At 36.2% G+C, this 144,179-nt stretch overlaps 7 pseudogenes; 5 read left to right on the top strand and 2 right to left on the bottom strand.

Annotated features, from left to right (window-relative positions):
- The first annotated feature begins 44,516 nt into the window (after positions 1-44,516).
- LOC124616381 lies at positions 44,517-46,051 on the top strand (annotated as a pseudogene).
- Positions 46,052-53,415: 7,364 nt separating this feature from the next.
- Positions 53,416-65,512, top strand: LOC124616380 (annotated as a pseudogene).
- Positions 65,513-65,597: 85 nt separating this feature from the next.
- LOC124615588 lies at positions 65,598-66,920 on the bottom strand (annotated as a pseudogene).
- A 12,661-nt stretch (positions 66,921-79,581) lies between these two features.
- LOC124616379 lies at positions 79,582-81,023 on the top strand (annotated as a pseudogene).
- An 8,046-nt stretch (positions 81,024-89,069) lies between these two features.
- Positions 89,070-90,017, top strand: LOC124615802 (annotated as a pseudogene).
- Positions 90,018-97,382: 7,365 nt separating this feature from the next.
- LOC124616377 lies at positions 97,383-98,918 on the top strand (annotated as a pseudogene).
- Positions 98,919-99,002: 84 nt separating this feature from the next.
- On the bottom strand, positions 99,003-100,145 carry LOC124616029 (annotated as a pseudogene).
- Positions 100,146-144,179: the final 44,034 nt, after the last annotated feature.

Below are 144,179 nucleotides of genomic sequence, written 5' to 3'. Positions count from 1 at the left end.
ATTAAGGGATCTGATATTCCACGCTTCGATATGTAGAACACCAGTTTTGTTCTCCTGATGGCGACGTCTTCCTGAGTAGTCCCCGCCCGGAGATCCGAATGGAGGACTATTTTACCTCCAGAATATTTTACTCAAGAGAATGCCATCACCATTTAACCACACAGTACAGCTGCATGCCCTCAGGAAATATTATGGCTGTAGCTTTCCCTTACTTTCAGCCGTTCGCACTACCGGCATAGCAAGGCCCTTTTGGTTGCTGTTACAAGGCAATATCAGTTAATCATCCAGGCTGTCGCCCTTGTAACTACTGAAAAGGCAGCTGCAGGAACCACACGTTTGTCTGGCCTCTCAACAGATATCCCTCCGTTGTGGTTGCACAGCTACACTATGTGATCAAAAGTATCCGGACACCTTGCTGAAAATGACTTACAAGTTCGTGGTGCCCTCCATCGGTAATGCTGGAATTCCATATGGTGTTGACCTACCATTAGCCTTGATGACAGCTTCCACTCTCGCAGGCATACATTCAATCAGGTGCTGGAAGATTTCTTTGGGAATGGCAGCCCATCCTTCACCGAGTGCTGCACTGAGGAAAGGTATCGATGTCAGTCGGTGAGGCCTGGCACGAATCCGGCGTTCCAAAACATCCCAGAGATGTTCTATGGAATTATGGTCAGGACTCTGTGCGGGCCACTCTATTACAGGGATGTTATTGTCATGTAACCACTCCGCCACAGGCCGTGCATTAAGAACAGGTGCTCGATGGTGTTGAAAGATGCAATCGCCATCCCCGAATCGCTCTTCAACAGTGGGAAGCAAGAAGGTGCTTAAAACATCAATGCAGGGCTGTGCTGTGATAGTGTCACGCAACACAACAAGGGGTGTAAGCCCGCTCCACGAGAAACACCATAACACCACCGCCTCCGATTTTTAGTGTTGGCACTACACACGCTGGCAGATGACGTTCACCCTGCCATCGGATCGCCACATTGTGTACTGTGATTCGTCACTCCACACAACGTTTTTCTACTGTTCAATCGTCCAATGTTTACGCTCGTTACACAATGCGAGGCGTCGTTTTGCATTTACCGGCGTGATGAGTGGCTTATTAGCAGCCGCTTGACCATGAAATTCAAGTTTTCTCACCTCCCGCCTAACTGTCATAATACTTGCAGTGAATCCTGATGCAGTTTGTAATTCCTGTGTGATGTTGTGGGCAGATGTCTGTCTGTTGCACATTAAAACCCTCTTCAACTGTCTGCAGTCTCTGTCAGTCAACAGACGAGGTCGAACAGTTCGCTTTTGTGCTGTAGGTGTCCTTCACGTTTCCACTTCACTATCACATCGGAAACAGTTGACCTAGGGATGTTTAGGAGTGTGGAAATCTCGCGTACAGACGTTAAACACTAGTGACACCCAATTACCTGACCACGTTCGAAGTCCGTGAGTTCCGCGGAGCGCCCTGTTCTGCTCTCTCAAGATGTCTAATGATTACTGAGGTCGCTGATATGGATTACCTGGCAGTAGGTGTCAGCAAAATGCCCCTAATATGAAAAACGTATGTTTTGGGGTGTCCGGATACTTTTGATCACATAGTGTATCTGTATCGTACGCAAGCCTCCCGACCAACGGCAAGGTCCATGGTTCATGGAGGGCTAGTTCTCACATCTGAGGCATAATGGTGTGTTTACAACAGAGGTGCCAGTTATTAAGTGTGTTTCATTGGTTCCCCATCTATAGCTCCGATCTGTCAGTGACTGCCGGTAGCGGCTGCCGCTTCAGATAAGGACGTCATGTCTGTGTGCTACCCCGATGCTGCGGAAGACGCTTACTGTTGCCACGTGCTACGTCGCGCCGCTCCTGTGGGAACCAGCCTCTGGATTATCTGTGTTCTGGTAACGGTCGCAAGTGTGACTTCATGCGACGCCGTGGAAGCTTCCAGTATGGTAAGCAACTTGTTGTCCGTGTAATATGAGCGGTTTTGGCAGCCCCGCATTTAACATTGGAGCTTGCTATAAATACAACAGGTTGTGATTCAGAGTACATCATTTCATTGGTTCAGAGTACATGATTTCATTGTCAGTTCTATGTCAGCGCTTTTGGCGAAAATTGGTTAACTTTTAGTATGCTGTAAAACCTACAGTTAAACATTAACTGAATTTTCCGTCAGTTCTTGACAGAACACGACACAGTAGTAGATAACAATTCATTCCTAAAAGCCTGCAGAATATTCTTTTTATTTGGTGATCTACTGACTTTTGGGTTCTTAGGTCAACGTCAAGTGAACATATTCTTTGCACTCATGTTGAGAATCTAGTGTTATTGTAGACTGCAGTGAATAATTTAAATGTTGTAAATAAATACTCCTACTTCTCCCGGTGCCAGTCCAAAAGAGTGAACAAAAACGAACTTGGGACATGAGTAGTGCGTCTTAATTATTCAGTACTCAATGTGCACCGTAAGATGTGAAAATGCAACAGCCTGCGTACAGCTATCTTGCATGTTCTAAGGAATTTTGGAAAACCATGTTTAGTAACGCCACTTAATAGCACTGTCGTTGCTAACGTCACCACTGCTATTGCCCAGTGAACGTATCGTCGATTGAGTGTTGCCACTAGTGTACATTACATGAAACAAGAAGCTTTTTGTATCTGCTGCAAGATTTCGAGACAGTTTCATTGTGGAAACTATTAAAAGCATCTTGCAGTGAAGTATGCGCTAAAGCTAGGGTTTCAGTATAGCATCGCCAACCTTGGACATTTTATTTTCTTTTAAATCTGGAATGCTTTTTTGGTTCCTTCTACACAGTTTTCTGACCTGTTTTGTGTACTAAAATGAAACATCAGTACACCATCATCAGGCTTAATCTGATGTTGAGCGGGTTAACATTATCCGTATACACGATGGATCTGTGGCAAACCTCTATAACTGGTTTAAGCAGACTACCTGTAACCGTGCCGCACGGAGTGACCGCGTGGTCAGAGGCGCCATGCCACGGATTGCACGGCCCCTCCCGCCGGAGGTTCGAGTCCTCCCTCGGGCATGTGTGTGTGTGTGTGTGTGTGTGTGTGTGTGTGTGTGTGTGTGTGTGTATATACTGTTCTTAGCATAAGTTAGTTTAAGTAATGTGTAAGTCTAGGGACCGATGACCTCAGCAGTTTGGTCCCTTAGGAATTGACACACATTTGAACATTTTTGTGAACCTGTAACGGTGATGCCGGTCATAGTGGCCGACTGGTTCTAGGCGCTTCAGTCTGTTTCGAATCCTGCCTCTGGCAGGATGTGTGTGATGTCTTTAGGTTAGTTAGGGTTAAGTAGTTCTAAGTTCTAGGGGACTGATGACTTCTGATGTTAGATCCGATAGTGCTCAGAGCCATTTGAACCATTTTTCTGTAACCTTGGTGTTGTCTTTTCAACCGTCAATTATCGTAGTTGATGGTTCGTGAGACAACATCGCGGTTACAGGTAGTCTGCGTATTATACTTAGTTAGCTTCCGTGTTCAGTAGTTCAGAAGTTAGATGTAACGATAACTAGATCGGACATCACCAACAAAACTTGTACTAGTCTGCGTAAACCAGTAATAGATGTTGGCCACTGATGCATCGTGAATACGGGTGGTGTTAACTCACTCAGCATTAGCTAAGGCCTGAAAATGGTACACTAAAGCACCGAACCTGGCAGCCCAACAATAAATGACATCATAAGGACAGGTGTAGGTGTTTCATTTTATTACTTAAGTGAACGGCCAAAGTTCCCCGGACTTCCAATTACACGGATGGACATACAAAAATCTGTTTTGTGTACAGTTGGGAGATCTGTTCCGTCTCTTATTAATTTACTGGGTATGAAATTCTCAAACGCTCTCAATGCTGTTTGTTCGAATCTGAGCCACGTCTTATCTACGCTTAGTTAGCTTATGTGTTGAGTAGTTGAGAAGTCAGATGTACCAGTAACTAGATCGGACATCAGCAACAACACTTGTACTGCTGTCGTAGTATAATACACAGTCAACAGAAAAATATACTGACAAAGTTGAACAACTTTCGTTCACTATCACAATCAGGTTCTATAATTTCGTGTAAAGTATATTCTCCATACTTTGTGAATACTTTTATTTTATTTGATGCTACGGTAAGGACGTTGCTATGTAGGATGTAAACGAAGACGATTGGAAGTACCGTCTCTGGCGGACCGCTTGAATTTGCGCTCTCAGTTGCCTGATTGGTTAACTTCAAAGCTAATTAACTCATTAACGAATCGAATTTTTTCTTAACAGTTATTTCTCAGCACAAAGTGCCCTGTAACACGTTTACAAGCGCTGCAGGCGGTTTCTGACCACCCTTTAAACTGCGCCTCACAGTCAGTAGCGAAAACTGATTCAGTAGGAACTGTACGACTGAAAAGCAACAGGGAGGAAGGGCGCCAGACGAGAAGTCGGTTTTGTGGAAAAATGTTCTCGAACCAGCCCTGTAAATGAATAGCACACACCTACATTAAATTCGCAATGAAAAGATGTCATACGCAGTATAAGAACGTGAATAACGCGGAACACGAATGAGTAAAAACCAGATACCAATAACAACTGAAGTGGAGTAGTGAGCAACTTGTTGTTTTTCACTATGTATACAGACCCATTACGGAAGTCACAATCGTCAAAGACGAAACAAATAACAACTACTGGCAATAGGATTTTAGACGTGTTGAATGTTTACTTATTTCGAAAAAAATTGAGGTTCAATTGCTTACCCTTAGCTACCATCACTTGGTAATACTATATTTGAAATGAGAGCCGTGAATAAATATGTTTATGTAGCACCAACCACAGCGTCACCCTAAAGAGCAATCGTCGTCAGGACCTACCTTGGAACCTGGAATAGCACACATTAGGAAGGCATCTGTATTGGTAAAAGTGAGAAGTGAAATACTTAGTGATACTCATCAACTGGAACAGTAATCTGAGGGGAAAGAGGCCTTTCGTGTCACGTGATCACGAAATTGAAGCACACAGAAGGTGGTGGGAATTCACACTTACACAATAAATAAATGACTCAGGAAAGTAGAAATAACATATTGTTGTTTAATTTAAAATGTATAATTGTCCTAAAATTATAAAAATATTGATCCACATGACTCCCTGGCAAGGTAAAGATACATGGTCTAACAAACAGGGTATAATATCACCTCGTGAAAACACTTCCATACACCACTCACAACAAATCATTAATTAAAGTAAACTGAGAGAAAGAATGATTGAAATGCTTGTACAGTGTTTAGGATTAAGTCACAGAAGTACGATTCCGTAACCAGGTTCGCATCTGCTGGCAAGGAAATATCAGCAAAATCGTGGGTATGAATACGCAATTTAGTTCCCAGAGCCCTGTCTAGTCTAACAGGACCAAACGAATGAAAATCTAGCAGTAGCATAAGATCATCTCATGAGTAATTTAATTGTATGCCTTTGCATATGATTAATCTCATCAAGAAAGCTACAAGCTCGGGGCGACCGCTTCTAACACCATACAGCTGTCTCCACGAGGCTCCCGGAACAAGTGTGTACGTTCGTAAATGACTTGGCAGGATGTCTTCCAACTGCAGAAACGCTGGTTGGCCAGTTCCCCGCAGACTCGTGAGCAGAGATTTGGCAATCGTCGCAGAGAGACACCCCAAAGATAATGCTTGTCTGCGGTCGATGCTAGTTACACAGGCATCTTTACGAAGTATTTGCAGATAGTCTACTACTGCGCGAGATAAAGAAAAAAATGTGAATCAGTTTTGAACGTGGCCACTCAACAGGCTCCTTTGAAGGTCCAGAATAATAACGGGATTATTAAATGGAAGTACCTTTGTATCTGTCACTTTATGTAGAAGACTCATGGCGTGTTTGTGGGCGGTAAAAAGCTGACAACGTTTATTACGAGGCGATCGTAATTTTGAAAATGAATACTTTCATGAAGCCGTGTACAACTACTTACTAAGTAGGAGGAGGCGTACCTGAAGCACACGTTTGGGCAGCCCTCGGTCGTCCTCCTCGGTGACCTGGGCGCGGTAAGCGGGCCTCTCGAAAACCGGCGCGCAGTCGTTGACGTCGACGACGCGCACCAGCACACGGGCCAGGCCAAGGTTGGAGCCGTCCAGAGCCGCAACCTGTAGCTCGTACTGCAACAGAACAAACAATGAGAGTGGCACCACTGATGGCTGATCCTCGGTGCGAGCCTAGTAGTAGCCGTGTCTTAAAGCTGTCGCGAACGGGCGGTCCACCTCTCAAGAGTCTCGAGTCCGTTTGGACTGACCCTCTTGAGCCCCCGTCCGTAAAATAGGGCTATTCCTCCGCGCTGCCGATTCGCAATCGTTTGTCACCGAGAAACATGGAGAACTTTTATTTTCAACCAACGTCCGTGCTATGAACGACGAATTCGTTAATTACCTGCCCTCTATTGAATTAATACAAATATGACAAAAAATATTGTTGTCAGTTAGATGATAATTGAGCCATGGAAACTTGGTTTAAGAACTCTTCCTCTCTAATAATGATGGGTGGAATTATTTACGAATGAGACTGCGTATAACAAATTTGTGTAAATGGTCATCAGAAAGGATACAAACACGTGACAAGCCATCGCCGTTTGTGACAGAAAGACTGCTACACATTGGTAAATGGCAAGTTGGTGTCCTTAAGTGGGACTGATAAGTTCCTAAAGCCGTTTATCCTGATTCTTTGTCCCAGGTGAGCGCTGACACCTGTCAAGCGATTCTTCGTTCTCTACGGGACTATATGAACATAAGAATATATCGAGATAATTTTATAGTACTTCAAACTACAAAATTTACAGAAATAATACATCTAAAAACACACGAATTAAGCCGCTGTGGCCGAGTGGTTCTAGGCGCTTCAGTCCGGAACCGCGCTGCTGCTACGGTCGCAGGTTCGAATCCTGCCTCGGGCATGGATGTGTGTGATGTCCTTAGGTTAGTTAAGTTTAAGTAGTTCTACGTCAAGGGGACAGATGATCTCAGATGTTAAGTCCCATAGTGCTTAGAGCTATTTTTGAAGACGAATTAACAGCAAATAAATCAAAAACTGTTGCAATGTCAATCAACGAGCAGAGCAAGAAAGAAAAACTATGGTTGGAAGATACACAGGTGGAAACAGTAGACCTGTGCAAATATCTTAGTTGTGCCATTTCAAGCGAAACAGGACACAGGATGAGACCAATAACGGAACCCAAAAAGCTACTTAGTTCTACCACGAAGTCCGAAATCTTGTCTGGAACGAACAATTACCCTTGTGATCAAGACAGATTCTCCTGTAGCCATATCGTATCCCCATAATAACGTATGGCCTAGAAACATGCACAACCAAAAAAATCAGCAAAGAAATGCAGTCCAGGAAGCTAGGAAGGATAGGGTGATAAATGAAAAAAAAAATAAGGGAATAGGCTGGCATGTACACTTTCTTGAAAGAAAGTGACAAGCCACCATCTGAGATGGTTTGTCCGTGTGAAACAAATGGATGAGGTAAATACAGCAAAACAATGGCTGCACACATATGTGACTGATCAAGACCGGTAGGAAGACCAAGGAAGAGTTTGCTGGACCAATTGAAAGAGGATATCGGAGTAAGAGGAGTCAGCTGGGGCAGAGTCCTGAGAGGAGAATGGAGCATCGACAAATACAGGTGGAGAGCGCTCGTAACCCACATTCGAGTAACTGGATTGAGAAACCAATGATGATGAATATGAACACAATAATTCACAAGAAATTATCAGTTAACCATAAGCAATGTCTATGAAATGTGCTACATTTTCGTTATTTTTCTTGTTCATCCTAATTGAACCGACAGCTGTGTAGAATACTGCCATGACTTGCCCCATTCGTTGTTACGAAGCAGCGGTAGTCTGCTCAGTGACTATTATTGAGGAGAAATTACGTTTTTGCATCTCTGTCCACATAATGTGTCGTTTAGTTCTTTCTGGCAGTAAGGGATCATAGACGTTGGCAGAGACTGCAGTTTCTTTGCGACATGTTCGCTAATGGTATCATGTGGTAGTCTTGGTTTTTCTGCAGATAGCAAGGAAATGGATATAGGTTGTTTCATTCGTTCGGCTATTTCTTATAGCATTTCGTCAAGCTTTTGCTCGTGGCCGTTTGAAAACTGATGTGTGTGAAGAGGAATGATTAATGACTACGCTCGCGTGATGATCGTCAAACGGGTCAATACTTGAAAAACAAGAATAAAAATAAAATATTAACCTCGACGTATTGAGTGTTACGTTATTGACGGAATTTACATCTTGTTAGTAGTTGTGTCATAAAGGGAACGTATTGTTCACGCCTTCATACATAAAAATTCCAACAGGCTAAATAGCCTCGCTCCGAGCCTTTTGGCCTGCATGAGCAGTTCGCATGTGGCTGCCTTTACATTTTAGGTTAGCAGCGAGTATCCTCGATATTTACACGACGCTCTCAATTTGGCATGCTATAAGAACTATCATTCGATTTAACCATCCATCCAAGGATATACACAAAACTAAGTTCTTCCACTGATCTGACACAGTCCTGTTCCACAACCATACACTAAGCCCCTCATCTCTGTGTACCACATATACCCAAGGACCTCGAGCATTTGTTTCAGATTTTAAGATCTTTGCCCGTCTCAGCACTTCTTCGTCTCCAGTGGCAGTTTATCAATTCAACAATACCTTACAATATCTAACATTAACGACTCCTACTTACTGATAAAAGTTTTCCATAGACTTCTTTCCACGAATATACTTTGTAACGCCTTTGCTGTTCGGAGTTTACCTGTCATCTTCATTTTTACTATGCTACTGCTGCCACACGTAAATAAAATTGCCTCAGTCTTTTCCTTTCATCTTTTGTCATGACTAACGTACAATGCGGTACAGGTAACATACAGGTCTACAAACAGTTTACTAAAATAACAAAAATATTTGATACGAACGTATCCCTTTCATTAAAATTTAAGTTTTCTACTTTCGTCAGTCAGATTTGATACTCGTGACAGAAGAAAACCAAGTAATATCAAATGCTCTAAACCTATTAATTCTGCTTCTGCAGTGTTTTATTCTGTTCTAATGTTTACTAACTCACATTTCAACTTTATAATGCTCTCCGATCCTACAGTCTTTGCTTCCTTTTTTTCCTTGGCTAAATTTCGTCCTACTTGGCCTGTCCCTTCCACTAAACAGCTCTTCTCAGTCTTCATTAGTTTCATCTACAACGACCAATAGTTTGGGGACATTGATATTGGTATACCTGCTGAGGTCTTTGAAGGGCCCTGGAAGCCTTACACAGTTCCTTGTAACTTTACACCTTTAATTGTACTATTGTAAACAACATAGTTTAGTTTAAGATAGACTGCAATTCCCACAATAGCAGTGCAAGATACAGACGTAATTTTTATGTAGACGTTACCACGTCGTAGAGGTTGTGTGTGGAGTCTTGGGTTCTGATTCCAAAGGAGTTTAACAGTCTGGCAACAGGAATAGAATAAAAAAGTCTTGATGCTCTGCTCATCTTATTAGTTAGTCCTTATAATAATCTGTATCAATTCGAAAATTGAATTCACATTTGACAAATGAACCGCTTCCAGAAGGAACTGATTTATTTTTCAAATATGAATTACTTCATCCGCAGTTGCCCACAGCCTAAAAGTATTTGTATCGAAAATAACATTACGATCAACAAAATGCTTCTATTCTTACGGTCTATTTAAAATATTTATGCTTTTGTAGTTCTGTATTTATGTTCCTGAGGAAGCCCAGAAAATCCATCTACTACTACATATACATGGCTACTTTGCAAATCACACTTAAATGCCTAGCAGGAGGTTCATTGAACCACAATCACGCTAATTCTCTATTATTCCACTCCTGGACAGCGTGCTAAAAAAACAAAGACCTATAGTTTCCGTGCGAGCTCTTATTTCTTTTATTTTTTTATGATGATCGTTTCACCCTATGTAGGTCGGCGTGAACAAAATATTTTCGCCCTCGGAGGAGAAATTTGGTTACTGACGTTTCGTGAGAAGATACCTCCGCAACGAAAAACGCCTATGTTTTAATTATGTCCACCCCAAACCCCGTGTCATGTAAGTGACACTCTCTCTCATATTTCTCGATAATACAAAGCGTGCTGTTCTTCTTTGAACTTCCTCGATTTACTCCGTTAATCCTATCTAGTAACGATCCCACACCGTGCAGCGGTAGTCCAATGGAGGATGGACAAGCGTAATGCAGGCAGTCTCTTGGGTAAATCTGTTGCATCTTGTAAGTGTTCTGCCAATAAATCTCAGTCTTTGGTTCGCCTTCCACACAACGTTTTCTATGTGTTCTTTCCATTTTTGGGTACCGAAGGTAGCAATTGTGGGGCTGGTCACTTCTCTAATTTCTATTCAAAGCAAAACGTCGAAATTTGTACCATATGATTTTAAGATGTTCTCGAGGAACTTGAAACTTTTTCGATATCATTATTCGTTACGGAGGTGAAGAGATTCAAATTTACCGTACTCATTCACGTAAAATATGCATGTAATATCCGGTCTGAAGCGTGAATGTAGTTTTAACTGACGTAGTGAATATATGGCAAGGGTTCTATGGTGTTGTATAATGGGCACTTCACGCCTATACGACTGTGCGCTAAGTGGTATGGCACTGACAAAAAGTAGGTTAAAAAGGATCTTAAGTTGCCTGAAAAGAATTTAAAAAGACTGCTAAAAGTTACGTAAAACTGGAAAGACTACTAATACAAAAAAAGTTTTTACTCTTTTAAGATACATTGTAAGGTGGCAGAATAAATGGCGGTCTGGTTCACACCTTACATGAGAGCTTTATAGATCGCAACGTGACGGTGAATATAACACCTAACTTAATTCGGCGGTAATGAGCAAATTTGGCTATTAGTACATAATGCAAAAAGGGATGACAGTCAATCGATAGTAATTAACGCACCGTTCCTATAATGCATGTTTGAATGGAAGGTGAAACAAGCAGCGAGAGGCGTTTTAACTTGGAATTCAGAGGGACAAGGGCAGAGGCAAGACCGTGCTGGAGAGGGTACCATGGAAACCACTTAAAGGGATGTCCCAGGTGGAAAGTCAACGACCTATACAGGTGATTCAGACTGGGGGAGCGAGTATAAGAGCCCATATGAGGGGGGGACGGGAAAGAAAGCTTTTAGAAAACTGCGTTTCGGAATTCCAAAGGATTACGAAACAAGACCAATTACACATTTTCGATCACGTATCCAGGGAGTGGTACTCATGTGAGAGAGCCAATGTACGCATTTAGGCATCCAGAATGGGCACAAAATGTCCGATTTGCTGAAACTTGCTAGGAAGAAGAAAAGAGCCAAAGTTTCGACGGAATTTAATGGTAGGGACCTTGCGATTGGTAGAGAGAGTTTCCACAAAATAAGAGGAACGCTCCTATTGGTCGAAAATAGCTGTGACATGAAGAACGAAAGAACGCAGGTGGGGAGACAGTTCGGCTGTCCGTAAGACAAGACGGAAATTTTCGTGGACTATTCTCTGAACTGGCGTCAAGAGCAGAATGGAGCGCATAACGCATTGTACGACGCAGAGGAGTAATTTGTGTGTTCACAACGGCTGACATCCAGCTAGAAATTAGCTGTAGCGTCGTTTAGTTCCAACTGTGGAGAAACGAACCCGCCAATTAGTAAATTGTTCTTGCGAGAGCTAAGATGGCATTATAATATGCATGCTGCTCCAACCACGCGCGTATATATCGCCACATTCTAAGACTAGGGATGAGTACATGTTCTCTCGCATAACGAGAAACATAGGGAAAGTTTCTGCTGGAAAATTCAGCAAAGGTGTAATTAGTTTTATAGGAATTTCAGCGGAAGAGAGCGGTCCAGAAGACGACAGCTCATTGAAGCTTAAGGTAAATACTGTGTGCAGAGGTGTAGACTTGTTGGTTCACCAGCTTGCATCCACTGTAAACTCGAGCGACCTTGGTAATCTTTTGCTCAATTTGTCACATAACTAACCATCGACGTAGACTTGATTGACATCCTAAAAATAGTACCGAACTCTGAACCGGAATCGGTCGATTTTCGTTGTATTGACCAACATCATAAAGTAGGTGAAGGAACAATTTTGTAAAGAAACTTCTAGTTAAACTTTAACATTGTCGTGTTTAGATAAATTTAACCTTCTGAAGGTTATTATTTAATATTGTTGTGTTGACGATTATTTCACTATTTGATGTTGACGAGATGCGTTATCCTGACAACTATTTTTGCTGTCGCATTGAAAACTGTGTAAAAGCGTGTATTTTTGTGCTCATATTACGACATTATACATGTCATTTCAACTTCAATCCTAGAATAAGTAAACCACAAATATTGCAACATAAGCTGGCCATTTTAGATGAATTGCAATCGACGAGCAAAGTATTCAGAAAAAAGTTTACAGCATATGATTTTCTGTTACATTATATTATGCATACTTATCTGTTTTTTATATGTATCAAAGTACAGGGCGATTATAATTAAAGTCAAACTTTCAAAACGCTGTAGAAATAATACCACTGTTCAGAACGAAGTCAAATTGGAACGGAATACTATCGTAGAAGGGGGAAAACGTATGGCAGAAGAAAAAAAACAGTGTGAAAATTGATCAATAGATGGCGCTGTGTGTGTCAGCATACGTAAATTAAAACACCTGTGATGCGCACGTCTCACTGAAGTTGCTATAAAAACGCCGGGTACAATACTTTTCCTCCTTTCGCGTCTGCGACATTCACCATGACTGTCTCAATCCTGGATCGCGCTCTGCTTGTAAAGCTGTTATATAAGAATAATGACAGAGCACACGTCGCTCTGCAGAGGCTCCGGACACTAAAGGGTTTTAAAAAAGGAGTTGGTCCGATGACTGCCATGGATCCGGAGAAAATGATTCGGCAATTCCTAAGGACGGGTTCTTTTGATGAGAAACCGGGTGGAAACGAATTGATTCGACGTCAGTGGAACCGGTGGCCACAGCAATGCCGAAGGAGACGAGTGGTGGTGTGCAAACGTGTAGTGTATGGAGAATTGCCCAAACATTAACCGAGCGAGGTGGCGTAGTGGTTAAACACTGGACTCGCATTCGGGAGGACGACGGTTCAATCCCGCGTCCGACCATCCTGATTTAGGTTTTCCGTGATTTCCCTAAATCGCTCCACGCAAATGCCGGGATGGTTCCTTTGAAAGGGCACGGCCGACTTCCTTCCCAGTCCTTCCCTAATCCGATGAGACCGATGACCTCGCTGTCTGGTCTCCTTCCCAAACAACCCAACCCAACCCCAAACATTAAACATACCCGTAAGCAAAGTGCGTAAAATCCTACGAAATATCAGTCTATCTTATACACTCAAAATCATCCATGTGCACGAGTTGCTTCCTGTTGATCTGCCAGCAAGGAAGACCTTTGATTTAGAATTTCTTGGTCGCATGGAAGTGGACAACGAATGGTCGTAGAAGATTTTGTGCACAGCCAAAGCCCGCTTCCATCTGATAGGATATGTCAAAACACAGAAATGTCGAATACGGGCAACGGAAAATGCACATGCAAATCAACCAGTTCCGCTTCATTCTGAAAAGGTCACTGTGTGGTGACGGTTTACGGCATCATTTATCATAGGGCCATATTTTTTCGAAGAGACAGGTGCATCCGCTCCTGTTACCTGTGATATCACTGGTAAGCGCTATGAGTGTCTTTTGGGCAAACACGTCATTACAGCTCTCCCAACAGCGTGTATGTGTGGACGGGATCATTTTTATGCGAGATGGCGCACCTCCGCACATTGCAAACCCAGTTAAGCAGCTGCTGAAGCTCCATTTCGGAAATGCTAGAATTATTAGCCGCTATTTCCATTCAGCCTGGCCGTCCCGGTCACCTGATCTATATCCGTGTGACTTCTGGCTGTGGGGCTATCTGAAAGATTTGTGTTCAGTGTTCAGATTGCAAACTTAGCTGTATTGAAGGCACGCATTGCGCAACGCATTCTGAACGTGACCCCGAAAACACTACGATCAGTTGTGAAAAATGATGTTCCTCGATTTCAACTTATTGCAGAAAACGGTGGACAGCATATTGAAAATGTTTTGCGTCATTCACACTGCAATTAATAATCTGATTTGTTTTTGTCCTCAGGATAATTAAAAACCGACATGACTGATGCTTTTTATGCGGTTTTTGGCCACAGAATAATTAAAATCCGATGTGATTGATGTTTTTATGCTGTTTTTGTCATCAGGACCGTTAAAAACCGATATGAGTGATGCTTTTTTATGCGGTTTTTGGCCACAGGAAAATTAAAAACCGGATTTTCCCATGCGATGTGATGTGACCTTGCCGTGGTGGATGGGGTTACGTACCTAACAATATCACACCTGTACACCCAAGCACACTGAGTAGTACAGTTTGTTTAACGTCAAGTGTATATCTTAGGAACTGTTGTATGATTCATTTGTTGTTTATAGTCGATCACTATCAAATTATGGTGCTTACAGCGCCATCTATTGCTACATTTTGTAAATATTTATTTTTCTTCTGCCATACGTTTTTCCACTTCTCCGATAACATTCCGTTGCAGTTTGACGTCATTCTGAGCAGTGGTGATGTTTCTACAGCGGTTTGAAAATTTAACTTTAAGTATAATCACTCTGAATATAAATGTGTGGAAGTATATAAATGAACTCTTAAAACTTTACCGAATACAGAATTCGTTTTCCGTAAGTAGCACACTCAGCTGTAGCAGGGAAAAGAAAGGAACCAACTGAAAAATCTGAAAAATGCTTCTGTCGGGGCACATAAAGGCGAATATGCGTCGGACACAAAAGTGGTGAGCCAGCTGCCTCGATCCCCATTCCGCCTTCCTCACCGAAAATTTTAGCTTGCTAGCAACTTCGCGCCTTTTGTGCCGAAAGAGAGTAGCAGAGAGGTGACGTGGAAGAGAGAGATAACAGTGCCTGCGGGGGAGAGAGAGGAGAGACTGATGGTGGGAGCAAAAGCGGCAGTGGAAATGAAAATTGCAGATGAGTAGAGACCATGCATAGATTTGGGGGTTTGGACCCTCCCAGACCAGCGAAACTTAACTCGTACGTACAGCGGAGGACGCATATTTGGTCGAAATTTTAAACACATGGGTATAGGGCATAAGATAAATTGGACCTCAAAGAATTTCTGAGTTGTCGAAGTATGGTTGAGACAGTGGCAGTGGGAAATAAAGACAAAAGGAGACAGTGTAAGTGCGAAAGGGGACAGTGCCAGTGCGATATACTGTAAATCAATGCGAACAAAAGGACAGTGGGAGAGAGTTCTATATGGACACTGGCGGTGAGAGGGAGATGTTGAGTATGAAGGCTTAACTGCAAGAAGAGCCTGGGCCAAAACATTTAGACTGTGCTTTGTTAACAGAGCCTGAATACGTTAGCATTGTAAGACGTGTCCAAGCAGATGTAATTTTATGTAAGAGGTCCGAGCAGATGTAATTTCGATGTATTGCTCATGCGCTGCCTGCGATATGCAAAGTATAAGAGAATCGCTGACCAGAGAGCTGTGTTGACTGAGTAGGAACTGTGTAGCTGTAGCAGTAAGTTGTTGCTAGTCTGCACTAGTCTGCAGTCTGCTCTGGTCTGGTATAGTGTATCGTGTTGGCTGGGCCGGTCGCGGTGCAGCGATGCCGGAGCCTGAGTATTATTGTATAAGGTAAAAAGCAGCCTGGCGCATATGTAGTAATGTTATCTGAACTCCCATGCAAATGTTTTAAAAAATGTCCTAATAATAATCTTTGTCATATAAAGTAATTTTTTTTGCAAACATTCATTTAAATTTAAAGAATTTACTTATTTCTCCAATCCATGATCATTCCGATTGTTGCAAAAGAAAAATCAGTTGCTTCCTTTCATAAATGACAAATCCATCGGCCAGCATTGCACGGAGCTGTGCCGGAAAAATTTATTGTAAGAGCAGATATTTGGCGACTTTATTGAGGTAAGAATTTTTGCTTTTTTATTCAGAATGATCTTACAGGGCCATGACGCAGCACTGTTGTCGTCCAAAATTTACCAGGTTACTGAATTTATTTTTTATTATGAGGTTTAGGAATGTTTCTGTTTCGAGCTTACATTAAATGAGAAAAGAATTTTGAGCTTAGATTAAATCAGAAAGAATTTTGTGTGGGAGGTCAAATGTGAATGAATTTTGTGGGGAGGTTAAATGTCAATGAATTTTGTTTTTCGAGGTTACACTAAACCAGAATCATTATCCATTATATTTTTTTTTTTTTGTGGGGACGTTACACTAAATTAGAATCATATTCATTTTATTATTATTTATTAATAAATTTTTGGGGGGAGGTTACACTTGGCGACAACCGGCCAGAATCGTATTTCTGAGTAGTCATATATCTGCTATTATTTACTTAAATGTAGTTTTCATCTGGCGCAACGCATTTGCTAATTTGTCACTCTTTCTTTCACAGATCATCGGCAATTTATTGCTCTTTGTTGTAGTTGTGTTTGTTCCATTTTTGCTTCGTCTTTGTTTCATTTTGTGCTTAATTTTTATTTGTGAAAAATGCCGCGAAAAACTGTTAACAGTACATCGCGATGTGCAATGAGTGAAATAGCCGACTCAAATAATTTGACCGATAATAATTGCGACACACAGTGTAATAGTGATAATCCCATAATTACAGATAATCAGTGTGTGCCGATCACTAAGATTGATTTTGATCCTAATGATGAGCAAACAAATGCAATTATGTCCACAGTAAATGTAACAATTGATTATGCAGCACGTTCCGTTACAATGAACGCTGCCCAGTTTGACACACCTAATTTGCAAAATTTACGTAGCGAACAGATAATTGATTCTAACGAAGGAGAACAATGTACTCAAAATATGTCAGATTTGTTTAATTCCGGTGTAGTGACCAACAGTGCACGTCCGATTGGCAAAGCTTTTCAAGAATCACAGAATAACCAAATGGTTACACAAAACGTGACACATTCAGATACACCATCACACAGCACAGAGAATAGAGTAGGTAACATTGGCTTGGATCAAGTTATGGCAGTATTGCTTCAAATTGATGAATTGTACAAACAACGTAATAAAATTCTCGAGCAGTGGAATGAAAAACTAGATAACCATTTCAAACAACTTAATGAAAGTTTCAAACAGCGGAATGAAAAATTGACAACCTTTTCAAACAACTTAAAGAAAAACTAGACGACAATTCCAATCAGTTAAATGAAAGTTTCAAACAGTCGAATGAAAAACACGACAACCTTAATGAACAGAACAAACAACTTAGTGAACAGATTACAGCCGTTACCGTGCAACACCATGATACTAAAGAACAATTATGTGAGAAAATTAAGGCTTGTGCTAGTAACAGTAGTGAAGAAATTAGATCTGTTGCACAAGAATTAAGTAGTACACGTGTAGCTACAACGAAATTAGTTAGAGATGAAATTAGTGCAGTCACTGAACAATGTTCAGAAAACGCAACACAGATACGCGACGAGTTTAAATTAATGTCAGCAGAACTTTCACGCACACGGGATACGGAAGTCGATAAGAAATTTGAACAACAGACCAGCCATATTGACGAACGTTTTAAAGTGACAGAAATGAAAAATGTTTCAGTCACTAACACGTCACAGCATACGCCACATTCCGAACATTTGTCACACTCACACAGCCAATGTAATTTTAGTAATTTACAGAGTGTACGTGACTTAGATTCCGAACAGTCACAGATAAACAGATTATCACGCAATCGTGAACCAGTTCACACAATCAGAGACGATAACGTTGATTATAAGCAATTTTTATCCGTAAAAAAATCTAAGGTATTTAAAAATGACAGAGCACAGGTACACGCTTTGAACTGGATACGACAATTTATTTTTGTACTTTCACCAGCTTGGCCTGTAACGCAGAAACTAGAATTGGATTGGATACAACAACTTGCTTTTGAATTTTCACCGCCATTGCGTGTAACGCAGAAACTTAAATTTATTTACAGCGCGTTATTGACCTCAGGGGATTCATTACACTTCGATGAATATGTGCCGTAGCGTGCACAGGGCCCCGAGCCATAATAGTGCTATTTCATCTTTAGTTTTCTGCACTGCTGCCTTCTCTTCTACTATCCTTTATATCTATCAAAACAGCTCTTCAACTATCGATCTATCTAGGATTAGAAACGTGTAAAGAAAACCCGATATGACAAGTTTTATCGAAAGCGACAATTTTCATTAGACGCACAAGAACTATAAGCGTAATTTTAATAAGAAACAAAATTTTAATCATCAGTATGTACAAAATTATCAGCAACAGGAACCACATTTTGGTAACAATAGAGGTTTTTCTCAACAACAGCAACAAAACCAACCGATTAGCATACCTAACCAACAATGCAGTCTGCAAGGTCAACCAAGCTTTAATGTTTCGCCGCCTACATGTATAACGTCGGCTCTGCCAAATAGTAACGCACAGCAACAAGGAAAACAGTACGTACAGAAAACACACCATTCAACTCATATTGCAATGCACCGTATAGTAATGACTACCATGACAGACGTAAAAGTAATGAGCACAATTTTCAGCGTACGTTTAATAACAGTCGGTCTTACAAGCAGCAGAATCATCCGCAACAACAAATTGTCATGAATGAACCAGACAGTAGATATCATTCCGAACGTAATACGTCAGGACGAAATAACAGAACAGTACAAATAGTCGATATGCCACAGCATCCTCCCGCAAATAATAGCATGTCAGAAGGAATTTCACTAGATACAGTACAGGTTGCATCTTTCAGCAACGTAAGCAATACTTTTGACACACAGACTCTTGTTCACGAAAATGTTATTAGTTTTGACGACATACGATACACACTTTTCCATGAAAGACAGAATCTCAACGTATGTAGACGACATTCTTATTGCAGAAGCTAACTGGTCTGAACACAATCTGATTCTTGAACAACTGTTACGAACTTTTCGTGCACAAGGACTCACAGTTAATCTCAGTAAGTCGCACTTTGGCAAAACTTCTATAAAATTTCTTGGACATGTAATTTCAGCAGAAGGCATTGCACCTGACCCGGAAAAAATTCAAGCTTTACGTGACATTACTATTGCTACAACGAAGAAACAACTACGCAGCTTTCTGGGATTAATTAACTTTTTCCGTAAATTTATTCATTACTCTGCTTTAGATACCCCTAGATTATGTCAATTGACAGGTAAAAACACTATTTGGTCATGGGATAGCGAAGCACATTCTGAATTTGTCAATCTGAAACAAGTTTGTTGAATGCACCACTTTTATCACATCCAGATCTTACCAGAAATTTTTCCATTGCCACCGACAGTTCTAACACCACTTTAGGCGTACACATTTTTCAGAAAATTGAAGAAGATGGTACTACAGTAATTAAAAACATCGCCTTTGCGAGTCGCATTCTGTCACCTGCTGAACGCAATTATTCTGTCACAGAACTTAAAACATTATGTGTTGTATGGGCATTTACGAGATTTCGGCATTTTATTTATGGAAGACAAACGACCGTTTACACAGATCATAGAGCTATCCAGTGTTTACTTTCCGCTAAATTTACACACGACAGATTAAGCAGATGGAAACTTTATTTACAGGAATTTAATTTTACAATTGTTCACATTCCCGGTACACAAAATATTGTAGCAGACGCACTATCCCATTCTCTCAGCAACAATCAGCAAGACATCGCAACCAACTTCTGCCAAGCAGATTTTAGCGTCATGTATATTCAAAAAGTTGCATTTGAAAATTTCATTACGAGACATAGCACAAGAGCACAGTAAAGACAACGTATGGAAAGAAATTAAACACCTTTGGCAAGATAGGAATAATGTTACCATTAGAAACCATTACACTGTACGCAATAATATTCTGTTTCGCCACTCTCACCCTGACAGCAACAACTGGTTACTATGCATTTCTGACGAACTTGTTAACAAATTACTTTGGTATACTCATTTAAGTTACGCACATTATGGAGCCAGAAAATGTTTTCTTATACTGAGACAGAACTGTTATTTTGCCAAAATGGAGAAACGTATTCGACGAGTTTTAGCGTCATGTAAAATCTGTCAGCAAGCTAAGTCAGATACGACTTCACATATTCCTCCATTACATTCCATTGTAGCTGTTAAATTGAGACACATGGCCGCTGTAGATATTTTTGGTCCGGTTCCCAGAACTAATAGAGGTTTTTGCTACATCTTTGTCGCTGTTGAACTCACTTTGAAATTTGTTACCTTCACTCAGTTACGCAAAGCTACTGCTAAAACTGTTTCGAAAGCATTTATAAAACATTTTCTATTTCAGGTAGGGCATGTATTGAAAGTAATTTCCGACAATGGACCACAGTTTCGATCTGCTATATGGACACGTATGTTACGAGCTAGAAACATTTCTCTGATCTATATATCCAGGTACCACGATTCTTCGAACCCTTGTGAACGACTAATGAAAGAAATTGGTAAACTATGTAGAATATACTGCCATAAAAAAACATATTGATTGGGATACACACATACTATCATTCCAGGATATAATTAACTCGACACCAAATGAATCTACTATGCTATCTCTGACTGTTATAATGAAAAATGTTGAACCACCTAACAAAATTAAAGAATTAGTATCCTTTCCTACCTCTCATCGACTATGACACCATGAAATAATTGACATTGCGCTGAACAACATCAAACGTGCCTCAGAGCGGCGGAGAAGACAGCAAAAACAGGTTTGTACACGCCGTGACTTTCACATTGGGCAGAAGATATTAGTACGTACACACTATTTATGCAACAGAGGAAAGAATAGCTGCAGTAAATTTGAGCTTCTATACGCAGGTCCATATCGAATTCGCAGCATTCCTCACCCCAATGTAGTACACGTCGAAACTCTGAGAACCGGAAAAAGTAAAGGCAATCACCATGTCTCCAATATTAAACCCTTTATTGAGTGAACACACTTTATGATTTATCACACTGTAATGCCATTTTCTGATTTTTATATGACCAATGATGCAATTATATTCATGTGACTACTTACTGATGATTATCATATTTTTTCTTGGTAAGTGCCCGGCAGGGTAGGGTTAGCAGGTCGCATTTCTTGTCGTTATATATCAGACCGTGCACATTTTCCATTTTTCGTGTATGTATGATTGTTTTCCTGTTTTGTCTGTATGCACTACGAAATCTTTAAGATATAACAAACACCAGTTGACTTTGACTTTTTGCCTTATGATATCTCAACATCGTGTCTATTTTACATTTTTTTTGCTACTATATTATGATACTCTGTGTACATTTTTGCACCTGAACACTGTCTATGATTTTGACATAATACGTTTTCTGTCATGCTTTTCTGTATGCTTAATTATATCACTAGAAACCAGTTTTTATTTAATGGGTATATGATTTAAATGCAAGATATTAATCCTTATTCATCATTTTCAGAAAGCAATAACGTGTAAAAGAAATAAATTAAACAAACCACAGTGGATTACTATGAAATGGGAATTTCACCTTCGGAATGAACGAAAGAAGATGCAATGCCTCGTCATGAAGAGTAAATGGATCAGAATTAACAAACATTAACAAGAATATACTATACACATCGTATGATAGCAGTCTTAACTAATTATTTTTCTTTCAGAATACGAGGCGGTTGATGCAGGCTTCAGACAGAAGTACAAATCTTAGTTTTAGTGATGAAATATACTAGAAATAAGAAACTCTATACTATGAATAGTTGTATGAAGTAAATGGTAATATGAATAATGAAGTGTCTTTTTTGCAGATGTTAGTGAATGGTGATGAATAGTTTTATGAAGAATATGCTAATATGAATAATGAAGTTTTTCTTTGCAGGTGATGATAGTAATGAAGTTATGGTACTATGAATAATGAAGTTTTTTCCTTGCAGATGAGAATAATGATGAAGTTTATATATTTACTATTAGTTAAGAGATGCTATGTAGTTATTTAAGTATTTGTTGCAGTTTGTTTTGACAGTATGTCTTATATCGCATGGTATAATGACTGAATGTTTTGGAGAGGACAGCTAGAGTACATACATATTGAGTACACGTTTCATTACCTGTTAATTCGAAGTTCACTACTTTTCAGCATAATATGCGTTTCTTCTTTCAGCTCAATAATCCATTTCGTATTTTTTCTAGGAGAAGCTATTCATGAAATTAATGTGCTATAAGCAGTTAGTCATTAAACCTGTTCTAGTACTTGCATTTTTTTTGCCCATTTGTGTGTGTCATTCATGGATGTGATCACATATACTCTACTTGTTGCATAACCTTGCTACGGCTGACTCATGACGAATGACGTTACTAATCCTTATTTGCAGCAATAAGTCAAAAGCAAATATTTTCATGCCCCAACAATTAATTATCGATCCCAACGCAATGCATTGCTAGCACAAAAAAATGTATTACCAGTCCCAAATAATGCTACCAGTTTAAGAGAGTTCTGAGTAATACTGAATGATGTTTTCTAATCACAGACCTTGAGTAATAGTTACAGTGTGTTACATTTTAAAAATGTCCTATGTCACTTGAATGATGAGTTCTGAGTAATACTGAATGATGTTTTGAAACAATATATAAATGCTATGCCAATAATTTCTGTAAATAATATTTTTGTTATACTCTATAAATGCTGTGCCAATAATTAACTCTCATTTTGAATGATGACTTCTGAATAATACTGAATAATGTTTTATAAAACTATATGAATACTTTGTAACTGGCCAATGAATGCCACTGTTTCTTATATTTTAAATTTGCCTTAGGTCACTTACATGCTATTATATACGAATACCAGTAGCTTGATGCTACACTCATTAGCTTCTGTTTTGTATGATGACTTCTGATGGCTTGTAACTGGCCAATGAGTGCCAATGATTACTATAACTAAATGAATTATGTTAATGCTATGCCATTAATTAACTCTTGTTTTGAATGATGACTTCTGATCAATGCATAAAAATGTTTAGTAACTGGCCAATGAGTGCCAATGATTACTATAACTAGATGAATTATGTAAATAGTATGTCATTAATTAACTCTTGCTTTGAATGATCACTTTTGCATAATGCATAAAAATGTTTAGTAACTGGCCAATGAGTGCCAATGTTCACTGTAATCAGATGACTTATGAATAATATTCTATAACACTTCATACATAGTACAGAAATGTTTAGTAACTAGGCAATGAGTGCCACCAACTACTCAAATCGGTTGATAGTCTAGTGTAATTCTCAATTATGACTAGCATAAGACTTAATGTCCTTCACCTTCTGACCTAATTACCAGAAATTGCTGCAATATCCGTTTGTACTGTCCATCCTCATGATCATGGAGCACTATACTTCGTTTTTGCACTAATTCTACGTTGGTGAAAGAGTATGGATTCTGCAAGAGTGTGGTGTTGACACATCATGCTGTCCACCACCTTCAACGATGGAGATGTAATTATGGTCCCACTGTTTGGTGTACCTAATGTACTACCAAATTGATAACATTGAATATTAATAAGACATTTCAGTGTCTTGGCTACACTGATTAATACTTCAGGGAAGAGAACTTCAGGTTGTCTCACTTGGTGTTGTGCTTCTGTAGAAAGATATGGACTTTCAGTGCAGCTACGTGCAACCTACTGTGCTACAACCATGATGCAATCCTTCACTTTCCTTTCTTAGTTCTTGTAAAATGTTAAAAAATATATACAGTGCATGTGCACTTTATGTCATTTGTTAATATGTTTTGTACTCATTGCGTATACATTTTGTCATTTCTTGATATGTTCTGCACTCAGTGCATGTGCACTCTATTTCATTTCATGTTCTGCGCTTATATATATGTATATACTCTGTGACTGTAAACTTAGTTAATTAAAAAAATTTGTTGCTCCTGGCAAGTCCAATTCACTCACCATCGCTGCCAAATTTTTGCGATATACTGTAAATCAATGCGAGCAAAAGGACAGTGGGAGAGAGTTCTATATGGACACTGGCGGAGAGAGGGAGATGTTGAGTATGAAGGCTTAACTGCAAGGAGAGCCTGGGCCCAAAACATTTAGACTGTGCTTTGTTAACAGAGCCTGAATACGTTAGCATTGTAAGAGGTCCGAGCAGATGCAATTTTTTGTAAGAGGTCCGAGCAGATGTAATTTCGATGTATTGCTCATGCGCTGCCTGCGATATGCAAAGTATAAGAGAATCGCTGACCAGAGAGCTGTGTTGACTGAGTAGGAACTGTGTAGCTGTAGCAGTAAGTTGTTGCTAGTCTGCACTAGTCTGCCGGAGCCTGAGTATTATTGTATAAGGTAAAAAGCAGCCTGGCGCATATGTAGTAATGTTATCTCAAGTCCCATGTAAATGTTTTAAAAACTTCGTAATAATAATCTTTCTCATAAAAAGTAACTTTTAACAACCATTCATTTAAAGAATTTACTAATTTCTCCCATCCATGATCATCCCAATTGTTGCAAAAGAAAAATCAGTTGCTTCCTTTCATAAACGACAAATCCATCGGGCAGCATTGCACAGAGCTGTGCCGGAAAAATTTATTGTAAGAGCAGAAATTTGGCGACTTTCTTCTTCTTCTTCTTCTTCTTCGTTTCACCCAACTTTGGGGTACGTTGAATCAATCACTTCTGTGTGTTCTGTGCCTTTCTTTTCGCCCAGTACTGCTTCATTCTTTCTGATCTTGCTTTTCTTTCCTCATCAGAGATGACAATCGTTCTTTTCTTTCTATTTTGGAGCTGGAATCCCTCTTTTCTGTCTTTGCTTATCATTTTTACGGTCCTGTCTGTGAGCATTTTTTCTGTGATGTGTAGTTCTCTTAAGTCTTTCTCTGTTTGGATAAACCAATTTGGTTTGGATTTTTTATTCCTGAAGTAGTCAAACATTCTTTTTGTAAGTCTATTTGGGTTCATTCTGAGAATGTACCCATAAAACTCAATTCTTCTTTTCCTCATTGTATCCGAAAGTTTTTCTGTGGTTTTGTAGAGTGTTTCATTTTTGATATGAGTTAGTTTGTCGTTATGAACTTTGGGGCCTAAACTTTTTCTCAATATTTTTCTTTCTTTGATCTCTAGCCTTTCAATTGGGCCATGGTTAGTGATAGATAATGTCTCAGCTGCATATAGTGCTTCTGGTTTAATGACAGTGTTGTAATGTTTTATTTTTGAATTCCATGAGAGGGACTTTTTATTATAAGTATTTTTAGTAAGCTGAAAGGCTAGTTCAACTTTGTTTCTTCTTAATTCTATTGCTTTTTTCTGAAGGGTGTTCCAGCTAATCCATTCACCAAGATATTTGAATTCTTTAACAATTTCGATCTTTTGGTCTCTTACTTTAAGATATTTCGTTGGCTTTTTTATATTTGTGATTATTTTGGTTTTTTCAAAAGAAATTTTAAGGCCTATTTTCTCTGCTTGTTTCTGTAATTCGAGGATCTGTTCTTTGGCTTCTTCCCATGTTTCAGCTAGTAGGGCCATATGATCTGCAAATGCTAGGCAATTAACCTTGATGCCTTTGTTTTTTGTTCCTAGTCGGATTCCACTATTGATTTTCTTGTTCCATTCTCTTACTATTTTTTCTAGGGCACAGTTAAATAACAATGGAGAGAGTCCATCACCTTGTCGTACTCCAGTTTTTATCTCAAATAGGTCTGAGAGTTCTCCCATAAATTTAATTTTGGAGTATGTGTTGGTGATGGTTTCTCTAATTAGGTTTGTAGTTTTATTGTCTGGGTTCAATTCTTTTAATATGGAGATTAGAGATTCCCTGTCTATGGAGTCGTATGCCTTTTGAAAGTCAACGAATGTGATGACATACGCTTTTGCTCTCGATTTTTGGTAGGCCATAAGATTTTTGAGGTTTAGAATTTGTTCTGGGCAGGATCTTCCCTTCCTGAAGCCTGCCTGGTATTCTCCAAGTTGACAATCTAGCTGGGGTTCTGCTCTGTTCAAAAGGACTTTAGACAGTATTTTGTATGTTACGTCAAGGAGCGAAATCCCTCTGTAATTGTTGGGGTCTGTTCTGGATCCCCTCTTATGAATTGGGTGAATGAGGGCCATCTTCCATTCATCCGGAATTCTTTCTGTTTTCCATATTTCTTCAAATATGTTTTGGAGAGATTCTATGGCATTTCTATTGACATTTTTCCACAGTTCAGCTGTAATTTGGTTCTCTCCCGAAGCCTTATAGTTCTTGAGATTCAACATGATTGATTGTAGTTCCTCGACGGTGGGTGGTTCTGAGTTAGGACTTGTTGAAGTTGAGTTGCTGAAATCCATTTTTTCAATTGGTTCTTTACAGTTGAGAAGGTTTCTGAAATATTCCCTCAAAATTTTGCAATTATCCTTGTTGTTGTGTGCAGTATTACCATTTTTATCTTGTAATTGGAGTGTCGGTGGGCTGTACTTGGTTATTTTTTGTTTAAAAGTTCTGTAAAAGCTCCTAGTCTTGTTTTTGTTGAAGTCTTCGTTGATCTGCAAAAGGAGTTGATCTTTTTGTGCTTTTTTTAATTCTTTTGAGGTTTTTACTCACTAGTTTTCTTACACTCAGGAAATTTTGCCTATTATATTCATTTTTCTGAGATTGCATCTGTTGCCATGCTTTCTTTCTTTGCTCAATAAGTTTGTCACATTCCTCTGTCCACCATGCGTGTTTTTTGATTTTGGTTATAGGTGCTATTTGTTCAGCTTTGGTTAGTAGGCTTTCCTTCATTTGATCCCAATTTTGGTTCCTTATATCTTGAGTCGCGAGGGGAAACTCCTTCGAATTCATTATCTTTTCTGGATCGTATCTTCTGCTTTTGGGTTTACTGTTTCTATCTTTCCTTTTGGGGATAATTTTGAGTTTTATTTTAGAAAGATAGTGATCAGAATCCAAGTTTGCTCCTCTGAGTACTTTGACATTTTGTATTTCTGTGTGGTGTTTCCATTTTATCGCCACATGATCAAGTTGAAATTCACCCAAGGGTGGGTTTGGTGAGGTCCATGTCTTCTGTTTTCTGGGTAGTCTCTTAAAGGCTGTGGATTTCAGGATCAAGCCATGCACTTGGCAGAGTTCTACTAATCTGAGTCCATTTTGGTTAGTTCTATTGTGCGCTGGGTAGTTTCCAACAATATTTTTGTATTTCTTCTCTTTTCCTACTTGAGCATTGAAGTCCCCCGTAAGTATGATGTTGTGTTTGTCTGGGATCTTTTGCACCACGTCATCTAGTTGTTCCCAAAAACGTTCCACCTTTTCCTTATTTTTCCTATTGTCTTCATTTATGGGGGCATGTGCATTCACAATTGTGTATACTCTATTAGCAGATTTAAAAGTGAGTGTGGAGAGTCTTTCCGATTGTGATTGAAAGCTAATAATGGAGTCTAAAATACTTTTATCTATTATAAAGCCCGTTCCGAGGTGGGGTGTGTTTTTCATTATTCTTTTGCCTACCTTTCCTTTGTATATTCTGAAACCTCCGGAATCAAAATTGTTTTCATCTATGTATCGAGTTTCTTGTAGTGATGATATGAGTATTCTATGATGTTTGAGGGTATCTGTAAGATGTTATAATTTTCCTGTTTTTAAAAGAGAGTTTACATTGAAAGTAGCTATGTAACTTGTTTTTTTAGATTTCAATTTGCTTGATGTCTTATCATGTCCCGATTCATCTCCGTGCAGTGCTGCAGACTCCCCAGAATCCGATAGTCTGCTTGTGCACCTTGGTGCGGTGGATTGTCCACCTGGGGTAATTTGTTTCACATTACACTCTTCCATGATTGATAGTATTATGTAAGGGGTGACTCTTCGATCCACAAATTTACAACCACGGTTGTTAGCCCTGGAGGTTTTTCCCAGCCGCCCCTAACCTGGGGAACAGACGCTGACCAAAGACCGCCCAATGTTAGACAGTCGTGTTTGGATTTCTGGTCCTGTGTTGGTCCACGGGTGGTATTTTATTTCCCACCTACCCTACATATCTGTAGAGCTTTCCCCTATCCGCCACCTGTGGACGCCCCCGGTAGGGGAACAGCTTCCCCCTTTGGCGACTTTATTGAGGTAAGAATTTTTGCTTTTTTATTCAGAATGATCTTACAGGGCCATGACGCAGCACTGCTGTCGTCAAAAATTTACCAGGTTACTGAATTTATTTTTTATTACGAGGTTTAGGAATCTTTCTGTTTCGAGCTTACATTAAATGAGAAAAGAATTTTGAGCTGAGATTAAATCAGAAAGAATTTTGTGTGGGAGGTCAAATGTGAATGAATTTTGTGGGGAGGTTAAATGTCAATGAATTTTGTTTTTTGAGGTTACACTAAACCAGAATCATTATCCATAATTTTTTTTGTGGGGACGTTACACTAAATTAGAATCATATTCATATTATTATTATTTATTAATAAATTTTTGTGGAGAGGTTACACTAAAATTAGAGTCACTATCCATAATATTTATTTTATTATTTTTTGTGGGGAGGTTTCAGCATGCCAACATTTTTGGTAAGGAAGAGGGGATGAGGACTGTTTCAGCTGGTCCCCCACTTTTCTGTTAGCGTATTTTAAAGAGGAACATAATCGCATATCTTGTGGTTGGACAGGAGCATTTCTCCTCTGGTTTCATTATGTTTATTGAATGCGTGTGACTGCGAATGTTACATGGAACTTTAATGACATTTAATTATGAGTGTAATGTACAGAACTGATTTCATAGAACTGCTTCTCTTTGGTAATGAATACCTCGAATTGTTTCATATTTCTCCTTGGTAATGAGGTCTAAGAAAAATTATTGAAAAGAGAACGAATAGAGGAGAAATTCCAGTATCATGGCAGTTTAACCTTTTGGGAACTTCTAACTTTTTCACCAAAAGAGATTACTCCCTCCTTCCTGGTTCATTTTGCACATATTGAGAGATCTGGTATTTTGAGTAAGTATGCTGCAGCTAACTTCAATTTTATTAACAGTGCCCCATAATACTGTCTACAGGGCACCTGGGTCCTTAATACGTTGGTCAGATATCTGTGGCACCAACCCTAATCCACTGCTGTTGATATCAGTCTCGGTCGCACTGGTGGCGGTGTTCTTGACCATCCTTCTCAACACGGATACTGCACATGACGTCCCTGATAGGACTTCCTTCCAGTCTCAAATAATTACAGGTGCTGAGAGCGATAGGGCTACAGAAATAACTGGATATGGAACTGCTACACAGAACGACATACCAATACGTCAGCTGTATCACAAATCTCGATTTGACAGTCTTACGCGACTAGAGCACAGCTCTGATAATTTTATAAGCAGCTACCTCAGTTAGATAAATAGAACATCGTTAATTACCCCTGGCGTTCGGACATAAATAAATTCAATGATTCCAATGTAAGCTCTTATGCAATAAATCAACATGTAGAACAACTAAGAGGAGCGTAATCGGTCCGGCTGTTTATGTTTTTAAGGACATTTTTTTACAGCACTACAGGGCTTCTTAACTCGCTTCACCAATGTTTTAGTTCAACTAATGTTGCTGGTCAAAATATAGATTTCATGCTGTGTGACAAGGAAAAACCTAACCATCTATAGTGCCTAGCACACGGGACTCGCATTCGGGACGACGACGGTTCAATCCCGCGTCTGGCCATCCTGATTTAGGTTTTCCGTGATTTCCCTAAATCACTCCAGGCAAATGCCAGGATGGTTCCTTTGAAAGGGCACGGCCGACTTCCTTCTCCGTCCTTCCCTAACCCGATGAGACCGATGACCTCGCTGTTTGGTCTCTTCCCCCAAACCAACCAACCTAACCATCTATAAAAAGACAAGTAATAGCGGGATGCCTACCAACCGCTGCCTTAAAATGAGATATCACAATCAATAATACTAACAGTACATTTTCACATTTACATTAATGATGTCTGTATGAAGTTACAATATTAATTTAGAAGGAAAGCAGGCACTTGTCGTCTCTGCGAAGCCGAAATTCTTAATTTTAGGGTAGCAGTATGGAAATGTCTAATAGCCCCTATTCTTTGGAAACTAGCCTATGCATTTTTTCTATTATATTTAGCGAGCATATTTCTAACAAAGTAATTAGAAAATGTTGAAGCTACAGATTCAAACCATAAGCGAAAGTATCACAACACTTGTTAATATATTCCCATCTAACCTAGAAACTAATTATAAAGTAACGGTGGAAGAGAGAGGAGACAGTGTCAGTGGGAAATGCTGAGAGAGGAGAGAGTGTTGGTGGGAGCAAAAGAAAGAGCAGACAGCGGAAATTAATGAATCGGTAAAGAGGATGTTACGCAGATGTATACGCTTGAGCCTCCTACCCTTTCTCATCCGCTCCAGTTCATAGGATAATTTTCAGCAGTCTGTGCAGAGTCTCTAAGACTTACTATAGGTGCTCCCGCTATTGCTATTTTTCACAATTATGTGTTTAATCAATTACTAACCTGTCTCGGCAGATCCTCAGACCTTCACGAAATTGTTTATGAATTCACTGACACGGCAAGTTCGAATAAGGCTGAAACATTTCTTTTTTTTTTGTGGAAATATGTATTCAACCAACAAAATCACCTAAATATTGCCTTGACAACAATATGACCCGAAGACAGTTGCTGTGACACATAAACAGGTGACAGTGCAATTTGCGACTTCTTTAACTGAATAAACTCAATCACTTTCTCCATCACGACAAGATGTAGAGCTTTGATAAAGTTGTTGTTTCAGATGCGTAAGCTGTCGTCATTCTTCAGTGAAATGGATCCAAAGGAAGTGGTCCACAGGATTATTCAGTACTCACAGAAGTTTGCTGGTTTTAAGTTTCAGGGAAAGAGCAGTTAAGTGTGTGTGTGTGTGTGTGTGTGTGTGTGTGTGTGTGTGTGTGTGTGTGTGTGTGAGAGAGAGAGAGAGAGAGAGAGAGAGAGAGAGAGAGAGAGAGAGAGAGAAAGTTTATCGATTTAGGGCACTCAACGGCGAGGTTATTAGTGGCCTAAAATGGTGCCTGTTAAGGTGTCTTTGTTGTGAGAATTTTTTATCAGAAATAAAATAGAGTATAATGGAAAAGACATTTGAGATTTTTATTTGTTTCATCGTGAATACTGAAACAGATATTATCCATATTTCCTTCTGCCCAAACTTGTTTTTCCTTCTAGTTTAAGACAAACTATGAAATAGTTCCCTAGACGTAGAACTGTTTTTACGTTGTGCACTGATACAGTGAAATAGGAAATGAGTTACACCACGTAAAATAAGTAACACAACATCTTACACTTAAAGCTAAGCTTATAGGAACCTACCTTTTCTGATATGAGTCCATCTTTACGTTTTCCTACTAGTTAAGAGATTAAACATGGTGAAAGGAGAGCACTGACAAAAATTGGTGGTCCAGCAATCGCCACTGTTTAGGGGGACAAAAAGTTACAGATAGCGGGGATTATATGAAATGATCAAAATATCGGTACTGATGAGTCTTGTTAGGTTCTGTTAAACTGTCATGGTTAATTGTTTGATGACTGACATTTTCCATTATACTCTATTTCTGATACAAAATTCTCACAGCAAAGACACCCTGACTGGCACCATTTGAGGCCGCTAATACCTCGTCGTTGAGTGCCCTAAATCCATAAATTTTCTCCCTAATCTTCTCTCTCTCTCTCTCTCTCTCTCTCTCTCTCTCTCACACACACACACACACACACACGCACACACACACACACACACACACACACACACACGTAACTCCACTTTCCTCAAACTTAATACTAGCAAACTTCAGTGGGTACTGAATAATGCTGTGGTCCATTAATTATTGACCGGTGCATTTGTTTCCCGACCGTTAACATTGAATTTGGAACGGGAGTCGCTACTTTCCTCTTCCGGCTAGCTTCTCAGGGTATCCACACGAAGCATAAGATCAAGGAAAAGATTAAGTATTATATATAACGAAATGTAGTTCGTTTTTACTCATTACTCTCGTTTCTTATTTTGGATGAGGTTATTTCAAGCCCTAGGCCTTCTTCAGTTAAGATTTACATAGGTGATAACGGGAGGAGAAGTGGACTCTGACTGAAGAAATCATATTCTAATATAACTTAACTGATAGGGACGTATGACAGTCTAAATCATAGCATGTAACGTTGTGCATTTTGAACGCTCGGAACTTTATTTCTGCATAGATAACAAATGCCAACGATGAAGAAATATTTTTAGTGAGAGAGGCTTATTTCTGTGGTTTATTCTGTATTGGATACGAAACTGATAGCAAAAAAGATCGAATCAGACTGTCGTTTGTGCAATTAACAACCATTATTTAAAAATGCTTTTGTAGCAGTTTTAATGATAAAAATTTTTAATTTTTATTGTATTTTTGTTGAACTTGTTAACAAGGAACCTCAGAGGAACATTACAGATTTCGTAAAGAATGAATACTTCTTACACTTTGGAAATAAACCTAGTGACAAGACTAAGCAGTTGGCGCCGCATAAGGTATGCTATGTACGTGCTGAAGATCTCGAGAAAAGGATGAAGCAAAGAAAAACAAGCACATAAATTTAATGCCCTCATGAGTATATTTCGAGTATCACTGTAAAGTGATTCCTCATCTGTCAGAAGTGAAGCTGAAAGAAGGAGTGTTTGTTGGACCTGATGTGGAAGGTATAATGTTGGGTTAGAGTTTTGAATGAAACACTACTATGAAGGGCGAAGAAGGTTTGGTTCTCACTGAAGGAGGTTTTTAATAAGTTCTTAGGAAGCAAACAAAAACCACATTGTGTTTCTGTTGTAGCCAACATCCTTGAACAGTTCAAGAAGCTGAGTTCGAGATTCATTTTTTCAACATTCACCTTGATCTTTACCTGAAAATGTGGGTGATGTTGGCGAGGAACGAGTCAGAAGCTGTCACCGCGATTAAAAGTCTGTATCAGAACTTCTGAACTACCAGCATGACGGGGGCTACTGTTAGTAATATCATCCATATGCACACCAGTCAGTTTAGCAGTTAAAAAGCCGTATTAGATTAGGAAGAGAGAAGGAGAAAGAGAGAGAGAGAGAGAGAGAGAGAGAGAGAGAGAGAGAGAGAGTAAATAAAAACCGATAGACGCATATTTCCTATGTAATATATGGTTGTCTTCATGTTTATATTTAAAGAAAACAGATTATTTTGAAAATTTGTTTTACGGCAGTTACATTTTGTAGTTAATGATGCTACGTAGTCACAAAACTGTACGTGTTTTTTTTTAACTGAGTGCGAATATGCATTCAGCGCCTAAGAAACGGTAGGATTCAGCAATTACCAACATAAATATACTATCGTTGATCAGTATAATAAACTGATTGTATATTTCTCTCACTCTCTCTCTCTCTCTCTCTCTCTCTCTCTCTCTCTCTCTCTCTCTCTCTCTCTAGCCTGCGTCCGCACTGAATAATGCAGAAGATATATAATTAAGAAGACGTAGAATTAAAGTATTCGTTTATGTTATTACACATACCTGTAGTTCGTGACACTTTCGCATATGTATACACTTGTTTTGACACTAAATATATTTTACATTAATAAAATAAGCGGTGGATGTATAAGATTACCGAAACGCGTCTGGCTAAAACTAAAAGAGAAGACTCTGTGTTTTTCCGACCAAAATACCTGTGTTTACGGTGCAAGAAACGTCGTATCTGCACAGATGGAGGATTAGTCCATGGTGGACAGTAACCGTTTTTACTTCACCATTTAGGCATTCGCCGGAAGTCTTTTAGGCGGAATTACGGAAAACCAAAATTAATCTGGCCGAAGGGGGATTTGAAACTTCAGTTGTTCTAAGCACAAGCCAGCATCCTTTGCTGTTACTACTGGGAGTGTAAGTCTCTCGTTTTGAGCTTTGGCAAAAAATTATGTCTGTACTCAAAAGCTGAGCTGCAATAATTCTGAAGCAAAGCGGAAACCGCGTGTAATGTAAACAACATGAACAGTAAATTCTAAAAGGGCAGCACGGAACATGTGAGGCATAAAAAGTCAACGCTTTGAGTAATTCTTGTTGTTAGAATCTTGCGTAACTACTGAAAGGCGTACAATGAGAGATTAATGTAAGAATAAAATTAACCTGAATTCTGTTCTGTGCGCAGTAGTGATGTACAAATCATTCAAAATACTCGCAAGGAATGATGAACTCTTGAGAGAAAAGAATATAAATCGTTTTATTATTATTGTTTTAATATTTATTCTTTCTATAGGGTTTTTAATTATTAGTCCTAATTTGATTAGAATTTTATTAGGATGAGATGGTTTAGGTTTAGTTTCTTATTGTTTAGTTATTTATTATCAAAATGTAAAATCTTATAGTGCGGGTATGTTAACTGCACTTTCTAATCGTATTGGTGATGTTGCTATTTTAATTTCTATTGCTTGAATATTGAATTTTGGCGGTTGAAATTATATTTATTATTATGATTTTATTTCTAATTCTTTTGAAATAAAGCTTATTACTATATTAATTGTTTTAGCAGCTATAACTAAAAGAGCTCAAATTCCCTTTTCTTCTTGACTTCCTGCAGCTATGGCTGCCCCTACCCCTGTTTCTGCTTTGGTTCATTCTTCTACTCTTGTTACTGCTGGGGTTTATTTATTAATTCGTTTTAGACCAATATTAGATACTTATAATTGTGGTTGATTCTTACTTTTAATTGGTTGTATAACTATGTTTATGGCCGGTTTGGGTGCAAATTTTGAATTTGATTTGAAGAAAATTATTGCTCTTTCTACTTTAAGACAACTTGGTTTAATAATAAGAATTTTGGCTATGGGTTATCCAAAACTTGCATTTTTTCATTTATTAGCTCATGCTTTATTTAAGGCTTTATTGTTTATGTGTGCAGGTTCAATAATTCATAATTTAAAGGATTCTCAGGATATTCGTTTTATAGATTCAATTGTTAATTTTATGCCTTTAACTTCAGTTTGTTTTAATGTTTCTAGTTTATCTTTGTGTGGTATACCATTTTTAGCAGGTTTTTATTCAAAGGATTTAATTCTTGAGACGGTTTGTTTAAGATGAGTTAATTGTTTAATTTTTTTTCTTTATTTCTTTTCTACTGGTTTAACTGCTTCTTATTCTTTTCGTCTTTTTTATTATTCAATATCTGGTGACAATAATTTTTATTCTAGATTTTCTTTTGACGATAAGGGTTATTATATTTCTTTTGGTATAATTGGTTTATTGTTTGTTGCTGTTTTTGGTGGTAGCCTTTTGTCTTGGTTAATTTTTCCTGTTCCTCATGTGATTGCCCTGCCTTATTATTTGAAGTTTTTAACTATTACTGTAGTTGTTTTAGGTGCTTATTTGGGTTATCTTATTTCTAATTTTGATTTTTCTCAAAATTTATTTTCTTTAAGTATGCTTTCTTTTGTTAGATTTGCTGGTTCTATGTGGTTTATACCTTTCATTTCAACTAAGTTTATTAGATATTTTCCTTTAAAATTGGGTTATTATTCATCAAAGTCATTTGATTATGGTTGAGGTGAATTATTTGGTGGTCAAGGTTTATATAGACTATTTATTTATTTAATTAGTTATATACAAGGTTGATATGATTCTAATTTTAAGATTTATCTTTTAACTTTTATTTTTTGAATATTTATTTTGGTGGTATTATTTTTCGTTTACTTAAATAGCTTATAATTAGAGCGTGACACTGAAGATGTTAAGGAAGTATTTTTACTTTTAGGTATTTATAAATATACATATATTATTTTTACAGTGAAAATGTAATGTTTTATTTAAACTATATAAATTTAGAAATGTTAACGGAGTTTAACCGCTAATATAAAAAGTTAGCAGCTTTCATATTGGCTTTACATTTCCTTAATTGGAACTTTATAGTTCAATTATATTATTAACAGTAATACGCCTCTTTTTGGCTTCAATTAATAAGAATAAGGGTATTTTATTTACCAATCTTCCAGGTCGAAACTGACTGCAATATTTCGCTTCTTATTCTATTTAAGGTTGATTGATTATATCAATACTTTTTGAATGCAACCCAAATGTTATAGTTAACTACAACCCTTTATTCTGCTCATTGTAAGGCTCCTTGATTTCATTCATGGTATAGTCCACCTAATAATACTATAATAAAAAATATTGTTGATACTGTTCAGATTATAATGTCTGAAGTTTTAAAAATAATTACAATTGGAAGGATTAATGCGATTTCTACATCAAAAATTAAGAAAATTACTGCAATTAAGAAGAATCGAAGTGAGAATGGTATTCGTGCTGATCTTTTTGGGCCAAATCCACATTCAAATGGTGATCTTTTTTCTCGGTCATTAATTAATTTTTTTGATAATGTTGTTGCAAGGATTATAACAATTATTGGAATAATAAATCTAATAAAAATTCTTGTAGATAAGATTAGGATTGTTTTTCTTGATTTATATCAAGCTTTTTGATTGGAAGTCAAATGTACTATTTATACTAGAAAAACAATTATCTACCTCATCAATAAATAGAAATATATAAGAATAATCATACTACGTCTACAAAGTGTCAGTACCACTGCTGCTTCAAACCCAAAGTGGTGTCTTGGTGAGAATTGATTTATTGAATGTCGAAGTAGACATGTTGATAAGAAAATTGTTCCGATAATTACATGTAGACCATGAAATCCTGTTGCAACAAAGAATGTTGATCCATAAACTGCATCTGCAATGGTGAAGGGTGCTTCTCAATATTCATATGCTTGAAGTATAGTGAAGTATAGTCCTAGTAGTACTGTGAAGAATAATCCTTGTAATGCTTGAGTATGATTAGATTCTATTAGACTATGATGTGCTCATGTTACTGTTACTCCTGATGCTAAAAGAGTAGCTGTATTAAGTAATGGAATTTGTATAGGATTGAAAGGTTGAATTCCTATTGGGGGTCATAATATTCCTAGTTCAATAGCAGGCGCTAGTCTTCTTCTAAAAAATGCTCAGAAAAATGAAACAAAGAATAGTACTTCAGATGCAATAAATAAAATTATTCCTCATCGTAATCCAATTGATACAAATCCCGTATGTAGTCCTTGGTATGTTCCTTCTCGTACTACATCTCGTCATCATTGGATTATAGTTAGAAGTGTAATTCCAAATCCAATTATAAATAAGTTAATGTTAAATAGGTGAAATCATTTTGCTAATCCTGATACTAGAACTATTGCTCCAATTGCTCCTGTTAATGGTCAAGGTCTGTAATCTACTAAGTGGAATGGGTGGTTTGAGTGAGTTGTTAACATAAGTTTAGTATACTTCTGTAGAATATAAAGTTCTTAAAATTGAGAAAACATAGGCCTGAATTATTGCTACTGCTGATTCTAGAATTAATAGAAGTATTTGTCCAATAATTAATAGTGAAATTAAGTTTATTGCTATAGATGGTCCTGTATTTCCTAGCAACGTTAATAGTAAGTGCCCTGCAATTATATTTGCTGCTAGTCGTACTGCTAGTGTACCTGGTCGAATGACATTTCTAATTGTTTCAATTAATACTATAAATGATATTAATGCAGGTGGTGTTCCTTGTGGAACAAGGTGTGCAAATATGTGATTTGTATGATTAATTCATCCAAATAATATAAATCTTAATCATATAGGTAGAGCAATTGCAAATGTTAATGCTATATGTCTTGTTCTAGTAAAGATGTAAGGAAATAATCCTATGAAATTATTAAATAGTATTATAATAAAGATTGAAATGAAGATGAATGTTGTTCCATTAAATGATTTTGGTCCTAGCAATGTTTTAAATTCATTGTGTAAGGTTAAGTTTAGTTTATTTCAAATAATATTAATTCGTGATGGTGTAAGTCAAAATATTGATGGGATTAATAATAATCCTAGTAATGTTCTAGTTCAATTTAATGATAAATTGAAGATATTAGTTGATGGATCAAATGTTGAAAATAAGTTTGTTATCATTTTCAATTTAAGTTCTTTATATCAATTGTTCTTTTTTCTGCTCTTTTAATAAGGTTTGGTTTAAATGAGAAAAAGTTTATTTGATTAAATAAAATTAATGTAGCCGAAAATATAATAAATAGGGAGAATCATATGAGAGGGGATATTTGAGGGATTTGGATTAGAATTCCCCATCAGAAGTAGTCGTTAATTTACTATTTTTTGGTTTAAGAGACCATTACTTACTTTCAGTCATCTGATGTATTTCAAGGTGTACTAATTATTTAGTTATTTTAGATTGACACTCTAATGTTATATATTTTAACTAACTCCTTAGATTATCTTAGATAATCACTTGATAAATAAGTTTACTGAAGTTCTTTCAATTACAATTGGTATAAATCTGTGGTTTGCTCCACAGATTTCTGAGCATTGTCCAAAGAATAGTCCAGGCCGGTTTATTGTAAATGTTCCTTGGTTTAATCGACCTGGCGTTGCGTCAATTTTAACTCCTAATGCAGGTACTGCTCATGAATGTAGAACGTCTGATGCTCTTGTTAATACTCGTACTTCTGTATTTATTGGTAAAATTGTTCGGTTATCTACATCTAGAAGTCGAAATCCGTCGTTTTCTAGGTCTTGTTCTGGTGTTATATAAGTGTCAAATTCTACATCTATAAAGTCTGAATATTCATATCTTCAGTATCATTGTCGTCCAATTGTTTTAATCGTAATTATTGCGTCTACTGAATCATCAAGTAAATATAGAAGTCGTAATGATGGTAGTGCAATAAAAATTAGTGTAATTGCTGGTAGAGCTGTTCAGATTGTTTCAATTAAATGCCCGTGAAGTATGTTTCGGTTTGTATAGGCAATGAATAATATGTAACTTAGGGCATAGCCTACAATTACTGTAATTAATAATAATACGACCATGGTATGATCATGGAAGAATGATAGTTGCTCCATTAATGGTGAAGCTCCATCTTGAAGGGATAAATTTGATCATGTTGCCATTAATTTTCTAATAAAAGGTCAAACCTTTATTTGTAGAGCTTAAATCTACTGCACTAATCTGCCATATTAGAATCTAGAAATTAATGGTAGTTCTGAGTAACTGTGTTCCGCAGGTGGGTTATTTTGCAGTCATTCTGTTGATCTTCTTATATTAGCTCTAAATATGATTGCCCGGTTTGTAACCATTCTTTCTCATATAATTACAATGAATATAATGATTCCTACAATAGAAATTGTGGACCCAATTCTTGATACTACATTTCATGATGTATATGCGTCTGGGTAATCTGAATATCGTCGTGGTATTCCTGCTAGCCCTAGGAAGTGCTGAGGAAAAAATGTTAAGTTTACTCCAATAAATATAATTGTAAATTGGATTTTTAATCATGTATTATTTATAGTTAATCCTGTAAATAATGGGTATCATTGAATAACACCTCCTATGATTGCAAATACTGCTCCTATGGATAACACATAGTGGAAGTGGGCAACTACATAATATGTATCATGTAATACGATGTCAAGTGATGAATTTGCTAATACTAATCCTGTTAGCCCACCAATTGTAAATAGAAAAATAAATCCTAGAGCTCATAATAACGGTGGATTGAATTTGAATTTAGTTCCATATAGTGTAGCTAATCATCTGAATACCTTGATTCCTGTAGGTACAGCAATAATTATTGTTGCTGATGTAAAGTATGCTCGTGTGTCAACGTCTATTCCTACTGTGAATATATGATGTGCTCATACAATAAATCCTATTAGTCCAATTGATAATATAGCATAAATTATACCTAGTGTTCCAAATGATTCAATTTTTCCTCTTTCTTGACATACAATGTGAGAAATAATCCCAAACCCCGGTAGAATTAAAATGTAAACTTCTGGGTGTCCAAAGAATCAGAATAGGTGTTGATATAAAATTGGGTCACCTCCTCCCGCAGGGTCAAAGAATGATGTATTTAAATTTCGATCTGTTAATAGTATAGTAATAGCCCCTGCTAATACTGGAAGTGATAAAAGGAGGAGAAGGGCTGTAATAGCTACAGATCAGACAAATAAAGGTGTTTGATCTAGAGTTATACTTTCTGATCGTATATTAATTGCTGTTGTAATGAAGTTTACTGCACCAAGAATAGATGATACACCTGCTAAGTGAAGTGAAAAAATAGCTAGGTCTACAGATGCCCCCCATGTGCGATAGCTCCTGCAAGAGGAGGGTAAACTGTTCATCCTGTACCAGCACCATTATCTACTATAGAAGATGTAAGAAGAAGGGTAAGTGAGGGCGGTAGTAATCAAAAACTTATATTATTTATTCGTGGGAATGCTATATCTGGGGCACCAATTATTAATGGTACAAGTCAATTACCAAATCCACCAATTATAATAGGTATTACTATAAAAAAAATTATTACAAATGCGTGAGCTGTAATAATGACATTATAAATTTGGTCATCTCCAATTAGAGATCCTGGTTGACCAAGTTCAGCACGAATAAGTATTCTTATTGATGTTCCTACTATTCCTGCCCACGCTCCAAATAAGAAGTATAAAGTACCAATATCCTTATGGTTTGTTGAGAATAATCATTTTTGCGGTAAGATGGCTGAATTTAAGGTGGTAGACTGTAAATCTACTTATGAGATGTTTCTCTCTTACCATACTTTAGGTCTTATATTCAATTATGATTCTAGACTGCAATTCTAGAGGTGTAAAATTTTACTAAGGCCTAAAAGATTATTCTTTTAATTATAACTTTGAAGGTTACTAGTTTGTTTAACTTAAGTCCTTAGTATAATGAGATTAAGGTTGATGTTGAGACTAATCCTATTGTTGAAATTATTACTGTTATAGGAAGAATAATTCTTGATTTTTGAGACTTTATTTTTATAGATCACGAATTTTCTGTGTATGATATAATTAGGGCTGAAAATCTAATACGTATATAATAATAAAGTGTGATTGTAGTTAATACAACCATAATTGTTATAATAGTTGTTATGTTATTTTCCATCAATGATTGTATTACAATTCATTTTGGTAGAAATCCAAGAAATGGTGGTAAACCACCTAATGATAAAAGGGATAAGAATATTATGAATTTAATTTCAGTTTTTATATTTCTAGCTGAATAGATCTGATTTATAAAAAATAGATTTATTTGCTTAAATAATAGGACCATAATTAATCTTAATAGTGAATAAATAATAAAGTATAGTTCTCAAATGTTTTCTCTAACTGTTAGGGATCTAATTATTCACCCTAAATGTCTAATTGAGGAATATGCTAGAAGTTGTCGTAGCAATGTTTGATTTAAACCACCTATTGCCCCAATAATAATTCTTAGAATAATAATTGTTCAAATGAAAGTTCTTAGTTGAATACAATAAGATAATACTATTATTGGGGCAATTTTTTGTCATGTTATTAGTATTAAACAGTTATTTCATCTTGAAGCTCCTATTACTTCTGGAAATCAGAAATGAAAGGGTGCAGCCCCAATCTTTAATAATAATCTAGATCTAATTATTATTGATGGAATAAATTCTGTTTCTCATCCTATTGGATACTTTATTTGAATCAGCAAAATTGAAAATAATAGTATTGTCGATGCTATTGCTTGGACAATAAAATATTTAATTGATGATTCATTAATTATTATATTTTTATTTCTTGTTAGGAGCGGAATAAATGAAAGTAAGTTGATCTCAAGTCCTATTCAAACTCCGAATCAGGAGTTTGATGAAATGGACAGGATCGTTCCTATCATTAATGTTGATAGGAAGAGAAGTTTTGTAGAGTTGTTGGTCATTAAAAAGGAGAGGATTGATACCTCTATAAATGGGGTATGAACCCATTAGCTTGTTTAGCTTACCTTTTTACATTAAGGTGTATGATGCACGTTAGTTTTTGATACTAAAGGACGTAGTTTAATTCTGTCTTATGTAATTTTAATGAAGGTAATTTTATTTACTTGATTTACCCTATCAAGGTAACCCTTTAATCAGGCACTTCATTTATATTTAATATATAAATTAAAAATTTTTTTTAGAAATTTGTTTATGTATTATTTTGGTTATTTCTAATTAATTTATCTCGGTTAGGATAATCTAAATATATATTATATATAATAAATAATTTATATTAATATATTACATATAATTAAATTTAAATACCTATAATGTTATTTTATAATTATTAAATGATTATTTTAATACATTTATTTACCTAGGATTATAGCTACTTATGTTTTTAGCTTAAAATAGGTTATTATATTATAAATTATATAATAATATGTAAATTAATATTTAATATTATTATAATTGGATATAATAAATATAATTAGTATTATTAAATATAAAATTTTATATTAATATAAATAATTATATTGATTATAATAATATAATTTGATATATTATCTATAATTAGATTATTTAACCAATTAATATTTAAGTTAACTTAATATAAAGTTAATTTTATATTAATAACATATTACATTAATTTACATAATTATATTAAATATATTTATTATATTATTTAATCTTTCTTTATTATTAGTGAAAAGAAAGATTAAATAAGAAAGAATATAATACATTTATCGGTATACATGTTCCATATTAATCTTTATTTATATATAATAGAGAAGTTGTTGTGGTCATTCTAGGGTGCGTTGCTTTTTTTTTGTTATTTTTGTGTCTATTTTATTTTGTTTTTCTTTAAATATTTGAATCTTTTATTTTTTCTTATTTTTATAAATTTTTAAATTTCTTATTTTGTTTCCAAAAGTTTTATTCTTGCTTATTTATTCACTTTTTCTTTGTATTATATGTAAGTTTTGTTAAACTAAATGTTCTATTTTGCAGTAATTTGATTTAATTATCAAGTGATTTTGGATTTAGCAATTGATTTAGTATCGGCATAATTCGTGCCAGCAGCCGCGGTTATACGATTGATACAAGTGAATATTATTGGTTAAAACAGTTATTTGTATTTTTAGGGTTAAAATATAAATTTGTAAGGTGAAATGTTAAAATTTATTTATAGCTCTTTTTATGAATTTGTGAAATTTGAATAATAAACTAGGATTAGATACCCTATTGTTTTAAATGTTAATTATATTTACCTGGGTACTATTAGTTAAGGTCTTTAAACCCAAAGAATTTGGCGGTATCTCATTCCATTCAGAGGAACCTACCCCATGATTGATAATACACGATTTACTCTACTTAATTTATTTGTTTGTATATCTCCGTTATCAGAGAATCTTTTTAGAGTTATAATTCTCAAGATTTATAATTATAAAGTATTTCAGGTCAAGGTGCAGCTTATAATTAAGAGGAGGTGGGTTACAATAGATTTTTGTTTATAACGGATTTGATGGTGAAATACTATTAATGAAGGCGGATTTGATAGTAATTTAATTTATTTAATTTAACTGATATTGGCTCTGAGGTGTGTACACATCGCCCGTCGCTCTCATTATTGATTATTCTATTTTATTACTTTAATTTAGCTTCAATTTAGATGAGATAAGTCGTAACATAGTAGATGTACTGGAAAGTGTATCTAGGAAGAGTTTCAAGATATAACTTATTAGTAAAGTGTTTCATTTACACTGAAAATTTTTCTGTGCAAATCAGGATATCTTAATTATTTATTTTATTATATTTATTTTTTGTTTATTTAATTATTTAATAAAAATAATTTTGTCGAATTTTGTCTTAGTATATTTTGTAGAACTGATTTTTTATATTATAGTTTATTGGTAATGTAATTGTTTTATGAAATATTATTTTAAATTTTTAAAAGTAGATTTTATTTATTGTACCTTTTGTATCAGGGTTTATCAAAATTTTAGTATTTACTTTACTTGTCTCGATTTGGGTCGATTTATAAATAATTTATAGTTAATGTATCATAATTATTATTAAATTATTTTATAGAAATGAGATGTTAATCGTTTCCCAAGATATCTAGTTTCTTAAGAAAAAATTTAATTTTTTGAAGTTAATTGTTTTTATTTAATTTTTTAGGTATAAATATTAATTTATTTATTCTTTAAGGTATAAGCTTTAAAGTTAATAACCTATAATTTGTTTTAATAAAATATAATAGTAAGCTTTAAACCAGCTATCTTTAAGATTACGTTTTAGTTCATTATTTTTATTTTTGATTTTATAATTATTTTAGGTTTTTTATTAAGATTATAAATTTAATTTTGAAATTTTTGTAATAATGATAGAATTAGTATATTTATTTGTATATAATTTTTACCTTGTTAATTTATTATAAGGAACTAGGCAAAATTGATTTCCGCCTGTTTATCAAAAACATGTCCTCTAGAAAATATTTTGATGTCTGGCCTGCTCACTGAGCAAATTTTTAAAGAGCCACGGTATTTTGACCGTGCAAAGGTAGCATAATCATTAGTCTCTTAATTAGTGGCTGGAATGAATGGCTTGACGAGAAATCAACTGTCTCTTAATAAATTTTTGAATTTAACTTTTGAGTCAAAAGGCTTAAATTTTTCTTTAGGACGAGAAGACCCTATAGAGCTTAACATTTTATTTTTATATAGTTTTTTGTTTGTCTTTCTATATTTAATGATGGTGTTTTGTTGGGGTGACATGAAGAATAAATAAACTCTTCATTATTATATCATTTATTTATGTTTGTTGTTTTGATCCATAATTTATGATCATAAGATTAAGTTACCTTAGGGATAACAGCGTAATTGTTTTTGAGAGCTCATATCGACAAAGCAGATTGCGACCTCGATGTTGGATTAAGAAAAATTTTGGGTGCAGTAGCCCAGTAATTAGGTCTGTTCGACCTTTAAATTCTTACATGATCTGAGTTCAGACCGGCGTGAGCCAGGTCGGTTTCTATCCTAAGATTATTAATTCATATTAGTACGAAAGGACCATATGATTGAAATATTTTTTATTTTATTGATTAATACTAATTAAATTACTATTTTGACAGATTAATGTGTTGAATTTAGAATTCATTTATGTAGATTTTTTCTACAAATAGTATTGATACTTTATGATTTATTTATGTTTATTTTGAATTTTCTTTTATTAGTTATTTGTGTTTTAATTAGTGTTGCTTTTTTAACTTTATTAGAGCGTAAGGTTTTAGGTTATATTCAAATTCGAAAGGGTCCAAATAAAGTAGGTTTTGTTGGAATTCCTCAACCCTTTAGTGATGCTATCAAGTTAATTTGTAAGGAGCAGCCAATTCCTATTATATCTAATTATTTACTTTATTATTTTTCTCCTGTTTTTAATTTAATAATTTCCTTGGCTGTTTGAGTGATTTTTCCTTACTTAACTTATATATGTTCTTTTTCTTATGGATTTTTGTTTTTTTATGTTGTACTAGATTAGGTGTTTATACTGTTATAATTGCTGGTTGGTCTTCTAATTCAAATTATTCTTTACTAGGTTCTCTTCGTTCTGTTGCTCAAACAATTTCATATGAAGTTAGTTTGGCTTTAATTTTATTATCTATAATTATTTTAATTGGTAGTTTTAACATGTTTGATTTTATAAACTATCAGCTTTATTGTTGATTTATAATTATTTCTTTTCCTTTAGCTTTAGCTTGTTTTGCTTCTTGTTTAGCTGAAACTAACCGTACTCCTTTTGATTTTGCCGAGGGTGAATCTGAGTTAGTTTCAGGTTTTAATATTGAATACGGTGCAGGAGGTTTTACTTTAATTTTTTTAGCTGAGTATACTAGAATTGTTTTTATAAGAATGTTATTAGCTTTAATTTTTTTAGGTGGTGATTTTTATTCTTTTATATTTTTTATTAAGCTTGCTGTTATGTCCTTTGGTTTTATTTGAGTTCGTGGTACATTACCACGTTTTCGTTACGATAAGTTAATGTACTTAGCTTGAAAAAGTTTTTTGCCATTATCTTTAAATTTTTTTATTTTCTTTGTTGGTTTAAAGATTTTATTTATTTCATTTATTTAGTGAAATCCCGTATGTAGTCCTTGGTATGTTCCTTCTCGTACTACATCTCGTCATCATTGGATTATAGTTAGAAGTGTAATTCCAAATCCAATTATAAATAAGTTAATGTTAAATAGGTGAAATCATTTTGCTAATCCTGATACTAGAACTATTGCTCCAATTGCTCCTGTTAATGGTCAAGGTCTGTAATCTACTAAGTGGAATGGGTGGTTTGAGTGAGTTGTTAACATAAGTTTAGTATACTTCTGTAGAATATAAAGTTCTTAAAATTGAGAAAACATAGGCCTGAATTATTGCTACTGCTGATTCTAGAATTAATAGAAGTATTTGTCCAATAATTAATAGTGAAATTAAGTTTATTGCTATAGATGGTCCTGTATTTCCTAGCAACGTTAATAGTAAGTGCCCTGCAATTATATTTGCTGCTAGTCGTACTGCTAGTGTACCTGGTCGAATGACATTTCTAATTGTTTCAATTAATACTATAAATGATATTAATGCAGGTGGTGTTCCTTGTGGAACAAGGTGTGCAAATATGTGATTTGTATGATTAATTCATCCAAATAATATAAATCTTAATCATATAGGTAGAGCAATTGCAAATGTTAATGCTATATGTCTTGTTCTAGTAAAGATGTAAGGAAATAATCCTATGAAATTATTAAATAGTATTATAATAAAGATTGAAATGAAGATGAATGTTGTTCCATTAAATGATTTTGGTCCTAGCAATGTTTTAAATTCATTGTGTAAGGTTAAGTTTAGTTTATTTCAAATAATATTAATTCGTGATGGTGTAAGTCAAAATATTGATGGGATTAATAATAATCCTAGTAATGTTCTAGTTCAATTTAATGATAAATTGAAGATATTAGTTGATGGATCAAATGTTGAAAATAAGTTTGTTATCATTTTCAATTTAAGTTCTTTATATCAATTGTTCTTTTTTCTGCTCTTTTAATAAGGTTTGGTTTAAATGAGAAAAAGTTTATTTGATTAAATAAAATTAATGTAGCCGAAAATATAATAAATAGGGAGAATCATATGAGAGGGGATATTTGAGGGATTTGGATTAGAATTCCCCATCAGAAGTAGTCGTTAATTTACTATTTTTTGGTTTAAGAGACCATTACTTACTTTCAGTCATCTGATGTATTTCAAGGTGTACTAATTATTTAGTTATTTTAGATTGACACTCTAATGTTATATATTTTAACTAACTCCTTAGATTATCTTAGATAATCACTTGATAAATAAGTTTACTGAAGTTCTTTCAATTACAATTGGTATAAATCTGTGGTTTGCTCCACAGATTTCTGAGCATTGTCCAAAGAATAGTCCAGGCCGGTTTATTGTAAATGTTCCTTGGTTTAATCGACCTGGCGTTGCGTCAATTTTAACTCCTAATGCAGGTACTGCTCATGAATGTAGAACGTCTGATGCTCTTGTTAATACTCGTACTTCTGTATTTATTGGTAAAATTGTTCGGTTATCTACATCTAGAAGTCGAAATCCGTCGTTTTCTAGGTCTTGTTCTGGTGTTATATAAGTGTCAAATTCTACATCTATAAAGTCTGAATATTCATATCTTCAGTATCATTGTCGTCCAATTGTTTTAATCGTAATTATTGCGTCTACTGAATCATCAAGTAAATATAGAAGTCGTAATGATGGTAGTGCAATAAAAATTAGTGTAATTGCTGGTAGAGCTGTTCAGATTGTTTCAATTAAATGCCCGTGAAGTATGTTTCGGTTTGTATAGGCAATGAATAATATGTAACTTAGGGCATAGCCTACAATTACTGTAATTAATAATAATACGACCATGGTATGATCATGGAAGAATGATAGTTGCTCCATTAATGGTGAAGCTCCATCTTGAAGGGATAAATTTGATCATGTTGCCATTAATTTTCTAATAAAAGGTCAAACCTTTATTTGTAGAGCTTAAATCTACTGCACTAATCTGCCATATTAGAATCTAGAAATTAATGGTAGTTCTGAGTAACTGTGTTCCGCAGGTGGGTTATTTTGCAGTCATTCTGTTGATCTTCTTATATTAGCTCTAAATATGATTGCCCGGTTTGTAACCATTCTTTCTCATATAATTACAATGAATATAATGATTCCTACAATAGAAATTGTGGACCCAATTCTTGATACTACATTTCATGATGTATATGCGTCTGGGTAATCTGAATATCGTCGTGGTATTCCTGCTAGCCCTAGGAAGTGCTGAGGAAAAAATGTTAAGTTTACTCCAATAAATATAATTGTAAATTGGATTTTTAATCATGTATTATTTATAGTTAATCCTGTAAATAATGGGTATCATTGAATAACACCTCCTATGATTGCAAATACTGCTCCTATGGATAACACATAGTGGAAGTGGGCAACTACATAATATGTATCATGTAATACGATGTCAAGTGATGAATTTGCTAATACTAATCCTGTTAGCCCACCAATTGTAAATAGAAAAATAAATCCTAGAGCTCATAATAACGGTGGATTGAATTTGAATTTAGTTCCATATAGTGTAGCTAATCATCTGAATACCTTGATTCCTGTAGGTACAGCAATAATTATTGTTGCTGATGTAAAGTATGCTCGTGTGTCAACGTCTATTCCTACTGTGAATATATGATGTGCTCATACAATAAATCCTATTAGTCCAATTGATAATATAGCATAAATTATACCTAGTGTTCCAAATGATTCAATTTTTCCTCTTTCTTGACATACAATGTGAGAAATAATCCCAAACCCCAGTAGAATTAAAATGTAAACTTCTGGGTGTCCAAAGAATCAGAATAGGTGTTGATATAAAATTGGGTCACCTCCTCCCGCAGGGTCAAAGAATGATGTATTTAAATTTCGATCTGTTAATAGTATAGTAATAGCCCCTGCTAATACTGGAAGTGATAAAAGGAGGAGAAGGGCTGTAATAGCTACAGATCAGACAAATAAAGGTGTTTGATCTAGAGTTATACTTTCTGATCGTATATTAATTGCTGTTGTAATGAAGTTTACTGCACCAAGAATAGATGATACACCTGCTAAGTGAAGTGAAAAAATAGCTAGGTCTACAGATGCCCCCCCATGTGCGATAGCTCCTGCAAGAGGAGGGTAAACTGTTCATCCTGTACCAGCACCGTTATCTACTATAGAAGATGTAAGAAGAAGGGTAAGTGAGGGCGGTAGTAATCAAAAACTTATATTATTTATTCGTGGGAATGCTATATCTGGTGCACCAATTATTAATGGTACAAGTCAATTACCAAATCCACCAATTATAATAGGTATTACTATAAAAAAAATTATTACAAATGCGTGAGCTGTAATAATGACATTATAAATTTGGTCATCTCCAATTAGAGATCCTGGTTGACCAAGTTCAGCACGAATAAGTATTCTTATTGATGTTCCTACTATTCCTGCCCACGCTCCAAATAAGAAGTATAAAGTACCAATATCCTTATGGTTTGTTGAGAATAATCATTTTTGCGGTAAGATGGCTGAATTTAAGGTGGTAGACTGTAAATCTACTTATGAGATGTTTCTCTCTTACCATACTTTAGGTCTTATATTCAATTATGATTCTAGACTGCAATTCTAGAGGTGTAAAATTTTACTAAGGCCTAAAAGATTATTCTTTCAATTATAACTTTGAAGGTTATTAGTTTGTTTAACTTAAGTCCTTAGTATAATGAGATTAAGGTTGATGTTGAGACTAATCCTATTGTTGAAATTATTACTGTTATAGGAAGAATAATTCTTGATTTTTGAGACTTAATTTTATAGATCACGAATTTTCTGTGTATGATATAATTAGGGCTGAAAATCTAATACGTATATAATAATAAAGTGTGATTGTAGTTAATACAACCATAATTGTTATAATAGTTGTTATGTTATTTTCCATCAATGATTGTATTACAATTCATTTTGGTAGAAATCCAAGAAATGGTGGTAAACCACCTAATGATAAAAGGGATAAGAATATTATGAATTTAATTTCAGTTTTTATATTTCTAGCTGAATAGATCTGATTTATAAAAAATAGATTTATTTGCTTAAATAATAATACCATAATTAATCTTAATAGTGAATAAATAATAAAGTATAGTTCTCAAATGTTTTCTCTAACTGTTAGGGATCTAATTATTCACCCTAAATGTCTAATTGAGGAATATGCTAGAAGTTGTCGTAGCAATGTTTGATTTAAACCACCTATTGCCCCAATAATAATTCTTAGAATAATAATTGTTCAAATGAAAGTTCTTAGTTGAATACAATAAGATAATACTATTATTGGGGCAATTTTTTGTCATGTTATTAGTGTTAAACAGTTATTTCATCTTGAAGCTCCTATTACTTCTGGAAATCAGAAATGAAAGGGTGCAGCCCCAATCCTTAATAATAATCTAGATCTAATTATTATTGATGGAATAAATTCTGTTTCTCATCCTATTGGATACTTTATTTGAATCAGCAAAATTGAAAATAATAGTATTGTCGATGCTATTGCTTGGACAATAAAATATTTAATTGATGATTCATTTATTATTATATTTTTATTTCTTGTTAGGAGCAAAATAAATGAAAGTAAGTTGATCTCAAGTCCTATTCAACTCCGAATCAGGAGTTTGATGAAATGGACAGGATCGTTCCTATCATTAATGTTGATAGGAAGAGAAGTTTTGTAGAGTTGTTGGTCATTAAAAAGGAGAGGATTGATACCTCTATAAATGGGGTATGAACCCATTAGCTTGTTTAGCTTACCTTTTTACATTAAGGTGTATGATGCACGTTACTTTTTGATACTAATGGAGGTAGTTTAATTCTGTCTTATGTAATTTTAATGAAGGTAATTTTATTTACTTGATTTACCCTATCAAGGTAACCCTTTAATCAGGCACTTCATTTATATTTAATATATAAATTAAAAATTTTTTTTAGAAATTTGTTTATGTATTATTTTGGTTATTTCTAATTAATTTATCTCGGTTAGGATAATCTAAATATATATTATATATAATAAATAATTTATATTAATATATTACATTTAATTAAATTTAAATACCTATAATGTTATGTTATAATTATTAAATGATTATTTTAATACATTTATTTACCTAGGATTATAGCTACTTATGTTTTTAGCTTAAAATAGGTTATTATATTATAAATTATATAATAATATGTAAATTAATAATTAATATTATTATAATTGGATATAATAAATATAATTAATATTATTAAATATAAAATTTTATATTAATATAAATAATTATATTAATTATAATAATATAATTTGATATATTATCTATAATTAGATTATTTAACTAATTAATATTTAAGGTAACTAAATATAAAGTTAATTTTATATTAATAACATATTACATTAATTTACATAATTATATTAAATATATTTATTGTATTATTTAATCTTTCTTTATTATTAGTGAAAAGAAAGATTAAATAAGAAAGAATATAATACATTTATCGGTATACATGTTCCATATTAATCTTTATTTATATATAATAGAGAAGTTGTTGTGGTCATTCTAGGGTGCGTTTCTTTTTTTTTTTGTTATTTTTGTGTTTATTTTATTTTGTTTTTCTTCAAATATTTGAATCTTTTATTTTTTCTTATTTTTATAAATTTTTAAATTTCTTATTTTGTTTCCAAAAGTTTTATTCTTGCTTTTTTATTCACTTTTTCTTTGTATTATATGTAAGTTTTGTTAAACTAAATGTTCTATTTTGCAGTAATTTGATTTAATTATCAAGTGATTTTGGATTTAGCAATTGATTTAGTATCGGCATAATTCGTGCCAGCAGCCGCGGTTATACGATTGATACAAGTGAATATTATTGGTTAAAACAGTTATTTATATTTTTAGGGTTAAAATATAAATTTGTAAGGTGAAATGTTAAAATTTATTTATAGCTCTTTTTATGAATCTGTGAAATTTGAATAATAAACTAGGATTAGATACCCTATTATTTTAAATGTTAATTATTTTTACCTGGGTACTATTAGTTAAGGTCTTTAAACCCAAAGAATTTGGCGGTATCTCATTCCATTCAGAGGAACCTACCCCATGATTGATAATACACGATTTACTCTACTTAATTTATTTGTTTGTATATCTCCGTTATCAGAGAATCTTTTTAGAGTTATAATTCTCAAGATTTATAATTATAAAGTATTTCAGGTCAAGGTGCAGCTTATAATTAAGAGGAGGTGGGTTACAATAGATTTTTGTTTATAACGGATTTGATGGTGAAATACTATTAATGAAGGCGGATTTGATAGTAATTAAATTTATTTAATTTAACTGATAATGGCTCTGAGGTGTGTACACATCGCCCGTCGCTCTCATTATTGATTATTCTATTTTATTACTTTAATTTAGCTTCAATTTAGATGAGATAAGTCGTAACATAGTAGATGTACTGGAAAGTGTATCTAGGAAGAGTTTCAAGATATAACTTATTAGTAAAGTGTTTCATTTACACTGAAAATTTTTCTGTGCAAATCATGATATCTTGATTATTTATTTTATTATATTTATTTTTTGTTTATTTAATTATTTAATAAAAATAATTTTGTCGAATTTTGTCTTAGTATATTTTGTAGATATGATTTTTTATATTATAGTTTATTGGTAATGTAATTGTTTTATGAAATATTATTTTAAATTTTTAAAAGTAGATTTTATTTATTGTACCTTTTGTATCAGGGTTTATCAAAATTTTAGTATTTACTTTACTTGTCTCGATTTGGGTTGATTTATAAATAATTTATAGTTAATGTATCATAATTATTATTAAATTATTTATAGAAATGAGATGTTAATCGTTTCCCAAGATATCTAGTTTCTTAAGAAAAAATTTAATTTTTTGAAGTTAATTGTTTTTATTTAATTTTTTAGGTATAAATATTAACTTATTTATTCTTTAAGGGATAAGCTTTGAAGTTAATAACCTATAATTTGTTTTAATAAAATATAATAGTAAGCTTTAAACCAGCTATCTTTAAGATTACGTTTTAGTTCATTATTTTTATTTTTGATTTTATAATTATTTTAGGTTTTTTATTAAGATTATAAATTTAATTTTGAAATTTTTGTAATAATGATGGAATTAGTATATTTATTTGTATATAATTTTTACCTTGTTAATTTATTATAAGGAACTAGGCAAAATTGATTTCCGCCTGTTTATCAAAAACATGTCCTCTAGAAAATATTTTGAGGTCTGGCCTGCTCACTGAGCAAATTTTTAAAGAGCCGTGGTATTTTGACCGTGCAAAGGTAGCATAATCATTAGTCTCTTAATTAGTGGCTGGAATGAATGGCTTGACGAGAAATCAACTGTCTCTTAATAAATTTTTGAATTTAACTTTTGAGTCAAAAGGCTTAAATTTTTCTTTAGGACGAGAAGACCCTATAGAGCTTAACATTTTATTTTTATATAGTTTTTTGTTTGTCTTTCTATATTTAATGATGATGTTTTGTTGGGGTGACATGAAGAATAAATAAACTCTTCATTATTATATCATTTATTTATGTTTGTTGTTTTGATCCATAATTTATGATCATAAGATTAAGTTACCTTAGGGATAACAGCGTAATTGTTTTTGAGAGCTCATATCGACAAAGCAGATTGCGACCTCGATGTTGGATTAAGAAAAATTTTGGGTGCAGTAGCCCAGTAATTAGGTCTGTTCGACCTTTAAATTCTTACATGATCTGAGTTCAGACCGGCGTGAGCCAGGTCGGTTTCTATCCTAAGATTATTAATTCATATTAGTACGAAAGGACCATATGATTGAAATATTTTATATTTTATTGATTAATACTAATTAAATTACTATTTTGACAGATTAATGTGTTGAATTTAGAATTCATTTATGTAGATTTTTTCTACAAATAGTATTGATACTTTATGATTTATTTATGTTTATTTTGAATTTTCTTTTATTAGTTATTTGTGTTTTAATTAGTGTTGCTTTTTTAACTTTATTAGAGCGTAAGGTTTTAGGTTATATTCAAATTCGAAAGGGTCCAAATAAAGTAGGTTTTGTTGGAATTCCTCAACCCTTTAGTGATGCTATCAAGTTAATTTGTAAGGAGCAGCCAATTCCTATTATATCTAATTATTTACTTTATTATTTTTCTCCTGTTTTTAATTTAATAATTTCCTTGGCTGTAATCGTAGGCTTCCGCGGCCGTTGTCTTCTTCAATAAAATTCTTCAGGGTATCAGACCGCATCGTCATAATTTAAAATGCGCCAACGTTTCGGCCAGCGTTGCAGCTAGCCTTCATCAGGGCCTTACGTTAACTGCTAAATGAACACACTTGATTCCTTAAATAGCTGCACGAGAAAACCGTGTCGTTACTTGATTGGCTGTAAAGGGAGGAGGAGGAGGGGTGAAAGGTATGCTTTATTGGTGTTTCCTTTATTATCTGTCATTGGCTGAAATAGCTGTTTTCTATTGGTCTTTATATTAATCCACCCCATTGGAGGAGACGGACGAATAGCGAACAGGTGATGGCTGTGACGTCACACTGTTTCCATGCTGTCCAGAAGCCGGCTGCGGCGTCCCATTGCTCTGTGCGCTCGCGACCACTGCGGCTCTCCGCGTGTCTGCATGGGCCGCCACGGCTCTGCCGCCGCTCCGTAGCCCTGCTATTGCAGGCAGCCAAGACCTCGGAAGCTTGTACCCGTCCTCTCTATTCATGTTGGCGGGTCTTTTGGCTATTTCTATCGCCTCTCTAATCTTTCTTTTGAAAGTGAGAGGCTGTTTCGCCAGGACGCGGGCTTCTTGAAAAAATATTGGTTTCCCGCACTTGTCTCGGTGTTCCGCCACTGCTGACTTAGTGTGTTGTTTCAGGCGGATATATCTTTCATGTTCCGAGAGCCTTGTGCTAATCGGACGTCCCGTCTCACCTATGTAGACTAATCCACACGCACAACCAATTTCATACACGCCAGCTGTGTGTAGTTTGTCAACTGCGTCCTTGGTAGAACCGAGCATGTCTGATATTTTGTTTCTGCTTCGGAAAATTGGTTTGATGTCGGCTTTTCGTAGAATTTTGCCAATACGTTCGGTGACCCCTTGTACATATGGTAACACAGCAATGCTCTGTGCCTCCTTCTCCTCTTCCCTATTAATCTTCTCCCTTGTCGACATGGTGCTGTCTATCATCTGCTTCCCATAGCCATTAGTTCCGAAGATGGACCTGAGGCGTTCAAGTTCTGTCTTCAGATGTTCTTCGTCGCTTATCCTGTACGCTCTCTTCGTTAGCGTGTGCAGGGCGGACTTCTTCTGCGTGGGGTGATGGTGGGAGGAGGCGTGAAGGTACCTGTCCGTATTGGTTGGTTTCCTGTACACTTTGTGGCCAAGTTTACCATCAGGTTTTCGATAAACTTCCACGTCGAGAAAAGGCAGCACCCCATTCTTCTCTGTTTCCATTGTAAACTGAATTTTCCTATGCTGTTGGTTAAGGTGCTTGTGGAAGTTCTGTAACTCCTCTTCTCCGTGGGGCCAGATGACGAAAGTATCATCGACATAGCGAAGCCAACAATTTGGGCGTAATGGTGCGGACTGGAGGGCTGTTTCCTCAAATGCCTCCATGAAAATTTCTGCTGCGATAGGCGATAGGGGTGAGCCCATAGCTACACCGTCAGTTTGTTCATAAAATTGACCTCTCCACTTGAAATAGGTGGTCGTCAGACAGTGGCGCACAAGCTCACATATATCAGGTGCCACGCGTTCTTCTAGGATGTTCACAGTATCTGACACTGGGACATTCGTGAATAGGGATTTGACGTCGAAACTAACCATCAGATCTTGGTCCGTAACACGCATTTCCTTTAGGAGAGACACGAAGTGAGTGGAATCCTTAACGTAGGACTCGGTTTGGTGCACTAGGTGTCGGAGCCTAGGTGCCAGTTCTTTCGCTAGGTAGTAGGTCGGCGAATTTATACTGTTTACTATGGGCCTTAAGGGGAAGTCGGTTTTGTGTACCTTCGGTACACCATATATCCTTGGTGCCTGTGTCACTTGCGGGATGAATCTTCTGGCCTTGTCGAAGTTGATTCTAGAGTGCTTGAGCAGTGCCTGCGTCGTTTTGATTACCTTGGCCGTCGGATCTCCCTGAAGTTTCTTGTAGATAGGTTCTGCGAGAATATCTTCCATTCGTTTGTTGTAATCAGTTGTGTCCAGGACTACAGTGGCGTTGCCCTTATCTGCCTGCACCACTACTAAGTGGGGGTTGTCCCTGAGTTCCTTGATGGCACGGTATTCCTCAGCGTTGATGTTTTGCTTCGGTGGCTTTGCTTTATTCAGAACTCTGACCGTTTCCTGCCGGATCTTCTCCGCCTCGGCCTGTGGCAGATGACGTACCGAAGCCTCTACGGATTCTATGATATCTTCTTTTGGAACTCGCTTAGGTGCGACTGCGAAATTCATCCCCTTGGCCAGAATTGCTGTGGTTGCTTCGCTCAAGGTGTGGCTGGAGAGGTTGACCACTGTCCGTCGCCTGTCCAGCGTCAATATTTCGTCCGTGGCTTTCTGTTGTAGTTTGTCGTACTTTCTCATCTGTCGGTTAGTAATACTATTGCTGGTCCTTGATGCTTGCTGAAAGGTTAACCTGTCGACTTTATCCCAGTCTTCCATCTGAAGTTTTCCGGCCAGAAATAGGTGCAGATCACACAAATTCCTGTTGTGAGCATCGAGACTTATGCGGATGTGGCGGATCCTTTCCCGTAGCAATGCTTTACTGGCTTTAACACAGATATTCCTCGCCTTGTTCGTTTTTATGTGAGACGTCAACCGCAAGGAATACGGCACAACACTCGTGTCTCTGCATCTCTTCAAAAAAGCAAGGTCATTCAGCAGTTTACATCTTTTTAAACGCAGTGCTTCTAACTTCTTGATGTTTCCGTGGATTTCCTGCCCATACAGGTTGGTTAAATGTAATCGTAGGCTTCCGCGGCCGTTGTCTTCTTCAATAAAATTCTTCAGGGTATCAGACCGCATCGTCATAATTTAAAATGCGCCAACGTTTCGGCCAGCGTTGCAGCTAGCCTTCATCAGGGCCTTACGTTAACTGCTAAATGAACACACTTGATTCCTTAAATAGCTGCACGAGAAAACCGTGTCGTTACTTGATTGGCTGTAAAGGGAGGAGGAGGAGGGGTGAAAGGTATGCTTTATTGGTGTTTCCTTTATTATCTGTCATTGGCTGAAATAGCTGTTTTCTATTGGTCTTTATATTAATCCACCCCATTGGAGGAGACGGACGAATAGCGAACAGGTGATGGCTGTGACGTCACACTGTTTCCATGCTGTCCAGAAGCCGGCTGCGGCGTCCCATTGCTCTGTGCGCTCGCGACCACTGCGGCTCTCCGCGTGTCTGCATGGGCCGCCACGGCTCTGCCGCCGCTCCGTAGCCCTGCTATTGCAGGCAGCCAAGACCTCGGAAGCTTGTACCCGTCCTCTCTATTCATGTTGGCGGGTCTTTTGGCTATTTCTATCGCCTCTCTAATCTTTCTTTTGAAAGTGAGAGGCGTGTTACGGACCAAGATCTGATGGTTAGTTTCGACGTCAAATCCCTATTCACGAATGTCCCAGTGTCAGATACTGTGAACATCCTAGAAGAACGCGTGGCACCTGATATATGTGAGCTTGTGCGCCACTGTCTGACGACCACCTATTTCAAGTGGAGAGGTCAATTTTATGAACAAACTGACGGTGTAGCTATGGGCTCACCCCTATCGCCTATCGCAGCAGAAATTTTCATGGAGGCATTTGAGGAAACAGCCCTCCAGTCCGCACCATTACGCCCAAATTGTTGGCTTCGCTATGTCGATGATACTTTCGTCATCTGGCCCCACGGAGAAGAGGAGTTACAGAACTTCCACAAGCACCTTAACCAACAGCATAGGAAAATTCAGTTTACAATGGAAACAGAGAAGAATGGGGTGCTGCCTTTTCTCGACGTGGAAGTTTATCGAAAACCTGATGGTAAACTTGGCCACAAAGTGTACAGGAAACCAACCAATACGGACAGGTACCTTCACGCCTCCACCCACCATCACCCCACGCAGAAGAAGTCCGCCCTGCACACGCTAACGAAGAGAGCGTACAGGATAAGCGACGAAGAACATCTGAAGACAGAACTTGAACGCCTCAGGTCCATCTTCGGAACTAATGGCTATGGGAAGCAGATGATAGACAGCACCATGTCGACAAGGGAGAAGATTAATAGGGAAGAGGAGAAGGAGGCACAGAGCATTGCTGTGTTACCATATGTACAAGGGGTCAACGAACGTATTGGCAAAATTCTACGAAAAGCCGACATCAAACCAATTTTCCGAAGCAGAAACAAAATATCAGACATGCTCGGTTCTACCAAGGACGCAGTTGACAAACTACACACAGCTGGCGTGTATGAAATTGGTTGTGCGTGTGGATTAGTCTACATAGGTGAGACGGGACGTCCGATTAGCACAAGGCTCTCGGAACATGAAAGATATATCCGCCTGAAACAACACACTAAGTCAGCAGTGGCGGAACACCGAGACAAGTGCGGGAAACCAATATTTTTTCAAGAAGCCCGCGTCCTGGCGAAACAGCCTCTCACTTTCAAAAGAAAGGTTAGAGAGGCGATAGAAATAGCCAAAAGACCCGCCAACATGAATAGAGAGGACGGGTACAAGCTTCCGAGGTCTTGGCTGCCTGCAATAGCAGGGCTACGGAGCGGCGGCAGAGCCGTGGCGGCCCATGCAGACACGCGGAGAGCCGCAGTGGTCGCGAGCGCACAGAGCAATGGGACGCCGCAGCCGGCTTCTGGACAGCATGGAAACAGTGTGACGTCACAGCCATCACCTGTTCGCTATTCGTCCGTCTCCTCCAATGGGGTGGATTAATATAAAGACCAATAGAAAACAGCCATTTCAGCCAATGACAGATAATAAAGGAAACACCAATAAAGCATACCTTTCACCCCTCCTCCTCCTCCCTTTACAGCCAATCAAGTAACGACACGGTTTTCTCGTGCAGCTATTTAAGGAATCAAGTGTGTTCATTTAGCAGTTAACGTAAGGCCCTGATGAAGGCTAGCTGCAACGCTGGCCGAAACGTTGGCGCATTTTAAATTATGACGATGCGGTCTGATACCCTGAAGAATTTTATTGAAGAAGACAACGGCCGCGGAAGCCTACGATTACATTTAACCAACCTGTATGGGCAGGAAATCCACGGAAACATCAAGAAGTTAGAAGCACTGCGTTTAAAAAGATGTAAACTGCTGAATGACCTTGCTTTTTTGAAGAGATGCAGAGACACGAGTGTTGTGCCGTATTCCTTGCGGTTGACGTCTCACATAAAAACGAACAAGGCGAGGAATATCTGTGTTAAAGCCAGTAAAGCATTGCTACGGGAAAGGATCCGCCACATCCGCATAAGTCTCGATGCTCACAACAGGAATTTGTGTGATCTGCACCTATTTCTGGCCGGAAAACTTCAGATGGAAGACTGGGATAAAGTCGACAGGTTAACCTTTCAGCAAGCATCAAGGACCAGCAATAGTATTACTAACCGACAGATGAGAAAGTACGACAAACTACAACAGAAAGCCACGGACGAAATATTGACGCTGGACAGGCGACGGACAGTGGTCAACCTCTCCAGCCACACCTTGAGCGAAGCAACCACAGCAATTCTGGCCAAGGGGATGAATTTCGCAGTCGCACCTAAGCGAGTTCCAAAAGAAGATATCATAGAATCCGTAGAGGCTTCGGTACGTCATCTGCCACAGGCCGAGGCGGAGAAGATCCGGCAGGAAACGGTCAGAGTTCTGAATAAAGCAAAGCCACCGAAGCAAAACATCAACGCTGAGGAATACCGTGCCATCAAGGAACTCAGGGACAACCCCCACTTAGTAGTGGTGCAGGCAGATAAGGGCAACGCCACTGTAGTCCTGGACACAACTGATTACAACAAACGAATGGAAGATATTCTCGCAGAACCTATCTACAAGAAACTTCAGGGAGATCCGACGGCCAAGGTAATCAAAACGACGCAGGCACTGCTCAAGCACTCTAGAATCAACTTCGACAAGGCCAGAAGATTCATCCCGCAAGTGACACAGGCACCAAGGATATATGGTGTACCGAAGGTACACAAAACCGACTTCCCCTTAAGGCCCATAGTAAACAGTATAAATTCGCCGACCTACTACCTAGCGAAAGAACTGGCACCTAGGCTCCGACACCTAGTGCACCAAACCGAGTCCTACGTTAAGGATTCCACTCACTTCGTGTCTCTCCTAAAGGAAATGCGTGTTACGGACCAAGATCTGATGGTTAGTTTCGACGTCAAATCCCTATTCACGAATGTCCCAGTGTCAGATACTGTGAACATCCTAGAAGAACGCGTGGCACCTGATATATGTGAGCTTGTGCGCCACTGTCTGACGACCACCTATTTCAAGTGGAGAGGTCAATTTTATGAACAAACTGACGGTGTAGCTATGGGCTCACCCCTATCGCCTATCGCAGCAGAAATTTTCATGGAGGCATTTGAGGAAACAGCCCTCCAGTCCGCACCATTACGCCCAAATTGTTGGCTTCGCTATGTCGATGATACTTTCGTCATCTGGCCCCACGGAGAAGAGGAGTTACAGAACTTCCACAAGCACCTTAACCAACAGCATAGGAAAATTCAGTTTACAATGGAAACAGAGAAGAATGGGGTGCTGCCTTTTCTCGACGTGGAAGTTTATCGAAAACCTGATGGTAAACTTGGCCACAAAGTGTACAGGAAACCAACCAATACGGACAGGTACCTTCACGCCTCCTCCCACCATCACCCCACGCAGAAGAAGTCCGCCCTGCACACGCTAACGAAGAGAGCGTACAGGATAAGCGACGAAGAACATCTGAAGACAGAACTTGAACGCCTCAGGTCCATCTTCGGAACTAATGGCTATGGGAAGCAGATGATAGACAGCACCATGTCGACAAGGGAGAAGATTAATAGGGAAGAGGAGAAGGAGGCACAGAGCATTGCTGTGTTACCATATGTACAAGGGGTCACCGAACGTATTGGCAAAATTCTACGAAAAGCCGACATCAAACCAATTTTCCGAAGCAGAAACAAAATATCAGACATGCTCGGTTCTACCAAGGACGCAGTTGACAAACTACACACAGCTGGCGTGTATGAAATTGGTTGTGCGTGTGGATTAGTCTACATAGGTGAGACGGGACGTCCGATTAGCACAAGGCTCTCGGAACATGAAAGATATATCCGCCTGAAACAACACACTAAGTCAGCAGTGGCGGAACACCGAGACAAGTGCGGGAAACCAATATTTTTTCAAGAAGCCCGCGTCCTGGCGAAACAGCCTCTCACTTTCAAAAGAAAGGTTAGAGAGGCGATAGAAATAGCCAAAAGACCCGCCAACATGAATAGAGAGGACGGGTACAAGCTTCCGAGGTCTTGGCTGCCTGCAATAGCAGGGCTACGGAGCGGCGGCAGAGCCGTGGCGGCCCATGCAGACACGCGGAGAGCCGCAGTGGTCGCGAGCGCACAGAGCAATGGGACGCCGCAGCCGGCTTCTGGACAGCATGGAAACAGTGTGACGTCACAGCCATCACCTGTTCGCTATTCGTCCGTCTCCTCCAATGGGGTGGATTAATATAAAGACCAATAGAAAACAGCTATTTCAGCCAATGACAGATAATAAAGGAAACACCAATAAAGCATACCTTTCACCCCTCCTCCTCCTCCCTTTACAGCCAATCAAGTAACGACACGGTTTTCTCGTGCAGCTATTTAAGGAATCAAGTGTGTTCATTTAGCAGTTAACGTAAGGCCCTGATGAAGGCTAGCTGCAACGCTGGCCGAAACGTTGGCGCATTTTAAATTATGACGATGCGGTCTGATACCCTGAAGAATTTTATTGAAGAAGACAACGGCCGCGGAAGCCTACGATTACATTTAACCAACCTGTATGGGCAGGAAATCCACGGAAACATCAAGAAGTTAGAAGCACTGCGTTTAAAAAGATGTAAACTGCTGAATGACCTTGCTTTTTTGAAGAGATGCAGAGACACGAGTGTTGTGCCGTATTCCTTGCGGTTGACGTCTCACATAAAAACGAACAAGGCGAGGAATATCTGTGTTAAAGCCAGTAAAGCATTGCTACGGGAAAGGATCCGCCACATCCGCATAAGTCTCGATGCTCACAACAGGAATTTGTGTGATCTGCACCTATTTCTGGCCGGAAAACTTCAGATGGAAGACTGGGATAAAGTCGACAGGTTAACCTTTCAGCAAGCATCAAGGACCAGCAATAGTATTACTAACCGACAGATGAGAAAGTACGACAAACTACAACAGAAAGCCACGGACGAAATATTGACGCTGGACAGGCGACGGACAGTGGTCAACCTCTCCAGCCACACCTTGAGCGAAGCAACCACAGCAATTCTGGCCAAGGGGATGAATTTCGCAGTCGCACCTAAGCGAGTTCCAAAAGAAGATATCATAGAATCCGTAGAGGCTTCGGTACGTCATCTGCCACAGGCCGAGGCGGAGAAGATCCGGCAGGAAACGGTCAGAGTTCTGAATAAAGCAAAGCCACCGAAGCAAAACATCAACGCTGAGGAATACCGTGCCATCAAGGAACTCAGGGACAACCCCCACTTAGTAGTGGTGCAGGCAGATAAGGGCAACGCCACTGTAGTCCTGGACACAACTGATTACAACAAACGAATGGAAGATATTCTCGCAGAACCTATCTACAAGAAACTTCAGGGAGATCCGACGGCCAAGGTAATCAAAACGACGCAGGCACTGCTCAAGCACTCTAGAATCAACTTCGACAAGGCCAGAAGATTCATCCCGCAAGTGACACAGGCACCAAGGATATATGGTGTACCGAAGGTACACAAAACCGACTTCCCCTTAAGGCCCATAGTAAACAGTATAAATTCGCCGACCTACTACCTAGCGAAAGAACTGGCACCTAGGCTCCGACACCTAGTGCACCAAACCGAGTCCTACGTTAAGGATTCCACTCACTTCGTGTCTCTCCTAAAGGAAATGCGTGTTACGGACCAAGATCTGATGGTTAGTTTCGACGTCAAATCCCTATTCACGAATGTCCCAGTGTCAGATACTGTGAACATCCTAGAAGAACGCGTGGCACCTGATATATGTGAGCTTGTGCGCCACTGTCTGACGACCACCTATTTCAAGTGGAGAGGTCAATTTTATGAACAAACTGACGGTGTAGCTATGGGCTCACCCCTATCGCCTATCGCAGCAGAAATTTTCATGGAGGCATTTGAGGAAACAGCCCTCCAGTCCGCACCATTACGCCCAAATTGTTGGCTTCGCTATGTCGATGATACTTTCGTCATCTGGCCCCACGGAGAAGAGGAGTTACAGAACTTCCACAAGCACCTTAACCAACAGCATAGGAAAATTCAGTTTACAATGGAAACAGAGAAGAATGGGGTGCTGCCTTTTCTCGACGTGGAAGTTTATCGAAAACCTGATGGTAAACTTGGCCACAAAGTGTACAGGAAACCAACCAATACGGACAGGTACCTTCACGCCTCCTCCCACCATCACCCCACGCAGAAGAAGTCCGCCCTGCACACGCTAACGAAGAGAGCGTACAGGATAAGCGACGAAGAACATCTGAAGACAGAACTTGAACGCCTCAGGTCCATCTTCGGAACTAATGGCTATGGGAAGCAGATGATAGACAGCACCATGTCGACAAGGGAGAAGATTAATAGGGAAGAGGAGAAGGAGGCACAGAGCATTGCTGTGTTACCATATGTACAAGGGGTCACCGAACGTATTGGCAAAATTCTACGAAAAGCCGACATCAAACCAATTTTCCGAAGCAGAAACAAAATATCAGACATGCTCGGTTCTACCAAGGACGCAGTTGACAAACTACACACAGCTGGCGTGTATGAAATTGGTTGTGCGTGTGGATTAGTCTACATAGGTGAGACGGGACGTCCGATTAGCACAAGGCTCTCGGAACATGAAAGATATATCCGCCTGAAACAACACACTAAGTCAGCAGTGGCGGAACACCGAGACAAGTGCGGGAAACCAATATTTTTTCAAGAAGCCCGCGTCCTGGCGAAACAGCCTCTCACTTTCAAAAGAAAGATTAGAGAGGCGATAGAAATAGCCAAAAGACCCGCCAACATGAATAGAGAGGACGGGTACAAGCTTCCGAGGTCTTGGCTGCCTGCAATAGCAGGGCTACGGAGCGGCGGCAGAGCCGTGGCGGCCCATGCAGACACGCGGAGAGCCGCAGTGGTCGCGAGCGCACAGAGCAATGGGACGCCGCAGCCGGCTTCTGGACAGCATGGAAACAGTGTGACGTCACAGCCATCACCTGTTCGCTATTCGTCCGTCTCCTCCAATGGGGTGGATTAATATAAAGACCAATAGAAAACAGCTATTTCAGCCAATGACAGATAATAAAGGAAACACCAATAAAGCATACCTTTCACCCCTCCTCCTCCTCCCTTTACAGCCAATCAAGTAACGACACGGTTTTCTCGTGCAGCTATTTAAGGAATCAAGTGTGTTCATTTAGCAGTTAACGTAAGGCCCTGATGAAGGCTAGCTGCAACGCTGGCCGAAACGTTGGCGCATTTTAAATTATGACGATGCGGTCTGATACCCTGAAGAATTTTATTGAAGAATTTCCTTGGCTGTTTGAGTGATTTTTCCCTACTTAACTTATATATGTTCTTTTTCTTATGGATTTTTGTTTTTTTTATGTTGTACTAGATTAGGTGTTTATACTGTTATAATTGCTGGTTGGTCTTCTAATTCAAATTATTCTTTACTAGGTTCTCTTCGTTCTGTTGCTCAAACAATTTCATATAAAGTTAGTTTGGCTTTAATTTTATTATCTATAATTATTTTAATTGGTAGTTTTAACATGTTTGATTTTATAAACTATCAGCTTTATTGTTGATTTATTATTATTTCTTTTCCTTTAGCTTTAGCTTGTTTTGCTTCTTGTTTAGCTGAAACTAACCGTACTCCTTTTGATTTTGCCGAGGGTGAATCTGAGTTAGTTTCAGGTTTTAATATTGAATATGGTGCAGGAGGTTTTACTTTAATTTTTTTAGCTGAGTATACTAGAATTGTTTTTATAAGAATGTTATTAGCTTTAATTTTTTTAGGTGGTGATTTTTATTCTTTTATATTTTTTATTAAGCTTGCTGTTATGTCCTTTGGTTTTATTTGAGTTCGTGGTACATTACCACGTTTTCGTTACGATAAGTTAATGTACTTAGCTTGAAAAAGTTTTTTGCCATTATCTTTAAATTTTTTTATTTTCTTTGTTGGTTTAAAGATTTTATTTATTTCATTTATTTAGTGAAATTTTTTAAGAAAAGTTAATAGAAGAGTTAAACTTCTAGTTTTATGTTTTCAAAACATATGCTTTTCCTAAGCTAATTAACTTATTATTCCTTAATTAGCTTATCTCATGCGTTTGCAACATGCACATTAATTAAGAAGTATGTAAAGTAAATAATTGTTAAGATTTGTCCTGTTATAATATAAGGTTCTTCAACAGGCCGTTTTCCAATTCATGTTAATAAGCATACAACAACTACTATAATTCAGAATAAAATCTGGTTGATAGGATAGAATTGAATACCTCGGAATGGTGTTTTATTATAAAATGGTAAAATTATTAAGATTCTAATTGATAGGAATAATGCAATAACACCTCCGAGTTTATTAGGGATTGACCGAAGAATTGCATATGCAAATAAGAAGTACCATTCTGGTTGAATATGGACAGGAGTTTCTAATGGGTTGGCAGGTACAAAATTATCCGGATCCCCTAGGAGGTAAGGATTAATCAAGCACAATATAATTAATAATGATGTTATTAATACAAATGTAATAGAGTCCTTGAAAGTAAAGTATGGGTGAAATGGAATTTTTTCAATATCTCCATTTAGTCCTAAAGGGTTATTAGACCCTGTTTGGTGAAGGAAAAATAAATGAATTGCTGCTATTGCAGCAATAATAAATGGTAATACAAAATGGAATGTAAAGAATCGATTTAATGTTGCATTATCAACAGCAAATCCTCCTCACACTCATTGAACTAAATCTGTTCCTAAGTATGGGATTGCTGATAATAAATTAGTAATTACTGTTGCACCTCGAATGATATTTGACCTCAAGGTAAAACGTATCCTATAAATGCAGTTGCTATAACTAAAAATAGGATTACTGTACCAATTATTCAGGTGTGTATGTATATATAAGATCCGTAGTAAATTCCTCGTCCTACATGCAAATAAATACAAATAAAAAATATAGAAGCTCCATTTGCATGTAAGGTTCGAATAATTCAGCCATTATTTACATCTCGGCAGATGTGAACTACACTACTAAATGCTATTTCAATATTTGATGTATAATGTATAGCTAAAAATAGTCCAGTTACAATTTGAATTACCAAACATAGACCTAGTAGGGACCCAAAATTCCATCAAAATGAAATATTTGTTGGTGCGGGTAAATCAACTAAAGAGTTATTAATGATTTTAATTAAAGGATGTCTCAATCGTAAGGGTTTATTCATTAGTAAATTATCTTATTTTACGAATAGGCCCATGGTTAATGTTGGTGATTTTAACAACTGCTAATAGTGCTAAAAATAAATAAATTATTATTATTATTGTAATAATGAATGTTGGTCTATTATATTGTTTTTCTAAAGATATTGTTATTTCTTGATAATTGATTGAATTATCAATATTTATAGTTTCAGTATTTTTGAAAAAGTCTATAAATATTGTTATATCTAAAATAATTAATGTTGATAGGATAAATATTCATATTGTTAAGGTAATAATTATTGTAATTGATTTAGGTTGAAATATTTCGTTTGATGCAATTCTCGTAATATAAATAAATAGAACTAATATACCACCAAGAAATGTTAAAAATAAAATATATGATAACCAATATCTTTCCATTATTGTTCCTGTTATTAGTCCAACTAAAAAGGTTTGTAGGATAATGAAAAGCATTATTGATATTGGGTGTCTTAATTTAATAAAATTAATATTTATTACGTTTGATAGTGATATAATTGTTATTTTGATCATTTCAGGGGTTAGATTATTTAAAATATCGGTTTTGGGGACCGATGATGGGAAGCTTTCCACCTCTGAAGTTTTAAAAGCGGGGGCCAGACTTATCTCCGGTTTACAAGACCGGCGTTTTTTTTAAACTATTAAAACTAATGTTTATACTCTCTGTCTTTACTTCTTTATTGATTTATTTTGCTGGTGTTTATGTTTTTTCTTCTAAACGTAAGCATTTATTAATGGTTCTTTTGAGATTAGAATATATTGTTCTTTCTTTATTTATGTTGGTTATTGTTTTTCTTATTGAGTTTGATTATGATTATTTTTTTCCTGTTATTTTTTTGGTTTTTTCTGTTTGTGAGGGTGCTTTAGGTCTTTCTATTTTAGTTTCAATAATTCGTTCCCATGGTAATGATTTTTTTAATTCTTTTGGTTTATCTTTATGTTAAAGTATTTATTTATAACTATTTTTTTGATCCCTCTTTGTTTAGTTAATAATTGTTGATGGTTGGTTCATTTTTTAATGATTCTGTCTAGTTTTGTTTTTATAATTTGTGTTTATTCATATGCAGATTTAAATATGATTAGATATTATTTTGGTATTGATTATTTTTCTTTTAGTTTGATTCTACTTAGTTTTTGAATTTGTTCTTTAATAATTACTGCTAGAGGTTCAGTTTATTTAAGTTCTTATCATTCTAATTTTTTTGTTTTTATAGTTTTAATTTTAATGATTATGCTTTATTGTTCATTTGCTAGATTGAGCCTTCTTTCTTTTTATATTTTTTTTGAGGCTAGATTGGTTCCTACTTTACTTTTGATTTTGGGTTGAGGCTATCAACCTGAACGGTTGCAGGCTGGTGTTTATTTAATTTTTTATACTTTGGTTGCTAGATTGCCTTTATTATTAGTGTTATTTAGGGTTTATGATTTTTCTAATACTTTATATTTTCCTTTGTTGGTTGATTTTGGTTCTTATTATTTTATGTTTTATGTTTTTATAATTCTTGCTTTTTTAGTTAAGATGCCAATATTTCTGGTTCATTTGTGGCTTCCTAAGGCCCATGTTGAGGCCCCTATTTCAGGTAGAATAATTCTTGCTGGTGTTTTATTAAAGTTAGGTGGTTATGGTATTTTTCGTGTTATAAAGGTTATTTCTTATTTGGGTTTAAAGTTTAATTATTTTTGATTGTCTTTAGGTTTATCCGGTGGGGTTATTGTTAGATTTATTTGTTTTCGTCAGGTTGATTTAAAATCTTTAATTGCTTATTCTTCTGTTGCTCATATAAGAATGGTTATTGGAGGATTGATAACTATGAATTGATGAGGTTGTATAGGTTCTCTTTCTTTAATGGTTGGTCATGGTTTGTGTTCTTCTGGTTTATTTTGTCTATCTAATATTATTTATGAGCGTTTAGGTAGACGAAGATTATTAATTAACAAGGGTATAATTAATTTAATGCCAAGAATGGCTTTATGATGATTTCTTTTGAGATCTTCTAATATAGCCGCTCCTCCTTCTTTAAATTTGGTAGGTGAACTTAGATTATTAAATAGAATTATGTCTTGATCTTCTTTTAGATTTCTTGCTTTAATTTTTTTGTCTTTTTTTAGAGCTGTTTATACTTTATATATGTATTCTTATTCTCAGCATGGTAATTATTATTCTGGTGTTTATACTTGTTCTCTTGGTTATTTTCGTGAATATCATCTTTTACTTTTACATTGATTGCCTTTAAATATTCTTTGTTTAAAGGGTGAGTATTTTTTTGTTTAGGTTGCTTAAGTATTTTAATTAAAAATGTTGTTTTGTGGAATCAATGATATGAATTTTTTCATCTTAGGCCGTGAATTTGTTTTCTATTTGTTCTTTGAGTTTTTTTTCTCTATTTTTTTCTAGAACTATAATTTTTATTTTGGGTATTTATTATTTAATAATTGATTATAGAGTTTTTGTTGAATGAGAGCTTTTTAATTTAAATGGTTCTATGGTTGTTATGACTTTAATTTTGGATTGAATGTCTCTTATTTTTATATCTTTTGTTATATATATTTCTTCTTTGGTTATTTATTATAGAGAGGATTATATATTGGGAGAAAAGAATATAAATCGTTTTATTATTATTGTTTTAATATTTATTCTTTCTATAGGGTTTTTATTTATTAGTCCTAATTTGATTAGAATTTTATTAGGATGAGATGGTTTAGGTTTAGTTTCTTATTGTTTAGTTATTTATTATCAAAATGTAAAATCTTATAGTGCGGGTATGTTAACTACACTTTCTAATCGTATTGGTGATGTTGCTATTTTAATTTCTATTGCTTGAATATTGAATTTTGGCGGTTGAAATTATATTTATTTTTATGATTTTATTTCTAATTCTTTTGAAATAAAGCTTATTACTATATTAATTGTTTTAGCAGCTATAACTAAAAGAGCTCAACTTCCCTTTTCTTCTTGACTTCCTGCAGCTATGGCTGCCCCTACCCCTGTTTCTGCTTTGGTTCATTCTTCTACTCTTGTTACTGCTGGGGTTTATTTATTAATTCGTTTTAGACCAATATTAGATACTTATAATTGTGGTTGATTCTTACTTTTAATTGGTTGTATAACTATGTTTATGGCCGGTTTGGGTGCAAATTTTGAATTTGATTTGAAGAAAATTATTGCTCTTTCTACTTTAAGACAACTTGGTTTAATAATAAGAATTTTGGCTATGGGTTATCCAAAACTTGCATTTTTTCATTTATTAGCTCATGCTTTATTTAAGGCTTTATTGTTTATGTGTGCAGGTTCAATAATTCATAATTTAAAGGATTCTCAGGATATTCGTTTTATAGGTTCAATTGTTAATTTTATGCCTTTAACTTCAGTTTGTTTTAATGTTTCTAGTTTATCTTTGTGTGGTATACCATTTTTAGCAGGTTTTTATTCAAAGGATTTAATTCTTGAGACGGTTTGTTTAAGATGAATTAATTGTTTAATTTTTTTTCTTTATTTCTTTTCTACTGGTTTAACTGCTTCTTATTCTTTTCGTCTTTTTTATTATTCAATATCTGGTGACAATAATTTTTATTCTAGATTTTCTTTTGACGATAAGGGTTATTATATTTCTTTTGGTATAATTGGTTTATTGTTTGTTGCTGTTTTTGGTGGTAGCCTTTTGTCTTGGTTAATTTTTCCTGTTCCTCATGTGATTGCCCTGCCTTATTATTTGAAGTTTTTAACTATTACTGTAGTTGTTTTAGGTGCTTATTTGGGTTATCTTATTTCTAATTTTGATTTTTCTCAAAATTTATTTTCTTTAAGTATGCTTTCTTTTGTTAGATTTGATGGTTCTATGTGGTTTATACCTTTCATTTCAACTAAGTTTATTAGATATTTTCCTTTAAAATTGGGTTATTATTCATCAAAGTCATTTGATTATGGTTGAGGTGAATTATTTGGTGGTCAAGGTTTATATAGACTATTTATTTATTTAATTAGTTATATACAAGGTTGATATGATTCTAATTTTAAGATTTATCTTTTAACTTTTATTTTTTGAATATTTATTTTGGTGGTATTATTTTTCGTTTACTTAAATAGCTTATAATTAGAGCGTGACACTGAAGATGTTAAGGAAGTATTTTTACTTTTAGGTATTTATAAATATACATATATTATTTTTACAGTGAAAATGTAATGTTTTATTTAAACTATATAAATTTAGAAATGTTAACGGAGTTTAACCGCTAATATAAAAAGTTAGCAGCTTTCATATTGGCTTTACATTTCCTTAATTGGAACTTTATAGTTCAATTATATTATTAACAGTAATACGCCTCTTTTTGGCTTCAATTAATAAGAATAAGGGTATTTTATTTACCAATCTTCCAGGTCGAAACTGACTGCAATATTTCGCTTCTTATTCTATTTAAGGTTGATTGATTATATCAATACTTTTTGAATGCAACCCAAATGTTATAGTTAACTACAACCCTTTATTCTGCTCATTGTAAGGCTCCTTGATTTCATTCATGGTATAGTCCACCTAATAATACTATAATAAAAAATATTGTTGATACTGTTCAGATTATAATGTCTGAAGTTTTAAAAATAATTACAATTGGAAGGATTAATGCGATTTCTACATCAAAAATTAAGAAAATTACTGCAATTAAGAAGAATCGAAGTGAGAATGGTATTCGTGCTGATCTTTTTGGGCCAAATCCACATTCAAATGGTGATCTTTTTTCTCGGTCATTAATTAATTTTTTTGATAATGTTGTTGCAAGGATTATAACAATTATTGGAATAATAAATCTAATAAAAATTCTTGTAGATAAGATTAGGATTGTTTTTCTTGATTTATATCAAGCTTTTTGATTGGAAGTCAAATGTACTATTTATACTAGAAAAACAATTATCTACCTCATCAATAAATAGAAATATATAAGAATAATCATACTACGTCTACAAAGTGTCAGTACCATGCTGCTGCTTCAAACCCAAAGTGGTGTCTTGGTGAGAATTGATTTATTGAATGTCGAAGTAGACATGTTGATAAGAAAATTGTTCCGATAATTACATGTAGACCATGAAATCCTGTTGCAACAAAGAATGTTGATCCATAAACTGCATCTGCAATGGTGAAGGGAGCTTCTCAATATTCATATGCTTGAAGTATAGTGAAGTATAGTCCTAGTAGTACTGTGAAGAATAATCCTTGTAATGCTTGAGTATGATTAGATTCTATTAGACTATGATGTGCTCATGTTACTGTTACTCCTGATGCTAAAAGAGTAGCTGTATTAAGTAATGGAATTTGTATAGGATTGAAAGGTTGAATTCCTATTGGGGGTCATAATATTCCTAGTTCAATAGCAGGCGCTAGTCTTCTTCTAAAAAATGCTCAGAAAAATGAAACAAAGAATAGTACTTCTGATGCAATAAATAAAATTATTCCTCATCGTAATCCAATTGATACAAATCCCGTATGTAGTCCTTGGTATGTTCCTTCTCATACTACATCTCGTCATCATTGGATTATAGTTAGAAGTGTAATTCCAAATCCAATTATAAATAAGTTAATGTTAAATAGGTGAAATCATTTTGCTAATCCTGATACTAGAACTATTGCTCCAATTGCTCCTGTTAATGGTCAAGGTCTGTAATCTACTAAGTGGAATGGGTGGTTTGAGTGAGTTGTTAACATAAGTTTAGTATACTTCTGTAGAATATAAAGTTCTTAAAATTGAGAAAACATAGGCCTGAATTATTGCTACTGCTGATTCTAGAATTAATAGAAGTATTTGTCCAATAATTAATAGTGAAATTAAGTTTATTGCTATAGATGGTCCTGTATTTCCTAGCAACGTTAATAGTAAGTGCCCTGCAATTATATTTGCTGCTAGTCGTACTGCTAGTGTACCTGGTCGAATGACATTTCTAATTGTTTCAATTAATACTATAAATGATATTAATGCAGGTGGTGTTCCTTGTGGAACAAGGTGTGCAAATATGTGCTTTGTATGATTAATTCATCCAAATAATATAAATCTTAATCATACAGGTAGAGCAATTGCAAATGTTAATGCTATATGTCTTGTTCTAGTAAAGATGTAAGGAAATAATCCTATGAAATTATTAAATAGTATTATAATAAAGATTGAAATGAAGATGAATGTTGTTCCATTAAATGATTTTGGTCCTAGCAATGTTTTAAATTCATTGTGTAAGGTTAAGTTTAGTTTATTTCAAATAATATTAATTCGTGATGGTGTAAGTCAAAATATTGATGGGATTAATAATAATCCTAGTAATGTTCTAGTTCAATTTAATGATAAATTGAAGATATTAGTTGATGGATCAAATGTTGAAAATAAGTTTGTTATCATTTTCAATTTAAGTTCTTTATATCAATTGTTCTTTTTTCTGCTCTTTTAATAAGGTTTGGTTTAAATGAGAAAAAGTTTATTTGATTAAATAAAATTAATGTAGCCGAAAATATAATAAATAGGGAGAATCATATGAGAGGGGATATTTGAGGGATTTGGATTAGAATTCCCCATCAGAAGTAGTCGTTAATTTACTATTTTTTGGTTTAAGAGACCATTACTTACTTTCAGTCATCTGATGTATTTCAAGGTGTACTAATTATTTAGTTATTTTAGATTGACACTCTAATGTTATATATTTTAACTAACTCCTTAGATTATCTTAGATAATCACTTGATAAATAAGTTTACTGAAGTTCTTTCAATTACAATTGGTATAAATCTGTGGTTTGCTCCACAGATTTCTGAGCATTGTCCAAAGAATAGTCCAGGCCGGTTTATTGTAAATGTTCCTTGGTTTAATCGACCTGGCGTTGCGTCAATTTTAACTCCTAATGCAGGTACTGCTCATGAATGTAGAACGTCTGATGCTCTTGTTAATACTCGTACTTCTGTATTTATTGGTAAAATTGTTCGGTTATCTACATCTAGAAGTCGAAATCCGTCGTTTTCTAGGTCTTGTTCTGGTGTTATATAAGTGTCAAATTCTACATCTATAAAGTCTGAATATTCATATCTTCAATATCATTGTCGTCCAATTGTTTTAATCGTAATTATTGCGTCTACTGAATCATCAAGTAAATATAGAAGTCGTAATGATGGTAGTGCAATAAAAATTAGTGTAATTGCTGGTAGAGCTGTTCAGATTGTTTCAATTAAATGCCCGTGAAGTATGTTTCGGTTTGTATAGGCAATGAATAATATGTAACTTAGGGCATAGCCTACAATTACTGTAATTAATAATAATACGACCATGGTATGATCATGGGAGAATGATAGTTGCTCCATTAATGGTGAAGCTCCATCTTGAAGGGATAAATTTGATCATGTTGCCATTAATTTTCTAATAAAAGGTCAAACCTTTATTTGTAGAGCTTAAATCTACTGCACTAATCTGCCATATTAGAATCTAGAAATTAATGGTAGTTCTGAGTAACTGTGTTCCGCAGGTGGGTTATTTTGCAGTCATTCTGTTGATCTTCTTATATTAGCTCTAAATATGATTGCCCGGTTTGTAACCATTCTTTCTCATATAATTACAATGAATATAATGATTCCTACAATAGAAATTGTGGACCCAATTCTTGATACTACATTTCATGATGTATATGCGTCTGGGTAATCTGAATATCGTCGTGGTATTCCTGCTAGCCCTAGGAAGTGCTGAGGAAAAAATGTTAAGTTTACTCCAATAAATATAATTGTAAATTGGATTTTTAATCATGTATTATTTATAGTTAATCCTGTAAATAATGGGTATCATTGAATAACACCTCCTATGATTGCAAATACTGCTCCTATGGATAACACATAGTGGAAGTGGGCAACTACATAATATGTATCATGTAATACGATGTCAAGTGATGAATTTGCTAATACTAATCCTGTTAGCCCACCAATTGTAAATGGAAAAATAAATCCTAGAGCTCATAATAACGGTGGATTGAATTTGAATTTAGTTCCATATAGTGTAGCTAATCATCTGAATACCTTGATTCCTGTAGGTACAGCAATAATTATTGTTGCTGATGTAAAGTATGCTCGTGTGTCAACGTCTATTCCTACTGTGAATATATGATGTGCTCATACAATAAATCCTATTAGTCCAATTGATAATATAGCATAAATTATACCTAGTGTTCCAAATGATTCAATTTTTCCTCTTTCTTGACATACAATGTGAGAAATAATCCCAAACCCCGGTAGAATTAAAATGTAAACTTCTGGGTGTCCAAAGAATCAGAATAGGTGTTGATATAAAATTGGGTCACCTCCTCCCGCAGGGTCAAAGAATGATGTATTTAAATTTCGATCTGTTAATAGTATAGTAATAGCCCCTGCTAATACTGGAAGTGATAAAAGGAGGAGAAGGGCTGTAATAGCTACAGATCAGACAAATAAAGGTGTTTGATCTAGAGTTATACTTTCTGATCGTATATTAATTGCTGTTGTAATGAAGTTTACTGCACCAAGAATAGATGATACACCTGCTAAGTGAAGTGAAAAAATAGCTAGGTCTACAGATGCCCCCCCATGTGCGATAGCTCCTGCAAGAGGAGGGTAAACTGTTCATCCTGTACCAGCACCGTTATCTACTATAGAATATGTAAGAAGAAGGGTAAGTGAGGGCGGTAGTAATCAAAAACTTATATTATTTATTCGTGGGAATGCTATATCTGGTGCACCAATTATTAATGGTACAAGTCAATTACCAAATCCACCAATTATAATAGGTATTACTATAAAAAAATTATTACAAATGCGTGAGCTGTAATAATGACATTATAAATTTGGTCATCTCCAATTAGAGATCCTGGTTGACCAAGTTCAGCACGAATAAGTATTCTTATTGATGTTCCTACTATTCCTGCCCACGCTCCAAATAAGAAGTATAAAGTACCAATATCCTTATGGTTTGTTGGGAATAATCATTTTTGCGGTAAGATGGCTGAATTTAAGGTGGTAGACTGTAAATCTACTTATGAGATGTTTCTCTCTTACCATACTTTAGGTCTTATATTCAATTATGATTCTAGACTGCAATTCTAGAGGTGTAAAATTTTACTAAGACCTAAAAGATTATTCTTTTAATTATAACTTTGAAGGTTATTAGTTTGTTTAACTTAAGTCCTTAGTATAATGAGATTAAGGTTGATGTTGAGACTAATCCTATTGTTGAAATTATTACTGTTATAGGAAGAATAATTCTTGATTTTTGAGACTTTATTTTTATAGATCACGAATTTTCTGTGTATGATATAATTAGGGCTGAAAATCTAATACGTATATAATAATAAAGTGTGATTGTAGTTAATACAACCATAATTGTTATAATAGTTGTTATGTTATTTTCCATCAATGATTGTATTACAATTCATTTTGGTAGAAATCCAAGAAATGGTGGTAAACCACCTAATGATAAAAAGGATAAGAATATAATGAATTTAATTTCAGTTTTTATATTTCTAGCTGAATAGATCTGATTTATAAAAAATAGATTTATTTGCTTAAATAATAGGACCATAATTAATCTTAATAGTGAATAAATAATAAAGTATAGTTCTCAAATGTTTTCTCTAACTGTTAGGGATCTAATTATTCACCCTAAATGTCTAATTGAGGAATATGTTAGAAGTTGTCGTAGCGATGTTTGATTTAAACCACCTATTGCCCCAATAATAATTCTTAGAATAATAATTGTTCAAATGAAAGTTCTTAGTTGAATACAATAAGATAATACTATTATTGGGGCAATTTTTTGTCATGTTATTAGTGTTAAACAGTTATTTCATCTTGAAGCTCCTATTACTTCTGGAAATCAGAAATGAAAGGGTGCAGCCCCAATCTTTAATAATAATCTAGATCTAATTATTATTGATGGAATAAATTCTGTTTCTCATCCTATTGGATACTTTATTTGAATCAGCGAAATTGAAAATAATAGTATTGTCGATGCTATTGCTTGGACAATAAAATATTTAATTGATGATTCATTTATTATTATATTTTTATTTCTTGTTAGGAGCGGAATAAATGAAAGTAAGTTGATCTCAAGTCCTATTCAAACTCCGAATCAGGAGTTTGATGAAATGGACAGGATCGTTCCTATCATTAATGTTGATAGGGAGAGAAGTTTTGTAGAGTTGTTGGTCATTAAAAAGGAGAGGATTGATACCTCTATAAATGGGGTATGAACCCATTAGCTTGTTTAGCTTACCTTTTTACATTAAGGTGTATGATGCACGTTAGTTTTTGATACTAAAGGAGGTAGTTTAATTCTGTCTTATGTAATTTTAATGAAGGTAATTTTATTTACTTGATTTACCCTATCAAGGTAACCCTTTAATCAGGCACTTCATTTATATTTAATATATAAATTAAATTTTTTTTTAGAAATTTGTTTATGTATTATTTTGGTTATTTCTAATTAATTTATCTCGGTTAGGATAATCTAAATATATATTATATATAATAAATCATTTATATTAATATATTACATTTAATTAAATTTAAATACCTATAATGTTATTTTATAATTATTAAATGATTATTTCAATGCATTTATTTACCTAGGATTATAGCTACTTATGTTTTTAGCTTAAAATAGGTTATTATATTATAAATTATATAATAATATGTAAATTAATATTTAATATTATTATAATTGGATATAATAAATATAATTAATATTATTAAATATAAAATTTTATATTAATATAAATAATTATATTAATTATAATAATATAATTTGATATATTATCTATAATTAGATTATTTAACTAATTAATTTTTAGGTTAACTTAATATAAAGTTAATTTTATATTAATAACATAATACATTAATTTACATAATTATATTAAATATATTTATTATATTATTTAATCTTTCTTTATTATTAGTGAAAAGAAAGATTAAATAAGAAAGAATATAATACATTTATCGGTATACATGTTCCATATTAATCTTTATTTATATATAATAGAGAAGTTGTTGTGGTCATTCTAGGGTGCGTTTCTTTTTTTTTTGTTATTTTTGTGTTTATTTTATTTTGTTTTTCTTTAAACATTTGAATCTTTTATTTTTTCTTATTTTTATAAATTTTTAAATTTCTTATTTTGTTTCCAAAAGTTTTATTCTTGCTTATTTATTCACTTTTTCTTTGTATTATATGTAAGTTTTGTTAAACTAAATGTTCTATTTTGCAGTAATTTGATTTAATTATCAAGTGATTTTGGATTTAGCAATTGATTTAGTATCGGCATAATTCGTGCCAGCAGCCACGTTTATACGATTGATACAAGTGAATATTATTGGTTAAAACAGTTATTTATATTTTTAGGGTTAAAATATAAATTTGTAAGGTGAAATGTTAAAATTTATTTATAGCTCTTTTTATGACTTTGTGAAATTTGAATAATAAACTAGGATTAGATACCCCATTATTTTAAATGTTAATTATATTTACCTGGGTACTATTAGTTAAGGTCTTTAAACCCAAAGAATTTGGCGGTATCTCATTCCATTCAGAGGAACCTACCCCATGAATGATAATACACGATTTACTCTACTTAATTTATTTGTTTGTATATCTCCGTTATCAGAGAATCATTTTAGAGTTATAATTCTCAAGATTTATAATTATAAAGTATTTCAGGTCAAGGTGCAGCTTATAATTAAGAGGAGGTGGGTTACAATAGATTTTTGTTTATAACGGATTTGATGGTGAAATACTATTAATGAAGGCGGATTTGATAGTAATTTAATTTATTTAATTTAACTGATATCGGCTCTGAGGTGTGTACACATCGCCCGTCGCTCTCATTATTGATTATTCTATTTTATTACTTTAATTTAGCTTCAATTTAGATGAGATAAGTCGTAACATAGTAGATGTACTGGAAAGTGTATCTAGGAAGAGTTTCAAGATATAACTTATTAGTAAAGTGTTTCATTTACACTGAAAATTTTTCTGTGCAAATCAGGATATCTTGATTATTTATTTTATTATATTTATTTTTTGTTTATTTAATTATTTAATAAAAATAATTTTGTCGAATTTTGTCTTAGTATATTTTGTAGAATTGATTTTTTATATTATAGTTTATTGGTAATGTAATTGTTTTATGAAATATTATTTTAAATTTTTAAAAGTAGATTTTATTTATTGTACCTTTTGTATCAGGGTTTATCAAAATTTTAGTATTTACTTTACTTGTCTCGATTTGGGTTGATTTATAAATAATTTATAGTTAATGTATCATAATTATTATTAAATTATTTATAGAAATGAGATGTTAATCGTTTCCCAAGATATCTAGTTTCTTAAGAAAAAATTTAATTTTTTGAAGTTAATTGTTTTTATTTAATTTTTTAGGTATAAATATTAACTTATTTATTCTTTAAGGGATAAGCTTTGAAGTTAATAACCTATAATTTGTTTTAATAAAATATAATAGTAAGCTTTAAACCAGCTATCTTTAAGATTACGTTTTAGTTCATTATTTTTATTTTTGATTTTATAATTATTTTAGGTTTTTTATTAAGATTATAAATTTAATTTTGAAATTTTTGTAATAATGATGGAATTAGTATATTTATTTGTATATAATTTTTACCTTGTTAATTTATTATAAGGAACTAGGCAAAATTGATTTCCGCCTGTTTATCAAAAACATGTCCTCTAGAAAATATTTTGAGGTCTGGCCTGCTCACTGAGCAAATTTTTAAAGAGCCGCGGTATTTTGACCGTGCAATGGTAGCATGATCATTAGTCTCTTAATTAGTGGCTGGAATGAATGGCTTGACGAGAAATCAACTGTCTCTTAATAAATTTTTGAATTTAACTTTTGAGTCAAAAGGCTTAAATTTTTCTTTAGGACGAGAAGACCCTATAGAGCTTAACATTTTATTTTTATATAGTTTTTTGTTTGTCTTTCTATATTTAATGATGATGTTTTGTTGGGGTGACATGAAGAATAAATAAACTCTTCATTATTATATCATTTATTTATGTTTGTTGTTTTGATCCATAATTTATGATCATAAGATTAAGTTACCTTAGGGATAACAGCGTAATTGTTTTTGAGAGCTCATATCGACAAAGCAGATTGCGACCTCGATGTTGGATTAAGAAAAATTTTGGGTGCAGTAGCCTAGTAATTAGGTCTGTTCGACCTTTAAATTCTTACATGATCTGAGTTCAGACCGGCGTGAGCCAGGTCGGTTTCTATCCTAAGATTATTAATTCATATTAGTACGAAAGGACCATATGGTTGAAATATTTTTTATTTTATTGATTAATACTAATTAAATTACTATTTTGACAGATTAATGTGTTGAATTTAGAATTCATTTATGTAGATTTTTTCTACAAATAGTATTGATACTTTATGATTTATTTATGTTTATTTTGAATTTTCTTTTATTAGTTATTTGTGTTTTAATTAGTGTTGCTTTTTTAACTTTATTAGAGCGTAAGGTTTTAGGTTATATTCAAATTCGAAAGGGTCCAAATAAAGTAGGTTTTGTTGGAATTCCTCAACCCTTTAGTGATGCTATCAAGTTAATTTGTAAGGAGCAGCCAATTCCTATTATATCTAATTATTTACTTTATTATTTTTCTCCTGTTTTTAATTTAATAATTTCCTTGGCTGTTTGAGTGATTTTTCCCTACTTAACTTATATATGTTCTTTTTCTTATGGATTTTTGTTTTTTTTATGTTGTACTAGATTAGGTGTTTATACTGTTATAATTGCTGGTTGGTCTTCTAATTCAAATTATTCTTTACTAGGTTCTCTTCGTTCTGTTGCTCAAACAATTTCATATGAAGTTAGTTTGGCTTTAATTTTATTATCTTTAATTATTTTAATTGGTAGTTTTAACATGTTTGATTTTATAAACTATCAGCTTTATTGTTGATTTATTATTATTTCTTTTCCTTTAGCTTTAGCTTGTTTTGCTTCTTGTTTAGCTGAAACTAACCGTACTCCTTTTGATTTTGCCGAGGGTGAATCTGAGTTAGTTTCAGGTTTTAATATTGAATACGGTGCAGGAGGTTTTACTTTAATTTTTTTAGCTGAGTATACTAGAATTGTTTTTATAAGAATGTTATTAGCTTTAATTTTTTTAGGTGGTGATTTTTATTCTTTTATATTTTTTATTAAGCTTGCTGTTATGTCCTTTGGTTTTATTTGAGTTCGTGGTACATTACCACGTTTTCGTTACGATAAGTTGATGTACTTCGCTTGAAAAAGTTTTTTGCCATTATCTTTAAATTTTTTTATTTACTTTGTTGGTTTAAAGATTTTATTTGTTTCATTTATTTAGTGAAATCCCGTATGTAGTCCTTGGTATGTTCCTTCTCGTACTACATCTCGTCATCATTGGATTATAGTTAGAAGTGTAATTCCAAATCCAATTATAAATAAGTTAATGTTAAATAGGTGAAATCATTTTGCTAATCCTGATACTAGAACTATTGCTCCAATTGCTCCTGTTAATGGTCAAGGTCTGTAATCTACTAAGTGGAATGGGTGGTTTGAGTGAGTTGTTAACATAAGTTTAGTATACTTCTCTAGAATATAAAGTTCTTAAAATTGAGAAAACATAGGCCTGAATTATTGCTACTGCTGATTCTAGAATTAATAGAAGTATTTGTCCAATAATTAATAGTGAAATTAAGTTTATTGCTATAGATGGTCCTGTATTTCCTAGCAACGTTAATAGTAAGTGCCCTGCAATTATATCTGCTGCTAGTCGTACTGCTAGTGTACCTGGTCGAATGACATTTCTAATTGTTTCAATTAATACTATAAATGATATTAATGCAGGTGGTGTTCCTTGTGGAACAAGGTGTGCAAATATGTGATTTGTATGATTAATTCATCCAAATAATATAAATCTTAATCACACAGGTAGAGCAATTGCAAATGTTAATGCTATATGTCTTGTTCTAGTAAAGATGTAAGGAAATAATCCTATGAAATTATTAAATAGTATTATAATAAAGATTGAAATGAAGATGAATGTTGTTCCATTAAATGATTTTGGTCCTAGCAATGTTTTAAATTCATTGTGTAAGGTTAAGTTTAGTTTATTTCAAATAATATTAATTCGTGATGGTGTAAGTCAAAATATTGATGGGATTAATAATAATCCTAGTAATGTTCTAGTTCAATTTAATGATAAATTGAAGATATTAGTTGATGGATCAAATGTTGAAAATAAGTTTGTCATCATTTTCAATTTAAGTTCTTTATATCAATTGTTCTTTTTTCTGCTCTTTTAATAAGGTTTGGGTTAAATGAGAAAAAGTTTATTTGATTAAATAAAATTAATGTAGCCGAAAATATAATAAATAGGGAGAATCATATGAGAGGGGATATTTGAGGGATTTGGATTAGAATTCCTCATCAGAAGTAGTCGTTAATTTACTATTTTTTGGTTTAAGAGAACATTACTTACTTTCAGTCATCTGATGTATTTCAAGGTGTACTAATTATTTAGTTATTTTAGATTGACACTCTAATGTTATATATTTTAACTAACTCCTTAGATTATCTTAGATAATCACTTGATAAATAAGTTTACTGAAGTTCTTTCAATTACAATTGGTATAAATCTGTGGTTTGCTCCACAGATTTCTGAGCATTGTCCAAAGAATAGTCCAGGCCGGTTTATTGTAAATGTTCCTTGGTTTAATCGACCTGGCGTTGCGTCAATTTTAACTCCTAATGCAGGTACTGCTCATGAATGTAGAACGTCTGATGCTCTTGTTAATACTCGTACTTCTGTATTTATTGGTAAAATTGTTCGGTTATCTACATCTAGAAGTCGAAATCCGTCGTTTTCTAGGTCTTGTTCTGGTGTTATATAAGTGTCAAATTCTACATCTATAAAGTCTGAATATTCATATCTTCAATATCATTGTCGTCCAATTGTTTTAATCGTAATTATTGCGTCTACTGAATCATCAAGTAAATATAGAAGTCGTAATGATGGTAGTGCAATAAAAATTAGTGTAATTGCTGGTAGAGCTGTTCAGATTGTTTCAATTAAATGCCCGTGAAGTATGTTTCGGTTTGTATAGGCAATGAATAATATGTAACTTAGGGCATAGCCTACAATTACTGTAATTAATAATAATACGACCATGGTATGATCATGGAAGAATGATAGTTGCTCCATTAATGGTGAAGCTCCATCTTGAAGGGATAAATTTGATCATGTTGCCATTAATTTTCTAATAAAAGGTCAAACCTTTATTTGTAGAGCTTAAATCTACTGCACTAATCTGCCATATTAGAATCTAGAAATTAATGGTAGTTCTGAGTAACTGTGTTCCACAGGTGGGTTATTTTGCAGTCATTCTGTTGATCTTCTTATATTAGCTCTAAATATGATTGCCCGGTTTGTAACCATTCTTTCTCATATAATTACAATGAATATAATGATTCCTACAATAGAAATTGTGGACCCAATTCTTGATACTACATTTCATGATGTATATGCGTCTGGGTAATCTGAATATCGTCGTGGTATTCCTGCTAGCCCTAGGAAGTGCTGAGGAAAAAATGTTAAGTTTACTCCAATAAATATAATTGTAAATTGGATTTTTAATCATGTATTATTTATAGTTAATCCTGTAAATAATGGGTATCATTGAATAACACCTCCTATGATTGCAAATACTGCTCCTATGGATAACACATAGTGGAAGTGGGCAACTACATAATATGTATCATGTAATACGATGACAAGTGATGAATTTGCTAATACTAATCCTGTTAGCCCACCAATTGTAAATAGAAAAATAAATCCTAGAGCTCATAATAACGGTGGATTGAATTTGAATTTAGTTCCATATAGTGTAGCTAATCATCTGAATACCTTGATTCCTGTAGGTACAGCAATAATTATTGTTGCTGATGTAAAGTATGCTCGTGTGTCAACGTCTATTCCTACTGTGAATATATGATGTGCTCATACAATAAATCCTATTAGTCCAATTGATAATATAGCATAAATTATACCTAGTGTTCCAAATGATTCAATTTTTCCTCTTTCTTGACATACAATGTGAGAAATAATCCCAAACCCCGGTAGAATTAAAATGTAAACTTCTGGGTGTCCAAAGAATCAGAATAGGTGTTGATATAAAATTGGGTCACCTCCTCCCGCAGGGTCAAAGAATGATGTATTTAAATTTCGATCTGTTAATAGTATAGTAACAGCCCCTGCTAATACTGGAAGTGATAAAAGGAGGAGAAGGGCTGTAATAGCTACAGATCAGACAAATAAAGGTGTTTGATCTAGAGTTATACTTTCTGATCGTATATTAATTGCTGTTGTAATGAAGTTTACTGCACCAAGAATAGATGATACACCTGCTAAGTGAAGTGAAAAAATAGCTAGGTCTACAGATGCCCCCCCATGTGCGATAGCTCCTGCAAGAGGAGGGTAAACTGTTCATCCTGTACCAGCACCGTTATCTACTATAGAAGATGTAAGAAGAAGGGTAAGTGAGGGCGGTAGTAATCAAAAACTTATATTATTTATTCGTGGGAATGCTATATCTGGTGCACCAATTATTAATGGTACAAGTCAATTACCAAATCCACCAATTATAATAGGTATTACTATAAAAAAATTGTTACAAATGCGTGAGCTGTAAGAATGACATTATAAATTTGGTCATCTCCAATTAGAGATCCTGGTTGACCAAGTTCAGCACGAATAAGTATTCTTATTGATGTTCCTACTATTCCTGCCCACGCTCCAAATAAGAAGTATAAAGTACCAATATCCTTATGGTTTGTTGAGAATAATCATTTTTGCGGTAAGATGGCTGAATTTAAGGTGGTAGACTGTAAATCTACTTATGAGATGTTTCTCTCTTACCATACTTTAGGTCTTATATTCAATTATGATTCTAGACTGCAATTCTAGAGGTGTAAAATTTTACTAAGGCCTAAAAGATTATTCTTTTAATTATAACTTTGAAGGTTATTAGTTTGTTTAACTTAAGTCCTTAGTATAATGAGATTAAGGTTGATGTTGAGACTAATCCTATTGTTGAAATTATTACTGTTATAGGAAGAATAATTCTTGATTTTTGAGACTTTATTTTTATAGATCACGAATTTTCTGCGTATGATATAATTAGGGCTGAAAATCTAATACGTATATAATAATAAAGTGTGATTGTAGTTAATACAACCATAATTGTTATAATAGTTGTTATGTTATTTTCCATCAATGATTGTATTACAATTCATTTTGGTAGAAATCCAAGAAATGGTGGTAAACCACCTAATGATAAAAGGGATAAGAATATTATGAATTTAATTTCAGTTTTTATATTTCTAGCTGAATAGATCTGATTTATAAAAAATAGATTTATTTGCTTAAATAATAGGACCATAATTAATCTTAATAGTGAATAAATAATAAAGTATAGTTCTCAAATGTTTTCTCTAACTGTTAGGGATCTAATTATTCACCCTAAATGTCTAATTGAGGAATATGCTAGAAGTTGTCGTAGCGATGTTTGATTTAAACCACCTATTGCCCCAATAATAATTCTTAGAATAATAATTGTTCAAATGAAAATTCTTAGTTGAATACAATAAGATAATACTATTATTGGGGCAATTTTTTGTCATGTTATTAGTGTTAAACAGTTATTTCATCTTGAAGCTCCTATTACTTCTGGAAATCAGAAATGAAAGGGTGCAGCCCCAATCTTTAATAATAATCTAGATCTAATTATTATTGATGGAATAAATTCTGTTTCTCATCCTATTGGATACTTTATTTGAATCAGCAAAATTGAAAATAATAGTATTGTCGATGCTATTGCTTGGACAATAAAATATTTAATTGATGATTCATTAATTATTATATTTTTATTTCTTGTTAGGAGCAAAATAAATGAAAGTAAGTTGATCTCAAGTCCTATTCAAACTCCGAATCAGGAGTTTGATGAAATGGACAGGATCGTTCCTATCATTAATGTTGATAGGAAGAGAAGTTTTGTAGAGTTGTTGGTCATTAAAAAGGAGAGGATTGATACCTCTATAAATGGGGTATGAACCCATTAGCTTGTTTAGCTTACCTTTTTACATTAAGGTGTATGATGCACGTTAGTTTTTGATACTAAAGGAGGTAGTTTAATTCTGTCTTATGTAATTTTAATGAAGGTAATTTTATTTACTTGATTTACCCTATCAAGGTAACCCTTTAATCAGGCACTTCATTTATATTTAATATATAAATTAAATTTTTTTTTAGAAATTTGTTTATGTATTATTTTGGTTATTTCTAATTAATTTATCTCGGTTAGGATAATCTAAATATATATTATATATAATAAATAATTTATATTAATATATTACATATAACTAAATTTAAATACCTATAATGTTATTTTATAATTATTAAATGATTATTTTAATACATTTATTTACCTAGGATTATAGCTACTTATGTTTTTAGCTTAAAATAGGTTATTATATTATAAATTATATAATAATATGTAAATTAATATTTAATATTATTATAATTGGATATAATAAATATAATTAATATTATTAAATATAAAATTTTATATTAATATAAATAATTATATTAATTATAATAATATAATTTGATATATTATATATAATAAGATTATTTAACTAATTAATATTTAAGTTAACTTAATATAAAGTTAATTTTATATTAATAACATATTACATTAATTTACATAATTATATTAAATATATTTATTATATTATTTAATCTTTCTTTATTATTAGTGAAAAGAAAGATTAAATAAGAAAGAATATAATACATTTATCGGTATACATGTTCCATATTAATCTTTATTTATATATAATAGAGAAGTTGTTGTGGTCATTCTAGGGTGTGTTTCTTTTTTTTGTTGTTATTTTTGTGTTTATTTTATTTTGTTTTTCTTTAAATATTTGAATCTTTTATTTTTTCTTATTTTTATAAATTCTTAAATTTCTTATTTTGTTTCCGAAAGTTTTATTCTTGCTTATTTATTCACTTTTTCTTCGTATTATATGTAAGTTTTGTTAAACTAAATGTTCTATTTTACAGTAATTTGATTTAATTATCAAGTGATTTTGGATTTAGCAATTGATTTATTATCGGCATAATTCGTGCCAGCAGCCGCGGTTATACGATTGATACAAGTGAATATTATTGGTTAAAACAGTTATTTATATTTTTAGGGTTAAAATATAAATTTGTAAGGTGAAATGTTAAAATTTATTTATAGCTCTTTTTATGAATCTGTGAAATTTGAATAATAAACTAGGATTAGATACCCTATTATTTTAAATGTTAATTATATTTACCTGGGTACTATTAGTTAAGGTCTTTAAACCCAAAGAATTTGGCGGTATCTCATTCCATTCAGAGGAACCTACCCCATGATTGATAATACACGATTTACTCTACTTAATTTATTTGTTTGTATATCTCCGTTATCAGAGAATCTTTTTAGAGTTATAATTCTCAAGATTTATAATTATAAAGTATTTCAGGTCAAGGTGCAGCTTATAATTAAGAGGAGGTGGGTTACAATAGATTTTTGTTTATAACGGATTTGATGGTGAAATACTATTAATGAAGGCGGATTTGATAGTAATTAAATTTATTTAATTTAACTGATAATGGCTCTGAGGTGTGTACACATCGCCCGTCGCTCTCATTATTGATTATTCTATTTTATTACTTTAATTTAGCTTGAATTTAGATGAGATAAGTCGTAACATAGTAGATGTACTGGAAAGTGTATCTAGGAAGAGTTTCAAGGTATAACTTATTAGTAAAGTGTTTCATTTACACTGAAAATTTTTCTGTGCAAATCATGATATCTTGATTATTTATTTTATTATATTTATTTTTTGTTTATTTAATTATTTAATAAAAATAATTTTGTCGAATTTTGTCTTAGTATATTTTGTAGAATTGATTTTTTATATTATAGTTTATTGGTAATGTAATTGTTTTATGAAATATTATTTTAAATTTTTAAAAGTAGATTTTATTTATTGTACCTTTTGTATCAGGGTTTATCAAAATTTTAGTATTTACTTTACTTGTCTCGATTTGGGTTGATTTATAAATAATTTATAGTTAATGTATCATAATTATTATTAAATTATTTATAGAAATGAGATGTTAATCGTTTGCCAAGATATCTAGTTTCTTAAGAAAAAATTTAATTTTTTGAAGTTAATTGTTTTTATTTAATTTTTTAGGTATAAATATTAACTTATTTATTCTTTAAGGGATAAGCTTTGAAGTTCATAACCTAAAATTTGTTTTAATAAAATGTAATAGTAAGCTTTAAACCAGCTATCTTTAAGATTACGTTTTAGTTCACTATTTTTATTTTTGATTTTATAATTATTTTAGGTTTTTTATTAAGATTATAAATTTAATTTTGAAATTTTTGTAATAATGATAGAATTAGTATATTTATTTGTATATAATTTTTACCTTGTTAATTTATTATAAGGAACTAGGCAAAATTGATTTCCGCCTGTTTATCAAAAACATGTCCTCTAGAAAATATTTGGAGGTCTGGCCTGCTCACTGAGCAAATTTTTAAAGAGCCGCGGTATTTTGACCGTGCAAAGGTAGCATAATCATTAGTCTCTTAATTAGTGGCTGGAATGAATGGCTTGACGAGAAATCAACTGTCTCTTAATAAATTTTTGAATTTAACTTTTGAGTCAAAAGGCTTAAATTTTTCTTTAGGACGAGAAGACCCTATAGAGCTTAACATTTTATTTTTATATAGTTTTTTGTTTGTCTTTCTATATTTAATGATGATGTTTTGTTGGGGTGACATGAAGAATAAATAAACTCTTCATTATTATATCATTTATTTATGTTTGTTGTTTTGATCCATAATTTATGATCATAAGATTAAGTTACCTTAGGGATAACAGCGTAATTGTTTTTGAGAGCTCATATCGACAAAGCAGATTGCAACCTCGATGTTGGATTAAGAAAAATTTTGGGTGCAGTAGCCCAGTAATTAGGTCTGTTCGACCTTTAAATTCTTACATGATCTGAGTTCAGACCGGCGTGAGCCAGGTCGGTTTCTATCCTAAGATTATTAATTCATATTAGTACGAAAGGACCATATGGTTGAAATATTTTTTATTTTATTGATTAATACTAATTAAATTACTATTTTGACAGATTAATGTGTTGAATTTAGAATTCATTTATGTAGATTTTTTCTACAAATAGTATTGATATTTTATGATTTATTTATGTTTATTTTGAATTTTCTTTTATTAGTTATTTGTGTTTTAATTAGTGTTGCTTTTTTAACTTTATTAGAGCGTAAGGTTTTAGGTTATATTCAAATTCGAAAGGGTCCAAATAAAGTAGGTTTTGTTGGAATTCCTCAACCCTTTAGTGATGCTATCAAGTTAATTTGTAAGGAGCAGCCAATTCCTATTATATCTAATTATTTACTTTATTATTTTTCTCCTGTTTTTAATTTAATAATTTCCTTGGCTGTTTGAGTGATTTTTCCCTACTTAACTTATATATGTTCTTTTTCTTATGGATTTTTGTTTTTTTTATGTTGTACTAGATTAGGTGTTTATACTGTTATAATTGCTGGTTGGTCTTCTAATTCAAATTATTCTTTACTAGGTTCTCTTCGTTCTGTTGCTCAAACAATTTCATATAAAGTTAGTTTGGCTTTAATTTTATTATCTTTAATTATTTTAATTGGTAGTTTTAACATGTTTGATTTTATAAACTATCAGCTTTATTGTTGATTTATTATTATTTCTTTTCCTTTAGCTTTAGCTTGTTTTGCTTCTTGTTTAGCTGAAACTAACCGTACTCCTTTTGATTTTGCCGAGGGTGAATCTGAGTTAGTTTCAGGTTTTAATATTGAATATGGTGCAGGAGGTTTTACTTTAATTTTTTTAGCTGAGTATACTAGAATTGTTTTTATAAGAATGTTATTAGCTTTAATTTTTTTAGGTTGTGATTTTTATTCTTTTATATTTTTTATTAAGCTTGCTGTTATGTCCTTTGGTTTTATTTGAGTTCGTGGTACATTACCACGTTTTCGTTACGATAAGTTAATGTACTTAGCTTGAAACAGTTTTTTGCCATTATCTTTAAATTTTTTTATTTTCTTTGTTGGTTTAAAGATTTTATTTATTTCATTTATTTAGCGAAATCCCGTATGTAGTCCTTGGTATGTTCCTTCTCGTACTACATCTCGTCATCATTGGATTATAGTTAGAAGTGTAATTCCAAATCCAATTATAAATAAGTTAATGTTAAATAGGTGAAATCATTTTGCTAATCCTGATACTAGAACTATTGCTCCAATTGCTCCTGTTAATGGTCAAGATCTGTAATCTACTAAGTGGAATGGGTGGTTTGAGTGAGTTGTTAACATAAGTTTAGTATACTTCTCTAGAATATAAAGTTCTTAAAATTGAGAAAACATAGGCCTGAATTATTGCTACTGCTGATTCTAGAATTAATAGAAGTATTTGTCCAATAATTAATAGTGAAATTAAGTTTATTGCTATAGATGGTCCTGTATTTCCTAGCAACGTTAATAGTAAGTGCCCTGCAATTATATTTGCTGCTAGTCGTACTGCTAGTGTACCTGGTCGAATGACATTTCTAATTGTTTCAATTAATACTATAAATGATATTAATGCAGGTGGTGTTCCTTGTGGAACAAGGTGTGCAAATATGTGATTTATATGATTAATTCATCCAAATAATATAAATCTTAATCATATAGGTAGAGCAATTGCAAATGTTAATGCTATATGTCTTGTTCTAGTAAAGATGTAAGGAAATAATCCTATGAAATTATTAAATAGTATTATAATAAAGATTGAAATGAAGATGAATGTTGTTCCATTAAATGATTTTGGTCCTAGCAATGTTTTAAATTCATTGTGTAAGGTTAAGTTTAGTTTATTTCAAATAATATTAATTCGTGATGGTGTAAGTCAAAATATTGATGGGATTAATAATAATCCTAGTAATGTTATAGTTCAATTTAATGATAAATTGAAGATATTAGTTGATGGATCAAATGTTGAAAATAAGTTTGTTATCATTTTCAATTTAAGTTCTTTATATCAATTGTTCTTTTTTCTGCTCTTTTAATAAGGTTTGGTTTAAATGAGAAAAAGTTTATTTGATTAAATAAAATTAATGTAGCCGAAAATATAATAAATAGGGAGAATCATATGAGAGGGGATATTTGAGGGATTTGGAATAGAATTCCCCATCAGAAGTAGTCGTTAATTTACTATTTTTTGGTTTAAGAGACCATTACTTACTTTCAGTCATCTGATGTATTTCAAGGTGTACTAATTATTTAGTTATTTTAGATTGACACTCTAATGTTATATATTTTAACTAACTCCTTAGATTATCTTAGATAATCACTTGATAAATAAGTTTACTGAAGTTCTTTCAATTACAATTGGTATAAATCTGTGGTTTGCTCCACAGATTTCTGAGCATTGTCCAAAGAATAGTCCAGGCCGGTTTATTGTAAATGTTCCTTGGTTTAATCGACCTGGCGTTGCGTCAATTTTAACTCCTAATGCAGGTACTGCTCATGAATGTAGAACGTCTGATGCTCTTGTTAATACTCGTACTTCTGTATTTATTGGTAAAATTGTTCGGTTATCTACATCTAGAAGTCGAAATCCGTCGTTTTCTAGGTCTTGTTCTGGTGTTATATAAGTGTCAAATTCTACATCTATAAAGTCTGAATATTCATATCTTCAATATCATTGTCGTCCAATTGTTTTAATCGTAATTATTGCGTCTACTGAATCATCAAGTAAATATAGAAGTCGTAATGATGGTAGTGCAATAAAAATTAGTGTAATTGCTGGTAGAGCTGTTCAGATTGTTTCAATTAAATGCCCGTGAAGTATGTTTCGGTTTGTATAGGCAATGAATAATATGTAACTTAGGGCATAGCCTACAATTACTGTAATTAATAATAATACGACCATGGTATGATCATGGAAGAATGATAGTTGCTCCATTAATGGTGAAGCTTCATCTTGAAGGGATAAATTTGATCATGTTGCCATTAATTTTCTAATAAAAGGTCAAACCTTTATTTGTAGAGCTTAAATCTACTGCACTAATCTGCCATATTAGAATCTAGAAATTAATGGTAGTTCTGAGTAACTGTGTTCCGCAGGTGGGTTATTTTGCAGTCATTCTGTTGATCTTCTTATATTAGCTCTAAATATGATTGCCCGGTTGGTAACCATTCTTTCTCATATAATTACAATGAATATAATGATTCCTACAATAGAAATTGTGGACCCAATTCTTGATACTACATTTCATGATGTATATGCGTCTGGGTAATCTGAATATCGTCGTGGTATTCCTGCTAGCCCTAGGAAGTGCTGAGGAAAAAATGTTAAGTTTACTCCAATAAATATAATTGTAAATTGGATTTTTAATCATGTATTATTTATAGTTAATCCTGCAAATAATGGGTATCATTGAATAACACCTCCTATGATTGCAAATACTGCTCCTATGGATAACACATAGTGGAAGTGGGCAACTACATAATATGTATCATGTAATACGATGTCAAGTGATGAATTTGCTAATACTAATCCTGTTAGCCCACCAATTGTAAATAGAAAAATAAATCCTAGAGCTCATAATAACGGTGGATTGAATTTGAATTTAGTTCCATATAGTGTAGCTAATCATCTGAATACCTTGATTCCTGTAGGTACAGCAATAATTATTGTTGCTGATGTAAAGTATGCTCGTGTGTCAACGTCTATTCCTACTGTGAATATATGATGTGCTCATACAATAAATCCTATTAGTCCAATTGATAATATAGCATAAATTATACCTAGTGTTCCAAATGATTCAATTTTTCCTCTTTCTTGACATACAATGTGAGAAATAATCCCAAACCCCAGTAGAATTAAAATGTAAACTTCTGGGTGTCCAAAGAATCAGAATAGGTGTTGATATAAAATTGGGTCACCTCCTCCCGCAGGGTCAAAGAATGATGTATTTAAATTTCGATCTGTTAATAGTATAGTAATAGCCCCTGCTAATACTGGAAGTGATAAAAGGAGGAGAAGGGCTGTAATAGCTACAGATCAGACAAATAAAGGTGTTTGATCTAGAGTTATACTTTCTGATCGTATATTAATTGCTGTTGTAATGAAGTTTACTGCACCAAGAATAGATGATACACCTGCTAAGTGAAGTGAAAAAATAGCTAGGTCTACAGATGCCCCCCCATGTGCGATAGCTCCTGCAAGAGGAGGGTAAACTGTTCATCCTGTACCAGCACCGTTATCTACTATAGAAGATGTAAGAAGAAGGGTAAGTGAGGGCGGTAGTAATCAAAAACTTATATTATTTATTCGTGGGAATGCTATATCTGGTGCACCAATTATTAATGGTACAAGTCAATTACCAAATCCACCAATTATAATAGGTATTACTATAAAAAAAATTATTACAAATGCGTGAGCTGTAATAATGACATTATAAATTTGGTCATCTCCAATTAGAGATCCTGGTTGACCAAGTTCAGCACGAATAAGTATTCTTATTGATGTTCCTACTATTCCTGCCCACGCTCCAAATAAGAAGTATAAAGTACCAATATCCTTATGGTTTGTTGGGAATAATCATTTTTGCGGTAAGATGGCTGAATTTAAGGTGGTAGACTGTAAATCTACTTATGAGATGTTTCTCTCTTACCATACTTTAGGTCTTATATTCAATTATGATTCTAGACTGCAATTCTAGAGGTGTAAAATTTTACTAAGGCCTAAAAGATTATTCTTTTAATTATAACTTTGAAGGTTATTAGTTTGTTTAACTTAAGTCCTTAGTATAATGAGATTAAGGTTGATGTTGAGACTAATCCTATTGTTGAAATTATTACTGTTATAGGAAGAATAATTCTTGATTTTTGAGACTTTATTTTTATAGATCACGAATTTTCTGTGTATGATATAATTAGGGCTGAAAATCTAATACATATATAATAATAAAGTGTGATTGTAGTTAATACAACCATAATTGTTATAATAGTTGTTATGTTATTTTCCATCAATGATTGTATTACAATTCATTTTGGTAGAAATCCAAGAAATGGTGGTAAACCACCTAATGATAAAAGGGATAAGAATATTATGAATTTAATTTCAGTTTTTATATTTCTAGCTGAATAGATCTGATTTATAAAAAATAGATTTATTTGCTTAAATAATAGGACCATAATTAATCTTAATAGTGAATAAATAATAAAGTATAGTTCTCAAATGTTTTCTCTAACTGTTAGGGATCTAATTATTCACCCTAAATGTCTAATTGAGGAATATGCTAGAAGTTGTCGTAGCGATGTTTGATTTAAACCACCTATTGCCCCAATAATAATTCTTAGAATAATAATTGTTCAAATGAAAGTTCTTAGTTGAATACAATAAGATAATACTATTATTGGGGCAATTTTTTGTCATGTTATTAGTGTTAAACAGTTATTCCATCTTGAAGCTCCTATTACTTCTAGAAATCAGAAATGAAAGGGTGCAGCCCCAATCTTTAATAATAATCTAGATCTAATTATTATTGATGGAATAAATTCTGTTTCTCATCCTATTGGATACTTTATTTGAATCAGCAAAATTGAAAATAATAGTATTGTCGATGCTATTGCTTGGACAATAAAATATTTAATTGATGATTCATTTATTATTATATTTTTATTTCTTGTTAGGAGCGGAATAAATGAAAGTAAGTTGATCTCAAGTCCTATTCAAACTCCAAATCAGGAGTTTGATGAAATGGACAGGATCGTTCCTATCATTAATGTTGATAGGAAGAGAAGTTTTGTAGAGTTGTTGGTCATTAAAAAGGAGAGGATTGATACCTCTATAAATGGGGTATGAACCCATTAGCTTGTTTAGCTTACCTTTTTACATTAAGGTGTATGATGCACGTTAGTTTTTGATACTAAAGGACGTAGTTTAATTCTGTCTTATGTAATTTTAATGAAGGTAATTTTATTTACTTGATTTACCCTATCAAGGTAACCCTTTAATCAGGCACTTCATTTATATTTAATATATAAATTAAAAATTTTTTTTAGAAATTTGTTTATGTATTATTTTGGTTATTTCTAATTAATTTATCTCGGTTAGGATAATCTAAATATATATTATACACAATAAACAATTTATATTAATATATTACATTTAATTAAATTTAAATACCTATAATGTTATTTTGTAATTATTAAATGATTATTTTAATACATTTATTTACCTAGGATTATAGCTACTTATGTTTTTAGCTTAAAATAGGTTATTATATTATAAATTATATAATAATATGTAAATTAATATTCAATATTATTATAATTGGATATAATAAATATAATTAATATTATTAAATATAAAATTTTATATTAATATAAATAATTATATTAATTATAATAATATAATTTGATATATTATCTATAATTAGATTATTTAACTAATTAATATTTAAGTTAACTTAATATAAAGTTAATTTTATATTAATAACATATTACATTAATTTACATAATTATATTAAATATATTTATTATATTATTTAATCTTTCTTTATTATTAGTGAAAAGAAAGATTAAATAAGAAAGAATATAATACATTTATCGGTATACATGTTCCATATTAATCTTTATTTATATATAATAGAGAAGTTGTTGTGGTCATTCTAGGGTGCGTTTCTTTTTTTTTTGTTATTTTTGTGTCTATTTTATTTTGTTTTTCTTTAAATATTTGAATCTTTTATTTTTTCTTATTTTTATAAATTTTTAAATTTCTTATTTTGTTTCCAAAAGTTTTATTCTTGCTTATTTATTCACTTTTTCTTTGTATTATATGTAAGTTTTGTTAAACTAAATGTTCTATTTTGCAGTAATTTGATTTAATTATCAAGTGATTTTGGATTTAGCAATTGATTTAGTATCGGCATAATTCGTGCCAGCAGCCGCGGTTATACGATTGATACAAGTGAATATTATTGGTTAAAACAGTTATTTGTATTTTTAGGGTTAAAATATAAATTTGTAAGGTGAAATGTTAAAATTTATTTATAGCTCTTTTTATGAATCTGTGAAATTTGAATAATAAACTAGGATTAGATACCCTATTATTTTAAATGTTAATTATATTTACCTGGGTACTATTAGTTAAGGTCTTTAAACCCAAAGAATTTGGCGGTATCTCATTCCATTCAGAGGAACCTACCCCATGATTGATAATACACGATTCACTCTACTTAATTTATTTGTTTGTATATCTCCGTTATCAGAGAATTTTTTTAGAGTTATAATTGTCAAGATTTATAATTATAAAGTATTTCAGGTCAAGGTGCAGCTTATAATTAAGAGGAGGTGGGTTACAATAGATTTTTGTTTATAACGGATTTGATGGTGAAATACTATTAATGAAGGCGGATTTGATAGTAATTTAATTTATTTAATTTAACTGATATTGGCTCTGAGGTGTGTACACATCGGCCGTCGCTCTCATTATTGATTATTCTATTTTATTACTTTAATTTAGCTTCAATTTAGATGAGATAAGTCGTAACATAGTAGATGTACTGGAAAGTGTATCTAGGAAGAGTTTCAAGATATAACTTATTAATAAAGTGTTTCATTTACACTGAAAATTTTTCTGTGCAAATCAGAATATCTTGATTATTTATTTTATTATATTTATTTTTTGTTTATTTAATTATTTAATAAAAATAATTTTGTCGAATTTTGTCTTAGTATATTTTGTAGAATTGATTTTTTATATTATAGTTTATTGGTAATGTAATTGTTTTATGAAATATTATTTTAAATTTTTAAAAGTAGATTTTATTTATTGTACCTTTTGTATCAGGGTTTATCAAAATTTTAGTATTTACTTTACTTGTCTCGATTTGGGTTGATTTATAAATAATTTATAGTTAATGTATCATAATTATTATTAAATTATTTATAGAAATGAGATGTTAATCGTTTCCCAAGATATCTAGTTTCTTAAGAAAAAATTTAATTTTTTGAAGTTAATTGTTTTTATTTAATTTTTTAGGTATAAATATTAACTTATTTATTCTTTAAGGGATAAGCTTTGAAGTTAATAACCTATAATTTGTTTTAATAAAATATAATAGTAAGCTTTAAACCAGCTATCTTTAAGATTACGTTTTAGTTCATTATTTTTATTTTTGATTTTATAATTATTTTAGGTTTTTTATTAAGATTATAAATTTAATTTTGAAATTTTTGTAATAATGATAGAATTAGTATATTTATTTGTATATAATTTTTACCTTGTTAATTTATTATAAGGAACTAGGCAAAATTGATTTCCGCCTGTTTATCAAAAACATGTCCTCTAGAAAATATTTGGAGGTCTGGCCTGCTCACTGAGCATATTTTTAAAGAGCCGCGGTATTTTGACCGTGCAAAGGTAGCATAATCATTAGTCTCTTAATTAGTGGCTGGAATGAATGGCTTGACGAGAAATCAACTGTCTCTTAATAAATTTTTGAATTTAACTTTTGAGTCAAAAGGCTTAAATTTTTCTTTAGGACGAGAAGACCCTATAGAGCTTAACATTTTATTTTTATATAGTTTTTTGTTTGTCTTTCTATATTTAATGATGATGTTTTGTTGGGGTGACATGAAGAATAAATAAACTCTTCATTATTATATCATTTATTTATGTTTGTTGTTTTGATCCATAATTTATGATCATAAGATTAAGTTACCTGAGGGATAACAGCGTAATTGTTTTTGAGAGCTCATATCGACAAAGCAGATTGCGACCTCGATGTTGGATTAAGAAAAATTTTGGGTGCAGTAGCCCAGTAATTAGGTCTGTTCGACCTTTAAATTCTTACATGATCTGAGTTCAGACCGGCGTGAGCCAGGTCGGTTTCTATCCTAAGATTATTAATTCATATTAGTACGAAAGGACCATATGGTTGAAATATTTTTTATTTTATTGATTAATACTAATTAAATTACTATTTTGACAGATTAATGTGTTGAATTTAGAATTCATTTATGTAGATTTTTTCTACAAATAGTATTGATATTTTATGATTTATTTATGTTTATTTTGAATTTTCTTTTATTAGTTATTTGTGTTTTAATTAGTGTTGCTTTTTTAACTTTATTAGAGCGTAAGGTTTTAGGTTATATTCAAATTCGAAAGGGTCCAAATAAAGTAGGTTTTGTTGGAATTCCTCAACCCTTTAGTGATGCTATCAAGTTAATTTGTAAGGAGCAGCCAATTCCTATTATATCTAATTATTTACTTTATTATTTTTCTCCTGTTTTTAATTTAATAATTTCCTTGGCTGTTTGAGTGATTTTTCCTTACTTAACTTATATATGTTCTTTTTCTTATGGATTTTTGTTTTTTTATGTTGTACTAGATTAGGTGTTTATACTGTTATAATTGCTGGTTGGTCTTCTAATTCAAATTATTCTTTACTAGGTTCTCTTCGTTCTGTTGCTCAAACAATTTCATATGAAGTTAGTTTGGCTTTAATTTTATTATCTTTAATTATTTTAATTGGTAGTTTTAACATGTTTGATTTTATAAACTATCAGCTTTATTGTTGATTTATTATTTTTTCTTTTCCTTTAGCTTTAGCTTGTTTTGCTTCTTGTTTAGCTGAAACTAACCGTACTCCTTTTGATTTTGCCGAGGGTGAATCTGAGTTAGTTTCAGGTTTTAATATTGAATATGGTGCAGGAGGTTTTACTTTAATTTTTTTAGCTGAGTATACTAGAATTGTTTTTATAAGAATGTTATTAGCTTTAATTTTTTTAGGTGGTGATTTTTATTCTTTTATATTTTTTATTAAGCTTGCTGTAATGTCCTTTGGTTTTATTTGAGTTCGTGGTACATTACCACGTTTTCATTACGATAAGTTAATGTACTTAGCTTGAAAAAGTTTTTTGCCATTATCTTTAAATTTTTTTATTTTCTTTGTTGGTTTAAAGATTTTATTTATTTCATTTATTTAGTGAAATTTTTTAAGAAAAGTTAATAGAAGAGTTAAACTTATAGTTTTATGTTTTCAAAACATATGCTTTTCCTAAGCTAATTAACTTATTATTCCTTAATTAGCTTATCTCATGCGTTTGCAACATGCACATTAATTAAGAAGTATGTAAAGTAAATAATTGTTAAGATTTGTCCTGTTATAATATAAGGTTCTTCAACAGGCCGTTTTCCAATTCATGTTAATAAGCATACAACAACTACTATAATTCAGAATAAAATCTGGTTGATAGGATAGAATTGAATACCTCGGAATGGTGTTTTATTATAAAATGGTAAAATTATTAAGATTCTAATTGATAGGAATAATGCAATAACACCTCCGAGTTTATTAGGGATTGACCGAAGAATTGCATATGCAAATAAGAAGTACCATTCTGGTTGAATACGGACAGGAGTTACTAATGGGTTGGCAGGTACAATATTATCCGGATCCCCTAGGAGGTAAGGATTAATCAAGCACAATATAATTAATAATGATGTTATTAATACAAATGTAATAGAGTCCTTGAAAGTAAAGTATGGGTGAAATGGAATTTTTTCAATATCTCCATTTAGTCCTAAAGGGTTATTAGACCCTGTTTGGTGAAGGAAAAATAAATGAATTGCTGCTATTGCAGCAATAATAAATGGTAATACAAAATGGAATGTAAAGAATCGATTTAATGTTGCATTATCAACAGCAAATCCTCCTCACACTCATTGAACTAAATCTGTTCCTAAGTATGGGATTGCTGATATTAAATTAGTAATTACTGTTGCACCTCAGAATGATATTTGACCTCAAGGTAAAACGTATCCTATAAATGCAGTTGCTATAACTAAAAATAGGATTACTGTACCAATTATTCAGGTGTGTATGTATATATAAGATCCGTAGTAAATTCCTCGTCCTACATGCAAATAAATACAAATAAAAAATATAGAAGCTCCATTTGCATGTAAGGTTCGAATAATTCAGCCATTATTTACATCTCGGCAGATGTGAACTACACTACTAAATGCTATTTCAATATTTGATGTATAATGTATAGCTAAAAATAGTCCAGTTACAATTTGAATTACCAAACACAGCCCTAGTAGGGACCCAAAATTCCATCAAAATGAAATATTTGTTGGTGCGGGTAAATCAACTAAAGAGTTATTAATGATTTTAATTAAAGGATGTCTCAATCGTAAGGGTTTATTCATTAGTAAATTATCTTATTTTACGAATAGGCCCCTGGTTAATGTTGGTGATTTTAACAACTGCTAATAGTGCTAAAAATAAATAAATTATTATTATTATTGTAATAATGAATGTTGGTCTATTATATTGTTTTTCTAAAGATATTGTTATTTCTTGATAATTGATTGAATTATCAATATTTATAGTTTCAGTATTTTTGAAAAAGTCTATAAATATTGTTATATCTAAAATAATTAATGTTGATATGATAAATATTCATATTGTTAAGGTAATAATTATTGTAATTGATTTAGGTTGAAATATTTCGTTTGATGCAATTCTCGTAATATAAATAAATAGAACTAATATACCACCAAGAAATGTTAAAAATAAAATATATGATAACCAATATCTTTCCATTATTGTTCCTGTTATTAGTCCAACTAAAAAGGTTTGTAGGATAATGAAAAGCATTATTGATATTGGGTGTCTTAATTTAATAAAATTAATATTTATTACGTTTGATAGTGATATAATTATTATTGGCACAATATTTGCTGGGTAAATATCTCTTGTTATCGCGTTAAATTAGCACAAAAGCATCTAAGCTGCTTCACATGAGTAATAGTACTGAGTTATTCAAAAACTCTAACTTTCGAATTGCATTGTGTCAGTCATATACAGCGTTGTGGAACAAAAAACGTGAACTACCGACAAACTCGACATTTAGCAATTGTGGAGCCATGGAGCGTGCACTAACTGAACTTTCTCAGTTAAAATGTAGTAGAAAAACCTCTGATAGGCTGTTCACAGGGGTTATGGCGCTTGCTTTTTCATGTAGTGCGTCCTAGCTGAGTACACTCTAAAAACTGCGAAAGTTGATCGAGGCTGAACGCAATCCCACCCCTCGCTGCCTAGCGCATTCAGTGCTTCCGCCAGCTTCTGCAGTTACATTGCCCCGGGTAACGCACTTCTGAATTCTAAATTCGCTGTTTTAAGGTTTCATGTTTCTTAGCTGCAGAGAGATAAAAACTGAATGAGCACCATCACCTCTCGCAGTTAGGATTTGCTAACAAATGAGTACAGTGGTAAAGGAAGATAATGAAATTGTGGACAATATGGATATGCCAAATGATACCTGTTCTCGTGTCAGAGCTCCTTTAACGGGTAGAACACTTCGCTGGGCAGCCAGCAACAACAGTGCTGTTCGAGTAAACCCCATTTCACACCTGCAGGGTGTACGTATGGTGAAGAGTCTTGCCAGCCTATGTTATCTAGACGTAGTTTCTACGGAAATAAGGAGCCGAATTGAATGAATGACACAGGCTTAATTTGAAAAACCTGTTTAAGCATCAGTGTAGCACAATCTTCCACAGCTTCCTCAGTTTCAATAAAATGGTGGTGCAACATCGCATAATGTAAAATAATCAGTGATAGCTATATGGTAAATTTGTAACTTCGTCATCGCAAGGTGTGGAGATTTTCCTGGTTGCCAAGCGAGCGTATTTGTCGGCTTGTAAGTTATTTTCTGGTGTATCTGCGGTAAAAATCGTTCTACGTTATTTGGCTAAGGGAACCGGACAGATAAAAACAAAGAAGGCAAAATGAGTGACATCTTAGATGAGGTATTGCAGTGAGTAATGACAGAAATCTAGGCAAAGGCATATTGAGAAAAGGACGTAGTTTACCCACAGGGTTAAAGTGGATACCTAACTGTTGGAGGGTAAGTTTTAAAGTTTATTTTATACTTTTCGTTTAAGGGGAGCCGGAGGTGCCTATGCTGCCCATGTTAAAATCACTAAGTTTGAGGAACATTTATGAATAAACTACCAAGTAGAAAAATTTGAATTTTTTTTTCCATATAGAGTGGTTTAGTATTGCAGTTATGACAGAGGGATTTTGGAGTATCTTTTCTAGTTTCCTTCCAATTATTTTTTTATTAATGCCCCAAATTTTTTTACAAATAATTGCTTTATAATTAAACTGAAATGAAACTACTGAACATATTGCCAAATGGCTGTGTTACAATGTAAGTTTGACCACTAGGAGTGCTGTATAAAATTTTCATCTCTCTAGCTTGAGTGGATTTTGAGAAAATGTTCCTTATATTCGAAAAATTCTAATTCACGGGAAATGGCTATCAAAGATTCTCAATACATCCCTGCACTATAGGATGGATTATCAGGGTCTTCTTCTTCATCCTCCAAAAGCTTCCTCTTCTGTCTTCTTTTCTGGCCTGTTGTTACATCATACTTCATATGCCTTTCTCTTCTTTCTGCTCCTCTTATCCTTTCTCTGTCAATATTTCTTAGTGCTCGTACAGTGTTCACCCCAGCTGTAAATCCTAATGCCTTCAGAACTTCACACTTCACACTGTTCCCTTGGTTGTAGGTTGCTATTGCATCATAAATGCCAAAGTGCAGTGTTTTTATGCTTACAAACACCCTTTTAGGAATCACTTTCCAAATCAAATTGTTTACGCTCTCATTAGGATTCTGCGTCTTTCCGTGTAGACATTTGTGTAACAATTCTGACTGTGCTAAGTCATGAAAAATTGGTTTTATTGCATTTATCACAGCTGCTGGCAAACCATGTTTGTGATCATAGTCCTTTTTTGCATTATATTTGCACCAGGAATCTTTTGGGCACAGGCTGTGTTGAGGGTATTCATCGGAAGAGGCAGTATGAAGGAACAATGCCCACACTGCTTTTCGCATGTCACTAACATTACTAGTATTTTGCCTTATAGCATACCCATAGTATCTCTGTAGACGTTCAATCACCTCATCAGTAAGCCTGTCTCTCCCTCCTATTGTCTTTCCATCACTGAGCTTTGAATCCAAAGTTTGTTTAAGCCTTCGAAGCCGTGCACCCATACGCTTTTGCACATGCCCAATGCATTCCAACCTTTCAACTACAAATTCATTCACATATGGTTTCAGTTCCTCTATAGTCTTGAAATCTTTGGAGTCACCATCCCCAAGGTAGTATTTGCTAGAAGATGTCACAGGGCTATGGCCAGCCACGTGTTGCTTAGCAGAAGAACGCACTGTTTCAGTAATTGTAGTATCGCAACTTGGTATTAGTGTTAATTTTATTTTCCCTACGTTCTTCCTCTTCTTATATACACGGTTACTAAAACGTGGCATCGTAACCAGATCAACGCTTTACACAAGAAGTATAATACTACCAACAACAGGCGCAACACTGACCTAATTCGAAACGGTAAACCGCAAAGAGACGATGTTCCGCGCTCTTAGCGCTTCATTTGTCACAGAAAACAATGTAGCCAACCCTTGCACACTCGCTGTATGCGTAACATAAGGCGCTGTATGCGTAACAGGCCGAGAAAATCCCAAGCAGTTCGCTAGGAAGTCACGAGAGGGTGTTAGATGCAATCATCGGCCGCCCATTTCCTCTGCAGGCGTGGGGGAAACGGTAATAACTCCACTTCTAGGGCGAGTAGAACAATAAATCAAAGTTTTCCTTAAAGAGGAATGTTCCAATTAATTTTCGGTAGCAAAAAAAATCGTAATTTTTTGGATTTGACCACCTCCGGCTCCCCTTAACCTCTTACGGTGTTTTTTTTTTTTTTTTTTTTTTTTTTGCAACGTTGTATTAGAATATTACGAAGATTATATTTTATTAAGTTGTAATCTCACAAATCGAGAAACAGCCTTTGTGAAGTATTGCTTCACTTTCAGCGAAATGCACTTTGGTATGCTGTACATAGCGCTGTAATCTGAAGACTAAAATCACAATGTTTATCTCACATGATACCGCTGTGTATTACACTGATATTTAGGTATATTATTCACAGCATATTATGAGTTGACGCAGTGGTAAATCGTGCTAACTATACAATAAAATATCCAACTTTGTGGTTCTACTGAAAATAATTATTCTAGAACATACATGCTCAAGGAATGAAATAACGTCCAGCAAGATACAAGTGACGAGAGGGGCAGGGGTGAACTCAATACCTGTTAAATATCATAAAAGTGTATCTTTCGATTCACTAGAGTTTAGTCATTGGGCCCAATGGCGTCGGTGTCTCAGACAAAATTTCTAATTCCCTTTATGTCGAAGGTGCACACGGTGCAGAAATTTCTGTTTCATATAAGTTACTTTCGTCAACACCAGATTACAAAAAATTTCAGAATAGAGATGTAGGCAGCAAACACCGGTAGCAAATTCTAACTAATCTTTGCCACAGTGTTCAGGAGTGACTTAGGAGAATCTCTAGACTCATGGCATATTCGTAGTCTGACTGCCAACTGTTGTTGAATAACTTGATAGGAAGTTATTTATTACATTTCAGGATGTCGGAGAACAGAAAGTAGTGAGAAAGATTATGATTATCTTTAGCAACACTAATCATTGATTGAGGTAAAAAACGAGGTCTTTTGACCAGTGAGACGTAATTTAAGATGCTTGGAGACAGATAAAACCCACTACAGCACGTAGGAAATACGTAAACTGAGCAAACTGAAGAAACGACGGCACAGTTAGATATGATGAAGTAAATTAAAGAATTTTCATGTTCTCTATCATCTAACTGTTAACAGCATCAGTATTTTTGTAGACAAAAGCCTTAAAGTATCACCTTTGTTAAAACTGGTCAACAATAATGATTGAAGCAGAAGAAATGAACTGAAATTTGTGCTGCGACCAGGACTCGAACCCAGGTCTTCTTGCTTGCTAGACAGAATTGCTAACATTAGACCTCCATCGCACTATGGTTAACATTGCTGAACGAACTACCCAAGTGGAGTGCCCTCCCCAACACAAACTTTAGGTCATACCTTCTGCTTAGTATAAAACTGGTCAGTATTTTAAACAGCGTAATACTGAAGTGAGTTACTTCCTATGATGGATCAAATTTTAAACATATTTTACTGCGTGCGTCCTGTGTATTACAATGTTGTTTCTTTTTCTTTTTTTCTGTTTTCTTTCTTTTCTGCTCTGTTTCTCTACTTATTCGTACCTTAGCGATAAAGTAGGTACTTTGAAGCGCATGTATTTCCAGATTACTGTTCTCTGTCATAGTTCAAATGGCTCTGGGCACTATGGGACTTAACTTCTGAGGTCATCAGTCCCCTAGAACTTAGAAATACTTAAATCTAACTAACCTAAGGACATCACACACATCCATGCCCGAGGCTGGATTCGAACCTGCGACCGTAGCGTGTCATTGTTACCAACGAGTAAACTCTTTAGCATGCTCACTTCTCTATTTCATCTATTTATTCAACAATCTTTTTTTTCAGTCAGTCTTGATTTGGTTTTGCATTCGCCCTTCACATGCTATTGGTGACAAATCCATCCATAGCTTCCAATGACAATCAACTTTTACTATGATATCTTCAGAGTTTATACATTTTACAGTGATCAAAACCAATAAAAATACTGAATCAGTTTCTTTACGTCACCACGTCGTTATTAGTGCTCTGTTCCCTGCTTTGAATTTTCAGTTGGTATTACTACAATATGACCAAGGCACGTCTTGCGTTCAAGTCCTTAAGAGATTTATTCAAACTAGCACCTCTCTCTATCGAATGCTCTTCCCTATTTTTCAGGGTGCAATGTAATGTGTCGTAGACCAATATTTGCTCTTTTATTTTCACTGTTCCTACAACTTTTGCCATTTACTGTTTCTCCCAGCACCAAGTTAACTTTTTTGCATATCTTTTCAAAAGTACCACTAACTTCTTTCGTTAAGGGACATTCGCATATTTGTTTCTTTACGACGTAATTTATAAACCCACTTAATTTGAAATTACCTTCTTTCAATACTACCAGTTATCCTGAGGTACATATTCCACTTCCATACAATGGCATGACATAGATCTGTATTTTAAGGAGCATTTTCACAAATTGCAAATCAACATTCGATATTCAAAATAAGTATTTCACACTGTCTGTACTTCTTTGTTGACAAATGCCTTCTCTGCTCCTATGTATCGTTTGCTCATTTCGTTTGTTTCCCAGTTTATCTTTCGTCTATTGTATCTTCACCAGTTTTAATGTTTCTGCCACTATTTATAAACCTCCTCTTATCCATTTCTCCACAACTGTCTTCTTTTTCGTATGAAAATACGTGTACTTATAGTGACTATTCCCAGGAACTACATACTTTGCAGTTTCTTTGTATATAATTACCAGGTATTTGATGTTTCTTGTTGTTTACTGAACAACAGCATGTATCCTCTAAGTAAATACTTACGACGGTGATTGTCGCAGGTTTCGTTCTCGTGATAATAGGCATGGCAACTAAATCTGATCTCTCTTTTGAATCCATGATTAGAACCTTTACAACGCTGCCATCTGATGTTGAAATTATTACGCCACAGTCTTCAAATCACCAGTTTCGTTTCAATGTTTCCATATAATTTCACTAATCACCACTATCTCTAACCATATGAAATATATTCAGCTTTTACCTATCAGAGGCATATTTCCTAAACCTTAACGTGCCTTGCTTATGTTTTTCTGTACAAGAAGCTTACCAAATACGATTAAGATTCCACAGCTGTCGTATTATAAGAGTGAAAGAAGTTTTTGCTCCTACTGCACGAAAGTGTTGTCTCAAGAATATGGCATTTGGATTCGAATAATCATTCTTGTAGTGGATGAGTATAACCAACGTGGGAGTATGACAACAGAATATTGCTGAACTGTAAAGCACAACACCACACCATAACCCGGAGAAAATAGCTGTCTCTGGCAGCGAATGCAATCGGTTTAGAACGAGTGAGGATAACGGCAGCATTTATACCATTTCAGGATGGAAAGAATAATGCTGTACGATCTTTTCATTTAATGACGAATGGACCAAATAAGTGACCAGATGGTGTAGTTTAGGTACCACAACAATATCCGAGAACAGCGGGGCTTAAATCCTCATCCGACGAAGCAGATTTTTGTTGGTCTCTCTAAACTGATTAAGAATAATTCCTGTATGCTTTTTTTGGAAAGAATATAGCCTATTTCCTTAGGTACCCGACTTGTGCGTCGTCACTAATGACTTTTCAGTTGAAGGGGTGTTGAATTACTTCCTTCTTCTGACGACACAGTAGGTTTCTGTACATGATTCAGTAAGAGCATCTCTGTTGCTTTATTTACCATTATTAGAATATTTTATGCTACAGCCTCGACGAATTCAAAGAATGACCTTAGTTGTACCAGTACTTCATAACATCTGGAGGCTGTGGATCCCTGTAAATATGTATAACATTCCCACCAGCACGTACGTCTTAAGGAGTACTTTATTAAGCCACCTAGCTAATTTCGAGCTTGTTCTCATTTGAAAGCGCGCACACATATGAAGCAGGGCAGATAATCCTCTTGATATACAACAGAAACAGCGTGACACGTGCACAGAATCTCGGTACAAGCACCCGCAAACCACTCGTAACCATCTTTGGCAGTCTAGCCACCAATGTATTAATGTACCTGTACTGCAAACACGTATGTAAGAGTGGCATTTGGTACTTACGTCAAGGTTGCGTGCACTGCAGAACAAGCCATATATACAGTGGTGCTCAAAAGAATCCGAACGACCTGAATTGCATTTCGCCTGATTCGAATGCAACCCACATAGCGCAGCTGTCAAGCAGTTCCTCTAATCGGCCCTTGGTACAGTCGTTTGACTATTGAAAATGGTTACAACCAGTCATTACTAGAAAACACTGCACTGAATCGCAATAACTCAAGATGTAAAGTAATACCAAGGTACTAAAAATATCAGGGAATATCTTATCACAGATAAGACGGTTCTTCAGGCTTGTAAGCTCACATTTATTACAATAAATGACATACATGAAATGGTACCACTCTCATTATTACGTCAGGTAGGTAATTCACGTAGTAAGTTCGTCGTATTCATGATTTCCTCTTCAAAATAACATACCGTACTTATTATTTAACACAAAATGACTTTAAAAACTTACGTTATTCACGAGCAGCATGTTGAGAATATGTATGAACTTCAAATGACACGACGAACCGTCTCGTTCTGCATATGGATTCAAACACAGGTCATGCAAACTAAGCAAAGACTTCGTGACTGACGGAAACTAACAGTCATTCCCGACCAGGCATACAGAGAGTGATATACCTCCATCTTAGACAGTATCAGTTAGCAAATATCAACTTTAAATTACATAACGTAAACATTGTTAACGGACGCGAATTCCTACCCAGCATCTATTGTCCTTGTTAACGAACTACGAGAGACGTTAAATATTGCTTCTTCACAAGTAACTTACTTGAAATGCCGTGAGGTAAAGCTTTGTGTTGGGCAGGGATTCGAACCCAGAGCCTAATTGGATTGTCATCGAAGCACAATCAACTGTGGCATATCGGATTTTCTCGGCAGTAGCTAGATGCTTTAACTGAAATGACGAGACGAAACATTAATTTTTTCTTTCCCAGAACTCCAACCTGGCACCGATTGCTGTTATATTCTAGAGAAAACGAACGTTAAAAATGGATTTGCTACACCAGCAGCGACATGTGAGCATGTTTGAACTAGAGATAATATGATGAAGAGTTCAGTGATGACTGGGAATCGAGCCACACACATACCGTTGTTGACTGCACACAAAGCCGGCCGGTGTGGCCGTGCGGTTAAAGGCGCTTCAGTCTGGAACCGCGTGACCGCTACGGTCGCAGATTCGAATCCTGCCTCGGGCATGGATGTGTGTGATGTCTTTAGGTTAGTTAGTTTTCAGTTGTTCTAAGTTCCAGGGGACTGATGACCACAGAAGTTGGGTCCCATAGTGCTCAGAGCCATTTTTTTGAACTGCACACAAAGACACGTCAGCTACCGAATTTTTCTCCACCAGCAGCTCGGAATAACATCCTTGAATTTACAATGATTTCGCAAACAGTTTTGTGTCTCACCGGCATTCAAAAACGTCAGATACCGTTAGTGTTGACAAGGAATGAAAATACATTAAAAATCAAAATTATTACTCACCAGCAGATAGGTGTTCTAATACTAGAGCTTGATAATACATAATGGAAGCTTTAGTGCCGGGCAAGGATTCGAACCCTTTCGCGCGCAATATGTGGAGATTTTGAGGAATCTGCAGTTTTGAACAAACAACAAATTGCAGTCGAGCCGTATTGTCAGGAAGGGATCAAATTCCGCGTTAAGGGCGGTCTGAGTTGCACTCCCGGATCAGAACCATTTTATCAACATACAGAAGCTCAAATAAAAGATGGAATAAGTGTCCTGTGACCCTACATTGCGTTTGTTTCGTAACTAGAGGTAAATAATTAGTATAAGAAAGGTTACTGTAGATACAGTTTCTCCGTGTCGCGACTCATGACTTTATTGTGGTTCAACCTAACGTCTACTTGGTAGAGAAGTAATATCATGTTTAACATGAATGTCAGAACACAATGCCATTATACCTTCTTCACTTGGCGTCGCCAGAAGAGAACAGAATCTGTGTCTTCTTACCAAAAATCATCAGCAGAAGTTGGAATCGAACCCAGACCATAAGTACACGAAGATAGCATCAATCCAAGAGACCACCAAGTTCTTTTCTCTATCACTCATTTTTCTATCATAACAATGTTGTGCCACACAGGATGAGAATTCTGACACACATGCTTCCTGTAGTGGTTTGCAGCATGGTTCAAATGGCTCTGAGCACTATGGAACTCAACTGCTGTGGTCATAAGTCCCCTAGAACTTAGAACTACTTAAACCTAACTAACCTAAGGACAGTACACACATCCATGCCCGAGGCAGGATTCGAACCTGCGACCGTAGCGGTCGTGCGGTTCCAGACTGTAGCGCCTTTAACCGCTCGGCCACCCCGGCCGGCCTTGCAGCATGTTCAGTACATTCATTTACTTGGTTGACCGAATCGCCATGAACTGGCTGCCTCGGCTACCCAGTACATACATTCGACTCTATTTTGTAATCACCGAAATAAAATCACGTAACTGACACCTACACAGAACTGCCAACAGTGTAGGATGCAGAAATTTAAACAGGAAGTGTTCCTTTCGACTTGAGCTACTCTATTGCGCTATGTGTTTCTTAAAAACGTCGTGCAGTGCAGAAGAAAAGCTGTAACTGTCTGTCTCTCAGAAGTCTAGATCCGGCCATATGCATTATCTCACAGCACTGCGCAATGCGCAAGTCCTGGAGGGATTGTTGTTGAGTTCTGGAGGTGTTGTAGCTACGTGTCAGCTAGTAGCGTAACGGTGAGCGTCGCGCACTGTCGATGAGACGTCGCGAGTTTGGGTACATTCACTGTAACGTTTTTTAAAACGCCATACTGCTGTCTGCTGAAGTTATCGATCTAATGAAACTTTGAACATAATTCCCTTCACTTCTCAACCCAAAATAGTCGCATGTGGAAAAAGGGCTAACTTCTGCGACATTTTGTTCTTTCCAGGTTTAATAGATGGCCAGGCTGCAGATGCATCTCGAAACTTTTGTATTATGTTTGGGGAGAGCGCATCGTGCCAAAATACATCAAAAAAGTATTTTCTACATTAGCTGTCGTGTAGCAGTGGCACCTTACTCTTTATAAAACCTTGTTTGACATTTTAAACTCAGAACAAGTTTTCTACACGTATGTAATCAATAAACTGCATGTGCATTGCAAGACTGTTATAGATAACATCAGAGAATTCGCGTATATCCTTGATGATTAATTTCTCTCTCGTGTTAACTAATGTTTTAACAACAGTAAAAGAAACCGTACGAAAATTGTGCACTGGATTATAAGAAACGAAATAAAACTACCCACGATAACCTTACGACGAAAGTCTGTTTTAATAAAACTGAGTATCTGTACACAAGCATGCCTCTATCGGCACGAATTAGTAAAATACTAATCACTTAGATTTCGATTGGGTCTGTATTTGATTGGTTTGCTGTGTCATACTCAAGTGGTATGCAAACGTGGCATTTCATAAATAAAGTTATGCATTCCTAGCATCCCAAAATTTGTTTGTCAACAGCGGAAAGAGGCGTAACCTGTTGTGCAGCATTGGAAGTTTTTCACCATTGCACTATGAGCCGAAAGTATTTTCCTGCGATTTCCTTATCGATGTGTGATCTGACTGCTTGTAGCTCTTTCACAGAAGGGATAAAAACGTTACAGTCAGCAAGACTGGAACCGCAAACAATAACAGGCCCTTTCTTTCAAGTTGGCACGTCTCCACAGAGCTATGGAAAAGGCATGCGTCTAAGTCTCCTCTTACGAGACTATTAGTGGCTAGAACTCGTAAACCACTATTTAAAGGACGAGATTAGATGCGACTTTCACGTGCAACGACTTTCCTGGGCTGAAAACCGTAAATTTACAATCTTTTGTTACAGCTCAGGCGTTAATAATAACTCAGATTATTCAATGGAAATGACAGGAAAAATCAAGTGAACTTAGTCCGTGCACACCAGGAAGTAACTCGTCGACACAGAGTTGCCAAATATACCTTGCCTTGTTGCCAAATCTCAGTTACATTACCAGCAGGTAGAAGACGAACCGATGTGATCCTACAGTGGGCTGGGAAGTGACCATAGCTGACGTCTCAAAGACGCGGCTGCTACGGCCTGGAATACGTAATCCGTCTGATTCATATTTCTGTAACTGCGTTTAGGGACTGGAGCACAGTTACTAATAATACTCAAAACTAACTGCAAGCTAAGCTTCATAAATCAGTAACTCTCATAGTTCTTTTTATATATCTTTCGTAAGTGTACTCAAAACTAAGACAATCATTGACGAACGTTTTCGTGCCTCGCCAATAGTCGAACACAACAAACAAATAAAAATAGAAAAAGACTGTGTGCGTGTCTGTGTGTGTGTCTGTGTGTGTGTGTGTAAGAGAGAGAGAGAAAGAAGAGAGAAAGAGAGCGAGGGAGAGAGATAAAAATACAAAAGAATGGGAGAAAGAGAGTAAAAAATTGTTGCAAAGAAACTGAATCATGGTATGTAAAGAAATCTTTCATAAAAATGACACGTTCTACATCCTTACGAAATGTCGTATTCATGATCTATGGAACCATTTGAACCAGCACGCAATCGGAATGTTAACTAAGTAAAATCAAATGTTACGTATTGGTTTTTCTTACCAGCTGCTAGGTGTCTAAATCTAAAATAAGGATACAAGTTTTTGTGCCTGAGCGACAATCGAACCGCACACTTACCGTCCTTCTTTATCATCCACGAACATAGCTTAAGTAACACTCGCTTACTCACGAACAGTAAGATGTGTGCGTGTTTGACCGGAAATAACGACACCTATTGCGATTGTTGGCAACACATGAACAGACATTAAAAATGCACGTTAATCTTCACTAGCAGACTGGTATGCACGTGATAGGGCTTGAAATGAAATTATGAATATTTTAGTACTGGATCAAACAAACGATTGTAAATTTACGGTTTTCAGCCCAGGAAAGTCGTTGCACGTGAAAGTCGCATCTAATCTCGTCCTTTAAATAGGGTATACGAGTTCTAGCCACTAATGGTCTCGTAAGAGGAGGCGTAGACGCATGCCTCTTCCCTAGCTCTGTGGAAACGTGCTAACCTGAAAGAAAGCGCCTGTTATTGTTTGCGGTTCCAGTCTTGCTGACTGTAACGTTTTTATCCCTTCCGTGAAAGAGCTACAAGCAGTCAGATCACACATCGATAAGGAAATCGCAAGAAAATACTTTCGGCTCATAGTGCAATGGTGAAAAACTTGCAATGCTGCACAACAGGTTACACCTCTTTCCGCTGCTGACAAACAAATTTTGGGTTGCTAGGAATGCATAACTTTATTTATGAAATGCCACATTTGCATGCCACTTGAGTATGACACAGCATACCAATCAAACACAGACCCAATCGAAATCTATGTGATTAGTATTTTACTAATTCGTGCCGATAGAGGCATGCTTGTGTACAGATACTCAGTTTTATTGAAACAGACTTTCGTCGTAAGGTTATCGTGGGTAGTTTTATTTCATTTCTTATAATCCAGTGCACAATTTTCGTACGGTTTCTTTTAGTGTTGTTAAAACATTAGTTAACATGAGAGAGAAATTAATCATCAAGGATATATGCGAATTCTCTGATGTTATCTATAACAGTCTTACAATGCACATGCAGTTTATTGATAGGTAATAACTCTCATTATTACCTATCTGACGTAATAATAGAGTGGTAACATTTCATGTATGTCATTTATTGTAATAAATGTGAGCTTACAAGCCTGAAGAACCGTCTTGTCTGTGATAAGATGTTTCCTGATATTTGTAGTACCTTGGTATTACTTTACATCTTGAGTTATTGCGATACAGAGCAGTGTTTTCTAGCAGTGACTTGTTGGAACCATTTTCAATAACCAAACGACTGTACCAAGGGGCGATTAGAGGATCTGCTAGACAGCTGCGCTATGTGGGTTGCATTCGAATCAGGCGAAATGCAATTCAGGTAGTTCGGATACTTTTGAGCACGACTGTATCTGTTTACAGCACGTGGTTGTTATACGAGTATATAAGACTTTCCCGTCGAATGGCGATAACTACCTGCCACGATATTCCAGTGCTAAGCCTTCTTACCATCTTCACATATACGCTCACAAAAGATCGTCACAAAAATGGCAGGAAGTTCCCGACATACCGAGTTTGTCTGAAATTTCATGCAACGTGTCCGTGTGTCAATGATGCGTCCATACATTTTTTAACTCTGTAGCACGAGCAACATTGTTAACTGGCCAGGAGTCTTTGATAAAGTAATATATATATATTTGATTAACAGTACGTATTACGTTTCCAGCATTTTCGCTGTTTTTATTCGACCTTCGTTTTGGATTCTATAGTGTGATTTTCGTGCTCACCTAAATACGCTGTATAAAGTATTGATTTTCGTGCTCACCTAAATACGCTGTATAAAGTATGGCGTGTGCATCTACATTTTTTAGTCCGGGGTGATATGCACAATGTACGATGAAACTACATATACTTAAAGGGATACCATTTTGCTGCGAGAGAATTGGTTTCCTGTAATTTTTTTCCACGTATTATGACGTTGCAGCAGCTACACATTATATCGAAATCGTTCAGTACTTCTTGAGCAGAGAACTTTAATTATTTACGTATGTGAATGTTTATTACGAAGCTTGCCTTAAAATGGCTGGAAGACATGTAAAATGTTTCGCCGGCGTCTGCTGGTCTTGGGCAGTTTCACGTTCACCAATCTACACGATTTGTGACGCGCGTATTAAAATGATGTGCCCTGGCAGCACTGATCCAGCAAATATCCCAGTTAGTATAACCTGTATAGTGCAATAGGAAACATTGGAATTCGTTATTGCGTTTTACAACTGCTATCGAATTTCTTTAGTGAAGGAATATTGAGCCATTACACAAGGACCGAACGAACAACGTAACAGTCCCCCAGGAGACATAACGCTGATACTGTGTAACACGAGCTCCAGCCTCAATAATGGCCTTAATTTGGCGAGTAAGAGAGACTACAGGCCTCACGTGGTACACAAAACGAGTCAGAACACTGCTGCAGAAGCAATAAAACAAGTATGCCAAAATTAACAGAACGCAAAATCCCCAAGTTCACGAAGTTTTACAGAAGCTCCAATTTAATGCGAACTTCAATGCAACATACTTGAAATTTAGACAATGGAAATCTGCTCCGAAATCTGGCATGAAACACTAAGAGATTCTGCTCGTACGTAAAGTACACCAGTGGCAAGACACAATCAATACCTTCACTGCGTGATAACAATGGTGACAGTGAAAGTAAACCAGAATTACCAAGCACTCTTTTCCGAAATTCCTTCACAAATCAAGAAGAATTAAATATTCCAAAATTCGAATCAATAACAGCTGCCAATATGAGTAACTTAGAAACAGATATCCTGGGTGTAGTAAAGCAGTTTAAATCACTTAATAAAGCAAAGGCCTGCGGTCCAGATTGTATAACAATCAGGTTCCTTTCAGTATGCCGATACGATAGCTCCATATTTAGCAATCATATATTACCGCTGTCTCATAGAATGAACCAAAACTAAAGACTGGTAAGTTGCACAAGTTACACCAATACCCTAGAACGTAAATAGTTGTAATCCGCTTAATAACAGACTATTTGCAACAGGATTCTCCAACATATACTGTGTTATGGGTTTGTGAATTAACTTAAAGGAAACGGTCTGTTAACGCACAGCCGTGATTCATAAAATATTACTCTCACAAAATAATGAGTGCTTTCATCAGGGGACTTCAAATTGATTTCATATTTTTGAGTTCCTTCTGACACCGTTCCTCACAAGTGACAAATGAAAATGTTCAAATGTATGTGAAATCTTATGGGACTTAACTGCTAAGGTCATCAGTCCCTAAGCTTACACACTACTTAACATAAATTATCCTAACGAGAAACACACACACCCATGCCCGAGGGAGGACTCGAACCTCCGCCGGGACCACCCGCACAGTCCATGTCTGCAGCGCTCCAGACCGCTCGGCTAATCCCGCGCGGTAAGTGACTTAGAGAGAAATTCTATGCCTACGGAGTATCGTCTCAGTTGTGTGATTGAATTCGTGATTTCCTGTGAGAACGGTCACAGGCTGTAATAAATGATGGAAAGTCATCGAGTAAAACAGAAATAATATCTGACATTCCCCAAGGAAGTGATACAGGCCATCTCCTGTTCCTGATCTACATAAACGATTTAGGAGACAATCTGAGCAGCCCACTTACATTGTCTGCAGATGATACTATTGCAAAATGATTCAGACAAGGTATCTGTATCTTGCGAAAACTGGAAAACGGCTCTAAATAATGAAAAGTATGAATCTTCCAAATGAATTCTAAAAGAAATCTGCTAAATGAGAAATCACAGAAATCTACAGGCTGCAATTTCAAATAAGTACTTAGGAATATATTTACTAATAACTTGATTTGAAAGGTCACATAAGTAATGTTGTGGATAAAGGAAACCAAATACTGCAATTCATGGGCAGAATAGTTAGAAAGTGCAACAGTTCTACTAAAGAGACTGTTTACACTACGCTTGTCCGGTTTCTTGTGGAGTATTGTTGTGCAGTGTGGAATCGGCATGAGATGGGACTTGCGGAAGACATCGGAAAAGTTCAAAGAGGGGCAGCTCGTTTTGTATTATGTCGAAATAGGGGAGAGAGTGCCACGAACATAAGACGTGAATGGAGGTGGCAATCTTAAGGCGTTTTTCGATGTGGCAGGATCTTCTCGTGATATTTCAGTCACCAACTTTCTCCTCTGATGGCGAAAACTGAATCATGGCGCTCACCTACATAGAGAGAAAAGATCATCAAGATAAAATAAGAGAAATCAGAAAGATTTAAGTGCTCGTTTCTCCCGCTCGCCGTTTGAGAGTGGAACGGTGAACAAATAGCTTGAAGGTGGTTGGATGAACCCCCTGCCAGACACTTAATTATGAATTTATGGGTAATAATGTAGATGTAAAAGGAGATACAGAAATAGATATGACATATCTACATCTACATGACACCTCTGCAATTCACAGTTAAGTGATTGGCAGAGGGTTCATCGACTCACTTTCATACCTTTTGTCTACTGTTCACTATCGAACAGCAGGCAAAAAAATAACACTTAAATCTTTCGGTTCTAGCTCTTATTTCTCGCATTACACTAAAGGGCCAAAAAACTGGTACATATCCTGATACCGTGTAGGGCCCCCGGGAGCACGCAGATGTCCCGCAACACGACATGGAATGGACTCGACTGATGTCTGAAGAAGTGCTGGAGGGAATTAACACCATGAATCCTGCAGGGCTCTCCATAATTCCGTGTGAGTACGAGGGGGTGGAGATTTCTTCTAAACAGCACGTTGCAAGGCATCCCAGATATACTCAGTAACGTTCATGTCTGGGGAGTTTGGTGGGCAGCGGAAGTGTTTAAACTCAGAAGAGTGTTCCTGGAGCCACTCTGTAGCAATTCTGGACTTGTGGGGTGTGTCTCATCGTCCTGCTGGAATTGCCCTAGTCCGTCGGAATGCACAATGGACATGAATGGATGCAGGTGATCAGACAGGATGGTTACGTACGTGTCATTTGTCAGAGTCGTATCTAGACGTATCAGGGGTCCCATATCACATCAAATGCACACGCCCCATACCATTACAGAGCATCCGCCAGCTTGAACAGTCACCTACTCACATGCAGGGTCCACGGATTCATGAAACTGTCTCCATACCTGTACACGACCAAACGCTCGATACAATTCGAAACGAGACTCGTCTGACCAATCAACATGTTTCCAGTCATCAAGAGTCCAGTGTCGATGATAAAGGGTCGAGGCGGAGCGTAAAGCTTTGTATCGTGCAGTCATCAAGGGTATGTGAGTGGGTGTTAGGCTCCGAAAGCCCATATCGGTAATGTTTCGTTGAATGGTTCGCACGCTGACAGTTGTTAATGGTCCAGCACTGAGATCTACAGCAATTTGGGGACGGGTGGAACTTCTGTCAGGTTGAACGATTTTCTTCAGCCATCGATGGTCACCTTCTTGCAGGATCTTTTTCCAGCCACAGTAGTGTCGGAAATTTGATATTTTACCGGATTCCTGATATTCACGGTACACTGGCGAAATGGCCGTACCGGAAAATCTCCACTTCATCCCTACGTCGGAGATGCTATGTCCCGTCGCTCGTGCGCCGAGTATAACACCACTTTCAAACTCACTTAAATCTTGATAACTTGCAGTTTTCGATCTCCTCCATCAATTTTATCTGATAAGGGCTCCCTAGCGTACAGCAATATTCTAACAGAGGATGGGCAAGTGTAGTGTACGTATTGTCTTTAGTGGATTTGTTCCTGCCAATAAAATGCAGCGTTTGATTTGCCTTCCTCACTCATTACCTACGTGATCGTTTCAACTTAAATTGTTCGTGACTGTAATCCATAGGTATTTAGTTGAACTGATCTGTTTGATTTATAGAATAAACGATATTTAACAGATTCTTTTTACTACGCATGTAGGTGATCTCACACTCCTCCTTAATTAGAGCCAATTGCCGCTTTTCGCACCATACAGATGTCTAAATCAGTTTGCAATTAGACTTGATTTTGTAATAACTTTGCTTGAAGGCAAGTGACAGCATCATTTGCAAACAATATAAAGGGCTGCTCATATCGTCTCCTGAATAGTTATGTAGGAACAGTAGAGGACCTGTAACGCTCCCCCAGATATCACTTTGGCTGTCTAGATGAATCGCTATCAGTTATTAAGAATTGTCACATTTCTGTCAGGGAACCCAGCTGCACGGCTACGGCGATCATAGGCACGTGATTTGAATAGAAGCCACTTGTAAGGAACGATGTAAAAAGCCTTTAACAAACCTAGAAATATGATATCAATTTGAGACCCCCCGTCGACAGCACTCACTACTTTGTGTGACTAGACTGCTAGCTGTGTTTCATAAGAAGTATATTTTATGAATCCGTATTCACTATTTGTCAATGGGCCGTTTGCTTCGAGTGATTATTAATGTTCGAACATAATTGTTGTTGTTGTGGTCTTCAGTCCTGAGACTGGTTTGATGCTGCTATCAATGCTACCCTACCCGGTGCAAGCTTCTTCATCTCTCAGTACATACTGCAACCTACATCCATCTGAATCTGCTTAGTGTATTCATCTCTTGGTCTCCCTCTACGATTTTTATCCTCCACGCTGCCCTCCAATGCTAAATTTGTGATCCCTTGATGCCTCAGAACATGTCCTACCAACCGGTCCCTTCTTCTTGTCAAGTTGTGTCACAAACTCCTCTTCTCCCCAATTCTATTCAATACCTCCTCATTAGTTATGTGATCTACCCATCTAATCTTCAGAATTCTTATGTAGCACCACATTTCGAAAGCTTCTATTCCCTTCTTGTCCAAACCATTTATCGTCCACGTTTCACTTCCATACATGGCTACACTCCATACAAATACTTTCAGAAACGACTTCCTGACACTTAAATCTATACCCGATGTTAACAAATTTCTCTTCTTCAGAAACGATTTCCTTGCCATTGCCAGTCAACATTTTATATCCTCTCTACTTCGACCATCATCAGTTATTTTGCTCCCCAAATAGCAAAACACCTTTACTACTTTAAGTGTCTCATTTCCTAGTCTAATTCCTCCAGCATCACCCGATTTAATTCGACTACATTCCATTACCCTTGTTTTGCTTTTGTTGATGATCATCTTATATCCTCCTTTCAAGACACTCTCCATTCCGTTCAACTGCTCTTCCAAGTCCTTTGCTGTCTCTGACAGAATTACAATGTCATCGGCGAACCTCAAAGTTTTTATTTCTTCTCCATGGATTTTAATACCTACTGCGAATTTTTCTTTTGTTTCCTCCACTGCTTGCTCAATATAGAGATTGAATAACATGGGGGAGAGGCTACAATCCTGCCTCACTCCCTTCCCAACCACTGCTTCCCTTTGATGTCCCTCGACTCTTATAACTGCCATCTGGTTTCTGTACAACTTGTAAATAGCTTTTCGCTCCCTGTATTTTACCCCTGCCACCTTCAGAATTTGAAAGAGAGTATTCCAGTCAACATTGTCAAAAGCTTTCTCTAAGCCTACAAATGCTAGAAACGTAGGTGTGACTTTTCTTAATCTATTTTCTAAGATAAGTCCAAAATCAGTATTGCCTGATGTGTTCCAATATTTCTACGGAATCCAAACTGATCTTCTCCGAGGTCGGCTGCTACCAGTTTTTTCATTCGTCTGTAAAGAATTAGCGTTAGTATTATGTAGCTGTGGTTTATTAAACTGATAGTTCGGTAATTTTCACATCTGACTACACCTGCTTTCTTTGGGATTGGAATTATTATATTCTTCTTCAAGTATGAGGGTATTTCGCCTGTCTCATACATCTTGCTCACAAGGTGGTAGAGGTTTGTCAGGACTGGCTCTCCCAAGGCCGTCAGTAGTTCTAATGAAATGTTGTTTACTCCCGGGGCCTTGTTTCGACTCAGGTCTTTCAGTGCTCTGTCAAACTCTTCACTCAGTATCGTATCTCCCATTTCATCTTCATCTACATTCTCTTCTATTTCCATAATATTGTCCTCAAATACATCGCACCTGTATAGACCCTCTATATACTCCTTCCATCTTTCTGCTTTCCCTTCTTTGGTTAGAACTGGGTTTCCATCTGAGCTCTTGATATTCATGCAAATAGTTCTCTTTTCTCCAAAGGTCTCTTTAATTTTCCTGTAGGCAGTATCTATCTTACTCCTCGTGAGATAAGCCTCTACATCCTTACATTTGTCCTCTATCCATCCCTGCTTAGCCACTTTACACTTCCTGTCGATCTCATTTTTGAGACGTTTGTATTCCTTTTTGCCTGCTTCATTTACTGCATTTTTATATTTTCTCCTTTCATCAATTAAATTCAATATTTCTTCTTTTACCCAAGGATTTCTACTAGCCCTCTCCTTTTTACCTACTTGATCCTCTGCTGCCTTCACTACTTCATCCCTCATAGCTATCTATTCTTCTTCTACTGTATTTCTTTCCCCCATTCCTGTCTATTGTTCCCTTATGCTCTCCCTGAAACTCTGTAAAACCTCTGGTTTAGTCAGTTTATCCAGGTCCCATCTCCTTAAATTTCCTCCTTTTTGCAGTTTCGTCAGTTTTAATCTACAGTTCATAACCAATAGATTGTGGTCAGAGTCCACACCTGCCCCTGGAAATGTCTTACAATTGAAAACCTGGTTCCTAAATCTCTGTCTTACCATTATATAATCTATCTGATACCTTCTAGTGTCTACAGGATTCTTCCATGCATACAACCTGCTTTTATGATTATTGAACCAAGTGTTAGCTATGATTAAGTTATGCTCTGTGCAAAATTCTTCCAGACGGCTTCCTCTTTCATTTCTTAGCCCCAATCCATATTCACCTACTTATGCTCTGTGCAAAATTCTTCCAGGCGGCTTCCTCTTTCATTTCTTAGCCCCAATCGATATTCACCTACTATGTTTCCTTCTCTCCCTTTTCCTACTGTCGAATTCCAGTCACCCATGACTATTAAATTTTCGTCTCCCTCCACTACCTGAATAATTTCTTTTATCTCATCATACATTTCATCAATTTCTTCATCATCTAGAGAGCTAGTTGGCATATAAAGGTGTACTACTGTAGTAGGCGTGGGCTTCGTGTCTATTTTGGCCACAATAATGCGTTCACTATGCTGTTTGTAGTAGCTTACCCGTACTCCTATTTTTTTTATTCGTTATTAAACCTACTCCTGCATTACCCCTATTTGATTTTGTATTTACAAACCTGAATTCACGTGACCAAAAGTCTTGTTCCTCTTGCCACAGAACTTCACTAATTCCCACTATATCTAACTTTAACCTATCCATTTCCCTTTCTAAATTTTCTAACCTACCTGCCCGGTTAAGGGATCTGACATTCCATGCTCCGATCCGTAGAAGCCCAGTTTCCTTTCTCCTGATAACGACGTCCTCTTGAGTAGTCCCCGCCCGGAGATCCGAATGGGGGACTATTTTACCTCCGGAATATTTTAACCAAGAGGACGCCATCATCATTTAACCATACAGTAAAGCTGCATGCCAACGGGAAAAATTACGGCTGTAGTTTCCCCTTGCTTTCAGCCGTTCTCAGTACCAGCACAGCAAGGCCGTTTTGGTTAGTGTTACAAGGTCAGATCAGTCAATCATCCAGACTGTTGCCCCTGCAACTACTGAGATGGCTGCTGCCCCTCTTCAGGAACCACACGTTTGTCTGGCCTCTCAACAGATACCCCTCCGTTGTGGTTGCACCTACGGTACGGCCATCTGTATCGCTGAGGCACGCAAGCCTGCCCACCAACGGCAAGGTCCATGGTTCATGGGGCATAGTATAAGTTGCAAAACTCTACTGTTAATCTACGTCAGTGATATGGGCCCGTAATTCAATGAGTTACTCATATTTCATTTCTTGAGAGTTTGTGAGACCTGTGCTACTTCCTGGAAGCTTTCATCAAGGCTAAGGGTGGGCCAACACCATACTGAATTTCAGCGTTACCGATGGAGGGCGCCACGAACTTGTAAGTCATTTTAAGCCAGATGTCCTGATACTTTCGATCACGTAGTGTATGCCGCTGAAACCAATCATTGAAGAAGATAAAATCTTCTGGGTTGTTAGGTCGCATCATAGTTCCTCAGACAATCGACGTTTCGACCTCTCTGTTTGGATTATCTTCAGGAACTTATGGTGTCCACTGTAGGCTGGTCACTGTCAGAGACCAGTATGACCTTCTCTTAAAAATGGGAGTATTCCTGCGCTTGTGCTGGAGATGAGGGATTATTGGGAAAAATCTTGAGCTGCCAATGGTGGGCCATCGTCGACGGATAATAAGAGATGTTTTTCCGCGCTAATCCCGACGAAAGGGGGGGGGGGGGGGAGGGGGAGGAGGTCACACGCTAAAACTCTTGTAGCTACCGTTGGTGAAAATATATTGATGGTTACGACACATACAACTACAAAACTGGTATACAAGTGTGGGGGAAGAGGGGGATACTGATTTTTACTTTTTACCCGCTGTACCGAACAGTCCATGACATTTCCTATTGCATTAATACTAGGTTATTTAACAGGTCAGTCGCAACGCGATAGCGTGTCTGCGCCGGCCGGTGTTACCGAGCGGTTCTAGGCGCTTCAGTCCGGAACCGCGCTGGTGCTACGGTCGCAGGTTCGAATCCTGCCTCGGGCATGGATGTGTGTGATGTCCTTAGGTTAGTTAGGTTTAAGTATTTCTAAGTCTTGGGGAATGATGACCTCAGATGTTAAGTCCCATAGTGCTTAGAGCCATTTGAACCATTTGAAGAGTGTCTGCGTGTTCGTTAAATCAATAGGTTACGCATTGAGCCCTTTAGACAGAGTTTTCTTCGTCTTGGAACACGGGAGTGTTCACGGTATAATCACCATTAAGGCGTAGCAGAAATGGCAGTATTTCGTCACCTAAAATCTTTAAAAGGAAGGTTACCTGAATGAGTGAATGCAACTCATGGTACGAAACACACCAACTAAACACCTGTCAGACTGAGGTATGCTTTCCACAGACTACGGGTTAAATGGATCATGGAACCGTAGGTGCACGCGAAAATTCGCGAGCTTTGGAAAGAGGTAAACTCACGAGTTCTCGGGCCACGCAAGGCGCCTCCAGTCAGGCATTCTCCAGTTCCTGTATTTTTACGAAGACTATCCTTATGCCGAGTTGCATGGCTGCGAATCGCGCAGCATTTCTGTCGACACGTTGGTCGCTTTACGTTGACATAAGTAAGTCGGACAACTTCGTCCACGGTGTGATAAAGGACACGTCCAAACTCGGTAGTTCCTTTCCTCTACTCTTCCACGGCTATCGAACTTACAGAGCTGCTACCGTACGGGTATCTGTCACATGCACATCATTTCAATGGCAAAACTGACGATAGCTGTCAAGGGCCATTTGACCGCCTTCCATTAGTTACACACTATGAACAATATTCTAGAACGATCAGCGAGTTATTTTAAGAAAGTAATTTGTACACTATTTAATGAAAAGTATCCAGGCACCCATAGATAATGCACAATTGTCCAGAAGATGTCACGAGACATGGGCTTACCAATATAAGAGGACACTAGTGCAGTGTCTGTATTTGGCAGTGTCTGTGCATATCCAGCCGGCCGGGGTGGCCGAGCGGTTCCAGGCGCTTCAGTCTGGAACCGGGCGATCGCTGCGGTCGCAGGTTCGAATCCTGCCTCGGGCATGGGTGTGTGTGATGTCCTTAGGTTAGTTAGGTTTAAGTAGTTCTAAGATCTAGGGGACTGATGACCTCAGATGTTAAGTCCCACAGTGATCAGAGCCATTTTTTGGTGCAAATCCGAAGAAACATTACATTTAACTTTACACACACTGGCAGATACAGACGCTAAACTTAAATATATTTCATGCCAATGCCAAGACAATGTGTTGAGAAAGCTAAATAAGTCTGTCTCTCTGCGGGAATAACATGACTGTGCGAGCACTTTGGGTAGAGGCCACTGGGACATACACTATAAGTATTCGGATACCTGGCTTAAAATGACTTACAAGTTCGTGGCGCCCTCCATCGGTAACGCTGAAATTCAGTATGGTGTTGGCCCACCCTTAGCCTTGATGACAGCTTCCACTATTGCAACCATATGTTCAGTCAGGTGCTGGAAGGTTGCTTGGGGAATGGCAGCCCATCCTTCACGGAATGCTGCATTGAGGAAAGGTATCGACGTCGGTCGGTGAGGCCTGGCACGATGTCGGCGTTCCAAAACATCCCGAAGGTAATCTGTAGGTTTCAAGTCAGGATTCTGTGCAGGCCGTTCATTTCAGCGATGTTACTGTCGGGTAATCACTCCGCCACAGGCCGTGCATTAAGAACAGGTGCTTGATGGTGTTGAAAGATGCAATCATCATACCCGAATTGCTCTTCAACAGTGGGAAGCAAGAAGGTGCGTAAAACATCAATGTAGACCTGTGCTGTGATAGTGCCGCACAAAACAACAAGGGGTGCAAGCCCCCTCCATGAAAAACACGACCACACCATAACACCATCGCCTCCGAATTTTACTGTTGGCGATAAACATGCTGACAGATGACGTTCACCGGGAATTCGCCGCACCCACACCCTGCCATCGGATCGCCACACTGTGCACCGTGATTCGTCACTCCACACGACGTTTTTCCATTGTTCACTCGTCCAATCTTTACGCTCCATACACCAAGCGAGGCGTCGTTTGGCATTTACTGGCGTGATTTGTGGCGTATGAGCAGCCGTTCGACCAACAAATCCAAGTTTCTTCACCTCCTGCCTGACTGTCTTAGTACTTGCAATGGATCATGGTGCAGTCTATAATTCCTGTGTGATGGTCTGGATAGATGTCTGCCTATTACACATTACGACCCTCTTCAATTGTCGGCGGTGTCTGTCAGTCAACAGACGAGGTCGGTCTGTACTCGTTTGTGCTGTACGCGTCCCTTCACGTTTACACGTCACTGTCGCATCGGAAACAGCGGACCTAGGGATGTTTAGGAGTGTGGAAATTTCGCGTACTGACATATGACCCAAGTGACACCCAATCACCTGATCACGTTCGAAGTACGTGAGTTCCGCGGGGCGTCCCATTTTGTTCTCTCACGATTTCTAATAACTACTGAGGTCCCTGATATGGAGCACCTGGTAGTAGGTGGCAGCACAATGCGCCTAATCTGAAAAACGTATAGTTTTGAAGTTTTGAGGGTGTCCGGATGCTTTTGATCACATAGTGTATGAAATTTTGGATCTGTCATTAGCCAAAGCGGTTAAGGCGATCGCTCGCAAATGTCGGGAAATCCTCGTTTGAGTCCCGATCCGGCACAAATTTTCGTTTGTTTCCAGCAATTTGTGAATACAAGTCACAATGTGCAAGGACGGGAGGGGGGTATTGCATTGTCAATAGAGAAGCAGTAACAGCACAATGGGGCGATCGAGAGAGCTTACTGGACTGGACATTAGATGTCATCAGAATAACAAACCCGTCAGGGATCTTTCAGTCATTCGAAGTTGGTCAAATTTTGTGTTTATGGAAATGCGTAGGAATAACCACAGCTAAACCAAGACCAAGCACACTTCATTTGCTGATGGACCGTCGAGCATTCTGTGTGTGTGTGTGGGGAAGGGGACGGGGGGGGGGGGGGGACATTGTAAAAAGTCGCATGAAATCTGCAGAAGAAATCACTCGTTAGTTCCTAACTGCTACTATCATTTCAGCTCTAACAATGACTGTGGGAAGAGAGTTTAAACGAAGGAGATTTTACGCTCTGAGAGCTTCTCATAAGTCACATTTCTGTAGCTAGTGCTTGAGGTTGTGTAAAGAGCGACGCCAGTGGACAGTGCATCATTGGAAACGAATGATTTAGAGTGACGAGTCTCGTTATAACACGTGGAAATCCGATGGAAGAGTTTGGGTTTGACGAATGCCTGGAGACCATTGTCTACCATACCGATGATGTGTTACGGTACCTGGGTTTTTCGTTGCTATGGTGTGACCCTCTAATTGCACTTATCAAACCCTGATAGTACTAGGATACGTGTGACAGCACTGTATACTGCACACAGTAGAGGAACAGTTAAGAGGCGATGACTCCTTCTACCGGCAGGACAATGCACCCCGTTCTGAAGCACCATATGTGATGGATTGGTTTGAGCACTATAACATTTCTGAAAAGGACTGGCTTGTCCAGAGCCGCGCCTTAAACTTAATGGAACACTTTTAGAATGAGTTAGAACGTCGATTTCGCTCGAGACCTATATTATCTGTTTTCGGTTCTCGAGGACAACTGGGCTGCCATTCCTGCACATATATTCAGCCATTTCGTTGAGAGTGTCCCCAGAGTTGAAGCAGTCGTACAGGCGAAGGTGGACACACGCCGTATTCATGCTAATAAGGGTCGGATACATTTTCTCAGATAATGTAGTTTGGCACATGACCATCGGTACACATTATATCGCCCAAGAGACGTAGCTTGTGTTGATTGAATATTCAAAGACAGGTAACTGAGCAGGGACAAATATAGAGAGGGAGAGAGCGATACAGAGACAGATAGAGAGAGAGAGAGAGAGAGAGAGAGAGAGAGAGAGAGAGAGCGAGAGAGAGGGAGGGAGGGAGGGAAAGCATGACGTCATCAGTAGCGGTGCGCTCTCGACAATCGAACCGTTAACTGCATTAGAGCAGCAGCCGTCCGCTGGGAGCCGTGTTCGCCGCATACCGCGCTGTTCCGTATGGCGCCGCCGCGGACCAACATTCCTGCCCAATCTGCGGCCGGTAATGGCGTACCAAGGGTTCAGCATACCAAGCAGGCTGCGGAAAGCGAATATGCCGAATCACTCGAGTGCAGTGTTCCAACTGTTAGTAATGAACCAGCACTCATCGCTCAATATATGAGCAGTCGCGAAACTAGTGAACTACTGAAAAGGAAGAATCATGTGTGAAACTCATGGTGCAAAGAACAGGAAAAAATTCCTCACATGATAACTGAAAGGCATACGTCTCAAGCGTGACAACATTTTTACTAATTATTGGATTCAGTGATTCAAATTATTGAGAGCCTATGGAATTGCAGGCAGCCACGAGATAACAATTTTCGCGATTGCTTTCCTATCTAGAAATCTACAGTGCCATGATGTGACAACCTGGCAAGTATTTTGAATGAAAAGATGTGTTTCTCAATCAGTCGGCCTGAAGCTTGCACTGATACAAAAGTTGCACAGTATCACTGAGGACTCTGCCATCTACAAGATTTGTGGTGCAGTATTTTGGTGTGAGTTAACGAGCATTTCGCTCTCATTTAAGTATACGGCCGAAAGAGTCAGCATTCAGGAATTGTGAAACGAACCCTGTCGCCCAGGACCGTGTTCCACAAAGAGAGCAGATTCACCACGAGTTGGGGAAACTCACAGGCGTCTATTGTCTTCAAATGGCTCTGAGCACTATGGGACTTAACTTCTGAGGTCATCAGTCCCCTAGAACTTAGAACAATTTAAACCTAACTAACCTAAGGACATCACTCACACTCATGCCTGAGGCAGGATTCAAACCTGCGACGGTAGCGGTCGCGCGGCTCCAGACTGTAGTGCCTAGAACCGCTCGGCCACTCCGGCCGGCGTCTATTGTCTATTGAGACCTAAGCGCTGTAGTGTGCGAGTGAGACAGACGAGGACCTACGTCATAGGAAAAACCTGTAGAAGTCGCTTGTGGCCGAGGAGCCGTAGAAGTGTTAAATATTACGGACCTAAGATCAGCCATAAAGGGAAACATTTATGGAAATTATTTAATTCTGTAGTAATGCAGGGAATGAAGCCACAGTAATTTTAATCTACCATCCTTCATAAATTTTCACAGTGATCCCATAAAACTTGAATATTTATCATATCAATAACAGTTTAGGATTTACTGTTAAAGAGAAATTCACAAGTTTTGTAACAAAGACCTGAATGCAAAAATCTGAACGCTTTGGTCGATCTTAACGATTGATATTTCATATAGAAGAGCACCATTAAAATGACAAACGTCGTAAATATCAACTCTGTAACTTTATTTGTTTTTAAGATATAGTAAATTTAAATTATCAGTATTTTCAGTTAAGCTTCAGATCATTTCCTCCACACAGAACACTTTGAACGATGACAGTTTGACACATTATTGAATTATTAGGTAATAGAATATTTGTTGTAAGTTTAGTGCATAATAGTTACTTTTGTTCTTTATTTATTTATCAGAAAGCACATAGGTGCAAGGTTACTGGCCGTCACATTCAAAGTTAATAAGGAAATTGCATTGGTTTTATGTAAAAGAATTTAACGTTTATTATGTAATAGATATTATTGTTACTTTATTCAGAAGGTGAAAGTGGTCAAGCTTTGATTATTTAAATATGTTAAAATGTAAAATAACGTAGAATAAGCTGTAGCCAATCAGATGGACGGCATCAGGAAAGGGAACTGCCCTAGTCAGTTGAGCGAGGATATTCGGCGCGCGGGAAAACTCGGCCGGGGACGGGCAGAGACAGATCTCGAGCAGACGCGAAAGCGGACAGTTCTGGTCGAGATACCAAAGCGGACAGTCCGTACTGAGACGCGAAAGCGGACAGTCGATCTTTAGGCAGCTAGGAAGTGAAACGACTTAGAAAATTTCGCGTTGTGTGGTATCGCGAGACTTAGTCTCTGAGCGGTGAGCAGCTGCGCGCCTGGTGTGAACTCTTAACTTTTCGAGTAGATAACTTGTATTTCGCGGTGAGATTGTGTATGATCGAACTGGGCCAAATGGATATGCCTTAGAGTGTAACAATAACTCTAAACACGACCACTTTCGCTATTAGTCTGGTTTCTAAATAAACATTATTCTAACCAAATCGCAACCATGTGGTCTACATCATTTATGTGTCGTTAATTTAGTTCCCGATATTATTATTACTGTTATTATCTGTTATGTTAAGTTTGTAATTCGCAAACTTGCCATCACCCAGACAATTTAACCAAACTTTACAAGAGTCTAATTTAGGGCGCATAATGTGACACATGACGTTCAACCCCTAGACGAGTTTGTGCCAAGACATTTCAACGAAGAGGAACCGCATGTGAGGCCGAACATCAAAGAGATGATAGCTCACATTGCTAATATAGTGAGCTTGTTAAAATGAAATTTCAAGTACGCTGCAACGTGATTTGTTGATTTTTACTTGCTACGTCTACGTTGTGGATGCCGTGTGAGCGGTATTCTACGAGCGGCGTGAGTTTATCACGTTACCGAAATATACAATGAGCAATGCAGTTAACGGATCACTATTTAGAAACCCAGCAATTGTCTCCCATTGCGGCGCGGAAGTTGAAATTTCGCTCAAACATGTCTACAACGTTTCTCTATAATGCTGCAAAATCGTGGCGCTCTGCTACGTCATCCTAACACTCGACGACACTTCCAACAGCAAGGTGCAACACATGCAAAAAAATAAAGCTCAGAAGTTCATGTGAGGTGTAAGGTGGGTTAGTGATGTCACATCGGCACCAGATTTCATCACGTTCTGCTCAACACCACCGTGGATGTGTCAAACGATGGACAGTTCGTCACACCCCATCTTATCGACATTTTACCTCTTCTTTTAACGCCTCTGATATGGAGGTCAGAAGCGCGACACCTAGCGTAGAAATCAAGCGATTTTCTTCTGGATGTTCGAGCAAAACATTTCAGGCGCACCGTCTCTCAGAATCGACAGGTGAAGGCCTCAGGTTGTGGCATACAGTGTGTCTACGAAAACACCCCTTTTGCTACGGCGTTGACTCCCAGACTTTCATAGTCGAAAAGTACAGCGTGCATTGCGATGAGCAACAGGACGACTTTCTTGACACTGCGGACACCCCCCCTCCCTCGCGCTTTTTTTTTTTTAACATGATCGCACCACTCTGGAATGTAGCTCAGGCGCAATTTTTGCTCTGGTATACAGAGCGAAATCACTAGGGACTGTTAAAAACTATTCGACGAAATGTGAACGTGATCGTAAGCAGAAAAGTGTGCTTCACAGGAGGATGGGGGGGGGGGGGCGGCTCCGGGGGGGGGGGGGGGGGCGGTCGGGAGGCAGGGGGTGGACGCATACAGAGGCAGCAATTAACTGACTCTAAGCTCCAATGTGGCAGGCAACCATTTCGACACATCTGGGTTGAGTGGTGCTTCGCGCTGAGCTAGCGCTACAAAAACTCAAGAGTGTCGAAAGGGATGCTCGTGTCAGCGTTGCAAAACTCCTTGACAGCCCCCCCCCCCCCACCTCCTCTGCGTTGAGTACACAGGAGGACGCAAAAGAAGTGGGCTGAAAACGCTGAATGCCATTTGCTGCTTTAGACCACGTTTAAATTTCGTCGTATGTTCTGAACGGTCCCTGGTGATTCCTCTCTGTATACCAAAGCCGCAGCCATGCTACACTCCAAAGGAAGACGGTTATGTACAATGTGGTCGCAAAATAATTATGTCCTTGGAGAGGAACCGCGAAATGTGCAGGCTTCGACACCCCAAGGGAAGGGGTGGCTTCATTGACACCCTGAGGCCTATCCGTATCGATTCTGAGTACTGATGTGTTTCAAATGCCTTCCTCGCCAAGAAAACCTCGTGATTTCAATACCGGGCGTCACGGTTCTGACCTTCATCACAGAAGCGTGAAGGGGCGAGATGGGATGTGGCCACCCGAGGCTCCTCTCCCGCAGTTAAGAGGAGGAAGCAATTTCAGTAACAAATAGCACCGTCATAGCTCATACACAAATCACAGGTAGTTAATATCACAACATACATACACTAGTAGCTAAATAGAATAGAATAAACTAATTCGGGTGAGACAGGTTCGAAGCGTTTACTGAAGCTCTCCCACTTGAAATAATTTAGGTAAAGGGACCTCTTTTGTTTTCTAAATGTTTCCTTTCGTGTATTATTTTCTTCTTAGGACTACAGTAAAATTGGTGTGTTTTCCTTCCTTTCCCAAATAGTACTTTATGTGTCTTATGTTTTCTGTTTTGGTTTTCTTTTTTAACTACAACTTAATTATATAAAAAATAAGAAAAGTACTAAAATTTTGAAAATTGTCTAGTTTTTAGTAGCAAACGATCCACTATAATTACCAACGTGGTGGTCACTCTGTGATGTTAATAAATAAAGAAATACGGTAAAACTTGCTCAAATCATCACGTGTATAATGTGGAAAACTGCCGAAGCCGTATAAGTATTTTAGTCCCGACGCAGTGCTCTTTTATATGTTGATTTTTTGTATAAAGCGGAATGGAAAGTAAATCTTAGAATATACGTAATAATTCATTGTACAACGCGGGAAAGAGCCCATACACTACTACTGTATTACAGTTCGTTCATTAGCTATTCACGACTTTACAAGGACGTTACATTTAACACCTCTGTTAAGCGGCGAAAAACCAAGAAAAGAGGTCCATCGCGGATACATTAACATGATGTCGAACAAGCGGTGTGTTTCGTTAATTCTTAACGGAAAGATTAATGTAATCGAAGTGAGTGAGAAAGACAAATTCTCTGTGCGCGAAATTATGGTGCGTTTCAAATGCGATAAAACACTAATTTATGACGCTTCAAGAAATAAGGATAAGATTTGGGATGAATGGATGAAAGGGGACGGGCAGATTAAAAGAAAGGCAAAGAAGGCCGGAAATATAGAAATTTACTAGATAGCGTGGGAATGGTTCGTAAGTGCATGGGCAAAAAACTCACCTTTATCTGGACCCATGTTGCAGAGTGAGTCCCTGAAAGTCGCAAAAAGAGCTTGGAATTACGAAATTTAAGGCATCTACAGGATGGCTGGACAGTTTCAAAGATAGGCACAACATCGTGTAGAATGAAGTGTATGGGGAGCTAAGGATGTGGAGGAAAGTGTAGCAGCAGAATGGAAGAGAATACTGCCCAAGTTAATTGTGAATTAAGACCCGAACGACGTGTTCAATGCTGATGAGACAGGACTATTTTATCGCGCGCTGCCTTCAAAATTGCTAGCAATTCGAGGTGAAAAGTGCACAGGCGGAAAAATGTCCAAGGAAAGACTCACTGTACTGCTGTGTGGAAACATGTTAGGTGAAATGGAGAAGCCTCTGCTGATTGCAAAGGCAGCAAAACCGCGTTATTTTAAAAACATAGACGTCAGTGAGCTTCCAGTCACATGGTGAAGTAATAAAAAGGCGTGGATGATGAGTGGTGTTACGGAAGAATGGCTCGGTTCTTTCAATGCCAAAATAAAAAAAGAAAATCGCGAAGTTCTTCTTTTACTAGACAATGTTACCTGTCACCCAAAAGTAACGTTATCAAACGTGAAGTTGGCTTGGTTACCTGCAGATTCAACTAGCCTCACACAACCCATGGACCAGGGTGTTATTTACACATTCAAGTGTCGTTATAGGCGATTATTGATGCAATCTCTTACTCATAGTGTTGAAGAGGCAGAAAGTGCGTTTACTCTTGCACGGTCAGTTTCTGTTCTGGATGCAGTAAATTGGATTGGTTTGGCAGTAAAGGAAATAAAACCCGAAACGTTCACCAAGTGCTTGAACAAAGCGAGAGTTGGTGGTCAAAAACAAGACGCTTCTGTGGCCATCGAAGTTCAAGAAAGTATAGCAGAAATTGTTGAATTAATGAAAACGCGAAACATTTCATGTAGTGCAGATATGATTACATTCGAAGTGATACTTTCTGTCAACTCACTCCAATTTCACTTCAGCAACAGATTTAAAAGAAATCTGCTACACAGAGGATGATTAAGAAGAAACAAAGGAAGAAGAAGAAAAGCAAAATGATATCCTTAGAAAAAGTAATACGCCTAAAGAAGAAGCCGTTGCATGAATAAACGATGTTATGCAATAGGAACTATTGTGCGGTACAAAAAAATTGCCTAGAAAAAAACAATTTTGAACAGGAAATTAAAACAAGTTTCCCTCCCTGATATGTGGCGAAAAAAGTGAAATGTAAAGCAAATAAACATGGGGATAATATGTATGTACGAACAATTATAAACGAATTTAAAATTCGAGTGAAAATATAGAAATGCCGTGTTATTAATCAGTTAGTGCGGTAGTCCAGTGTCCTATTGTCCAATATACAGTAAATGAACATCTACTGTGCTGGAGTGAAAGTACGCAAATGCAGTATGTGCATAATAAACAATGTTTATTGTACCTTTGTGCGTGATGACGACAAATTTTACGCAGCCCAATGAGCTTTGTGTAATCCGGAAACATGTCAAATTTGGAATATTATTTTAGTCGCAGGCGATTCCGTTTCGAGCAAGTTTTACTGTATAAATAAATAAATGTGGCCACCTTCCCACCGCGTGGCACGTCGACGGTGGTGTTGTGCAAAATTCTGGTGAAACTAGGTTCCAAAACGACATCATTCACCCACCTGAGCTTTGACTTTTCTTTTGCATGTGTCGAAACTTTTCTGTTTCAAACATGGCCGACTGCAAGGATGGAGATGCAAGGTGCCACGCTTTTGCAAGATTATAAAAGATGGTTGTTGGTACCTTTGAACCAAATGTCAAACTTCTGTGGTGCAGTGGGAACCAATTATGGGGTTTAAAAACAGTGGCCCCTTAATTGTGATGCGCCCTCTAATGCTCAGGTGGTCGACTCCGCCTACTGAAACAAAATAGCAGAAGCTATATATTTCCAGCAAAGATTATTATCTTGTAATAAATGAATGAATCAATATAGAATAAATGAATGAATAATGAATGTCATGTATGTCTTTAGAAATGTATTCGCCTCTTGAACGCTATCAGATGAAGTTCTATTCAAACGTTGTGTTGAATAGAGTGCTTTCTGGTATTATTCGTCGTCGTTATGTAACACTAAAACACCATATAACAAAATTGTCGTTTAGGCGGTCTTTTCAGCGTTGCCATCTAGGGCGACGAACTGGGTAGTTTCGTAATTAGTCGATGTAACACCCAAAATGATTAGATAAAAATTGACATTTGCTATGAAAGCCTATGCATATGTAAAGTAGCACTGTAATAGTATCCAGTCAAATGAAAAATATCAACGCCATCGGGTACTTCAAAGTATTTGCCTTTTCTATACAGATCAAAAAAAGTTTTGCATCACCCCGGTTCCGAAAGTTCCGGAACCTGTACAGAAAACTGCAACAGAGATCAACATAAACATCATTTCCTCCCTTTTTATTGCTCATGAAAACCATACATTGCATGTTGTACCACTATACAGCGAGACCTTCAGAGGTGGTGGTCCAGAATGCTGTACGCACCAGTACCTCTAATACGCAGTATCACGTCCTCTTGCATTGATGCATGCCTGTATTCTCGTGGCATACTAACCACAAGTTCATCAAGGCACTCTTGGTCCAGATTGTCCCACTTCTCACCGGCGATTCGGCATAGATCCCTCAGAGTGGTTGGTGGGTCACCTCGTCTATAAACAGCCCTTTTCAATCTAATCCAGGCATGTGCGATAGGGTTCAAGTCTGGAGAACATGCTGGTCACTCTAGTCGAGCGATGTCGTTATCCTGTAGGAAGTCATTTACAAGATGTGCGCGATGGGGGTGCGAATTGTCGTCCATGAAGACGAATGCCTCGGCAATATGCTGCCGATCTGGTTGCGCTTTTGGTCTGAAGATAGTATTCACTTATAGTACAGTGGTTACGGCGCCTTCCATGACCACCATCGGCGTACGTCGGACCCACATAACGCCACCCCTAAACAGCAGGGAACCGCTCACCTTGCTGCACTCGCTGGGGCAGTGTGTCTGAGGTATTCAGCCTGACCGCGTTGCCTCCAAACACGTCTCCAGTTGAAGGTATATGCGACAATCATCGGTGAAGAGAATATGACGCCAATCCTGAGCGGTCCATTGGGCAAGCTGTTGGGCCCATCTGTAGCGCTCTGTATGGTGTCGTGGTTGCAAAGATGGACGTCGCCACGGACGTCGGCAGTGAAGTTACGCATAATGCAGCCTACTGCTCACAGTCTGAGTCGTAATACGACGTCCTGTGGCTGCACGAAAAGCATTATTCAACATGGTGCCGTTGCTGTCAGGTTTCCCCCGAGCCATAATCCGTAGGTAGCGGTCATCCACTGCAGCAGTAGCCCTTGGGCGGCCTGAACCAGGCATGTCATCGACAGTTCCTGTGTCTCTGTATCTCCTCAATATCACTTTGGTTCACTCCGGGACGCCTGGACACTTCCCTTGTTCAGAGCACTTCCTGGCACAAAGTAACAATGTGGACGCGATAGAACCGCGGTATTGACCGTCTAGACATGGTTGAACCACAGACAACACGAGCCATGACCTCCTTCCTTGTGGAATGAGTGGAACTGATCGACTGTCCGACCCCCTCCATCTAATAGGCGCTGCTCATGCACGGTTGTTTACATCTTTGGGCGGGTTTAGTGACGGCTCTGTACAAAGGGACTGTGTCTGTGATACAATACCCACAGTCAACGTCTAACTTCAGGAGTTCTTGGAACCGTGGTGATGCAAAACTTTTTTTTATGCGTGTGTGAAAAGAAACAGGGAAATATTGTAGAGCGCTGTGGAAAATCACCCAAGATCTATATAAGTCAGTCGTTGCGAATGTCATTGGATCAGGGCTCTTGCGTGTTCTTTAGCATAAAAACGTGGTAGTTTTACCTTGAAGGTGGCAAATGGAAAAGATGGTCAAGTATCTGGGTTGGAAACAGGAGTCATTGAAGATCCTATTGTGCACATTTAAAGGAAATGTAACATGGGAAGGTTTTCTTATTTTTACAAACTGTCAGATACCGGTTACAGTATCCTTGATACTGTGTCAGCTAGTGGTAGAACTATTGTCCTTACATCATTTGCTTTATTCGTTATGTTGCTTAGTCGACACGCCTAGTTTCCCACAGAGTGCATGATGTGGTATTCGTGGCTGAATTTTATGCGATAACTGAACTTCTTTCACGCCTAATCATCAGATCGGAGACAATACGTCAATTAGGCGCAATAGCAAACCTCCACGAAATGAGCTTGTTTAAAGAAAGAAACCGTGTGAGTACATACGATGTGATGATATAGTAAGCTGCTGCATAGCGGTCACCTCAACAAATTGAAGGAGAAAACTGATAAACTGTTACGAGTTCGTGTTTCAATTGTAGGAACCTGCTAATGAACAGGTCGTTATCATCGTAATAAGAATTGATAACGGTTATGAGAGACGAAATTAACGTCATTAATAGTTGCAGTGAATTTACTCTGTTAGAGAACATGCAAGTGGCTAAAGAAAAAATATAAGATGCTGGAAGAAAATACAGCTCTCTCAGGCACTGTGTTCAGTGACACCAGCGTATAATATAAGCATAATGAATCGTAGTAGTGCTCACCTGTAGGTGAGATTTTGGACGTCGCTGGAGAACAGACTTATGTCAAGATCGACGCATTGTTAGAGCTGCGGTGGTCGACCGAACATCATTCAGGGATGATATCCGGGCACATGTTACACCTTCTGTGTCTACGGGGACCACTGGAAACACTCTGCCTGCAGCAGGATTAAGGTCACGTGCCTCTGTCCAGGCTACCACTGGTACGAGCATAGTGCCAAGCATGGCTACCTTGGTGTCGTGAAAGAAATAACTGGGTAGTGGAATGATGTTCTGTTGCCTTCATATATCATAGTAGATTCTCTCCGCGTTCGAGAGATGGACGTGCGAATACTTGTATGGCGACTTTCTGGTGGGCTGTATGTTGCAGAGTTAATTCGCCCACAACACACAGGTCTCATTTCAGCCTTATGATGTGGTTGGGGCGGGAGGTTGGTATCATCTGTTACAAATCGCAGTCACATTTCATGTTCCTGCAGTATAAAGTTACCAATGTACGCTACAACGCGTAAGCTGTTATACTGCCGTTGCTTCGACAGAGTGACGTGTTTTTTCAGCAAGACAGTGCACGTCCACACAAGGCTACTGCGATGCAACGTGCTCTTCGTGGTGTACAACAGCAATATCACCAGATGCCTCGCCAATTGAACACGTGTGAGACCTGATATTTTTGCGGGAACTTAGTCGTTGCCCAGATTCCGCAAGGCCTATTGCCGAACTGCAACAAAAGCAACTAGACTAGCAACAAAATGCTTGGAACAATGTATTGCAGGATACCGTTCGGCACGCTTATGATCATTTGCATGAGAGAATAGCCGCCTGCGTTGCCTCCAAAAGGGGGTACACTGTTGATGTGACTTTTTCAGTACCCTTTACTGTGACAGAAGTGTTTTAATTGGCCTAAACTTGTTATCATATGCTCCTACAATGGCGAAATACCTTTCTCATCACTTGTCAATAAAATGATTTGGTCTTTGAGGGTGCTGTATTTTTTTCCAGTGGTGTAAAATGCACCGTCGACGTTGGAGGAAGGACCATTGGAGTGTAATGTTCTCTGAACACATGGTCGTTAGACACATTTCAGTTTGGATTGGATAAGGAAAGATGAAGATAACAGGGGTGGATTTACGCCTTAAGTGATTTGAGGCAAACACAGGAAGCTTGAGAGGCGACAGTTGAACGGGAATTAAAGTCTTACGAACGTTCAATATCTTAATGGTTGCGTCACCTCATTCTGTAAGATGCGAATGTAATGGAGGCACTGCAGCAAACTCTGGGAAATTGTCAATCGAAAGTAGACTACTTGGGGTAGGTCATTCAGGTCGAAAATGTGAAAACTATATTTACATATTCGCAGTTAACGAAAAGGCAAAGAGAGCCCATTGCCACTCTATACCAATTTTCGTGACACAGGAATTGCCTGAACTTACACAGGCTAGACAGACTGCCTTAGGGAAACTCAGTGACCGTCTAATAAATATTTTTTGAATTATATTTTTCAGCCTCAGGTCAAACAAATGGTATCATTATCAGTTTCGACTTTTTACTAAAGAATCATCATATGATCTGTTTAAAAAGAAAGAAAAAATAAAATACGAGGAAAATAAGTTACAATTCAAACCGGATTGAAGTGGGCCGAATCCTGAATGAGAGTTTGGACTGATAGGGAGCTGTGCAGTTGTGCAGATCCACTGTGCCAGGGTGGCGTTGTGGTTAGTGCATCTGTCCAGTTACCAAGAAGTCAGGGTTCGAATCTCGGCGTTGGTACAAATTCTGATTCGTCTCATAAGTCTGCATGTATACACAATTCAATCCAGTTTCCACGTTCAATAATAAATAGCTGAATAAGTTATATAGTGACTCGACAACTGAGCAGGTCTGGAGACGCACCTACGATGTAAACATAAACTGATGAGTCACAACATTACGACCACCGCCCACCGCGAGGTCGAATGCAGCCTGCTGGAGTCACGGACACATGCTGGTGGTAAGGACAGTGTCCATTCCAGAACAGTGGACACAGTCAGTAATATAAAGGGGGAAGGATACGCCAGAGACTGCATCAAATATAGAGGCATAGCATTAGAAAACGGAGCTTTCCAACTACGGAAACAACGGAAAGAATAGAAGAAACATTTCACGAACGCCTCCCCAAAAACCAAATGGGATTCAGGAAATAGATTTCCTCCTGTAAAAACGGCTACGGGTATTTTTTTAATTACTGATAATTGCAAGTTCTTCACGTATATCTAGATATTAGACCTTAGGTACATAATGACAAAGATGTTGATCTACGCCAGGGCTTCCCTTACTTTTCCTCTGATAGACCAATTTGAGAACCATAAAACTCTGATTGAACACCTTATTTATTTTGAAGTGAATCACATTTAAAAAACGAGAAAAACTTGTTTTATTCGGTGATTAATCTAAATCGTAACTAATAATACAGTAGTCATAATAAGATACAAAAAATAATTGGTACCTTCAAAATGTCAAGATATAACACCATCTCATTAACAATGTTTCCCGGAGTACGTATTCGCTTCCTGCGGCACAATAATGTTTCGAGGAACACAAATGGGGAAACCCTGATGTAAGCGTCCTACTTTACGTCCGTATTTTTTAAAAATAAGAACGAAAGTTGTTTTATTACTACTTGCGTTATTACATTTTATAGAACGTTTGTCAAAAGATCATCCCATTTGGGTGCGTTTTATGGCTCTGAGCACTATGGGACTCAACTGCTGAGGTCATTAGTCCCCTAAAAAAAAATGGCTCTGAGCACTATGGGACTTAACATCTATGGTCATCAGTCCCCTAGAACTTAGAACTACTTAAACCCAACTAACCTAAGGACAGCACACAACACCCAGCCATCACGAGGCAGAGAAAATCCCTGACCCCGCCGGGAATCGAACCCGGGAACCCGGGCGTGGGAAGCGAGAACGCTACCGCACGACCACGAGATGCGGGCATTAGTCCCCTGGAACTTAGAACTAGTTAAACCTAACGACATCCCAAACATCCATGCCCGAGGCAGGATTCGAACCTGCGACCGTAGCGGTCTTGCGGTTCCAGACTGCAGCGCCTTTAACCGCACGGCCACTTCGGCCGGCGGTGCGTTTTATCTTATACACAGACACCGTTGAGTAGTTATTGTGAACTACTGTTTTCTTTATGTCGTATTTTATTTAAAGTTGTCAGTATGGAAGATTTCTAATGTTTTATTCCTGGGGTAAGGGACAACTATCTGTTCACATGCTTTTTCTCTATAAGTCAGTAAAACGAACTTCGTTTTTAGCTTTTCGCATTTAGTTTCCACTCTGCTCTCCCAATTGTTATTTAATTTCTTTTGCAAAGTAATGTCGTCCTTTGCTTTTTAAGCGTTAATCACAGCTACTTGTGTTAATATACCAAGTTCATGATTTGCAACAAATTCAGTAAACTGCACGCTTTTTCGTAATATTCTTTTATTACGCTAGTCTATCACATTTGACTTAAACGCTACACGCTTCCGTCACAAACCATATTGAGTTCTCGATTGAACTAACATAAATAAAATTTTAACTCTATTGAAATGAAAGAGAAATGTGGTGATTCTTAGTGACGAGATTATGTTACGCCTTGTGTAATAAAGAGACATTTATGTGTATAAAGACGGCAGCACCCTGAGCTATCTAAAGTGCATTTATCGTTCCGCCATGGTAGTACTCGCGTTGGTCGGGGTCACACGACTGTCATGCGAAGATAGCATCGATGGGTTATGAGGGGCCGTACTCAGCGCCAAGCCCCAAGCGACTAGCGCGCGAGACTGTACGCTATGCGAACAAAAGTACCTGGACACCTATTAGCGGACATTTACTTGGGGTGTGTCCACCTCTAGGCTTTAGGACGGCTTCAGCTCTACTGTCGATACTTTCAGTGAGGTATCTGAACGTATTTGGAGGAATGGCAGTCCATTATTTTTCAAAAACCGAAAGCAGAAAAGGTACTGACGTTGGACGCTGGAGTCCGGGTCCGAACTTTTTCTCTACTGTACGCAATACACAGTGCTGTTCATATTCTTCGGAATTTAACTGTTTTAAACACAATATTTGTTTGAATTTTTGTATACCATTCCGAGAACGCAGCATCCTTTAGGCAGCCAAAAAGCGACGAGTGGGCCAGATCAAACTTGCCCACTCGTCGCTTTTTGGGTGCCTAAAGGATGCTGCGTTCTCGGAATGCTATACAAAAATTCAAACAAATAACAGTAGTAGTTTTACTTCTATAAAGCAATTGACGATACTAAACTTTGGAGTTACATCGGTGTCGCAAGTAACATGCAAACAGTAGCAGTCATCGCGACAGACAAAGTTCGTGCAAGTTAACACACGTTACTGATAACCATCGCCCGCGATACGTTGCCGATCCGAGCGACTGAGGCTGGCAGAAGCGGCGCTTATGTTCACTTCTTGCAGGGGGCACCCACTTGGCGCGGTTTGGTCCCTGTCAGCCGCTATTGGCTGACGTTTCCTCACCATCTCCTCTTCGTTCCGGCGCTTGTGTTTACGCAAGAATATTTTTCTTCAACAATTCTTTATTGAACATAATGACAAACTAAACATAATGACACACGAAAGAGTAGTGTTTTATCTACACATCCTATTCTTTCACGTAATCTCCATCCCTTTCTATGACCTTCCTCCAGCGCGAATCAAGGGCGTGTATGCCCTTTCGGTACCAATCCTTATCCTGGTGGCGGAGCAAGTGCTTCACTAGCGTGATTCACCTCTTCGTCTACCTCAAAATGTCTTCCACGAATGGCATCCTTTAATGGCGAATGGCAACATCAGGTCCCTGCAACATGTCAGGAGTGACAGCCGTGGATGGTCTTCCCGACCGCTGCAAATCGTGGAGCGACGTTGAACCGCTCTGAACACAGCGACTAACTGTACTTCTGTTAACAGCAGATGCTTCATAGACTTTGCGCAAGCGTTTGTGAATATTCCCCACATTTTCATTCTCTACAATGAGAAATGCAATGACGGGATGTCGCTTGTAACGTACATCACCTACAGACGCCATTTTGAATCTGTCCTGCAGCTATGCTATCTTAGGAAGTGACAGGAACTTAGCTCTCTCACTCAGGAGACTTCAAATAATACATCGTGACGTTTCGCATCCGTAGCATTGTTTTCGGCTGAGAAAAAAAATGCGGTGCATTACCTTCTGGGCAACCCTTGTATTTTCAGACGAGTCCATGTTGGCGTGCAGCATCACGTTGGTCGTATCCATGTGGAGCGCCAAAGAGAACGGACGTTGCTACGTTACATTTGTCGTCATTATATGGCCTGCTGGATGCCATTCGCATAGCCGTTAATTTGGACAGCAGACGTCACATTGCGACTAAGTAAGGTCGGTGGCCGTTCCTTACGGTTGAGCTCTCCATGACATTATCTTTCAAATCAAGACAGTTTGTTGCCCTTTTTGTTCAAAATGGCTCTGAGCACTATGGGAGTCAACATCTGTGCTCATGAGTCCCCTAGAACTTAGAACTACTTAAACCTAACTAACCTAAGGACATCACACACATCCATGCCCGAGGCAGGATTCGAACCTACGACCGTAGCGGTCACGCGGTTCCAGACTGAAGCGCCTTTAACCGCACGGCCACACCGGCCGGCGCCCTTTTTGTCCTAACCTATCTGATATAGAGGCACGGAGCAGATGTAGTATGGAATTCCGTACCTGTATCTGTCATCCAAATTCAGACTGCCTCCATGTCCTGCTTACAGCCGTTGTCGCTGCTGTACGCTGGAAGCTCTGTGTATTATATTTTTCACCCCGACTACTCCAAAATCACTGCCAGCCGTAATAATATTTACTTATTAATTAATTAATTACTTATGCTGACCAGATTAGCCGTAATAATATTTACTTATTTATTTATTAATTACTTATGCTGACCAGATTAGGGTCTTCACATCCTCTCTTATATCTGACCAGAAACAATACGTACAAATAGTTCAAATGTCTCTGAGCACTATGGGACTTAACATCTATGGTCATCAGTCCCCTAGAACTTAGGACTACTTAAACCTAACTAACCTAAGGACATCATACAACACCCAGTCATCACGAGGCAGAGAAAATCCCTGACCCCGCCAGGAATCGAACCCGGGAACCCGGGCGTGGGAAGCGAGAACGCTACCACACGACCACAATATGTACAACCATAGTAATAATTATTAATAAAAACAGTGACAATAGTAATAATAATAACTCTACTAATTATAAACATAATAATATAATAATGGATGCATTAAGAATTATGTTGATTAGATTAGCACTTTTGAGGTCTTGTTTAGAAGACTCAGTAGACGAGGGGAGATGAAAGTGACGGGTGAGGGAGGGTTGATGATAGTGAGCTGCAAGAAGAGACGGCCACTGCGATAGAAGATAGGTCATTACCTGCCTTTTGAAGTTTGAAAGGCTTTTAATTCCTCTAAGTAGGGTTCCTGGTACAGAAAAAGATTTAGAGAACGAGTATTTCTGTTGCGTTGTTCAGATAGTAGTGCAAGGATTGAAGACAAATAGGAAAGAGTGCAATGGCTGAGAAGACGATATAGCAAATACAGAGTATGATAATCTCTATGCTTATCGGCACATAGCGATGTGATATAGTCGAAATACTGTACATCACAAATGTATAGCACAGGAGCACTCATCGCGAGTTCCAGTTGACACGAGCTCTCATGCCAAAGTCCTTGGAGAACAGTATCACCATAATCAAGGACAGGGAACATTAGTGACTCTATGAGTTTCTTTTTAAGCTCTAGAGGAAACACTTTTTTATATTTCTGTAATGAATGAAGTGATTCTGACACTTTCTTACAGGCTGCAGGTGTGTTTTCAAGTCCAGTCTAGGTGCTTATCCAGAATTATCCCCGAATTCTTTGTAGGAGAAGGAAATGTGATTTTTGCGTCGTTCAAGATTAATGATGGAAGAATTGTCTTAAATGAGGAGTAATAAGTCTTTTGCAAGTGATTAAGATTGCTTGCGTTTTAAGTGGGTTATGTTCCAAACCTATATTCTGCGCCCATTCTGATAAAGCAAATAAATCAGCATTTCCGTTCTGAATGGCTGTGTGCAGATTTGTCGGGCATGCACTTAGGCATAACTGAAGGTCATCAGTGTATAAATGGCACCTGAAATGGGAGGTAATAGTCGACATATCATTAAAATATAATGACAAGAGTATTGGGCCCAATACTGATCCTTGTGACATTCGTGGTAATACATTCTTCCATTGTGACCTCTTTGTTCCGATCATTACACACTGTTGGCAGTATGTAAGATATGATGAAACCATTGTACAGCACTTGAAGGAAAGTTCTGACTTTGAGTTCAGCATGCAAAACATCAGAGTCGACAGTGTCGAAAGCATATTAAAGTCCCCTATCGTTTGGCCATAGCTTGTTTCAGTTTGGCAGTCACTTTTGTAGGAGTAGTCGTCATGCTGCAATTTTTCTGGAAACCGGACTGGTATTCATCCAGATGTAATTTGTAAGTTGAAAGTGAACTACGTGTTCTAAAGGATTAGATAATACTGGTAGAATGCAAATGGACCTG

This window comes from Schistocerca americana, chromosome 5 (assembly GCF_021461395.2).
Source record: "Schistocerca americana isolate TAMUIC-IGC-003095 chromosome 5, iqSchAmer2.1, whole genome shotgun sequence".
In the NCBI taxonomy this organism is placed as follows: Eukaryota; Metazoa; Arthropoda; class Insecta; order Orthoptera; family Acrididae; genus Schistocerca; species Schistocerca americana.
Note: the sequence above shows the minus strand (reverse complement) of the source record. Positions and strands in the feature narration are given on the sequence as shown.